Source organism: Pezoporus flaviventris, unplaced genomic scaffold, assembly GCF_033815535.1.
Source record: "Pezoporus flaviventris isolate CSIRO_AGI_PZ_B2104156 unplaced genomic scaffold, CSIRO_AGI_Pfla_v1 ptg000049l, whole genome shotgun sequence".
NCBI lineage: Eukaryota > Metazoa > Chordata > Aves > Psittaciformes > Psittacidae > Pezoporus > Pezoporus flaviventris.
Window position 1 is genome coordinate 2,631,204 of NW_026892597.1, and position 137,952 is coordinate 2,769,155.

General features: G+C 57.3%; 7 protein-coding genes across 15 annotated transcripts; 3 read left to right on the forward strand and 4 right to left on the reverse strand.

The window, feature by feature from the left end:
• Positions 1-1,567: 1,567 nt before the first annotated feature.
• Positions 1,568-59,902, reverse strand: SBF1 (SET binding factor 1). 8 transcript variants are annotated; one of them, XM_061468611.1, is made up of 43 exons: positions 59,760-59,902; positions 38,023-38,108; positions 34,957-35,094; positions 34,693-34,824; positions 33,103-33,213; positions 30,874-30,897; positions 29,554-29,659; positions 28,346-28,478; positions 26,393-26,501; positions 25,607-25,720; positions 24,666-24,743; positions 23,619-23,732; positions 21,572-21,700; positions 21,288-21,386; positions 20,048-20,252; positions 19,403-19,515; positions 18,969-19,118; positions 18,393-18,461; positions 18,103-18,261; positions 17,693-17,952; positions 16,865-17,037; positions 16,578-16,651; positions 16,276-16,471; positions 15,755-15,882; positions 14,551-14,726; positions 12,516-12,655; positions 11,290-11,497; positions 10,970-11,166; positions 10,700-10,837; positions 9,691-9,783; positions 9,349-9,426; positions 7,360-7,541; positions 6,571-6,747; positions 5,845-5,946; positions 5,572-5,757; positions 5,329-5,455; positions 5,113-5,243; positions 4,307-4,540; positions 4,054-4,164; positions 3,731-3,942; positions 3,495-3,582; positions 2,612-2,743; positions 1,568-2,496 (listed from the first exon to the last, which is right to left on the reverse strand). In XM_061468611.1, exons 1-43 carry the CDS (start codon positions 59,812-59,814, stop codon positions 2,398-2,400), a joined length of 5,766 nt encoding a protein of 1,921 aa, XP_061324595.1. In that variant the 5' UTR covers positions 59,815-59,902; the 3' UTR covers positions 1,568-2,397. The 8 variants fall into 8 exon arrangements, with proteins under 8 accessions (XP_061324595.1, XP_061324596.1, XP_061324598.1 ...); XM_061468612.1 differs by lacking the exon at positions 30,874-30,897; XM_061468614.1 differs by lacking the exon at positions 9,691-9,783.
• A 3,683-nt stretch (positions 59,903-63,585) lies between these two features.
• Positions 63,586-67,717, forward strand: ADM2 (adrenomedullin 2). The gene is made up of 3 exons (XM_061468544.1): positions 63,586-63,931; positions 64,226-64,362; positions 67,218-67,717. Exons 2-3 carry the CDS (start codon positions 64,256-64,258, stop codon positions 67,513-67,515), a joined length of 405 nt encoding a protein of 134 aa, XP_061324528.1. The 5' UTR covers positions 63,586-63,931; positions 64,226-64,255; the 3' UTR covers positions 67,516-67,717.
• Positions 67,718-69,803: 2,086 nt separating this feature from the next.
• MIOX (myo-inositol oxygenase) lies at positions 69,804-73,016 on the forward strand. Its single transcript, XM_061468546.1, has 10 exons — positions 69,804-69,836; positions 71,101-71,169; positions 71,443-71,523; positions 71,678-71,840; positions 71,928-71,995; positions 72,078-72,187; positions 72,308-72,375; positions 72,530-72,579; positions 72,685-72,797; positions 72,893-73,016. The coding sequence occupies exons 1-10, from the start codon at positions 69,819-69,821 to the stop codon at positions 72,999-73,001; spliced, it is 849 nt and encodes a 282-aa protein (XP_061324530.1). The 5' UTR covers positions 69,804-69,818; the 3' UTR covers positions 73,002-73,016.
• Positions 73,017-73,762: 746 nt separating this feature from the next.
• Positions 73,763-80,884, reverse strand: LMF2 (lipase maturation factor 2). Of its 2 annotated transcripts, none has more exons than XM_061468621.1 (14): positions 80,747-80,884; positions 79,682-79,935; positions 78,204-78,232; positions 77,921-78,117; positions 77,551-77,729; positions 77,218-77,356; positions 76,936-77,070; positions 76,741-76,846; positions 76,361-76,457; positions 76,091-76,273; positions 74,921-75,089; positions 74,684-74,795; positions 74,335-74,434; positions 73,763-74,253 (listed from the first exon to the last, which is right to left on the reverse strand). In XM_061468621.1, the coding sequence occupies exons 1-14, from the start codon at positions 80,841-80,843 to the stop codon at positions 73,912-73,914; spliced, it is 2,139 nt and encodes a 712-aa protein (XP_061324605.1). In that variant the 5' UTR covers positions 80,844-80,884; the 3' UTR covers positions 73,763-73,911. The 2 variants fall into 2 exon arrangements, with proteins under 2 accessions (XP_061324605.1, XP_061324604.1); XM_061468620.1 differs by having other exon boundaries at positions 73,763-74,256.
• A 1,098-nt stretch (positions 80,885-81,982) lies between these two features.
• NCAPH2 (non-SMC condensin II complex subunit H2) lies at positions 81,983-88,207 on the forward strand. Its single transcript, XM_061468547.1, has 20 exons — positions 81,983-82,197; positions 82,287-82,388; positions 82,916-82,971; positions 83,486-83,567; positions 83,673-83,741; positions 83,838-83,917; positions 84,237-84,370; positions 84,502-84,591; positions 85,383-85,477; positions 85,552-85,614; positions 85,731-85,797; positions 86,085-86,192; positions 86,447-86,500; positions 86,742-86,809; positions 86,900-86,969; positions 87,076-87,135; positions 87,288-87,340; positions 87,446-87,547; positions 87,764-87,913; positions 88,070-88,207. Exons 1-20 carry the CDS (start codon positions 82,078-82,080, stop codon positions 88,205-88,207), a joined length of 1,761 nt encoding a protein of 586 aa, XP_061324531.1. The 5' UTR covers positions 81,983-82,077.
• Positions 88,208-89,213: 1,006 nt separating this feature from the next.
• On the reverse strand, positions 89,214-89,902 carry LOC133277037 (protein SCO2 homolog, mitochondrial). Its single transcript, XM_061468548.1, has one exon. It carries the CDS (start codon positions 89,900-89,902, stop codon positions 89,219-89,221), a length of 684 nt encoding a protein of 227 aa, XP_061324532.1. The 3' UTR covers positions 89,214-89,218.
• A 1,117-nt stretch (positions 89,903-91,019) lies between these two features.
• Positions 91,020-93,056, reverse strand: CIMAP1B (ciliary microtubule associated protein 1B). The gene is made up of 6 exons (XM_061468549.1): positions 92,914-93,056; positions 92,591-92,794; positions 92,377-92,478; positions 91,628-91,749; positions 91,179-91,319; positions 91,020-91,102 (listed from the first exon to the last, which is right to left on the reverse strand). Exons 1-6 carry the CDS (start codon positions 93,020-93,022, stop codon positions 91,025-91,027), a joined length of 756 nt encoding a protein of 251 aa, XP_061324533.1. The 5' UTR covers positions 93,023-93,056; the 3' UTR covers positions 91,020-91,024.
• Positions 93,057-137,952: the final 44,896 nt, after the last annotated feature.

The window sequence follows — 137,952 nt, forward strand, 5'->3', positions numbered from 1 at the left end:
TGGGTGGGCACTGGGCAACACTGGGCACTGGGTGGACACTGGGTGACACTGGGTGGGCAGTGGGTGACGGTGGCACTGGGTGGGACTGAGTGACACTGGGTGACACTGTGTGGACATTGGGTGACACTGGCTGGGCACTGGGTGGCACTGGGTAACACTGGGTGGGCACTGGATGGGCGCTGGGTGGGCACTGGGTAGGCACTGGCTGACACTGGGTGGGCACTGGGTAACACTGGGTGGGCACTGGGGGGCACAGGGTGACACTGGGTGGGCACTAGGTGGCACTGGATGGCACTGAGTGACACTGGGTGGACACTGGGCAACACTGGGTGGGCACTGGGTGACACTGCGTGGGCACTGGGTGACAGTGGGTGGCACTGGGTGGCACTGAGTGACACTGGGTGACACTGCGTGGACATTGGGTGACACTGGCTGGGCACTGGGTGGCACTGGGTAAGACTGGGTGGGCACTGGATGGGCACTGGGTAGGCACTGGCTGACACTGGGTGGGCACTGGGTAACACTGGGTGGGCACTGGGGGGCACAGGGTGACACTGGGTGGGCACTAGGTGGCACTGGATGGCACTGAGTGACACTGGGTGGACACTGGGCAACACTGGGTGGGCACTGGGTGACACTGCGTGGGCACTGGGTGACAGTGGGTGGCACTGGGTGGCACTGAGTGACACTGGGTGACACTGCGTGGACATTGGGTGACACTGGCTGGGCACTGGGTGGCACTGGGTAGGCACTGGATGGGCGCTGGGTAGGCACTGGGTGACACTGGGTGGGCACTGGGTGACACTGGATGGGCATCGAGTAACACTGGGTGCACACTGAGTGGGTGCTGGGTGGGCACTGGCTTCATCCAACCATGTCCCACTGGGGCAGAGCAGCACTTGGTGGCCCCGGCACAGGCAGGACACGGCTCCCTGCCTGGCACAGGGGTGCAGGGTGGGCCCATCCCCAGTGCGGTGCCGCAGCCCCATGGCACCGGGCAGCCCCATTCCCCCCCCCATCACCCCCCCGCACTGAGGCGCTGGGGCCGCCCGCTCTCTGTGACTTTTTTTATTAAACCGTTAGTTTCTCTGTGCCGCGGGGCCGGGCCCCAATGTACAGAAACCTCAATAATCTACACCTGCTGCGGCCAGCCCCACGGCGGCGGCTCCGGCTCCTGCGCGGCCGTTATTGTACAACGGGGGGGGGGGGGGGTAAGACTGTACAAAGAGCTCTGCACTGAAATAAAACATTGTACTCCATAAAAACAGACAGGAACGAGCTTGGGGGGGGGGGCAGGGACCCCTTTGGGTGAGCCAAGCCCCCCTCCAGCGGTCACACCAGTGCGGGGGGGAGAGATGCTGCAGGAGCCGCTTGTACCGAGGTTCCCCTTTGCACTGGCATTGGACACGCAGGGAGGGTGGGGGTGGGACCCGCAGCCACCCCCAGGGCAACCCCGCTCTGCTCAGAGCCCCCCAACAGCACAAAGACGGGGGGGACGAGAGGAAGGGCCCTGAGGTGGTGTGGGGGTACACGGGGCAGCGCTGAGCGGTGCCACCAGGGGCGGGGTGTGGGGGGGGGTTTGACCTGTGCAAAGAGCCCGGGTGGCAGCAGCCGGCGCCACAGGGACTGGAGTGACCATCCCAGCCCCGGTGTTGCTGCTGGAGGGGTCCCTTGGGCACAGGGACCCCAGGGCCAGGGCTGGTGCCCCCCTCCACGCAATGTGACAGGGCTGGCACCTCCCGTGGGGAATGTGCCCCCCCACGACAGCAAACCTGACCGTGGAGGTAGAGACTGTGCCCAACAGGGACACAGAGCCACAGCCACATCCCTGAGCCCAGTGCCCAGAGCTCCAACCACCACCAGCCATGGGCAGCGGCTCCTGTGCAAGACTGGGACCCTCTGCCTGCAGTGCCCAGGGGGCACCGGATGGGCAGCGCATCCCTGTGCTCAACGCATCACCCCCACCAACACCAGCACCTGAGCGGCAGGTCCCTGGGTCCAGCAAGGAGGGAGCGGGGTGGGTGCTGCACTATGAGACGTGGGGAGCAGGGCTGGTCCCCCTGGGTGCTCGGTGGACATGCAAGCCATGGGGAGGGTGAGGAGGGCAGCTCCTGCCTCCTCCAGCAGTGCAGGGGCTGCAGTGGGGTGCGGAGGGGACACAATAATTACAGGGCTCAGACAGGCCTGGGGGGGACAGAGCAGGACCAGCTCCTGCTCATCCCGGGCCTGCTTCAACGCGACGGGATCCTCCACCAGTGCCTCCCAGCGCGGAGCCGCAGCTCCAGCCCCGCGGCCGCCCGAGGCCAGGGCCTCACCCGCAGCTGATCCCAGCCCCGGCTCCAGCGCTGCCGCTGCTCCGTGGGCCCGGACCCTGCACCCGGACAGGGGCTCCTGCGCTCACGCGTCCGACAAACAGCTCTGGATGCGGTCGATCCATTGCTGCGCCCCCGGCACGTCCTGGGCACAGAAGTTGTAAACGCGCTTCGTCGTCTTCAGCTGCAAGGGAGGAGGCAGGAGGTGAGGGGGGAACAGGGCACCGCAGACCCCAGCCCAGGGACTCTGCAGACCCAGCGCTGGGGCACCGCACACTGCAGCCCAGCACCACACTCACATCGAAGAAGGCTTTCTCATCCACCGTCTTGGGTGCCCCCATGGTGGGGGTCCCTGGGGTGATGGACTCCACCTCGGCCAGGTCAATGACTCCTTTGCACTCCGTGTCCATCCGGCTGTCATAGTACCGCAGCTGCAGGGAGACGTTCCGAGCGGTCAGATCACATGGGAGGGATGGAAGGAGGGACAGAGGAAGGAGACAGGGATGGATGGACGGATGGGTGGATGGGTGGATGGATGGGTGGATGGGTGGTTGGATGGATGGATGGGTGGATGGATGGATGGATGGATGGATGGATGGATGGGTGGGTGGGTGGGTGGATGGATGGATGGATGGATGGATGGATGGGTGGATGGATGGATGGATGGGTGGGTGGGTGGGTGGGTGGGTGGATGGATGGATGGGTGGATGGATGGGTGGATGGGTGGATGGATGGGTGGAAGGATGGATGGAAGGATGGATGGATGGATGGGTGGATGGGTGGATGGGTGGATGGGTGGATGGGTGGATGGGTAGGTGGATGGGTGGATGGGTGGGTGGGTGGGTGGGTGGGTGGATGGGTGGATGGGTGGATGGGTGGGTGGGTGGGTGGATGGGTGGATGGGTGGGTGGATGGATGGATGGATGGATGGATGGATGGACGGACGGATGGGTGGATGGACAGATGGGTGGATGGAAGGATGGATGTATGGATGGAGAGAAGGATAGATGGAGGCAGGGAAGAAAGGAGGGAGGAAGGGATGGGTGGATGGATGGAGGGAGGGATGGAAGGATGGATGGAACAATGGAATGATGGAACAATGGAAGGACAGAGGGATGCAGCGATAGAAGGATGGAGGGATGGAAGCACAGACAGACCCCAGGCCTCCCTGCCCCTCCATACCTGATGTTTGGTTTTATCCAGCACGAACCAACGAGGCTTCCAGGGTTTCATGAAGGCTCCTTTCTTGTACAGAGACCCCTCGTAGGACCTGCAGGGACAGGGCAGCGCGTTAGGGTGGGAGGGAGAGGAGGGATGGAGCACAGCTCAGTCTGTGGCATCAGTAGAGCCAGGAGGAGACCGTGGTCCCACAGAGCACCCACAGAACATCCCCCCCACACCCCGGGCCCTGCTCCTGCCTGTTCTCGCTCTCGGACGTGTGGAACTGGCTGTAGAGGGTGCTGGTGCTCCTGCGCCCACCCGGCTTCCCGCTGGACGGGGTGGACGTGCTGCTGGTGTCGCTGTCCAGGCTGAGGTTGAGCGTGGAGCCCACGCCGCTCTCCTGCAGGTACACCCCGAGCGAGCGGCGGTGGTGGGACAGGCCCGAGGACATCAGCAGGGAGCTGGGGGTCTGCGGGAGCAGAGACCACAGTGTGAGGACAGTGCTCAAGTACCAGCACCGGCACCTGCTGCATGGGGCACCCTGGGCACAGCCACCCCTTCAGCCCCTCCATGGACCTACCCTGCTGCCCTCCTGCCGCGCCTCGGTGCGCTGGGAAGCTTTCACCTTGTCCCACGTGTCCTTCCAGCGCTCTGGAATCTGCCCCAGCTCCATCTCCAGGTTGTGCAGCTCCTGAGGGGGAGTTCAGGCTTCAGAGCAGGAGGGGACAAGACCCCTGGGACCACTGTCACTGCCCTGGGGCTCAACCAACACCAACCCCACCACAACCCCACCGCTGGGACACCAATGGCGCTTCCCCAGGGGCTGTGCTCACCTCCAGCAGTTTGGAGATGGCGTCGGGCTCCACGCGGCTCCGGTTGTCGTAGCAGGGCCAGATGATCTTGCGCTTGGTCTGTGGGGCTCCGGTGTCCTGTCGATCCGTGTCCTCCACCGGCTCCGGCTGCCCCTGTGCCAGCTCCCAGTCATAGGAGGGGCCCTCGGAAAGTGTCTCCTCCGTGTAGTAATCCCACACTTTCAGGTTGGAGATGTTGCTGTACGGTCTCAGCACCTGCAGGAGCACAGGGTGATGCTCACGGAGGGCAGGACATGGCACTGGCCACGCTGCAGGGACATGGCCTGGAGAAGACTCCTTAAGGAGAGACCTTAGAGGAGTTCCAGTGCCTAAAGGGGCTACAAGAGACCTGCAGAGGGGCTTAGGACAAGGGCCTGTAAGGACAGCACAAGAGGGAATGGCTTTAACCTGCCAGAGGGGAGACTGAGATGAGCTCTTAGGCAGAAGCTCTTCCCTGTGAGGGTGCTGAGGCGCTGGCACAGGGTGCCCAGAGAAGCTGTGGCTGCCCCATCCCTGGCAGTGTTCAAGGCCAGGTTGGACACAGGGGCTCGGAGCAAGCTGCTCTAGTGGAAGGGGTCCCTGCCCATGGCAGGGGTTGGAACTGGAGGAGTTTTAAGGTCCCTTCCAACCTAAACCGTTCGATGACCCTAAGGGGCCTGACTCTGCTCATGCTCCCCAGGGTGGCAGACAGCCCCTTGGTGGGCAAACACCTTGGTCCATCCAACAAGGGACTGCTCCTTCAGCTCCATGTAGGTGCTGAGGTGTGCAGGGCAGGACTGAGCTCTCACCTCCCCATCCTCAGGAGCATACATGTAGTTGAAGAAGATGGGGGCCTTCTTGTTCAGGCGGTCGATGTAGTCCCAGATGGACTTGTAGACCTGCTGGCTCTTCCTCTCCCCCTTCTCCTCGTACAGGAGGCCTGAGGGGAGCAGAGAGGGGATGAGGTGTTCTGTGAGGACACGGTTCTGTGCTGCCATCCCTGTGTGCCCACACACTGCCCTCACCCAGCTCGATGCGCTCGTAGTCCGAGTCCAGCAGGAATGTCCGGAAGCGGTTGGAAATGTAGTGGTAGCTCAGGAACTTCAGGTAGTACTGGCTGAACTCGAACTCCATGGGGAACTGCAGGTGGATCTGCAAGGAGCAGCCTGGGTGAGACCCCCGGGACACACGGTGCTCTGGGACCATTCCCTGCTGCAGGAGGAGCTCCTGCCCCCGGTGCTCCCGAGATCCCGGTGCTCGGAGCTCACCTGGTGCACACAGTCCAGGAACTGCAGGAAGATGGGAGCAAACCCACTGCTCTGCCCGGCCAGGGTCTGCGCCCCGCGGTGGCTGAAGCGGTGCCCGAAGCTCAACCACTCCTTCTCCACGAGCAGGCGGAAGCCTTCCAGTGTCCGGTAGTAGGGGTCAGACAGGAGCTGCACCAAGGACACGACCTGGAGGGACAGAAGGGGCTTGAGATGCTCCATGGAGGGGTGATGGCCATGGGCAGATACCGTGTTCAGCATCTGGAGGGCTCCTACCTGCGTGGTGATGTCCCAGCCGTCCTCCAGGCTGACCAGCACTGAGGAGCCCATGTCCAGGAGCTCCACCACCAGCACTGAAATCTGCAGGATCTTGTGGATCTGCAACGTGAGGGACAAGAGTCACCAGAGTGCAGGAAGCTCGTCTGCTGGGCCATGTGCAAATGGAACATTCTTCCTGGAAGTGACTGAGCCAAACGGAGCAGAGCCCAGGGGTTACACAGGGCTGTGACACAGAACCCTGATGGAGTGAGTGCAGAGAAGGCCCATGGAGCTTCTGCAAGGGCTGGAGCAGCTCTGCTCTGGAGCCAGGCTGAGAGAGCTGGGCTGGGGCAGCCTGGAGAAGAGAAGGCTCCTGAAGGGGAGACCTGAGAGCAGCTCCAGTGCCTAAAGGGGCTGCAGGAAAGCTGGAGAGGGGCTTTGGCCAAGGGCCTGTAGGGACAGGCCAAGGGGAATGGCTTTAACCTGCCAGAGGGGAGACTGAGCTGAGCTCTTAGGCAGAAGCTCTTCCCTGTGAGGGTGCTGAGGTGCTGGCACAGGGTGCGCAGAGAAGCTGTGGCTGCCCCATCCCTGGCAGTGTTCAAGGCCAGGTTGGACACAGGGGCTTGGAGCAAGCTGCTCTAGTGGAAGGGGTCCCTGCCTGTGGCAGGGGTTGGAGATGGATGAGCTTTAAGGTCCCTTCTAACCCAAACCATTCCATGATCCTATGAGTCTGTGACAACTGACCTGTGACAGCCACTCAGACTCCTCCAGGGAGCGTAGGTAGGCGATGCTGGGGTCCGTGGAGGGGCAGCCAGGCACACAGGCCTTCATCAACTTCTTGAAGCTGGCCTTGACCTGCCGCACGTCGAACACCTCGATGGGAACCACCTCCCAGTGCTGCAGCGGGTCCGGCTTCACACCCTGAACAAGGAGACAATCCATGCTGTCCTCAGACACCCCAGCAGAACCACCACCCCCAAATACAACACTAGTGTGTTCAGTTCTAGGCCCCTCACTACAAGAGAGACATTGAGGTGCTGGAGTGGGGCCAGAGAAGGGAATGGAGTCGGTGCTGGAGCACAAGTGTGATGGGGAAGGACTGAGGGACCTGGGGGGTTCAGTGTGGAGAAGAGAAGGTTCAGGGGGGACCTGATCGCTGCCTCCAAGTGCCTGAGAGGAGGATGGAGCCAGGAGGGGCTGGGCTCTGCTCCTAAGGAACAAGGGATGGGACAAGAGGAAACGGCCTCAAGCTGCCCCAGGGCAGGTTTAGATGGAGCTGAGGAACAATTCCTGCCCCAGAGGGTGCTCAGGCATTGGAACAGGCTGCCCAGGGCAGGGCTGCAGTCACCGTCCCTGCAAGTGTTCACACAGCGTGGAGACGAGGCCTCAGTGCCATGGGGCAGTGGTGGCCTTGGCAGTGCTGGGGAACGACTGGACTTGGATGACCTCAAAGCTCTCTTCCACCCTGCCTGGTTCTATGCTCCTATCAACCACATGTGTGTGTCCCCCCACCGGTGATGCCGCTGGGGTCACCTTGAGCTGGGACTTGTCCCCAATGATGTAGAGCGAGGCGCGGTGCGGGCGCAGGAACCCGGGCTCGGCCGTGCCGTTGTGGTGGGTTCCCAGCAGGTCCTTCCCCGCCAGGCGTGACCCGATCTCCACGTTCAGCGCGTAGCTGCTCATGCGCCCGCTGGCCCGGATGCTGCCCCACTTGCCTGCGGGACAGCAGCATCAGGAGGGGTTCTGGGGGTCCCAGCAGCATTGGTGTCCATGCCCCCCCCCCCCCGCCGGGCTGACGTGGGGGCCAGCAGCTCGTCACCACATCACCCAGCCGTGGCCAAGCCGCTGTCCCCCGCGGCACCCGGCAGCACATGCAGGAGGCGCTGGAGCCAGGTTTGCTTTCGCTCCTCTCTCCTTGCTGGGTGCTGTGGGAGTCCTGCCTGGTGCAACCCAACCCAACCCACCCCCGGCACCCCTGCACCCATCACCCCGCCCCGCCGCCACCACCCAGCACCAGCAGCGTGCAAGGAGCCCAAAGCAAACCTGAGCAGAGGAGTGGGACGGGCTGGGATGGGCTCAGTACTTACCCCCAGCGCCGGGAGCCAGCGACATGCTCAGTGAGGTGTTAGCGGCCCGAGAGGGGGACTGGGGTGTTAGTGGTGTGAGGGGTGGGGTGTGGGTCGGTGATGGGTCAGCACCAGCGAGGGGTATGGACGGGGGTCAGTGATGGGATCAATGCTGTGGTTAGCACTGGTGTGGGGTGTGGAGGGGGGTCAGTCTTGTGGTCAGCCCCAGTAAGGGGGGTGCGTATGGGGTGACTATTAGCACCTTTGAGGAGTGTTTATGAGGGGCCGTGTCATGGTTAGCACCAGTGCAGGGTGTGTATGGGGGTCGGTGACTTGGGTCAGTGTCACGGTTAGGACCGGTGAGGGGTGACAGGGGGTGCATGGGAGTCAGTGTTGTGGCTAGCACTGCTGAGGGGTGTGAATGGGGGTCAGTGTCATGGTTAGCACCGGTGAGGGGTGACAGGGGGTGCATGGGAGTCAGTGTTGTGGCTAGCACTGCTGAGGGGTGTGAATGGGGGTCAGTGTCATGGGTAGCACCGGTGAGGAGTGACAACGGGTGCATGGAAGTCAGTGATATGGTCAGCACCAGTGTGGGGTGTGTATGGGTGTCAGTGGTGGGGTCAGTGTCATGGTTAGCACTGGTGAGGGGCGATAAGGAGGTGCATGGGGGTCAGTGTTGTGGTTAGCACCAGTGAGGCGTGCATGGGGGTCAGTGCTGTGGTTAGCACCGGTGAGGGGTGTATGGGGGTCAGTGCTGTGGTTAGCACCAGTGAGGCGTGCATGGGGGTCAGTGCTGTGGTTAGCACCGGTGAGGGGTGCATGGGGGTCAGTGCTGTGGTTAGCACCGGTGAGGGGTGCATGGGGGTCAGTGCTGTGGTTAGCACCGGTGAGGGGTGTATGGGGGTCAGTGCTGTGGTTAGCACCGGTGAGGGGTGCATGGGGGTCAGTGCTGTGGTTAGCACCGGTGAGGGGTGTATGGGGGTCAGTGCTGTGGTTAGCACCGGTGAGGGGTGTATGGGGGTCAGTGCTGTGGTTAGCACCGGTGAGGCGTGCATGGGGGTCAGTGCCGTGGTTAGCACTGGTGAGGGGTGTATGGGGGTCAGTGCTGTGGTTAGCACCGGTGAGGCGTGCATGGGGGTCAGTGCCGTGGTTAGCACTGGTGAGGGGTGTATGGGGGTCAGTGCTGTGGTTAGCACCACTGAGGGGTGTATGGGGGTCAGTGCCGTGGTTAGCACTGGTGAGGGGTGTATGGGGGTCAGTGCTGTGGTTAGCACCGGTGAGGGGTGTATGGGGGTCAGTGCTGTGGTTAGCACCGGTGAGGCGTGCATGGGGGTCAGTGCCGTGGTTAGCACTGGTGAGGGGTGTATGGGGGTCAGTGCTGTGGTTAGCACCACTGAGGGGTGTATGGGGGTCAGTGCCGTGGTTAGCACTGTTGCAGGGGCTGGCGGTTCCGTACCTCGAGGGGTGTCGCGGCCCTTCGCCGACGCGCACTTTGGGGTGGACAGGGTGATGACTTTAGCTCGGTGACCGAGCCCTGGCAGCACAGACAAAGCGACTCAGCGAGGGCACCCAGCGAGGGGACCCACGCTGCCTGGACACGGGGTACCTGGGGCCCCAGGAGCAGCGGCTGCAGCAGTGATGGGGATGAAGGAGATGGTGGCTCCAGGTGCTCAGAGGGTCCCTCCCTCCCTCCCTGCAGCTCGGAGCTCGGGGTGAAGGAAGCATCTACTCTACACCATTGCCCCGAGGCAGGGCCTGTGTGAGGCCCCAGAGGCAGAGTTCCCTCACACATCCTCACCTCCACGGCTAATAGAACCAGGCCCATCGTCCTTCCCTCCCATCACCTGCTTCATGAGCGATCCCAGCTTAGGCTGTCTCTTGTCGGCGTGATCTGTAGCACCAACAGAACGTCAGCTCTCGTCTTGCTGGGCTGCTCTGGGGTTCTCCCACCTCACCCCCCAGCACTGCTCAGGGTGGAGGGCAAGGGACCAGAGGAAGCAGCACAAGCAGGAGCGCCGGGGCTGGGACCCAGCATGCAGGGACACCTTCCAGCGGGAGCCCCACCACGGCACCCACTGCAGCAGCACAAAGGGGGGCTCAACACTCCTGCAGCTCTGCTTCAGTATTGGGGGTCACCCAGGCACTGCCACAGCCCTGCAGCCCCTGCTCTGAGCTCCATCACCACCATGCCAGGTCTGCCACCCCAATGCTGGCCTGACACCCCCTCCTTTAGCCACGGCTCTGGGCATGTCCCCAGCATGTGCCAGAAGGGGCTTTTGGCACATCCTCTCCTCCCCAGGCTGCAGGGAGCCCCTGGCTGGGTCCCCATGGTCCCTCTGGCCCCCAGTGAGCTTTGGAGCAATGATGGGGTGGAATGGTTGGGACAGAGGATGAATGACACTGGAGTGGGACAGTGATGGCAGCTCTGCCACAGCTGAAATGGGCAGGATGCTCACAGAGCAAAGGAGACACAGACTTACCGAGGCTTCCCATGACAGCACCGGGTGCCAACAGTGCTGAGAGCTCAGCTGGCAGGGCCTGTCCCACCAGGTCCTCAGCAAGCACCCAGATCCAGTGCTCACAGGTCCCAGGCCATTGGGGTTCCCCAAAACAATCCCAACCTCATCCACAGAGGCCCAGCCGGAGTTGGGAGCTGTGGAGCAGCCTCTGCTGCGTCCTCTGAGGTGGGCCATGGGGGCCAGCAGCTCACCCGGTGTCAAGGGTGTGGGAGGGACACCACGACCCATGGCTGCAGCCCTGGGGCACGAGGACGACCCCTCCTGTATCCCTGTCCCCGAGCTCCTCACCTGAGCTGCTCATGTGAGCCGAGGTGAAGCCACTGAGCGTGTTGCGCCCGCTGGCGTCGGCGTAGTGCGGCATGGAGTTAATGACAGCCTGCAGGTACTTCTCCTGCTCCAGGCTCGTGGAGTCTGCCTGCGAGGGGCCTGGGGGAGAGTACCAAAACCACTGTGAGACATGGGGAGGGCTCTGCAGCACGGCCCCGCCATGGGCAATGCCCTGGGGATGGAGGGGACAGAGGGAATGGAGGGGAAGGAGGGCACAGGGGGTACAGGCACCTGCAGTGGGAGCATTCTGGGACTTGAAGAGGCCCACGACGCCCTTGCCATGCAGCCCCCCTGAGCGCAGCAGCACGGCTTTGGTGCGGGAGTTCCTCCAGCACACCACGGGGAAGCGGTTCTGGCGGTAGCAGCGGGAGATGCGCTGGATCGTGTTGTCCTGGATGCTCTGCGGCACGATGAGCAGCCCGGGGTAGCTGCAGGGCAGAGCAGAGGTGCTGCGGAGCTCGGTGGGGTGCAGGATGAGCCCCCTCGGCGCCCACAGCCCAGCTCAGAGCCCGCTGCCCTCCCTGCCCCGCAGGAGCCGCCCCGGCGCTCACCTCCGGCATATGGCGTACATGCGGTTGACGGTGGAGATGCGGAAGGGCTCGCTCTTGGAGCGGGTGAGGCTGCTGCTGAGGGTGCCCAGCCCCAGGCGCTGGTAGTCCCGGCAGCAGGCCCGCTCCACCAGGTGGTTGATGGTCATCTTGTCCGAAGGTTTCATGGTGGTGGTGGGGGTCAAAGTGCTTCTGTCCATCTCTTCAGACACTGCGGAGACAAAGGGGTCAGGGTCCAGCACTGACAGTGTCCCACGTGCTCCTGGTGGAGGTGAACGGGCTGGAGGCATCTCCCAGCCCACCACAGACAGGGCAGGAGCTCCATCCCACCACTTCCACCTGAAATGGTGAAGCTCAGCTGCCCCAAAGGGCTGGGCACTGGACTTTAGGGCGAGAGCCTTCACTTGTGAGGTTAAAAGCACAGAGAAGTCAGCTTCTGCCTGAGGGCTGGCGTTAGAGCAGGTTTTTTTGGTGCTTTCACATTGCTTGATATCACTGAGAGATGAGGAACAGCCCAACACTGACCGGCCAGAGCTGCTCCACCAATGGGTCCATCTCCTCCCATAGAGGAGAGCAGCTCCAGAGAAGCTGTGGCTGCCCCATCCCTGGCAGTGTTCAAGGCAAAGTTGGACACAGGCCCTTGAAGAAACTTGCTCTAGTGGAAGGTGTCCCTGCCCATGGCAGGGGGTTGGAACCGGAGGACCTTTAAGGTCCCTCCCAACCCAAACCATCCATTGTGAAATTCTATGATCTCCATGGCATACAAACTATCTCCATGAACAGAAGGGAAGATCCCAAATCAGCCATGTCCAGTCTGCTGGACGAGCCCCACACCAGCAGGAGGGCCAGGTCCCCGCAGGCACCATTCCCAACTGAAACCCTAAATCCCATCCACCACATCTTCTCTGACCAGCCTTTCCACCCAGGAAGGTTGTCACCTCCACACAGAGGACTCCTTCCTGTCCCTTCTCAAACCAATCAAGCTCTTCTCATGTCTAACCTGACCTGACTGCAGCTGAAATTTGGGACTTCTCATCTGAAGAGCTGAGACCAAAGAACTCCCTCCTCTCCACAGGGCTTGCTGGCTACTGAAAGAGTGTCCCACAAGCAGATGAGAGCTGGTGGACCATTGAGAACTGGGAGAGGTGAGCACGGCGGCAATGCAGGGAAGCTCCTGGTGGCCATGACCTGGAAGAAGCTCCTGCCCCATCCAAGAGCCCACTCCCAACCTGAGATCTCATCCTCGTTGTCCTCGGGGAAGTGCTGGCTGCCCCTCTGCTCCCACATGGGGGGGGTGTACTTCTTCCGCGTCACGTACTGCCGCCCAATGGTCTTCTTGGCGTTTTTCACCAGGTTTTTGGAGAGCGTCCTGGACCAGAGAACAGGCTGAGACCCCCACCACCACCTCCCGTGGCCACAGCCCCGGCACAGCCCCACGAGCAGCCCCGAAGGGTTGAAGACACCAACACTCAGTCACACCGAGAGCGAAGCAGAGACAGGCGCGTCCCGCACCACCGCCTGCAGGCGCGGGGTGGTCGCTGTCACCACAGGAGGGGAGATGCCACCTCATGGCTCCCTTGGCTGTGGAGGGCACCGAGCAGGGGCAGAGCTCCGAGGTTTGCCCGTCTGTGGATGGAGCTGCCAGGCTGGGCAGGAGCCCCAGCCTCCTATCCCGAGGGAAGCCTTGTCCTGGCTCTAACTCTCACCTCCACACTGGAGCTCCAGCAGGCACCGAGCCAGCTTGTCCCTGGAGGCTCTAGCTTATGGCAAAGGCCAGAGCCACCACAGGGAGGTTTCCAGCCTGCCCATGGCTTGTGGAAGGTGACCTGCTCCACACCACGTAGGACAGGGAGAGCATGGCTGGGTTCAGCCATTCCTTAGGGCATCCCATGGAAAGCAGGAAGGGAGACCTTCCAAAACCCTCGGAGATAAGGCTGCATGGTCAGAATAGGCTCCACATGATGCAGCTCCAGAAGGCAGGAATTCCTGAAGCAGGAATGTGTCCTGCCCACACACAGGACCTCATGCTCATCACCTCCTCAGTGAGCTCATGGGCTCAAAGGGGAACAAATGAAGGAGACATGGGATATACATCCCACAGGGAATGGCCACGGCCAACCCTGGACAAAGCTACACTGATGAAAGACTTCTCAACATTCACCTGATCAAGACAGGGCTCAAATTGAGACTTTCAGGTGCCTTGTTTGGCTTTGTGAAGTGGGTGGTGAAGGACTCCAACTGCTCCCTGCACGTACCAAGGGAGGGAGAGCCTCAGGACAGAAGAAAAACATTGTCCTGAGAATGAATGCTAAGGCATGGAGACTCAAGAACGGGAGAACCAAGGTTTGTAGATAATGTGGGGCACTGGAAGCAGCCTTGGAGAGAGGTGACAAAGCCCATCTCACAAGTTCAGACACTGGAGACTGTGCCCAGGCCTGGCAGCTCTAGAGGTCTCTGGAGGTTAGTGGTAGAGGCACAGCTCCACGTCGTGGGGCCACCACAGTGGCACGGAGCACAAGGGTGGCTGATCAATGGATCAACCACCTCTGAGCATGGTGCTGCCGTGGTGAGAGCACACCCTCAGACCTGGAAAAGGGCATTCCCAAGAGACAAGCCCCACACCACATGCAGAGCAGGTTAGAGGAAACCCTGGGAGCAGCCAGAATCAATGCCACCTCGCAAGCTCCCACCCAGGCTGAAGGCATCTTACGTGCTGGAATGGCCAAGGTGCCCGAGGGACATGACCCCCACTGCCAGGCCCTGGAACATATCGGTGACCTGCTGGGAGCTGAGTCACAAACACACGGGAGAGGGGCTTAGAGCAGGGCACAGCAAGCGAGCAGAGCAGCACCGAGCCCAGCCGTGCCTGCCCCTGCCACCGAGCGCAGGGTAGGGGCTGGCTGCAGGGCAGCACCTCCACAGCTCCACCACCCCCAGCGCTCCCGTCCTGCAGCACAGCACAGCCTGGTCCCTCACAGCCCTCAGGGCTTGTGGGCTGGGGAATGGGGCAGGGATGCCGTGGAAGTGGACACCCCGCTTCCCACTTCTGACCGGTTCTCTGCTGGGTGCGCAGCACGTGTCCCCCGCAGGGACAAGTGGAGACCCTGCACCAGGAGAGGCCCACAAGCAGAGGTCCCAGGGACCTTCACCCCCAGCCAGGGGGGTTCTGCCCCTCTCCCAAGCGAGCCCCACTCAGCAGCTCTCTGCAGGTGTACAGAGGAGGGAGAGGAGAAGCCGTGCCAGGGTCGGGTGCCCCAGCAGTACCTGAGCGAGGGGTTCTTCTCCTTGGCCTTGGGCTGCATGGCCTGCTTGGGCGACTGGCCCACGGTGAAGGCGAAGGTGCCACGCACGTGCTGGGGGTAGCGCAGCTTGTGCAGGTGCTTCCGGAAGATCTCGGCGCTGTCTGAAGCCACCTCCTCGTCGAAGGCGATCTTCAGCAGCTGCAGGACACAGGCGCTGGGTCAGGCTGGGACAGGGCTCTGGAAAGGGCTCGTCCCACAGCGCAGGGCACAGCTCAGGTCCCAGCTGGGAACAGATGTGAGGCTGCGCTGCTGTCCCCCTGTGCCAGTTCCTCTGTCCCATTCCCCTTCCTCCTGGAGCCCCCTCCAAACCCAGCACTGCTGCTCCTCAGCTGTTCCCAGTGCCAGTCGCTGTGGCTCACAGCGCAGAAGATGGGCAGGAAGGAGCAGGCAGTGTGGTTTAGGTGCTTTCCTCCAAGCACAAGTATCCCAAGATGTAAAATGCTGAGTAACTCCTCGTGTTGTGACACCTCTCCCTGGTCTATTTCTCTCCCCCACAGCCTGCTGCAAGGCTTTGCAGAACCACCTCCTAGAACACTGTGTGGGGATGTCTCACCCCTTCTCAGAGCTCCAGCAGACACTGGAGCAGTTGGAAAGAAGTTTACAAGCAAGAAGTTGCTCCTTCTTACAAGAGGATTGTGACTGGAGCAGCTGTGGAGCCAGGCTGAGAGAGCTGGGCTGGGTCAGCCTGGAGAAGAGAAGGCTCCTGAAGGGGAGACCTGAGAGCAGCTCCAGTGCCTAAAGGGGCTCCAGGAAACCTGGAGAAGGTCTTTGGGCAAGGGCCTGTAGGGACAGGCCAAGGGGAATGGCTTTAACCTGCCAGAGGGGAGACTGAGATGAGCTCTTAGGCAGAAGCTCTTCCCTGTGAGGGTGCTGAGGCGCTGGCACAGGGTGCCCAGAGAAGCTGTGGCTGCCCCATCCCTGGCAGTGCTCAAGGCCGGGTTGGACACAGGGGCTTGGAGCAAGCTGCTCCAGTGGAAGGTGTCCCTGCCCGTGGCAGGGGTTGGAGATGGATGGGCTTTAAGGTCCCTTCAACCCAACCCATTCCATGATTCCACGGTGCTATGAAACCACCACAGCTGGGTAGTACCTTGTCCCAGGAGCTGGTGGAGCCGTGGCCACACACCAGTTCCATGCACAGGAGCACCCACAGCCCCTCATGGCCTCACCTGGAATGTGCACGAGCGCAGCTGCAAACCCTCCTGGATGAACTGATCCACCTGGGCCTGGACATTGATCTTCTTCTCTTTGGTCAGTGAGGCGATGGGGAAGGACCTGATCACCACCTGCTCCCCCACTGGGCAGAAGCATAGAACAGGTTAGACACGGCCTCAGCCCTGTGCAAGCCCAAACCAGGTGTGCCATCACCACAGGGAGGATGAAGTGGCCAGAAGCAGGCTGGACATTCAACAGCCAGCCCACGGTGACTTGTATAGGATGCCTTGGATGGGCTTGAGGAATCATCATCTACCACATGTAGAGAGCAACAGCAACCACCTCCTTTGTAGTAGTGGGGCACAATCATGAAGTTTGTGGTGGTTGTAGAAGCCCCCAGCAAGGCCCAGTGTTAGCTGGGAACCCACTCAAGGGGGTTCTGCAGTCCTGAGCTGCAGCCCTGCTCCAGATTTGCTCCAGCCACCTCCTCCCCAGGCACCACCAATGCCAGGAGGCAGAGGACACAGGACCTTACCCAGGGGGTCGGTGGGAGTGCCTTTGAAGATGATGCGGTACGTGGTGAGGAAGATGGCTCCTTCTGCAGGGAGCAGAGGTGGGCCACCAATATTCCCTCCAGCAGCTTCCTCCCGCCCATCAGGCATGAGGTACACGCGGAGCCCTTCCATCACACACTCCTCTCCCACCAGCAGGTTGGGGCGCAGCAGCTTTGGCTACAAGGATGTACAATAGGAAGTTCAGGCCCATGTATACTGTGGAGGGGGATTTGAAGGTTCCCACAGCACCAGAACCTTCCACAGCAGCAGGCTGGCTCCATACCTTCTGGATGGGAGGAAGCCTCTTGCTCTCCCTGTGCACGGCATCCAGTGTCTCTATGTGCATCTGCACGATATCTGTGGACAAACATGAAGACAGAGATGGAGAGCAAAGTCCTGTCCTACACAGCACCCAAGCATGCTGCCAACCCACCCTGTAGCACCTTCTCTTGCCCTTCCTACTGCTTCTTGCAAAACCATCTCCTGAGCAGCCCCCTGGGGTGATGTGGAAGGATTCCCAGTGCTACCACAGAGTTACCCAGTGCCCAGCACTGCTGCAGGGTGTATTACCAGGGATCATGACGTGCAGCCCCTTGAGGTGCTCGTTGGTGACTCCACTCTCGGTGCAGACTTTGTCCACGAAGCGGTTGATGAACCTCACCACGTAGTTGGCCACATCCGAACTCTCTGCGTCCTCAAAGCCACTTTCTGTGTCATAGCTCTCAGCCACGCTGCCAGCGATGCTGCCATGAGGAGCAGGAAGAGTCAACCCTCAACATCTCCTCTGCTGTGTCCTCACACCACACAGAGCCCAGGAGAGCTCCTGCTCTTGATATGAACCCAGCAGAGCTTCCACCATTGACACAAACCCAGGAGAGCTCCCAGTCTTGATGTGCACCCAAGAGAAGTTTCACCCTTGATATGAACACAGGAGAGCTCCCACTCTTGATATGAACCCAGGAGAGCTCCCACCCTTGATATGAACACAGGGAAGATTCCACCCTTGGTATCAACCCAGGAGAGCTTCCACCCTTGATATGAACCCAGGAGACTTCCCACCCCTGATATGAACCTGTTACGAACCCAGGAGAGCTCCCACCCTTGATATGAACCCAGGAGAGCTCCCACCCCTGATATGAACCTGCTACGAACCCAGGAGAGCTCCCACCCTTGATATGAACCCAGGAGGGCTCCCACTCCTGATATCAACCCAGGGGAGCTTCCACCCTTGATATCAACCCAGGAGAGCTTCCACCCGTGATATGAACACAGGAGAACTCCTACTCTTGACATGAAACACCCTTGGGCACTGCAAGCTGCTTGCATCCTGCTAGCCACTGAACGATCCCGATGCCCTGAGTGCTACTGTGTCCCACCCCACTCCCCAGCCCTGCTGACCTGTTGGTGACAAAGCTGTTGCTGACACTCTCCATGTCGCCCAGGCCGGAGCTGCGGAGCAGGCGGTTCTTGCTGGTGTCCAGGGGCAGCAGCAGGTAGCTCATGCGGTTGGCGTAGTGGATGGCCTGGCTGAAGACAGTGCTCTCCTCCTTCTGGATCAGCTCCTGCTGCTTCTCTCTGCTCATGGTGGGCCACAGCCTCAGCTGCTCCGATGCTATCTCCAAGGCCGACTTGGCTTCCTGTGGCTCCTCTGGGCTCTCCTGAAGGAGATGGAAGATCAGTCACCTTCATGAACAGACCTACCAGCCTTCCCCCAGTGTTCCATAGAAACCTCACAGAACCTCAAGCCAGTTCACCCTCCTTGACCCGTGGACCACAGGGCCCCTGTGTCACTGCTGTCACCTCCTCACCTCATCTGCGTGGTTCTCCTCGCTATTGTCCAGGTACAAGGCTCGGATGTGGTTCTGCACGTCGCAGTAGAACATCGCCTCCCAGAACTGGATGTTGGTCCACACCACGTGCTCCTGCACGCAGCTGTAGGCGAACTGCGTGATACCTGGGCTCAGCTTCTGAGGAAGCACAAGGGGGAACAGAACTTCAGCACAACCTGTCCTCAGTTCCCACCCCTGCAGCCTTCAGGGACTCCCGAGCCTGTGGGGACTGTGCGGGGTCAGGACATGAGGACACTGCGGATACTCACTCGGCAGAAAGCAGTGACTAGTGGCAGGAGAGCAGCTGCAATCCCATGTTCATCCATGGCAGTGCAGTCCTGGAGTGAAGAGAGCAGAGCTTACAGAGGCTTCACCACAAGACCCCCAGGCTCCTGTGCTCTGCTGTTCCACAGAATCGTGGAATGGGTTGGGTGGAAAGGAGCCCTAAAGGCCATTCAGTTCCAACCCCCTGCCACGGGCAGGGACACCTTCCACTAGAGCAGCTTGCTCCAAGCCCCTGTGTCCAACCTGGCCTTGAACACTGCCAGGGATGGGGCAGCCACAGCTTCTCTGGGCATCCTGGGCCAGCGCCTCAGCACCCTCACAGGGAAGAGCTTCTGCCTAAGAGCTCATCTCAGTCTCCCCTTGGGCAGGTTAAAGCCATTCCCCTTGGCCTGTTCCTACAGGTCCTTGTCCCAAGCCCCTCTCCAGCTTTCCTGCAGCCCCTTTAGGCACTGGAGCTGCTCTCAGGTCTCCCCTTCAGGAGCCTTCTCCTCTCCAGGCTGACCCAGCCCAGCTCTCACCCTGTCTGCATGGGCAGACAAGCTCTCCCAGCCCTGCCCTACCTGCAGGCAGCAGTTCATCATGCGGATGATGAAGTCAAACTGCTGGTGGTCCAGCACTGCCCGGTTCTGTTGCACATGCAGGTTCAGCTCCTGGGTCAGGCAGTGTCGGGCCGCTCGGCCCTTCATGGCACGCAGCACTGCGGGGAAGAGCTGCAGAGAAAGAAGTCATGGAGGAGAAAGAGGGGTTCGGTGGAGCTCTGGTCACAGAGTTAGCCCAAGGACAGCCCACAGTGAGGGGGCTTCACATTCTGGCTGTTGGCTGGCGCCAGGGTGTCTGCAGGCAGCTCACTGCACTTGGATGGGGAGGCAAAGCCACAAACCCACGCAGAGGAAGGTGAGGAGGACCCAGCCTGGTTATTTCCCCAGCTCAGACCCTGCAGAGCAACCTCCGTCTCTCCTCTCCTCACCCACCAGCTCCTCAGGACCCCCCTCACCTTTTTGGCTTCCAGCATCTTGTTCTCAAAGACGTAAGAGATGCAGTTCCTGACCACCTCCAGGCGCCGGGCGCTGTTGGCCAGGGCATTGCCATTGCGCTCCATGATGGCAGCTGGGGAGAGAATCCCCTGTTAGTGCAAGCAGGGGAGGAGCTTCACCCATGGTGGGGAGAGAGCATGGAATTGTGGAATGGTTTCGGTCCAACCTGGCCTTGAACACTGCCAGGGATGGGGCAGCCACAGCTTCTCTGGGCACCCTGTGCCAGCGCCTCAGCACCCTCACAGGGAAGAACTGCCTTATATCCAATGTTAATCTCTCCTCTTTCAGTTTAAACCCATTCTCTCTCATCACAACCTGCCCTTGTTGAAAGCCCCTCTCCAGCTTCTTCCCCTGTTCTGCATGGGCAGGAACTCATCCTGAAGGAATACTATGGGGTCTTCAACCATCCCCTATGCTGGCTTATAGACCCCAGGGAGCTCTAAGCACCCCAAGGGGGCAGAAGCAAATGTGGACAGTGATGCTGCTTCTTCAAAGCGCATTTTACTCCTCACATGGGACCCTCAGACACACCATAGTGTGACAAGAAGCTGGTACACCACAGTAAAACTCCTCCTGGGCAGGGAGGTCCCTCAGCACAGACGCACCGATGGGGGGCCCCGACGGCACCATGCATTTCTTCTCTGCCTTCACAGCAGGAGGAGCTGTCTGCAGCTTGGCGGTGGCCTGGTCGATGATCCACTGCACTGTCCCCTCATCCAGCCGGGGGAACGGCTTCTGGTGCAGGCGCAGGTGACAGCCCTCCGTGGGCTTCTGTACCTTGTGCATGGTCACCGCGGGGTACGGGTTCTCCTGGAACACCAAACACAGCCTCTTGTCAGGCCTGTGGACACCACGGGTCCTGTCGCAGGGCAGGAGCCCCAGGAGATGCCCCCATCCTTCAGCAACCTCCAGTGCTCTGAGGCCCAGCGCTCCCCGAGATGGTATCTACAATCCCTGGACAACCCCCAGGCCTGACGGCAGGTCCCTGGGCAGTGATGCTCGAAAGGAGCCTCAAGGACAGGTCACTTTGATCCTGAACACAGCAGTGAGCTAAGTACTGTTCAGAAGCTCCATCATGAGATGGCCAAAGGCCCCACAGGTGCTGCTCTGCTTTCAGAAGACCTTTGCTGGCCAGCCCTGGATCAGGCAACAAGGCAGTGGCTGCCCCAAAGCAAAGGCATGGAGTGCTGGACGCCCATGTAATCCAAAAGTGAGGAATCCCGCTCCTGGGAGTAGCTCACACCAGCCAGATACTGCTGGGTACATCAAGGAGTTACAGAATGTGTGGGGTTGAACGGGACCTTAAACCTCCTCTGGTCCCAACCCCTTGCCACAGGCAGGGACACCTTCCACTAGAGCAGCTTGCTCCAAGCCCCTGTGTCCAACCTGGCCTTGAACACTGCCAGGGATGCGGCAGCCACAGCTTCTCCGGGCACCCTGTGCCAGAACCTCAGCACCCTCACAGAGAGGAACTTCTTCCTTAGATCTGAACTTCCCCTGTTTCAGTTTGAACCCATCACCCCTTGTCCTGTCACTACAGTCCCTGATGAAGAGTCCCTCTCCAGCATCCTTGCAGCCCCCTTCAGATACCAGGAAGCTGCTCTGAGGTCTCCACACAGCCTTCTCTTCTCCAGGCTGCACAGCCCCAGCTTTCTCAGCCTGTCTTTGTGTGAGAGATGCTCAAGCCCCTGATCATCCTCGTGGTCTCCTCCTCGTGACAGGTCCCTCCCACCACAGCATCACACACTGGGAGCATCACTTCCAGCAAGACCTTATGGAGGGAGCACAGAGCAATGGGGCTCAGGCCCGAGCAGCTCCCCCTGCACTGGGACCTCCAGGACTCACGTTCTTGTAAAGCTTCTCCGCCAGCTCCTTGATGTGCCTCAGGATCTTCTGCTTGTTCCCTTCCTCTGCACGCATGCGCTTCACTTCGTAAGCCACGAGCTGGGGGCAGAGGACACAGGTGAGAGGAGCAGCTCCCGCAGGATCCGGACACCATTCCCACATCCCGGTGCAATGCTGCGGCCGGAGCATCATGGCACATCCCCAGCTCAGGCCACTGGGGCAGGGAGAACAGAGCAAGCACAGCCAGGGCAGGCGGGGGACTGCTCCCGAGCTGCCCCTCTCACCTCATCAAACAGGTCGATGGAGCGGTACGGAGCCCCGCGCTCCGTGACGAAGCCGGCGAAGGCCATTCCCTCCAGCACCTTGGTGAGGAAGTCATCCTCCGTCAGCCCTCTCTGCCCAAGGAATGCTGCCTGCAACAGGGGAGAGCACAGTCAGCAGCTCACCTGAGCAATGGCTGCCCGCCCCAAATCATCCCCAGCACGGCTCTGAAGGAGCCTCTGGCTGGCACCACAAAGGGAGAAGCACCAGGTTTGCTGTGTCTGCTGAAAGCTACTTGGGCCCTTGGCAGATGAACGTGAGACCTCATCCCACCCCAGAACCACCCACTACAGCTCATCACATGCCTTCAAGCGACACTGAGGGCTCCACATCATTTGCCCTCCTTGCCTCTCTGGAGCAGCCCCTTGCCACGGGATGGAGCTCAGAGGTGCAGGACTTGATGCCAGAGCCATAGCACGGCACCACAGCGGGTGCAGAGTCCTGTGGTCCTGAACCCACAGTGGGAAGCACAGACGTTGCAGTGACCAAAGCAGCTAAATGAGTGACATTCGGGTCATTCTGCACAGAGTGATTTCACCACAGAACCACAGAACCCCAGACTGGTTTGTGTTGGAAGGGATCTTAAAGCTCATCTAGGTCCAACCCCTGCCACGGGCAGGGACACCTTCCACTAGAGCAGCTTGCTCCAAGCCCCTGTGTCCAACCTGGCCTTGAACACTGCCAGGGATGGGGCAGCCACAGCTTCTCTGGGCACCCTGTGCCAGCGCCTCAGCACCCTCACAGGGAAGAGCTTCTGCCTAAGAGCTCATCTCAGTCTCCCCTCTGGCAGGTTAAAGCCATTCCCCTTGGCCTGTCCCTGCAGGCCCTTGTCCAAAGCTCCTCTCCACATTTCCTGCAGCCCCTTCAGGCACTGGAGCTGCTCTCAGGTCTCCCCTTCAGGAGCCTTCTCTTCTCCAGGCTGCCCCAGCCCAGCTCTCTCAGCCTGGCTCCAGAGCAGAGCTGCTCCAGCCCTCGCAGCATCTCCATGGCCTCCTCTGGCCTCGCTTCAACAGCTCCACGTCCCTCTTGTGCTGCTGCACCAGAGCTGGATCAGGACTGCAGGGTGGATCTCCCCAAAGCGCAGCAGAGAGGACAATCCCCTCCCTGACCTGGCTGTTATGACCTGGAAGTTCATCATTATCTTTCACTCACTTTATGGCACTTTATGACGGGCATTTTCAGTTTATTGCAGGTTTATGATTTCATGGAACCAGTGAATCTTTGTTGGGCACCTGCTGGGAAAAGTACAGCTCAAAGCCCTTATGAACATGCTGCTGCTTCCAATGGCAGGGACCATGAGACATTCTGAAGCTATTTCCTGCTCTCCCTGCCCTGCCAGCCCTTCTGGTAGATCTGCCACAAGAGAAGCAATAGGGAAGGCAGCTCCTTCCTCCTTCCTCTCCCCAGATGCAGGGAAAATCCTCAGCCAGGATGTGAGGGACGCATTCCGGGAGGCTCTAAGGCATCAGGATGCTGGCAGCAGTGCACTGACCACACATGGGTATAAACCAGGAAGCACCACCTGATCCTCAAGACTTCGGGATGGCCAAGGACAAACAAGGGATGCAGGTGGAGCTGGGAGTGATGCAGAGGTCACTGTGCAAACACAGCACTGTTTCTAGATAGGGCTGTATTTGTGCAAACCTCATCCCAAACTCCTCCCCAGTGTACCTGGAAAGGTGTTATTCCAGAGGACAGTTTGGAACAATAATTCTGCGGACAGGTTGGATGGGGCTTGGAGCAAGCTGCTCTAGTGAAAGGTGTCCCTGCCCATGGCAGGGGTTTGTGACTGGATGAGCTTTAAGGTCCCTTCCAACACAAACCATTCCATAATTCCATGGTTCTATGGCAGGAGACCACAGAGGAGATGGAGCTGAGTTACCTCCAAACCAGGCTCCCTGATGGGCTCCAAAGGATTGCTCCCTTTCCCATCCCAATGCTCCCAGCTCCAAGAGCTGTCCCCAGCTCAGCCCCGATCCAGTTGGAACACCCCAGAGTGCCAGCACTCACCTTATGGAACCTGATGACGGGCTCAGGATGGATGCGGATGATGTGCAGGCACCAGCGGTAGCCCTGCAGCAGCTGTGCAAACAGGCGGAGGAAGACAGCACGGATCTCCTTGTCCTGAGAACGGGGAAGGACATCATGGTCACAGCATGGTCACAGCACAGTCAGGCTAAGGGTGCAGATGATCCAGCTCATAGCAGTAGGAGTTTACAGCAGCACAGAGGTGAAGGGATCAAACCTTGTGTTAGGGTCAGTGTCTGCTGAGCCAGGCAGGAAGCTCAGCAGGTTACAGGGAAAAATGGACCCCGCAGGCTGGGTTCACTGCTCTGACTCCCTATGGAGCTGGGCTGAGAGAGCTGGGCTGGGTCAGCCTGGAGAAGAGAAGGCTCCTGAAGGGGAGACCTTAGAGCAGCTCCACAGGAAATGTGGAGAGGGGCATTGGACAAGGGCCTGTAAGGACAGCACAAGAGGGAATGGCTTTAACCTGCCAGAGGGGAGACTGAGATGAGCTCTTAGGCAGAAGCTCTTCCCTGTGAGGGTGCGGAGGCGCTGGCACAGGGTGCCCAGAGAAGCTGTGGCTGCCCCATCCCTGGCAGTGTTCAAGGCCAGTCTGGACACAGGGGCTTGGAGCAAGCTGCTCTAGTGGAAGGGGTCCCTGCCCATGGCAGGGGTTGGAACTGGAGGAGCTTTAAGTACCCTTCAACACAAACCAGTCTGGTATCCCGTGATCCTGTGTCCCTTCCCAGCACCCCTGACACTGCACACAGAGGACAAGGCAGCTCTCAGAGCCCAGGGTTTGCTGAAGCACCCAAATATTCAGTGTCTGTCTCCAGTAAACCCAGCAGCTACCGAAAGGGCACCACTAGTTCCAGGCCATGGCTCAGAGCCGTGGCCTCAGTGCCTTGCAGTCCTGTGCTCTCTTTGCCTCTTAACCTCAACAGCACTGAGATGGAGACAGGCTGAGCTGCCTGCCCACTCCATGCCCAGAAACAAGGTGTCCATCAGGAATGACAGCTCACAGGAGGGTGCCATCCTGCCGACTCCACTCACCTGCATTTTGAGAGAAGAGACAGAAATTGTTGAAGGGGGGAATGCAAGATCTGCCACCTCCAGCTCTGGGTCCAGGACCTGCACAGACAAGGCACAAAGCACCCTCAGGAACCTTTACCTTCACAGCTGGAAAAAGCAAAGCAGCGTTGGGGAGACCTTCTAACAGTCTTCTAGTACATACAGGGTCCTACAGGAAACCTGGAGAGGGGCTTTGGACAGGGCCCTGTAGGGGCAGGCCAAGGGGAATGGCTTTAACCTGCCAGAGGGGAGACTGAGATGAGCTCTTAGGCAGAAGCTCTTCCCTGTGAGTCTAGTGGAAGGTGTCCCTGCTGACGGCAGGGGGGTTAGAGCTGGATGAGCTTTAAGATCCCTTCCACCCAAACCAGTCTGGGATCCTGTGATTCCCCAGAGACCCAAAAGCACCCACAGGACAGGTCTGTGGGTGTGGAAATGACGAGGGCTGGAGCCAGCAGACAGCAGCACCACTGGTGCTCTGCTTTTGGGGACAGTGGGAAGGGGGCACCTCTCCAGCTCTGGGATGGTCCCTGTGGAGGGCTGGGGCTGGAGCTGAGCAGCAGGAGCTGCGGATGCAGCACGTGTGTGGCGCAGCTGCCCTGGGCACACTCCGATGGCCACAGGGCTCTGGGAACACAGCAGCAGCAGGAAAGCTCCAGGGCTGCAGCTGCTTCCTCCCATACATGGGCTGGGAGCCAGCACCCCATTCCCAGAAACCTTTGGCAGCAGAACCTTCCTCCGGCACTGCCACGCAGCAGAGGCTGTCAGCATGGGGACAGGTCTGCTGTGAGATGGTCACTGGGACCCCGAGGTGCGGAATTATGCTGTCAGAGGAGTTCCTGCTGCTCCATTCCCAGCTCCCCCTGGAAATACATGTCATTCCCAAGGCCTGGCACCCTGCCGACAGGACACAGGGACACACTCACCATGGAAAGGGCTTCCCGGGTCTGCTGGAGCAGAGGCTCAGGGAGCAGGGAGATGTGCACACACTCGGGGACATTCACTGTCCCGCCATCCAGGTCCGCAATGACAACATCCAGCTGGAAGAGGCAGGACAAGGCATGAGACAAGGCCAGGCTTCGCTGCACCCTCTCCGCCACCTCCAGTGGGCCATGGAGAGCTGGGGGGGAGCCCCATTCAGGAGGGGGGCTTGGGAATGCTGTGTGTCCCCGCTCTCCATCTCCTGCGGTCACTCTAAGCCTTCAGTAGTTATGCTCTTTATCCACTGCCACCAAACCCAAGCATTTGCCAACACACAACCTACAAATCGCCACCTCCCAGGACAGTGACGGGAGGACAACCTGATGGAGGGGGGACACAGCTCTGCTCAGCAGGCAGACTGTGGCTTGGTGCTTTCTATCAGCCCCTGGCCCTGCTCCACCACAGCAGCACTGGGATGGGGGTGTTTCGGAGGCTGCACAGAAGCTGCTGCAGTTGGGAGTGGCCCCGGTACACTTTGGTTTCACTCAGGTCCTGCAGCCTCAAGTGCCAGCACGGTCTCTCGGAGCAGCTCTCAGCTCCCAAAGCAATTCCCTGGCTGATCCCAAGCTTGGCACAGCATGGCTGGAGCACAGCCTGGACTCAGCAAGGCAGGCCTGAGTGAGCTCAGCCTAAGGACAGTGGTTGCTCCCGGCTGAGAGCTGGAGCTCGACCCCTGCTTCTCCCTCCCGATCCCGATCCTGGTGCAAGGAACGGGGGTCCTAGAGTCTCACCAGCTCCTGTGTCTCTGACTGGAAGATGGAGTGCACTCCGATAATGAAGGGTGTTGGTGTGCTCAGCACCTCGAGGAGCTGCGCGGGCAGGATGGGCACGTACGTGAAGCTGCAACCAAAGGAGAGCATCACTGCAGCCAGTGAAACCCTGCTCTGAACCCATCCTCAGCACTGCTGAGCCCACCTCTGGAGGCGGGGGTGACTGCAGGCCTTCCCCCAGCACGCTCAGCCACAGAACCCCAGCCTGGTTTGTGTTAGAAGGACCTTTAGAACTCCTCCAATTCCAACCCCTTGCCACAGGCAGGGACCCCTTCCCCTAGAGCAGCTTGCTCCGAGCCCCTGTGTCCAACCTGGCCTTGAACACTGCCAGGGATGGGGCAGCCACAGCCTCTCTGGGCACCCTGTGCCAGCGCCTCAGCACCCTCACAGGGAAAAGCTTCTGCCTAAGAGCTCATCTCAATCTCCCCTCTGGCAGGTTAAAGCCATTCCCCTTGGCCTGTCCCTGAACACCTACAGAGCAGAGCTGCTCCAGCTCTCGCAGCAGCTCCATGGCCCTAATGATGGGTAAATAACTGTGTTTTGGGCCCTGCTGGCAAAGGGGCAAGGAGGTGAATGCCCACAGGTCTTAGCTGTGCTGACAGCTCCTTTCCTGACACCTCTGGTGTGCAGAGCAGTGTAATTCCAGTATCCACAGCAGTGAAGAGGTGTGAACCTTCCACACCTCCCTCCCTATGGCAAGCCTGGAGCTCTATTACTGGAAGCAGGCACCAGAGCATCACCAGCAGTGTCTGTAGCTCCAGGACCTGCTGCCATGTGCTTTTCCAGGCTGTGGCAACCCCTGACAGAGGGGAGCAGCCCACCAGGCTCTTGAATGTGGTTCAGCAGTGTGTTATCACCCCATGGAGCTTTTCTCCCCAGAATCCATCCCATTCCCCTTCTCCCAGCTGCATTACAGAGCACAGAGCCCCGGTGCACCACTTCCACTGGCACCCATCCATCCCAGCCCTGGGCACGACACTGAACGAGGACACTGGGAAACTTCCAGAAAGCCTGGTGCAACCTCTGCCCACCCTAGACAGGGCAAAGCACATAACAGGGCTCTTGTTAAGGTGGTGGCAGCGGTGGCCAAGCCACTGTGGTGGCTCCTGTGGACACTGGCACCCCACTATCTAGGCCATGGACTGGCCACTACCGGGGCTGTCTGCACGTCCCCCAGGCAGGGCAGCTCAGATAGATGGGCCATTGTGCTGCAGCTCCTGCTGTGCTCTATCCATGCTGGCCTGCAGTACCCCCACCTGCAGAAAGGCTGCTTGTATCCCAAAGAAAGCTTCCTTTGGGAGTTCCACTGATCTCCTGGAAACCTTTCCCTTGGTTGGACTGAGATTATAACTCCAGGGCCAGAGAATGACCATGGTCAGCACCTATGAGCCTTCAGGAACCTTGTGAGGCTGCAGAACGTGTCTTGTCTGAAGGGCTCAGAGAGCTGGGCTGGGTCAGCCTGGAGAAGAGAAAGCTCCTGAAGGGGAGACTTCAGACCAGCTCCAGTGCCTAAACGGGCTACAAGAAACCTGGAGAGGGGCTTTGGACAAGGGCCTGTAGGGACAGGCCAAGCGGAATGGCTTTAATCTGCCCAAGGGGAGACTGAGATGAGCTCTTAGGCAGAAGCTCTTCCCTGTGAGGGTGCTGAGGCGCTGGCACAGGGTGCCCAGAGAAGCTGTGGCTGCCCCATCCCTGGCAGTGTTCAAGGGCAGGTTGGACACAGGGGCTTGGAGCAAGCTGCTCTAGTGGAAGGTGTCCCTGCCTGTGGCAAGGGGCTGGGACCAGATGAGCTTTAAAGTCCCTTCCAACACAAACCTGCCTGGGATTCATCCCATGATGCTGTGACTATGGCCTGGCAGCAGCTCTTGGTGGCTGTGGAGGGCTGAGGGCTCGGGGTGCTCTGGGTGCCCTCACCTGTACTTGAGGGGGAACATGAGTGCGAGCAGAGCCCGGCAGGCGTCCGTCAGCCGCTGGTAACTGCTGGACAGAAACAGGATCTTGTGCTCGGTCAGCGCGGCACAGAACAGGTACAGCACGTTGGTGATGCCTGGGAGAAAACACAGGAGAGCTCAGAAATGAGGGTCACCTCCTGCACCCACCAGAGAGCAACGACCCCCGCATGGATCCCATCCCTCATCTCCAACTCTGCACCACAGAGGAGCTCAACATCACCCAAAGAGCCACTTCCGGGATGTGCTTCCAATGGAAGCCCCTGTTCTGGGAGAGAGGTGTCTTCCTGAGGTGCTGGTGTCATCAATCACAGGCATAGGGCCAATGGCAGCACACTCTGGGCACCCCTTTTTGCCACCCAGCCCAGGTCCTGTGGGATCTGGCCACACATCTTTATGTGGAGCACTGTGTGCAGTTCCGGTGTCTCCAGCATAAGGACACGGAGCTGCTGGAGCACGTCCAGAGGAGGCCATGAGGATGATCAGGGCTGGAGCATCTCTCATATGGAGCCAGGCTGAGAAAGTTGGGGTTGTTCAGCCTGGAGAAGAGAACCTGCGTGGAGACCTCAGAGCTGCTTCCAGCGTCTGAAGTGGGCTACAAGGATACTGAAGAGGGACTCTTCATCAGGGACTGTAGTGATAGGACAAGGGCTGATGGGTTCAAACTTAAACAGGGGAAGTTCAGGTTGGAGATAAGGCAGAAGCTCTTCCCTGTGAGGGTGCTGAGGCGCTGGCACAGGGTGCCCAGAGAAGCTGTGGCTGCCCCATCCCTGGCAGTGTTCAAGGCCAGGTTGGACACAGGGGCTTGGAGCAAGCTGCTCTAGTGGAAGGTGTCCCTGCCCATGGCAGGGGTTGGAGCTGGCAGAGCTTTCAGGTCCCTTCCCACCAAAACCATTCCATTGTTCCATGATCTGCCAGTCCCTGCCCTGCTGGGGAAAGGGAGGCAAAGCAGGGCCAGGAGGGCTCCATCTGAGGCTGGAGGAGCCCTGTGTGACCCACCAAGCTGAGGAGCAGGGTGGGATCTCCAGCCAGGCTGACACAGGGGGCTCTGGCCCGGCCTAGGCAAAAAGGCACCCAGGGGAAGGAGGTCCTACAGGCACAGGGCACTGGTGGAAGGGGGTGCCAGGGGAAGGGTGCGCTGGTGTGAGGGGCTCTGGGGTACATCAGTCTCACCGAGCTGGCGGAAGAGCAGCGCCACGCTGCAGCTGCTGACCGGGAGCGAGTCGCTGATGGGTGTCTGGATCACCTGCCGGTCCCCGGCTCCCAGCGAGATGGTTCTCTGCAAGGGAGCACACACACGTCACCGGGCACAGCCACACACCGAGGGCAGGCAGCGACAGCCTGAGTGCCCCCCAGAGCAGGGCCAGGACCACTGTGTCCTCAGCACCACCCTCACAGGGTGCAGCACATCCCACCACAACACACTGCCTTGTGACACCATGGCTGCTGCAGGAAGAGGGAAGAGGAGCCTGCAACATCACACATTGTGTTTGACTGGGGACATGGGCTACAGGGGGGAATGGGAGCTCCCAAAACAGCCGTCACTCCTGGACAGCACGAGCAACACCGTGATGGCAGCAAGCCCTGAGACCTGCACAGTGACAAGCACATGAGGAGCTTCAATAAATCTTGGAGCAACCTGCTCCAGGGCAAGGTGTCCCTGCCTGTGGCAGGGGGTTGGAAGTGGGTGAGCTTTAAGGTCCCTTCCCACACAAACCACTCTGGGATTCCATGATAAGCAGAAGGGAAGAGCTCGCCTGTGCCATGCCCACCAGTGCTGCCTGGCAAGGGAGCAGCACCAGCCTCCCTGACCAGACAGGGTACTGATGGCTCCTGGGCTGGGGACAGACACCAGAAACACTGGACACACTCTCACTGCTTCTCCCCCAGTACAACTTTTTACCCAGACCTCAGCTCATTCCCAGTGGCACAGGGCAGCCTTCACATGTCCCAGGCTGCAGCTCACTGCCCTCTCCTCCTCTTTCTACATCTCTCCAGGGAGGACATGCCTGCAATAGCAGCTTTCACCATGCAACCCACTGCAACAGCCACAGATCTGCTTTCCACATCCCTGGCAGTGTCCAAGGCCAGGCTGGACAGGGCTCAGAACAACCTGCTCTAGGGGAAGGTGTCCCTGCCTGTGGAACTGGATCTTTAAGGTCCCTTCAACCCGAACCACTCAATGACTCCATGATTCCGAACACTGCAGCCCTGGAAGAGCTGATCAAACACCCCTGACCTCATCCTCCAGAGCAGCCGAGGGTGTTTGCACCACCCCAGCTCACAGGGTGGCTGCTGCAGAGCAGGACTGAACCCCCCAGAGCCCAGTCCCAGCAGTGCTGCACCAGTGCAGCACACACAGACACACACCCAAGGTACTAGCAGTGCCCAGGCCTCCAGCTCTGCCCCGGCCACAGCATGTGTCACCCTCACAGACAGTTAGAGAGGTTGTTAAGGAGGAGACCGACCCCAGGAAGGAAAAGGTGTGCGTACCGCTGCTTCATCCTCCGCGTCAGGCTGGGACAGAGACAGAGATGGCACAGTAAGTTAGAGACAGCACAGGAGACAGGGGAGGGAGGGAGGACACAGGCAGGGCTGACAGCGAGCTGGGAACGCACCCGGAGTGAGGAGATGCACAAACACACACATGGAGCCAAGGCAACAGAGACCACGGAGAGATGGAGCACTGGGACGCAGCAGGAGAACAGGGAAGTGCCCCACGAGCTTGTTCCCACAGCACAGAGACCTGCAGGAACTGGGAGGTGGCAGTAATTGTGCCAAGGAGTGCCACACAGCGAGGCACAGCGGCTCCAGAGCTGCCCTGCTGCCTCCCATGCTGCTGCTCACTTGGTGCACTGGGAGGAACCAGATGGAGTCGGACAGAGCTGGGCAGATCCTGCAGGAACGCCACAGTGCAGAGCCGTGGCACCTGGCACACAGCCTGGCAGGGGCAGCACCCTGCTCCTTCTGCAGAGGCTTGGGTATGGCCAGCACCCATCCTCTCCTGAGACACCTGGACCAGGGTCCAGCTCTGGGGCAACAGCACAAGAGGGATGTGGAGTTGTTGGAGCGAGGCCACAGGAGGCCATGAGGATGATCAGGCCTGGAGCAGCTCTGCTCTGGAGCCAGGCTGAGCGAGCTGGGCTGGGTCAGCCTGGACAAGAGAAGGCTCCTGAAGGGGAGACCTGAGAGCAGCTCCAGTGCCTGAAGCGGGCTACAAGGATGCTGGAGAGGGACTCTTCATCAGGGATTGTAGTGATAGGACAAGGGCTGATGGGTTCAAACTGAAACAGGGGAAGTTCAGGTTAGAGATAAGGCAGAAGCTTTTCCCTGTGAGGGTGCTGAGGCACTGGCACAGGGTGCCCAGAGAAGCTGTGGCTGCCCCATCCCTGGCAGTGTTCAAGGCCAGGTTGGACACAGGGGCTTGGAGCAAGCTGCTCTAGTGGAAGGGGTCCTTGCCCGTGGCAGGGGTCGGAACTGGATGAGCTTTAAGGTCCCTTTCAACAAAAACCAGGCTGTGGTTCATTCTATGATTTTATGTCCATGAAGCACCAGGACCACTGGTGCTCTCCCAGTCGCTCTGGATGATTAGAGGGACATCCAAGCCTGTGCCAGGCAGTTACAGCAGCTCAAGGGGCACCACTCCTGCCCAGCAGAAAGCACCAACCCAGGAAGCCTTCACAGACACCTGGGTCCAAGAAAGCAGCTTCCCCCCAGGCTCACGGGCTGCAGCAAGGGAAGAAACCTCTGTCTGTGGGCCCCAGGGACCTGAGGTGCTGCCCCAGCCCTATGAAGGCTCCTCCACAGGGTAGGGGGGAATTTAATGGTGTTTTTTGCTGGGGGAAGTGGAGTTCAGCTGGAAGTGAAGCCACCGCAGCAAACAACACGTCCATGGCTACGTCTGAGGTGCTGGCATGGCACAGGAGCTGCAGGGCATTACGCTGCTGCTTCCAAACACCTCCTGCCAGAGGGCCCAGCTGGGCTCTCTCCATTCCTGCCATCTCCAGGCAGCTCCAGCCCTTCCTCACCCATCTGCTTAGCAAGGCTGAGCCCATCTGGCCCTGCCCCAGCAGGAGGGGACACATGGCTTGGAAGGGACAACAGGAGGTTGTCTCTGATGGCTTCACCTCTGGGCACAAGCAAAGCTGCTGCTTCTCAAGCCCTGTCCATCAGAGCTGCTGCCTGCACAGGCACAGGCCAGTGGGTTGAGGAGAGAGCCCCAAGCTGCTCATCTGGCCAATGCTGGCCTTGCTTGGCCTGTCCCCCTGCTCTCACAGATGGCCCATGACCACTTGGCTCTGAAGCAGCTCTCCAGGCACTCAGATGGGGCTGAGTGGAGCAGCAGGACCTCCCCAGTGCAGGAATGAGCATGGACCATGGCAACCGTGTGCACAAACCCATCAGTGACTATGCAAGTGGAGAGAGCAAGGAGCCAGGGCCAAGCTGCCCAGTCATGGCAAGCTAAAAGGCAGCGAAGCAGCAGGATCTCAGCTGCTGGAGGAGCTGAGGAGCTTGGAACCACAGAGCTCTGTTGTTTCTGCTCTCAAGAGCTTGGGAAGGCACCAGCCAAGCACTTCAGCAGCTCCTGGTTGCCAGCACACGTCAGCCTCGCTCAGCTCCCCCAGCACAGCACCCATATAGAGCTGAGGAACCCCTCTGCCTCTGCCAGAGCTGCTCAGGGGCAGAGGCACGAAGCGGATGAGGAAGGGGCTGAGCACTCACCTGAGCTCCACCAGTGATGGGGATGGTGCAGGTCAGCAGGTTCCCAATGACATTCTCCAGGGACACGCTCAGTCCGTCCACGTAGATGGTGTAGATCAAGCCCAGACTGTTCTGGAGAGGAAAACACAGCACAGCATCATGGAGCATGGATCCCAGGTGGGGAGAGACCTCAGGGATCATCTGCTCCAACCCTTCCAGGCAAAGCATCATCTAGACCAGATGTCTGAACACCATGTCCAGCCCAGTCTTAACAGTGTCCAGTGCTGGGGAGTCACCACTTCCCCAGGGAGATCACTGCAATGGCTGGTGGTCCTCAGTGGGAACAATTTTTCTCATATCTAGTCAGAACTGGGACATGGGACTCCTTGTACAAAGGGAGTCTCCATCTTCTTTGTAGACACCCTCAAATAGTGGGACATGGAGATAAGGTCTCCCTGGAGCCTTTTTTTCTCCAGGCTGAGCATTCCCGTTTTCACCCTTTCCTCATATGCTGCCCAGCCCTCGGTTTTCAGACCTCAACTGGAAGCAGTTCCTCCCTGTGAGGGTGCTGAAGCGCTGGCACAGGGTGACAGAGAAGCTGTGGCTGCCCCATCCCTGCCAGTGCTCAAGGCCAGGTTGGACACAGGGGCTTGAAGAAACCTTCTCTAGTGGGAGGTGTCCCTGCCTGTGGCAGGGGCTGGAGCTGGACAAGCTTTAAGATCCATCCCAACACAAACCATTCCACGGCTCTATGACCCCCTGGACAACCTGCTCCAGCTGACCCAGCGCAAGCAGGGGTTGGGCCAGGGACCTCCAGAGGTGCCTCTAGCCTCGGCTGTGTGGGTTTTTAGAGCTGTGAGTCTGCAAAGCCCAGGTTTTGTGCTCTTTGCAGCAGCTGCAGCCAGAGCTGGGAGTGATTTTTTACCCTTGTCAGTTATTAATGCCCTGAGCACTATGTGTCCCACGGGAACAGCCTGTGCTCCATTCACAGAGCCGGTGTGAACAAGATGTGCAGGAACAGGGCAGAGCCCAGCACTGGGATCCCACAGCGGGAGGGTAAAGCAGGGAGAAACATTGGTCTGGAGCACGCTGCCCTCCTCTGAGCCTCCATCAATCTTAAGTGGGCTCCTCCTCTGGAGCATGAGGCAGGCAGTGTGATGGGTGTGGGGAGGTGACCACCCCCTGTCCAGCCATGGAGCTGACACAACACACAGAGCCCAGCCTGCACCCGTCCTCACACCTCTTCCCCAAGCACAGAAAGCAGCAGGGCTGGGGAACATTCCCATGGCAAGGAGCAATGTTCCCACAGGAATGGGCTGTTGGTTATGCTGCTTCTGCTCACAAACCAGGTCAAGGCTGCCAGGTGCCTGGTGTGACCGAGTCCTTGGGTTGATGTTCAGGTTCAGCTGCTGGACCAAGATGCAAGGAGCAGGTTGGCAACAGGCTGCTCTCCCATAGGCGCTGAGCCACGGTGCTCCACCACCTCCTGCTCCGGCAGCGACTACATGGCTCCAGGTTGCTCCCAGAGCCAGAAACCCTTCACCACCGTTGCTCTCCTCTCCACACCCAGCAGAGACCCTACTGCCCCTGCCCAGAGCACTTCATACTTACCCTGAACACCTCCGCATGGTCCAGCCGTGACACCAGGACCAAGCTTTTGGGAGCAAAGAGCTGCGCAGGTTGAACAGGAGATGATGGCTCTTCCTCCTCCTCCCCATCACCATTCCTGGGGTGGCTCTGAGGCTACGAGACAAGGCCCAGGGTAAGGAAAAGGAGCTCTTCCCTCCCCCAGGATCTAACACCGGAGCCTGGGTTCCCCTGGCCCAGGCACAGCCGAAGCCAGAGGCTGCCTTCATCCCTTCCCACCCGCAGTACCTGGGCGCTCTCGATGGGCTCCCAGAAGGTGAAGCAGGCGCAGTAGTGCCGCTCCGAGTTGATGTCTGTCAGCACGGCCACGAAGAAGGTCGGGGGGTTCCTCTCCGTGAAGAGCTGCCAACCACTGGGCTGGCAGAACTGCAAGAGAGGGCAGGGGCTGCGTCAGGAGGAGGTCAAACAATGGGATCCTGACCCTCTCCTCTGCCCTGCGAGACCCCACTTGCAGCACTGTGTGCAGTGCTGGTGTCCCCAACACGAGGACATGGAGCTGTTGGAGCAGGTCCAGAGGAGGCCATGAGGATGTACAGGGGCTGGAGCACCTCCTGTATGGGGACAGGCTGAGAACATTGGGGCTGTTCAGCCTGAAGAGAACCTGCGTGGAGACCTCAGAGTGGCTTCAGGGTCTGAAGGGGGCTACAAGGATGCTGGAGAGGGACTCTTCATCAGGGACTGTAGTGACAGGACAAGGGCTGATGGGTTCAAACTGAAACAGGGGAAGTTCAGGTTGGAGATAAGGCAGAAGCTCTTCCCTGTGAGGGTGCTGAGGCGCTGGCACAGGGTGCCCAGAGAAGCTGTGGCTGCCCCATCCCTGGCAGTGTTCAAGGCCAGGTTGGACACAGGGGCTTGGAGCAAGCTGCTCTAGCGGAAGGTGTCCCTGCCCGTGGCAGGGGCTGGAACTGGATGAGCTTTAAGGTCCCTTCAACACAAACCATTCCATTGTTCCATGTCCCCCTGGCCGAGATGGGCACCCCCCACACACCCTGCAGCCATCGCAAAGCCTCAGGAGCTCCCAGCACAGGGCAGTGATGGGCTGGGCTCTGCTCTGCCCCTGCAGCCATCGAGGTGCTGGTGGTCACACCCAGGCACTGGAATAGCACTGGGAATGATGGAAGGTAACCTGCATGCAGCCAGGGCTGTGTCCCAGCCCCACGTCCCCTCCAAGAGGTGGCACCGCTCCCCTGGGACCAGCAGCTGGAAAACACCTGCACCAGCTCCACAGTTCAGGCAGCTCCAGACACAGCTCTGCCCATCCCTGGGACTTTCCACACACCAGGGCCAGGGGGGTAATTCCAGCATCAGCCCAGGACTCCCCGGGGGGGGGGGTTGAGGTCTCAAGGGGTTTTTCCTCTGTTTCCTCAGCATTTGGCTGTTGAGGAGCTGTGGAAAATTCCTGGCACTGGGGGAGTCGCCAAGAGTTGGACAGCGAAGAGACAGAGCCGCTCCTTCCAGCTGGATGTGCCCTCAGGACACCGAGACCTGAGCAGGACTGAGGATGGGAATAAGGTGGCAACCAGGCCAGAAAGGGCTGACAGGAGCTGAAGGAATCACTGCAGAACCTGAACCATTGTGAATCACGGAACCCCCAGACTGATCAGGGTTGGAAGGGACCTTAAAGCTCCTCCAGTTTCAACTCCCTGCCACAGGCAGGGACCCCTTCCACTAGAGCAGCTTGCTCCAAGCCCCTGTGTCCAACCTGGCCTTGAACACTGCCAGAGATGGGGCAGCCACAGCTTCTCTGGCCACCCTGTGCCAGCGCCTCACAAAATCCCACCAGTTTTAGCAGGATTCCCTGTCCCCATCCTGCTCACCCGCTCAGCACCACCACAGGCACCATGACCACCACCCCTGGGGGCTGGCATCACCCCATGGCCTGGCTTCTGCTCTCCCAGTGTTCCAGCACCTGCCCTGGGCTCGGGGATGCAAATGGAGCCAGCTCTGCCCAGAGGGGAGGATACTGCACCGGGACACGTTCACATCCTGTGTCTGTCTCCACAGCAACTTCCACCCATTGCAATGGGACAGCTCTGTTTGGAGCTGCTGTCAGAGCAACGCCAGGGCAAGAGCTCTGGGGTCAAGCTCCCTCCATGCACCAGAGAACCTTCTCCCCTGCAGGAAGGGACACAGCACTGGCTGCACCACAACGTTGTGGTTATGGTACCAAACCCCACGGTGGGCTCCATCCGGCTCTGGGGAGCTGCTCTGTCCCATCCCTACGTCCCGCTCCCCCAGCTGCCTTCCAGTGCTGTGGAAGCCTCAGAGCCCCCCAGGCTCCCAACAGGATGGGGCTCCAATTGTTTAAATTCCAAGGATGTTTTGGCTGGACAGTTTGACCCTTGGGGTGGGGGGAGCAGCTTTCCTCTTGCCTGGGACAGTTCCCAAGTGCCCTGCAGACAGCCGGGAAACACAGACCAGAACATGAATACAGAGCCTGCCTCGGGACGGAACAGTACAGAAAGTCCAAGATTGTGATGGAATTCTGGTAACAGGATGAGGAGATGACGAGGGTGATGATCCCCGTGGCTGCAGTGGGAACTGCCAAGGCCAAGAGCCCAGGACAGGGCAGAGGAATGAGGATGGGGATTGGAGCCATGCTCTAGGGGCTGATCCCAAAGGCACCACTCACATGGAAGTTCTCCAGCACCAGCACAAAGATAGAGATGACTATCAAGTCTGGATGAGGGCAAGAGATGGGGGGGCATCCAAAACTGGCTCCCAAGGACAAGGGCATCCCCTCAGTGAGGCCCAGGGGACGCACAGGGACCTGGAGTGGAAAGCAGGCAAGTCACCCTTCACTACACCATGGAATCATGGAATCCCAGGGTTGGGTTGGGTTGGAAAGGTCCAAAAAGCTCATCCAGTGCCACCAGCCCAAAAAGGAGACCAGTTTGCAAGGCAAAGCACTTGGGAGAGGCTTAACTGTGACAGAGCTACACTATTTGTGATGAGGCTGTTCATACTGACACTGCATCCATTCAGCTCCTCTAGGATGTTCGAGAGCTGATCCCAGAGCAGGACGGGGAGCACAGCAGCCAGGACAGAGTCAGCCCAAGGCAGGGCATGCAGCATTCTATGCATGGCTCAGCACACTGGATCTGTGGTTTTCCAGAGCTGGAGCTGTGTCAGGGGGCAGGAGGGACCCCAGTGTGGTGGCTGCCCTGCTCTGACCCTGCAGTGCCCATTGAGGTGCGTGCACACAGTGCCACGTGTCCCCCGCCCCACGCACGGGTCATGCTTCCCGGTGTCCCAAGGGATGACACGTCGCCAGTTGTGATGGATGGCACTCACCAGCTCGATGCCCTGGGGAAAGGGGTTGTCCTCCCAGTCCTTCTCCGGGAAGCGCTGCAGTATCTGTCCCTGCCCATCCCTGCTCCCTGCGGAGACAAGAGCAGGGTTAGAGCGCAGGTTCCGAGTCCGCTTCAGCCCCCAGCAGCACAGGCTCCCAATAGCTTCAGCGCCTGGGAGCAGCACCGGGGTGCTCCAGCACTGTGCCAGCCCCCCGTGGACACGGGGAGCAGAGAAGAGTCCCTCCACAAACCCACTGCACAGCCCCTGCCACAGGGAAAAAGCAGCGATTTCCATAGATGTGGGAGCAAACAGCAAAAAAACTCATCATCTAATGGTGTGCAACAGGCAAAGCACAAGTGCAGCACATCTCTGGTCAAGTTCACGTTACAATTCCCTTCCTTGGGTCACTAACACAAGATCAGACACACAGATCGTACATACAGCTCTGTGGAGGAGGACTTGGAGTGTTGGTCCATGAGAAGCCCCCCATGACCCAGCTTCAGTGTGTGCTTGAGCCCAGAACCCTCTCTGTGTGCTGGGCTGCACCCCCAGAGCATAAGCAGCAGCTCAGGGAGGGGATCCTGCCCCTCTGCTGCATGAAGGGACACATTAGAGCAGCCCCAGTACCTAAAGGGGCTACAGGAACACTGGAGAGGGGCTTTGAACAAGGGCCTGTAGGGACAGGACAAGGGAAATGGCATTAAACAGTGATTTCCCCTCTGCACTCTCCACCAGCCACGTGTAATGCGTTGCTTCAGTGGATGACGTTGAAGCTGGGGACTTGGAAACCCTGAAGGAGCACTTTGCTCCTACCCCTGGCTGGGCACAGCTACAGACAGCACATGGAAAGGGGGATGCTCCATCCCCATGCAGAATAGCTGTGTGGTTACTGCACCCACAGCATCATCCCAAGGGATGACTGTGTCTGTCCCTACAGCAATGCCAGCTCGATTTGGGAGCTGGGTTTGGCTCCGGGACTGCTGTTGGGGCCAGGTAGCAGGAGGAGCCTCCCCAGAGGACGTGCACCACGAAGGACTATTTTGAGGACCCGACCTGTCTCCACCACCCTTCTCACCACAGCTGCATTTAGCTGAACAAGGCATCAGAAACACCACTAACAGCCTGGGGACTGGAATGGAAAGGTCAGGGGAGGAAACAGCATCAGTGTCACGTTGAGCAGATGTCCCCGTGCTCAGACACCTCCTCACACACGGACAGGTCCTGGCATCACCAGCAGCACCAGTGCTCACTGCATCAAGTCCTGCCCCCTCTGAGCACCATCGGCCTGGCTCCGGCTTCCCAGGTGGGAAGATCACTCTGAATACAGGTCAGGACTGCAGGTCTCTGATGGCCTGGTGAGTGCTGTCAGCCCCATGCCCTCCACAACAGCACACTCCAGCAGCACAAGTGCAACGTGTGTTCACTCACGCTGTCTTGGTCATGAGGGACACAGATACAGGATCATGGAATGATGGAATGGTTTGTGTTGAAATGGAGCTTAAAGCTCATCCAGTTCCAACCCCTGCCACAGGCAGGGGCACCTTCCCCTAGAGCATCTTGCTCCAAGCCCTTGTGTCCAATCTGCCCTTGAACACTGCCAGGAATGGGGCAGCCACAGCTTCTCTGGGCACCCTGGGCCAGTGCCTCAGCACCCTCACAGGGAAGAGCTTCTGCCCTCATCATCCTCAATGCAAACAGAATAATCCCTCCAGGAGCTGGTTAGAACAAGGGGAATCTCGATCCTCTGGGTATTCCCAAATCCAAGGGCTACTGCAATATTTAGCAACCTGTGGGTACATCCTGATGATGAAGGCCAGGTTGGATGGGGCTTGGAGCAAGCTGCTCTAGTGGAAGGTGTCCCTGCCTGTGGCAGGAGGTTGGGAATGGATGAGCTTTAAGGCCCCTTCCAACACAAACTGTTCCATGATTCCATGATGCTCCCAGCTGCCCGTCCCAAGCTGCCTCACTTTCACACTGTCCAGCCAAGCGCCAGTGCCTCCCTCAGCTCCTCCCCACCCCAACAGCTCCTCTCCTCCTGCTTCCCAGCATTCCCATTGCAGCACCCCAGCCCCTGGCCAGCCCCACCAACCTGTCCCATTGGCACTTCCCTTCCTGCAGGCCCAGCCCCAGTGACCCTCGCGCTGCTCCTGGCAGGATTCCCAGGCACACACGTGTCCCTCCACTCCCCTCTTCCTTCCTGCTGCTCCTGCACTGCGGAGCGACCACGGCGCGGGCTGACCCCGGGCAGCGGGGACGGCCCCGGCAGCACCAGGATATATTTGGAAGCTGAGGAGATGTTATCAGGAGACAGGAAATTCTGAATAAGCCAGAAGTTAAACACTCGGTGACACGACACAGGAGCTGAGCAGGGCGCTGGGGCAGCGGGAACGCTGAGAACCCTCACCGGGAGCAGCCGGGTCCCAGTTCGGAGGGGTCATGGACAAGGGAGAGGCTTCCCATCACTGCCCTCACATTGCTGTCTCTGAACTGGTGCCTTGCCCAGAGAAGCTGTGGCTGCCCCATCCCTGGCAGTGTTCAGGGCCAGGTTGGACACAGGGGCTTGGAGCAAGCTGCTCTAGTGGAAGGGGTCCCTGTCCGTGGCAGGGGGTTGGAGCTGAAGGAGCTTTGAGGTCCCTTCAACCCAAACCATTACATGTTCTGACAACTCACCCACCACCTCATAGGGAAACAGGCCAATGAGGAACCCAACCATGCAGCAGCTCCTCCTGCCTCTGTGGGTGCTGGACCTTCTCCATGGCTCCTGCTGTGGTGTCACAGTGAGGGGAGAGGCAGAAGGGAGTTTTCCTGAGGTTTTCAGGGAAAAGGTCTTGTTTGGAGCAAGCCCTTCTCCACCACTCACCCCCAAAGCCTCCGCTCACGAGTTGCTGAGAGCACGGGACCGTGTTTCACCTTGGTACAACCAGTCCAGGCAGTCCCAGGGGATCAGAGCTTCTGCAGGCTCAGACACGGCTCCCACACCCCCAGACCTCAAACATTCCGCGGGATACAGCACAGGAAACACACAGCTCACAGCTCCCAAAGCCAGGATGGACGGGGCTTGGAGCAAGCTGCTCTAGTGGAAGGTGTCCTTGCCTGTGACAGGGGGTTGGAGCTGGAGAGACTTTAAGGACCCTTTAACCCAACCCATTCTATAATGCCATGATTCTGTTCTAAGTGCTCAGCCCATGAGGAAGAGCTGCTTCAGCATTCCCCCTCTCCCAGCACGGAGAAGGGGTGTCTCCCTCTGCCAGGACAGAGCAGGGGGCATTGCAAGCCCCGAGCTGTTTCACCAGCTCCCCCAGTACAGGGAGATGGAAGCCCTGAGGTATCGTTGGACGCTTCCAGGAGCTGCTCAAGGTCTCGGAGCCAGGATCCGTTCAGGAGTTGTGCTGTTGTAAATCACAAACCACTGCGTGCTCCGGAGCACCGACCACAGCTGTGGCGGTGGCTCCCTACAGAGCAGCACCAACCACAGGGCACCAAGCCATGAAACACACGAGGCCCTGAAGCTGCTGCCAAGAGCTCTCACTGCTGGGCTCTGCAGTGAGTGATGCAAGGAACCCAAACCATGCCGAGAGCCTCTTCCCTGCGCTGCACACCATTCCCAGGCCAGCGAGCAGGTCAGTGCTGGAACGAGCAGGGATCCACGTCACCCTCACAGCTCACCTCCAGCCCCGCTTGGGCAACGGCCCCGCAACAGGTAGGAGCTGTTGCATCAACCAGAGCTATGGCACAACCGACCTGGCAGCAGGTCCTGGAGCAACGCAGTGCTGATCAGGGCAAGGAGCTGGCTCCTGGCAGAGACACAGCAGGGCACAGGGAACAGGGCACGGTGCTGGGGGGAGAACAAGAGCTCTCCAGAGACACCCCATGCATGGGAAGAGCAGGAAGAGACGGGGAGGAAGGGCAGGGAGGCGCTGGCACAGGGTGCCCAGAGAAGCTGTGGCTGCCCCATCCTTGGCAGTGCTCAGGGCCAGGCTGGACACAGGGGCTTGAAGCAAGCTGCTCCAGTGGAAGGTGTCCCTGCTCATGACAGGAGCTTTAAGGTCCTGTCAGCGCAAAGCTCCTGGATCCTCCCTAGGTGTGAGACCCTCACATCCAGGCTGCTGTGTTCAGCCCACTGCTCTCAAAGCTTCCTACAAGACGACCTATCAAACTGTCCTCATGAGAAAGGCAGGACTACCACGTCCACTGCTGCTACCTGGAGTCAGCACACAGAGGAGCAGGACAAAGCTTTGGATGATTTATAACAACAAAGAGGGAGAATAAGGCAGAAATGGGGATTCAGACAGAGCCCAACCCCATCCATGAGACACACGTCCTTCCCCGTCCCACCAACTCCAGCGCACCGGCGGGCACAGCGGCCCCCGACAACAGAGGAGTGTCTGCGGGGGGACAATGACAGCTCTGTTCCTCCTTATGTCCCTCTGAAATCAGCACAAAGAATGGCCTTTCTATGGAGCAGAACAAAAGGGCTGTGTGTGGGGCTGGGCTGCCCCCCTGCCCCCCAACCCCCGGGCACTGTGCAGCCCATCCCTGAGCCCACCCCAACCCAGCGTGAGCAGCAGCTCAGAGAGGGGATCCTGCCCTTTGCTGCGCTCTGGGAAGACCCCCCTGCAGTCCTCATCCAGCTCTAGGGCAACAATACAAGAGGGACGTGGAGCTGTTGGAGAGAGGCCAGAGGAGGCCACGGAGATGCTGCGAGGGCTGGAGCAGCTCTGCTCTGGAGCCAGGCTGAGAGAGCTGGGCTGGGGCAGCCTGGAGAAGAGAAGGCTCCTGAAGGGGAGACCTGAGAGCAGCTCCAGTGCCTGAAGGGGCTGCAGGAAAGCTGGAGAGGGGCTTGGGACAAGGGCCTGTAGGGACAGGACAAGGCAGCAGATCTGAACCTGGCACAGGACATGCAGCCGGATGCTGCAGGACCGGAGCAGGACAGAGACACCCTGGGATCTTACAAAGGTCTTTTTCACAGAATCATGGAATGGTTTGGATTGGAAAGGACCAGTCCCAACCCCCTGCCACAGGCAGAGACACCTTCCACTAGAGCAGAGATTTAAGGCAAAAGTCTCTCCTATGAGGCACAGTCGCACCCAAACACGACTCCTGTCCTGCGTTCATGTAAGAACAGAACATAGGGAAGATGACCTCAGTGTGTGTTTAGCGATGGCTGGGAGATGTCTGAGGACGTGGCTGCTCTCTGTAAACACAGGACGATAGTGATCAGAGGGACACACACTTGGGATGGACCCAAGGCAGAAGCGGGTGGCGAAGGAAATCGTCTACATGTGACTCCCATCAAAACCTGACCGGCTCATGGCTGGGAAAGCTCCTTCCAGCAATGGAACATCTCCCAAAGGCAGGCTAAAGCCTCCACTTTGGGATCCCTCACTCCCATCCTTGAGCAGATCCTGCAGAAACACAGCTGCCAGCGAGTCCAGCTCGTGTTTTCCCAGCACAGCACCTCACTGGCTCCTGGGGATGCCTCTGGATGAGCCTCTTAGGGCTGAGGTGTTTACAGAAGAGCTAAAATTAAAGCTCCTGGAGAAGTGGATGGTGGTGTTCCTCACCTGCTATTTTCACACTATCCCTTCCCCGGGCCCTGCTCCCATCCCTGAGCTGTCATTACCTTCTTTAAAACTGCTCCTATTCGCTCTCAAATTAAGGTTGAGAAGTGCTGGTGAGATCCCATGGTGAGATCCCATCCCTCTGGCCGGTGGGTATGTGGCACCGGGCAGTAAGTAGGTGACCAGAGCTCCTCAGCAGCACCTCACTGCAGGCAGCAGCAGGACCTGTGAGCTGCAAACCCAACAGGGCTGGACACACTGCAGGGCAAGGGCTTAGGGCTGGAAAACACCAGGAGTCCCCATGGACCTACAGGGATGTGGAGCCGGTTCCTCTCTCACTCCCCTGGGCCCCCAAGAAGAGGTCCACTTGGACCTCCCAACAAGGCAGAAGCTGCTGTGCTTCAGCACGATGCTTCCAGGATGACCCTCAGCTGCCTTGCTGCATGGCCAGGGCAAATGGTGGAATGGGTCAGGAGGGATCAGAGTCATGGAATGTTTTTTGTGGAAGGGACCTTAAAACTCATCCAGTTCCAACCCCTGCCACGGGCAGGGACACCTTCCACTAGAGCAGCTTGCTCCAAGCCCCTGTGTCCAGCCTGGCCTTGAACACTGCCAGGGATGGGGCAGCCACAGCTTCTCTGGGCACCCTGTGCCAGCGCCTCAGCACCCTCACAGGGAAGAGCTTCCGCCTAAGAGCTCATCTCAGTCTCCCCTCTGGCAGGTTAAAACCATTCCGCTTGTCCTGTCCCTGCAGGAACCCCTCCTGGACCAGCTACTCACGCTCTGGGGGTGCAGCCCAGGATGAGGTTGGTTTCTGGGGATCCAGATGGTCCCGCTCAGCAGAACCTCCCATTCGGCCTGGAAGAATCCATCCAGGGCAGGAGCTGCTGGGAGAGGTTTACCCCTGTCTATGGAGCCATCCCCAGAGCCAGAGCCAAAGCCCGGGCTGGGCTCGGGCCAGGCTCTGCTGTCCTGGCACGGCTGCAGGAGCCGTGTTTATCTTTAGAAACACAAGAGGAAGTCATTAAATGAAAAACTCCTCCTGCTTCCGAGAGCTGCTCCCGGGAAGCACCGCCTGGCCCGGGGGGCAGGCAGGGGCAGGGATGAGGGTTCACAGCTCCTGCCCTTGCTCTGCCATGGCCCTGCTGGGAACCTGCTCCCTGCCAGCGCCCAATGGCCCTTCCCAAACCCCTCCCATCATAAATACCTGGGGCCTGACACAGCATCAGAGCAACAGCCACCCAAAGCATCACATGCACCATGCCATGGAGAGCTTCAGATGCTCCAGCCTGCACTGGGGCTGCATGCCTTTGGATCAGCCTCCAAACACCAGCCCCAGATCCCGACAGCACAGGAACTGCATCAGACTGAGCTGCAGCATTGTGAGTTGTGATGTAGCAGCAGCAGGCACTCTGACAGAGAAGTGAGATGTGACCAGGAGGTTCATCCCAACACGGAGTCACCAGGAGGGATGCAGAGCTATGGAAGCTGCTGGGAGCAGCATCCTCCACCCAACTGGAAACACTGACTTGAGTTTGGGGTTTGCTGTCTCGAGCAAGGAGCTGGTCCCAAGGAGCATGTCTTTGCTCCATGTCAAGGTCTTTGCTCCACCTGAAGCATGGTGGTGCACAGCATGAGGCATGGGGTGACCAGAGACAGATTCACACTCCTGGACACACGACAAGGGTCCTCCTTGCTCCAACCCCACTGAAAAGAGCTCCTCCTGGTCAGATTTGCAACTGAATCCCCAAATCTCCAGCTTAAATCCATCATTTTTGTCTAAGTTTCTGGAGACTCCAGTTTGCCACAAAGCAGAACAAAACTCTATCGAGGCTGCAGAGGGAATCTCCCCACAACGGGAACTCCCCAACCTCAAGTGTCTGCAAATGTTGCTTGGGAAGGTCCCAGAGCAGCAGCAAAGCATCAAACCTCACCCAGGCACCTGCAGAGGACTCATGGTCCTCCACTGCCCCACACTAGCACTCTCCATCCACTGTGCCCTTAGTGAGGTGCCAACAGTGGTCCCCAAGTCCTGCAAAGGATGAGACCACCCCACACAGGACACCTACAAATTCAGATTAACACAGTCCTGGTTCTCAGTGTCCCACAGCTGTCACTGGAAGACTGCACAAATGACATTATAACAGAGCATGGGCTCAGGGAGACCTGATGGCTCCCTACAAGTGCCTGAGGAGGATGGAGCCAGGAGGGGCTGGGCTCTGCTCCCAAGGAACAAGGGATGGGACAAGAGGAAACAGCCTCAAGCTGCACCAGGGCAGGTTTAGATGGAGCTGAGGAACAATTCCTGCCCCAGAGGGTGCTCAGGCATTGGAACAGGCTGCCCAGGGCAGGGCTGCAGTCACCGTCCCTGCAAGTGTTCACACACCGTGGAGACAAGGCCTCAGTGCCATGGGGCAGTGGTGGCCTTGGCACTGCTGGGGTAAGGTTGGACTGGATGAGCTTAAAGGGCTTTTCCAACCTGGTTGGTTCTATGATTCTATGATTCCACGATTCCGTCTCCTCCCAGCTGGAGAGAGCCGGTGCCTCTACCAGACCAGGCTCAAGCCAGGAGTTAATAACCCCGAGCACACCAGAGCTGGGCCAGCCTGGGGCTGTGAGGTACCGGACACCGGGAGCAGCTGAGGGACAGGGCAGGACAGTTCCATGCTGTAACGGCTACGTCCAGAGCAGAACTGCTGATGTTTGACAGACACAAACCTCATGATTCGCATTAAGGAGATTAAAAAGGACGTGGAGCTGTTGGTGCGAAGCCAGAGGAGGCCATGGAGATGCTGCGAGGGCTGGAGCAGCTCTGCTCTGGAGCCAGGCTGAGAGAGCTGGGCTGGGTCAGCCTGGAGAAGAGAAGGCTCCTGAAGGGGAGACCTGAGAGCAGCTCCAGTGCCTAAAGGGGCTGCAGGAAAGCTGGAGAGGGGCTTTGGACAGGGGCCTGTAGGGACAGGCCAAGGGGAATGGCTTTAACCTGCCAGAGGAGGGGCTGAGATGAGCTCTTAGGCAGATGTATATAAACATGCTCAGTCCTTCACCTCCACAGCAACACTCAGTCTATGAAGCCCTATGAAGTGCCACCATATTCCATAACTTCCCAAAGGATTCCCTGAGGAGCTGCACTGACACCGGGACACAGACGGGTCTCATCCTGCACCAGCAGCACCCCAAGATGCTCCCAGCTCCCGGCTCATCCAGGCCAGGCTCAGTGCTCGGGACGTGCCCATCCACAACCTCACAGCCTAGACGTGTTTCCACAGCACAAACCACCCTGGGGAGCTGGATGGGAGGGGATGGCAGTGAGAACCGCAGCTGGTGCAGCCTCGGGGCAGGAATGCTGCCCATACCCCCTGGGGAGGGACCCGGCTCCCATTGGGAGCACTGGAGAGCCACGTGTCTGGATGCGGGGATGGAACTGGTTTATCCTGCTCCCATTTCATCCCACATCCCACATCCCTCTCTCCGTGCCGCGGCAGGGCCAGGAGGAGGCTCCCACCATCAGCGCTGTCACAGCGCCGGGGTCCCTGCGGCACGGAGCGCACGGCACAGCTCACACACGCACGGCGGGCGCGTGGCGAGGGCTATAAGCGGCGCTGGGAGGAACCGGCTCTATTTTTACCCGCTGCCACATTCCAGCAGCTGCCCTGGGAGCCGGCACCGGCCCCGCTGCCCCCGGGCCTGTAATTACAGAGCAAGGGCACTAAAAACAGCACGAGGAGCCCCACGGCCCTGCCGCAGCCCCGCCACGCACGGGACATCAGGGAGCATGGAGAGAGGCGCAGACACCTCGGGTGGTGTGAGCACCCCAGCATGAGGGGGTGCTGCCAGGAGGATGGAGCCAGGAGGGGCTGGGCTCTGCTCCCAAGGAACAAGGGATGGGACAAGAGGAAACGGCCTCAAGCTGCCCCAGGGCAGGTTTAGATGGAGCTGAGGAACAATTCCTGCCCCAGAGGGTGCTCAGGCATTGGAACAGGCTGCCCAGGGCAGGGCTGCAGGCACCGTCCCTGCAAGGGTTCACACAGCGTGGAGAGGAGGCCTCAGTGCCATGGGGCAGTGGTGGCCTTGGCAGTGCTGGGAATGGCTGGACTGGATGAGCTCAAAGCTCTCTTCCAGCCCAGTTGGTTCCACAATTCTAAGTGTGGAAACAGGAGGAAATATTCTCTCAAGTACATTACTAACCCTGCAGGGAAGCTCTGCTGTTATCACACTCACTCTGTTGGCCCAAAGTGTGCCCAAGTGCTGCTGATCAGCCATCGGTCATGGCACAAGCTGCCATAAGCAGGCAGAGCTCCACAGGGCACTGGAAGGGTTCTTCCAGAGACCACCATGCTCAGCCCAACCATCAGCATTCCATCCACCCTGGAGCCACAGTGCAAAGCAGCCTTACAGGAATGATCACTCCATCAGCTTTAACGTCCAAACAGAAGGACCCAAGTAAGAAGACAACTCAGCCAAGATGATCCCTCCAGCAGCCATCACCCACTCAAGCCAGCCACAGCCTCCCAGCAGAATCCTCACTGGGCCTGGAGGGGAACAGCACCTTACCCTGGGTTACTGGTGCGTGTTTAGGGCACTGGGGGGTCATGGGCTGTGCTGGCTGTGGCTGGGAAGTCAGTGGATGCGGTGCCAGGCTCCAGCTGCAGCACCAGTGGAGGTCCCTCACAGGACTTAAACAGGGGAAGTCCAGGTTAGATCTAAGGCAGAAGCTCTTCCCTGTGAGGGTGCTGAGGCGCTGGCACAGGGTGCCCAGAGAAGCTGTGGCTGCCCCATCCCTGGCAGTGTTCAAGGCCAGGCTGGACACAGGGGCTTGGAGCAAGCTGCTCTAGTGGAAGGTGTCCCTGCCCATGGCAGGGGCTGGAACTGGATGAGCTTTAAGGCCCCTTTAACCCAAACCAGTCTGGATTGTGTGATTCTAAGAAGGTTGTTAACTCTCCTGGAGGGGGAGCAGATGGAGGGTTAAGGAGAAGCGAAGCAGCTCAGTTCCTGCAAGAACCTCTCCATATGAGCCATACAGCCAGCCCAGAGCAGGAAGCGGCTGATGCTGAACAGAACTGAGAACACCCCCGTTACAGACTGCTCTGGGATGGAGAACCAACACCCACCCTCGGGCTTCAGCTTCTGCACCCCCAGTTCCTCACTGGACTGGGCTTTCTGCTGTGGCTACAGCGCTCACAGGGCTCATGTCCCACAGACCCACAGCAGCCCGAGCCCTAGAGCTGACACAGGGGCACCGGGAAAGGAGCCAGTGCCTGCCTGGTGGTTAGGATCAACCAGGTTGGAAAATACCTTCAAGCTCTTCAAGTCCAGCTATTCCTCAGCACTTAAAAAGCAACCTGCTCTAGTGGAAGGTGTCCCCGGCCGTGGCAGGGGGCTAGAGCTGGACGAGCTTTAAGGTCCCTTCCAACCCAACCTATTCCATGACTCTATGATTCACACACACGTGTATCCATGTTCCAGGATGGAACATGGATAGGAGCTGGCTGAAGGCACCGGCTGGGATGTGAGTGTACTCCAGCTCTGGAGGATGCCCAGGGGTGTCATGAGCAGACAGCACGCAGAGATGCTCCTCCTGGAGCACCCACTGCTCCTCCAGACCCTCTCCTTGCCCTGGTCACTGCAATGCAGTGCAGTGGTTGTGGCTATGTAAGGAAAAAAAGGAGATGTGCCGCCCATCAAACCCAGCTTCCTGTGGGGCACCTCCAGCCCTCAACAACGCACTTTTGTCTTCAGAATGACAAGAGCCAACAGCACCAGGAGCAGAACTTCAGCCAGCAGAGCACCGAGATGGGCAAGGAGCAGCGTGTGAGCTCAGCGGGGATCAACAGCGGGTGCAGGAGAAGGTAAGGCAGCAGGTACAGGCTCCTGCTCTTGTGGCCTCCCCAGGTACCCTCCCACTTCCTGACACTTCATCACCTCACCCAGGATTGGCAAGGTCCATAAATCTCTAACCCAAAGGAACCAGGAGCTGGTTTGCAGGGACATTGCAGTGAGGTGGTGGCACTGCTGCTCAAAAGCTGTTGTCTGATAGCACAAGGGAAGGAGCTGCTCTGATTGACACAAGTTCCTGGGGAGATTTCAGCTGGACTCAAGAGGAAAACCATTCCCAATGAGAACCACCAGCCATTGCAATAACGTCCCCAGGGAAGTGCTGACTCTCCAACATTGGACACTGTTAAGACTGGGCTGGACAGAGCACTGGGACATCTCCTCTAGGTCATGCTGTGCCTGCAAAGATTGGAGCAGATGATCTTTGAGGTCCCTCCCAACTTGGGATTCATGATTCTGTGATGGACATTCAAATTCTGCAAATAAAGGATCCCCTCTGGCAGGTTAAAACCGTTCCCTTGGTCCTGCCTCTACAGGAGCTTGTCCAAAGCCCCTTTCGAGCTTTCCTGCCTGTCCCTTTCTTGTGAACACGACGACTCCGTGGTGGCACCAGGCCAGGGAGGATAACCATGGGCTGTCATCAGGCTCAGGCTGCAATGAGACAGCTCTGCCAGGGCTGCTCTCCAGAGGCTCAGTGGCTGCGGGTCTGGTGCTGGGTGCAGTCATGGGATGAGTGTTCCATGGAAGCTCAGGGCTTTGGTCTCTGAATCATCAGCTGTGGGATGCAGCAGGACACATGCAGAAAGCCAGGGCTGTTCAGTCTCTGAGCAGCCAAGAGGATGAATCTCTGCACACCACACGAGGAGGAACGATGCTGCCTGGCTCCAACCAGGATCACCAGTTACAACAGTCACCAGAACATGAGCTGTTTCCTTCCATGGCTTATGGGTACATTAAGTGTTTGTGAGTCCACATCCAGGGGAAGGTGAGAAGGTCCCTTCAACACAACCCAATCTGGGGTTCCATGATTCCAGTGAGGCGGCAGCACCTCAACAGGCCTTTCCAACATCACCACAGATTTTCTCATCCACATTAAGACCTAACACTTCACTAGAGGTAATGTTTGAGCTCTTTGCCTCACTGGTAACCCTCAGGAGTCACTCCTGCAGGTAACTACTGCACGGACCAGCACAGGCCTCATTCTTCTCAGTAGGAAGCTGACCTGGAGCAGGCTCTCCCCGGAACACTACACTCACCACACCTAGTCTGACCTCTTTCCCAAACAGGTCTGCTAAGGTCACATCCATACTACCTGCAGCTTGGCTCTCCTCATTTCCTATCAGCACCTTCCCAAAGGAACCCCAGTCGTACCAGTCCAAATCCAAAGTGCCACCCAAGGTGCTGCTTCTCCACCAGCACCACTCACCCCGTGTGTCTCGGCTGGTGCCCCTGTCTAAACCCACCCCACGACACATTCCTGGGGTCCCCCCATTGCCACCACAGCCAGCAGCATCCTCCAGCCTCAGCTGGGCAGCACTGAACAGAGCAGACATGTCTGGAGGTGAGTGCCAGACACGGTCCCACTCTGTGCTCACCGGGCAGGGATGTCCCAGCCGACGCTCCCACCGCAGAGACATGGCACAACAGGGGCAGGAGGAGCAGAGGAGGATGTCATCTGCTGGGGTTCAGCTCCAACAGTGCCCCTTGGAGAGACCCATTTCCAGTTCTCTAGCCTGAGACCGCCCCAACCCACGTGCAGGACCTTGCCCTTGGCGTGTTGAACAACATGAGGTTCACACAGTCCCACCTCTCCAGCCTGGCCAGGTCCCTCTAGATCCCATCCCTTCCCACCACTGTGTCACGCCACCACACAGCTCCATGTCATCACAAATGTGCTGAGGGTGCTTGATCCCAGTGTCCATGTCACCAACAAAGATGCTGAACAGGATCGGTCTCAACACCAACCCCTGAGGGACACCACTGGTCTCACTTGGGCATTGAACCATTGACCACAACTCTCTTGAGTGCAACCATCCAACCAATTCCTTATCCACCAAGTAGTCCATCTATCAGATCCATGCCTCTCCACCTTAGAGACAAGGATATTGTGTAGGACAGTACCGAACACCTTCCACAAGGGCAGGCAGATGACATCAGTTGCTCTTCCCTTGTCCACCAACATGATGGCCCCGCCACAGCGGCCACCAAATTGACCAGGTATTTGCTCCTGGTGAAGCTGTGCTGGTGTCACCACTCACCCCTCGCTGTCCCTGTGCTTCAGCAGCTATCTATGCAATCAGCAGGTTGGGAGGCCCTGGCCTGGGGAGGAAGATGCTGTGCAGAGCCGCAAGCAGTGGGACCAGGTTTCTGCCGTGCTTCCTCCGGCTGCCCACAACACAGGAACAGAGCCAGTGAGCTCAGACACACAGACAGACCTGGGGGTTTCCTCCTCACAGAGCTTCCTGCTGCATCCTCCGCATCAACCCCTTCAGAAACAGAGAATGAACATGCAGGGACCTGAAAGGCAGCTACAGGGCAGCAGCTGCCCAAGAGGTTGGGCTGTTCCTGCAAACCCACCTCGGCACTTGAGAGCCACAGCAGAACACCCACTGTAACCAGGGTGACACAAAGGCCTTTGCTCTGGGAGAGGAGAGGTTGGACAGGGCTTGGACCAACCTGCTCTAGAGTAAGGTGTCCCTGCTCATGGCAGCGGACTGGAACTGGAGGAGCTTTAAGGGCCCTTCCAACACAAACCCAGTCCATTCTAGATGGCCTGCATCGCCTGCCCCTTCTCACCACTAACTGTTGCCACCACCACCAAACCCTCCGTGCCTCCTGCTACCAGCTGCTAAACTGGAAGAGGGAGAAACAGGACTGCAACACAGCAGAGACACATTCCCAGGAGCAGGAGGATCCTGCCCCAAGGTGCCTGCAGGCTCTGCTTTGACATTACCAGAGCATTTAGTGGTCAAGAAGAGCTGTAGCCACATAGAGGAAAACCAAGCACCCAGTGCCGGAGGGCTCCACACCACAACCACGGTGAGAGGTGGAGGAGAAGCTCTCAGGGTAAGGAACCAAAGGGGTTTGAGGGTTAACTCCTCCTGCCTGGAGCACAGGGAACTCCAGGGCATGCTCCTACCTGGGGTTCTGTTTGTGTTTCTGGATCCCTAAAACGGCTGCTGCTTTTCCAGCCTGGCACATCCCAGCACTGGAAATGGGAAAAGGGAATGCGGTGCAGTCAAACTGCAGGATTCCATCGCCCATGGAAGGAAAAGAGGAAGAAATGTGACAGATCCCAACTGGCAGCAGAGTGTCAGTAAGAGCCGAGGAACACGGACAGCATCTCTGCAGACAGGAGTTGCCTCCTCCTGCTCCCCACGGCCCCACATTGTGATCAATGTGTCTCACACACACCAACAGCAGCTCCGGCTGAAGCCAGCCCAGGGTGGGGGACCCTGCTCATGATGGGGAGGAACCCATCATGCTCAACCAGAGCATTCAACCATTGGAGGCCGTTCATCCAGCATGGGTACTGCTGCAGTGACCATACAGACGTCAAACACATCCGTGGTGCATTACCCAGCATGGGGCAGAGAGAACTATCCATTCGTCTGAAGCAACATCATAGAATCAGGGAACAGCTTGGGTTGAAGGGACCTTAAAACTCATCCAGCTCTAAGCCCTATCATGGGCAGGGACACCTTCCACTAGAGCAGCTTGCTCCAAGCCCCTGTGTCCAACCTGGCCTTGAACACTGCCAGGGATGGGGCAGCCACAGCTTCTCTGGGCACCCTGTGCCAGCGCCTCAGCACCCTCACAGGGAAGAGCTTCTGCCTAAGAGCTCAGCTCAGCCTCACCTCTGGCAGGTTAAATCCATTCCCCTTGGCCTGTTCCTACAGGCCCTTGTCCAAAGCCCCGCTCCAGCTTTTCTGCAGCCCCTTTAGTTCCCCCTTCAGGAGCCTTCTCTTCTCCAGGATGACCCAGCCCAGCTCTCTCAGCCTGGCTCCAGAGCAGAGCTGCTCCAGCCCTTGCAGCATCTCCGTGGCCTCCTCTGGCCTCACTCCAGCAGCTCCACGTCCCTCTTGTTGTTGCCCCAGACACGGGGCTGCAGCTGCACTGGGAACTGCCCCAGCCCATGCCCAGGACACCACAGATTCACCACTTGCGGAGATGAGCCCATGGAAATATTTACACCAGGGTGCTCCTGGTGCCTTATTTAGAGCGTGTCAAAGCCTCAGCCCCCTCAGTGACCTTTGGGACGGGACCTGCCGGTGCACAACCACCACAGCGAGCACAGGAAGCAGCCGCAGGAGGAGACCCATGGGAGGAGATGTGGGGAGGGGAGAGCAGAGCAGACACCCCAGTGCTCCTGTGCACACCACAGCCTGTGCGCAGTGGCGGGTGCACAAGGAGGAGATGATCCCTGCTGTGTCCGCATAGCGCCAACTGTGGCTTTCAGGACTGGTTGCCCCATACAAAGACCACGGGACTGATGCCTGCTGATCCCCTCAAGGAAACTGCAGTGATGGGACCTGTCAACAAGGCACTGCAGAACCAACCCCACCTCCCCATCCATCCGGCAGGATCTAATCCTGTGTCCCTGGTCTGGCATCTGTCACCCTGCATCTGGATCTGCAGCACATGGAGCTGCTCCTGGGCAGGAGTTCAAAGAGAGTAAGACAAGTACTGAGTTGTCAGAGAAGCTGTGGCTGCCCCATCCCTGGCAGTGTTCAAGGCCAGGTTGGACACAGGGGCTTGGAGCAAGCTGCTCTAGTGGAAGGGGTCCCTGCCCGTGGCAGGGCTTGGACCTGGATGAGCTTTAAGGTCCCTTTCAACCCAAACGATTCCATGGTTCTATGATGAACAGAGGATCTGGGACCAGAACTGCAGAACCAGCACCCCTGGGATGCTGTGGTGTGGGGTGACCCCCTTTGACAGAATCCACACTGACTGCTCTAACAGCCCCATGCTCCACACCACCAGGTAACTGCCACGTGCCGTGCTGCACATGGGACGCACAGGGATTCATTCCCTTTTTCTGAGCCCCCCCCCCACCAAGTACTTATCCAGCAAACAGAGCTCACAATCAGCAACCACTGGAGACACCTCAACGTGAGAGTTTGGGCTTATCTGCGGGATGTGAGCATCACAAGAACCAGTTTGAGTCAAAGCCATGAGTCACTTGGTCAGGCCACACATGACAGAGCGCTGGGTATTTTTACTACCAGTTGGAAACGCCTCCCACCAGCGCGAGCTGCACAGACACCCAGAGCAGCACAGCCAGGACTGCAGCGCGGCACAGGGCCTGCGCCCAGCAGTGGGGCAGAGCAGGATGAGACCGAAAGCTCTGCTCTGCCTGGGGTTAGCACAGCTCCTCACCCAGCACCGGCCCCAGCCATGGAGGTGCAGGAGCTGTGAGCACCTCGGGGAGCACAGGATGGATCCTGCTGGATCCGTGTTCCCAGGCGGAGCATGGGGACAGAACCTGCGTCACACACATCTCGGGATGAGACACCCGAGCACGGAGCTGGCTTCCTCCGAGCAGCAGCCTCCACCTCCACCCGAGCTCAGGAGCAGAACCCACGTGCCCAAAGCACAGTCCTGGCGCGGGAACAGCACTGTGCTCTGAAGGAGAGCTGAGGGCAGAGGATGCGGAGTGCCGCGGGATGCTCCAGGATGCACAACTGCAACGGGACACGGGAAATGCCACAGCCACCCTGCTGAGGTCCATGAGCAGCCAGAGCAGCCCCAAACCCTCACAGCTCTCTCAGCCTGGCTCCAGAGCAGAGCTGCTCCAGCCCTCGCAGCATCTCTGTGGCCTCTTCTGGACTCGTTCCAGCAGCTCCACGTCCCTCTTGTGCTGGGAGCAGCAGAATCGCACGTCTCCAAATCCCCACGTTTGAGTTCTCTGTGTTTGTAATTCCCCGCAGGAGGAGGCTGAGACTCATCCTGCTCCATAAACCCCTCCCAGATGAGCCCTCCATCCACACTGAACGTGTTTGGGGTTGAGCTGTTAGGGACTCTCAGGCCACAGGGGACACACACAGAAAAACCCTTGGCTGCGGAGGCAAAGAGCAGCCACAGGCCCCACCTTTGCAAAGCATCATTTGCATGCAGCAGGATGAGAGCCAAGAAATGGAACCCATTCATTTACACAGAATATGTGAGCAATCATCACACAACACAGCCAACCCTCACCTATGAAATACCCACTGCTGGGCACACTCAGCTCCACACATGTACCCAGGAGCAGCCCCTCTCATCAGACGCGTGGATGTAGGTGCAAGAGCTGATCCAGGCACAGTGACACCAACCAGGACACAGGGACACCGCGGTCACATCCTGCAGCACCTTTACTTTCGGTTTTGGATTCACAAAACTGCACTAAGCAACATTAACACCTTCTGAGGGCACAGAGGAAGCTGGGCTAGTTCAGCCTGGAGAAGAGAAGGCTTCAGAGCAGCTCCCGGGCACAAAGGGGCTGCAGGAAAGATGGAGAGGAGCTTTGGACAAGGGCCTGTAGGGACAGGCCAAGGGGAATGGCTTTAACCTGCCAGAGGGGAGACTGAGATGAGCTCTTAGGCAGAAGCTCTTCCCTGTGAGGGTGCTGAGGCGCTGGCACAGGGTGCCCAGAGAAGCTGTGGCTGCCCCATCCCTGGCAGTGTTCAAGGCCAGGTTGGACACAGGGGCTTGGAGCAAGCTGCTCTAGTGGAAGGGGTCCCTGCCCGTGGCAGGGGTTGGAGCTGGAGGAACTTTAAGGTCCCTTCCAATGCAAACCATCCCATGATTCTCTCTCTGAAGACAACACAGAGCTACCTCAGATCCCACCCCCTTGCAGAGCTTCCCCACTCCCCATCCCCAGCTCCAATCCCATCCCTCTCGAGCCATTAACCCTACTGATACAGGAACTCCACAGCGCCTCACCACATGCAAACCCATCACTGCTGCTGCACACATCCAGCTGTGGGCAGAGCTGAGCCCCCTCCCCACTGCTGCAGAGGGTCCCATCCAGCCCTCATACAGCTGAACTCCCCAGTGTCAAGTGGGTCCCCCACAGCCCTGGTGTGTTTATAGCCAGCACAGCACAGTACAGCACAGCCTGTGCCCAAGCTACAGCTCTATGGGACCAACCCAACCTGTACAGCAGTTAGTCACTGCCAGAGGAGCAGCCTGTCCTTCCTGCAAATACCATCTGAGCTGCAGCAGGGAGGAGATGTGACAGCAGGAGCGCAGAGAGCAAGATATACATAGACTCACAGGGTGGTTTGGGTGGGAAGGAGCTTAAAGCTCATCCAGTTCCAACCCCTGCCACGGGCAGGGACCCCTTCCACTAGAGCAGCTTGCTCCAAGCCCCTGTGTCCAACCTGCCCTTGAACACTGCCAGGGATGGGGCAGCCACAGCTTCTCTGGGCACCCTGGGCCAGCGCCTCAGCACCCTCACAGGGAAGAGCTTCTGCCTCAGAGCTCATCTCAGTCTCCCCTCTGGCAGGTTAAAGCCATTCCCCTTGGCCTGTCCCTGCAGGCCCTTGTCCCAAGCCCCTCTCCAGCTTTCCTGCAGCCCCTTCAGGCACTGGAGCTGCTCTCAGGTCTCTCCTTCAGGAGCCTTCTCTTGTCCAGGCTGACCCAGCCCAGCTCTCTCAGCCTGGCTCCAGAGCAGAGCTGCTCCAGCCCTCGCAGCATCTCCATGGCCTTCTCTGGCCTCGCTCCAACAGCTCCACGCCCCTCCTGTGTTGGGTAAACACAAGATGCAACCCAAAAAAATCCCCAAAACCAATAACCAGTAACAGTGTTCACATCCCAGCAGGCAGATCAGGGCGGGAGGTGTCAGAGCATCACTCTGACACACATCTTGATCCAAAGCACCCCTCACACAGCTCAGACACCTGCACATGGGGATGGGAAAGGGTCTGGCTTTAGCTGTCACTGCCCAGAATATGCACTAATGGTTCTCTGGAGGGGATGCCCCAATCTGGGGCTCCTCACCCCATGACAGTGTCCCCTCAGCAGCACAGGGACTCAGGCTCTGCAGCAGAGCTCCCCACGGTTCGCAGGACACCGCTCCCCACCTCAAGGCTTTCCTGCCTGTATTCTGCTGCCACCCATGGCAGAGATGCCCAGTTCCCTGCTGTACCGGCAGCATGAGCAAAGCACCCACCCAAGGTGTACCAGAGCAGATTCGACCATGGGCAGACACCTCTGGCTGCAAGTAACCCCCGAGGCTGTGCCCATGTCTCCATCCATGGCCATAGGAAGCCCCACAGATCCCACTGCAGCCCTGCTCAGCCAGAACAGCCTGGGGAAGGGCTCACACCCCCAGCCACAGCCCTGGTTTCGACAGGGCTCATTAGATGAGATCTATGAGCAAGCTGCTCTAGCAGAAGGAGTCCCTGCCCGTGGCAGGGGCTCAGGAGCTTTAAGGTCCATTCCAACACAAACCATCCCGTGGTTCCATGATCCCCTCTCAGCCAGTGCCTGCGCTCAGCTCAGTTCAGACCCACACACACACTAGCTTTACTGGGACAGGGACCACCAGACACGTGCTGTGGTTTTCTACTCCCAGTGCCTGGATATGGGTTCCCAGCTGAGGCTGATGTCCTGCTAGGTCTGTGACCAGCACCAGCCCAGCCCCTGTTCTGTATGTGACAGGTGAGATCTGAAGTCAGAGAGTGAACACTCAGTCAGAAGAACACAATTCATTAAGGGTCAGCTCTTCCTTTCCTCATGTCCCACTCAATGAACCACATCACCTAGGAGCAACATTCTTCTGCCTCAAACCACTCCTAGACAGCATCAGGAGGATGTGGGCAGTGACTGATCCCTACTCAGCCCCAGGAGCCTCAGGACAAGGAACACGGGTGAAGTGTTTGCCTTGTGGAGACCAGCAAACCTCAGGCAGCCCATGTCCTGCAGCAATCCCAGGCTGGATCCGACTGAGGGCACTGGGAGCACGGCTGCTTCCCACCCCGTTGCTGTGGGATGCTGTGACACAGGGGAAAACACCTGCAACAGTAACACCATCACACCTACCACGGGACCAGAGAGCGCAGGGTACACCAAACCTCTGCGCTGGCTGCCTGTGCCTTGGCCTGCCTGCTATGGGCCCTCACAGGAGCTGCACTGTGCTTCCCAGAGCTCCTGTCCCCATGGGAGAGCCCCCAGAGCTGGGAATTGCACCCACACAACGGTGCAGCCGCTCTGGGTGGGAACTGAGCTCCCAGCCACAACTCCTGTCATCACCGACCCACGGGTGGGTGTGGAAGGATTCCCCATCCCTGGCTCCAGCGCAGGCTCAGAACCACCCAGGCACCAGCATCTGTGAATGAGCAGGTTGGGAACCGAGTCAAGCTCTGGGGCAGCAGCACAAGAGGGACGTGGAGCTGCTGGAGCGAGGCCAGAGGAGGCCACAGAGATGCTGCGAGGGCTGGAGCAGCTCTGCTCTGGAGCCAGGCTGAGAGAGCTGGGCTGGGTCAGCCTGGAGAAGAGAAGGCTCCTGAAGGGGAGACCTGAGAGCAGCTCCAGTGCCTAAAGGGGCTGCAGGAAATGTGGAGAGGGGTTTGGGACAAGGGCCTGTAGGGACAGGCCAAGGGGAATGGCTTTAACCTGCCAGAGGGGAGACTGAGCTGAGCTCTTAGGCAGAAGCTCTTCCCTGTGAGGGTGCTGAGGCGCTGGCACAGGGTGCCCAGAGAAGCTGTGGCTGCCCCATCCCTGGCAGTGTTCAAGGCCAGGTTGGACACAGGGGCTTGGAGCAAGCTGCTCTAGTGGAAGCGGTCCCTGCCCGTGGCAGGGGTTGGAGCTGGAGGAGCTTTAAGGTCCCTTCCAAAACAAACCCCTCCGCGGTTCCAGCCTGGATGCTCTCGGTGGGAATCCACCGGGATACCCCTGCTCCAGGCGCACTCCCCCTCTCTCACGTCTCTCCCCCTCTCTCGGCGCCGCTGTGCCCCAACCCGCGGGGCCGGGGGGAACATCACGGACACAGCCCCAAAACCCAACCAAAACCGGTCCCGCACAACGAACCGCGGCTCCGCGGCAGGGCCGAGGCCTGCAGGACCCGTGTGGCGCTTCCCGGCGCAGGGGCGGGGGGAGCCCGGTGCCGCGGCCTGCGCCCTGCCCGGTGCCTGCGGAACCGCGCCCGGGAAAGGCCTTGGGGCAGCGGCCGCTGCGGGGCTCCATCCCCCTCGGTGCCGCCGCCGGTCCCGGCCGCGCTCCCCCCTCCGGAGTCCCCGCCACGTCGCTGGAGCGCGGCGCGCACCCCGGGCTGTTGTCGCGCCCCGGGGCCGAGCGGGCCCGTGCCCGGTGTGGGTGCCCGTGCTCCGTACCCCAGCCCCATCCCGGCCCCGGGCTCACCGCGCTTGCCGGGGTCGTATCCCACGAGGACGAAGTAGTCGGCCAGGCGGGCCATGGCGGGATCACCGCGGGGGTCACCGCGGGGTCACCCGGGGGGGGGGTCACCGGGGGTCACGGCCCCGCCGCCACCGCCCCGCGCCCCGCCCGCCCGTGCGCCCCGCCGACCGCCGCCATCTTGGCCCCCTCTCACGGCCAATCCACCGCGCATGCGTCATCCCCGCGGGGAGGGGCGGGGCGAGGCTGCTGATTGGGAGAGAGGGGAAGGGGCGGGGCCACGGCGGCGCCGGTGCGCGGGACCCCCGCGGTGCGCGGGGAGCCGGTCCGTGAGCACGGGGGGGGATGTGAGCGAGGACCGCGGCAGTGGGGGGCGGGGCGGGCCCTGTGCGCTCGGACACGCGTGGGAACAGCCCCCGGTGCACGCAGCCGGGCGCGTGCACGGACCCGCTTGTGCGGGTGCTCAGCCCGAAGCTGTTCGTGCCCCCCCCCCCCCCCTCCGTTACACACGGCCCCCACCCGCTGGGAGAGCACGCACCGGGTCCCTGGGCAGTGGTGACCCCGTCCCGTTGGGTGCCGGGGCACGCGTGGGAGGCTGGGTCTCACGCACCCCACTGGTGGGGGGGGATGCTGTGGGGTTTGGGGGCCCCAGGAGGAAACGGTGTCAATCCCACATAGATCGCTTGCAGTGTGATCACCCCATCCCATCCCTGTCCCCATCACATCCCATTCCCATCCCATCCTCATCCCTATCCCCATCCCAATCCCATCCTCATCCCTATCCCCATCCCAATCCCATCCTCATCCCCATCCCCATCCCAATCCCATAACTATTCCCATCTCCAACCCTATCACCATCCCCTCACCATCCCATCCCTATCCCATCCTCATCCCTATCCCCATTCCAATCCCATCCCTATCCCCATCTCCTTACCATCCCATTCTGCCTTGCCCCACCTCATCCAGCACCACACACCAGAGCACCACGGTCCATGGCCTGCCCATGCTTGGTCCTGGTGAAGGCCCGGCGCCCTTCAGCACCCATTCCATGTTGGCTCAGCCAGAGCCGGGAATGATTCATGGCAGGAACTCCTCATTCACACTCCCACAAGGGACTGGGACATGGGCGGGGTGTGGAGGAGGGAGCACCTCAAGTCACCAGACACGGCCCCTGACGTGTAAACCAGGATCTAGACTGGTTCATGGTGGGGGCTCCAATAGGCCCCCCTTGCCTGTTTCCCAGTGTCACCGGTTCATGGCTGTGGCTGCAGTGGGGACACTGGTCCCACAGTGCTGGGGCAGCGGGTGCCCAGTGTCATCATGTCCCCCAATCCCATGTGCCAGTGCTGTGTACTTGTGTCCATGTATCCCTGCATCCCTGCTCCCCTGTGTCCCTCTATCCCCACATCCCTGCATTCCTGAGTCTTTGCATGCCTGTTTCCCTGAATCCCTGTGTCCCTTCCTCCCTGCATCCCTGGGGCTCCAGGTCCATCCTTGACAATGGAGACCCTGGGGATACTGGGGACCATGAGGACACTGCAGATGCTGGGGACACTGGGTATACTGGAGATGCTGGTGATGCTGGGAATACTGGAGACACTGGGAATGCTGCAGACTTTGGGGACACTGGGGACCATGAGGACACTGCAGATGCTGGGGACACTGGGCATACTGGAGATGCTGGGGATGCTGGGAATACTGGAGACACTGGGAATGCTGCAGACTTTGGGGACACTGGGGACCCTGCGGATGCTGAGAACACTGGGAAGCCTGAGGACACTGGGGATGCTGGAAACTGGGGGATTTCTGGGGACACTGGGGACACTGTGCCCCTCTCCTCCCCCTGTGCTTGCAGGGCCGGAGGGCGCGTCCCTCCGCTCTCCCAGCCGTTCCCTCCTGTTTGCCGTGCCCATGGCGCGGTGCCGAGCGTACCCCAACGGCTCCACCACCGTGTTCCTGTGGAGGGACACGGATCCAGCACCCGCAGACGTGCAAGAGCTGCCTGTCCTGGGGCGTCCCCGGTCACCCGGCACCGCCCCCTCGGCTGGGTCTGAGCCCTTGGGCAGAGCCGCTGCATGCGCTGGGAGCTGATGTTCCCAAGTGTCCCCATTGGTGCCACAGAGGGCAGGAGAGCTCTGGGAGTGCTGCAGGGACACAGCGATGGGCACAGGGATGGACACCCTGGGGGGTGAAGGCACATACACCTGGGTTGGAGCAATCCCAGGCACAGCTACAGGTTGGGCAGAGAAGAGATTCAGAGCAGCCCTGCAGAGAAGGACTTGGGGGTGTTGGTGGATGAGAAAATGAACATGAGCCGGCTTCAGTGTGCGCTCACAGCCAGAAACCAACCGTATCCTGGGCTGCATCAAGAGGAGCGTGACCAGCAGGTCGAAGGAGGTGATCCTGCCCCTCTGCTCTGCTCTTGTGAGACCTCACCTGGAGCATTGTGTGCAGTTCTGGTGTCCTCAACATAAAAAGGACATGGAACTGTTGGAACAAGTCCAGAGGAGGCCACGGGGATGATCAGGGGCTGGAGCACCTCCTGTATGAAGACAGGCTGAGGAAGTTGGGGCTGTTCAGCCTGGAGAAGACAAACTGCGTGGAGACCTCCTAGCAGCCTTCCAGTATCTGAAGGGGGCCTATAGGGATGCTGGGGAGGCACCCTTCACTGGGGACTGTAGTGATAGGACAAGGGGGAACGGGTTAAAACTTAAATAGGGGAAGTTCAGGTTAGATATAAGGAAGAAGTTCTTTCCTTTGAGGGTGGTGAGGCACTGGAATGGGTTGCCCATGGAAGCTGTGAATGTTCCATCCTTGTTGGTGTTCCAGGCCAAGTTGGACAGAGCCTTGGGTGCCATGGTTTAGTGTGAGGTGTCCCTGCCCATGGCAGGGGGTTGGAACTAGATGATCTTAAGGTCCTTTCCAACCCTAACTATTCTATGGTTCTATGGCAGCTCCCAGTGCTCCTACTCCTCTTCCTGCTCCTGCAACCATTCCTGCTCCTGTTCTTGCTCCTATTCCTGCTCAGCCCGTTGGGTTTGTGCCGGTTTCTCTCTCTCGTTGGGAATAATCCAGCAACAACCAAACGGAAGGACCGGGAATGCCGCAGAAATTCCCTCTGGGAAGCGGTCGGAAGAGCCAGAACCCGCGTCCCACATAGGGGGGTCTGTGCCCCCCCCCCCCCCACCCCATCAGGGGCTGCCCCAAACCCCGGCCCGCGCCCGGAGCTTCTGTGTCGGGATCAAGCGGAAGATCCCGGCGATTCCGAGAGCGCGGAGCCCGGAGGGGGCGGGCCCCGGCTCGGGCACCCTGCGGTGCTGCGAGGGCCTCGTCCCGTCCTTGCAGCGCGGGCATCACCCGGATGGGTCCCTCCTCCCATCTCTGCTCCATCCCAGCTCTCCCAGGACATGTCCCGGCCTCATCCCAACCCATTTCCCCTCCCCGACCACTCCCCAGCCCTATCCCATCCCATCTTCCCCCCCCCCCCCCCCCATTTAAGCCCCCGGACATGCTCCAGCCCATCCCAGTCCTCCCCAGGACGTGTCCCAGACACATCCCAGCTCCCCCAGGACATGTCCCTGTCCTGTTCAATACCGCCCCAGACCCCCAGGACAGCTCTCCTATCCCATTCCAGTTCCATCCTATTCAACCTCCCAGGGCCTTTCCCAGTCCGATCCCATCCCATTTCCCCCTCCCAGAACAGCTCCTCCAGTCCCATCCCATTCCCCTTTCCCAGGATATGTCCTGACCGTATCCCATCTTTCCCCGGACATGTCCCGGCCCCGTCCCATCCCCATCCCCTTCGTCCCTCCCAGGACATCTCCCCCAGTCCCGTCCCATCCCAGCGGCCGAGGACATGTCCCGGTCCCTTTCCATCCTATCCCAGCCCCATCCCATCCCGTTCCCCCCCCACGTCCCGTCCCATCCCATTCCTGCCGGGCCGGTGCCGGTGCCTGGTTCCGGTGCGGGTCGCTGGGGCTGCCCCCGCCCGTGGCTCCTCCCGCGCCGGCGGCTCCTCCTCGCCCGTGGCCGCGCCGAGCCCGGCGATATTTAACCTGGGCCGGGGAGCAGCGGCCCCAGCGACGGCCCCGGACACCGGCACCCGGGAGCCCCCGGACCCACCCGAGCCCCCTCGGAACCCCCAGAGCCCCCGGTCCCCAGCCCCGGGACCCGCACAGGTACCGACGGGACCCCCCCGGGACCCCTCCGGGACTCCGCATCGCCCCACGGGCTACGGGACATCACGGGGCGGGACGGGACGGGACGGGCGGCGCCGGCGGCAACAGGGAGGCGACCGGAGGGCACCGGGAGGCAACGGGCGGGGGGTACCGGGAAACATCGGGAAGCACCAGCGAGACAGCAGGAGGCACCGGGGAGCAACCGGCGGCAGCAGGGGCCAGCGGGAGGCACCGGGGGGGTACGGGGGCTGCCGGAGCCGGGCCCAGCCGCTTACCGCTCTCCCCTTTCTGCAGCCCCGGAGCCACCGCCGGCCCGGCCCCGCCATGAGAGCCCCGGTGCCGGTGGCGCTGGGTTGCATCAGCTTAGTGCTGTGTGTGCTGGAGCTGCCCGCCGGCCTGCCCCGGCCCCACGGCCGAGCGCACAGGCGCAGGTGAGACCGGACCCCTCGACCCGCACCCCCTCATCCCGCACCCCCCCTCCCAAACCCCCCTGCCCGCACCCCCCATCCCGCTCCTCCCCTGCCCGCACTCCCCTGTGTGCGGTGTCTCTGTGCCCCCCACCCGCACAGGTGTAGCAAGGAGTCCTCTCCATGCAGTGGCTCTGTGCCCCCTGCCCATCCCCTGTATGGGGCAGCTCTGTGACCCCCCTGCTCATACCCCTGCCTGTCCCCCATACACAAGTATGAGCGTGGGGCAGCTCTGAGCCCCCCGCCTGCCCACCCCAGGTAGGTGTAGCAAGGAGCCCCCTGTGTGGAGCATCTCTTTAGCCCCTGTCCACCCTCTCCCACCTGGGGTGTCTCTGTGTCCCCCCTGCCCACCCTCCTGCCCGCCCCCTGTATGGGGCATCTCTGTAACCCCCCGCTCACCCTCCCTGCCCTCCCCCTAATGCAGGTAGGGGCTGGGGCCCTTTGCATGGGGCAAATCTGTGCCCCCCCGTCTGGGACCCCTGTCTGGGGTGCTCCTGTGCCCCCCTATCTATCCCCAGGAGCCCGGCTCCTGCCCCAGCCCATGTCCGCCTGTCCTGCCAGCCACAGGGCTTGGGCAGGTCCCAGTCTGCCCATTGTGTGCGTGTCCCGTGCCTGTGTTCCGCTGCCCATCACCCCCAGAGAGGTGGGCACTGAGGGGTCCCAGAACCCCAACCTGCCGTCACCGCCTGCCCCATGCCTGTCCCTATGGGGACACGGGGGTGACAGGAGTGGGGGGGGGGGGGGGGCATGGGCCAGGGGGGTCCCTGAGACTGTGTGTGCACAGGGCACGCAGGGCACACGCGTGTGCGGGGTGATGAGGCCCGTGTGTGTGTGTGTATGTGTGTGTGTGCCAGGCGTGTGCCAGGCGAGGGGCTGGGCTCCAGCCGCAGGAGGAACATGCGTGTACACGCGTGTGCCGGGGCTGCGTGCGTGTGTGCGTGCACGGCCGCGCGGGTGCGTGTTGCTGCTTGAGGAGCGGGCTGGGGTTGGGATGTGCCTGCTCCATGCCCAGATCCGCAGGGATCGGCCCGACCAATGCGGTGGAGGGGGGGGAGCGTGGGTTGAGGGGGACCCATTCCAGTGCTGCAGCACCTTGGGGGGGGGGACACGGGACACCCATCCCACAGTGGGAATGGATGGGGGGAACACAGGCACCCCAAATCCTGGGCATGGACTGGGAGATCAGGATGGTGTGGCCACAGCTCCGTGTGCTGGGGATGGGGGTCCCCAAGACAAGGGGTACCTGAGACATTGGGGTCCTGAGGACATGGGAGTCTGAGAGACATGGGGATCCTGTTGTGGCGACCCCAGCAGTGGGGACCGTGAGTCCAGCTCTGTGCTGGTGCCAAGTCCATGGGAATGCTGCGAGCAGCAGTGGGAAGGGGGCAGGAGGCACATGTGGGAGCTGTGGGGTCCCGGGGTTGGGGGGTGCCCCACGGTGCGCCCGGTAACACCCATAAAGCGCTGGGATGTGGCCCAGGAATGGGAGCAGAAGCAATCCCATGTGCCAGGGCAGATCCCGTGTGCTGGGGCAGGAGGGGAACCCCGCAGCCAGCGGCGATCCCATGGGATGCTGGCACTGATCCCATGGGATGCTGGCACTGATCCCATGGGATGCTGGCACTGATCCCATGGGATGCTGGCACTGGAGCTTGGCTCCAAGACACAGGGAGGCTGCTGGAGCTTCCAGAATGGGAACAGGACGGGAATAGAACGGGAATGGGCAGCAGGAGCTGGGAATGGCCTCGGGAGCTTCCTGAGCCACAGCGCCAAAGGAATGTGGCCTCTGGCCCCATGGAACGCGGCGTCCGGCCCTGACACGCATGTGCTGCGTGTGTGCAGGGGTCATGGGATGTGCATGTGTGCGGGGACCATGTGTGCCTGCATGTGTACAGGGGTCACGCAGTGTGTGTGTGCTTGGCCATGTGTGTGCGGGTGTGTGGAGGGAGGAGCAGCTCGTGCCAAGTTGCTGTGACACCGGAGCATGGACGTGTGTTGGTGCGTGGGGCAGCTCCTCTGCCCCGGTGCTGCTCCTCATCCTCTCGTCCTGCTCCTGGCCCAGGGCAAGGAAGAGGTCTGGGCCCATAGAACCATAGATCATGGCATCAGCCGGGGGAGAAAAGCCCTTTAAGCTCATCCAGTCCAACCGTTCCCAGCACTGCCAAGGCCACCACTGCCCCATGGCACTGAGGCCTCGTCTCCACGGGGTGTGAACACTTGCAGGGACGGTGACTGCAGCCCTGCCCTGGGCAGCCTGTTCCAATGCCTGAGCACCCTCTGGGGCAGGAATTGTTCCTCAGCTCCATCTAAACCTGCCCTGGTGCAGCTTGAGGCCGTTTCCTCTTGTCCCATCCCTTGTTCCTTGGGAGCAGAGCCCAGCCCCTCCTGGCTCCATCCTCCTCTCAGGCACTTGTAGGGAGCCATCAGGTCTCCCCTGAGCCTTCTCCACACTGAACCCCCCAGGTCCCTCAGCCCTTCCCCATCACACTTGTGCTCCAGGCCCTGCACCAGCTCCACTGCCCTTCTCTGGCCCCTCTCCAGCACCTCAATGTCTCTCTTGTAGTGAGGGGCCCAGAGCTGAACACAGGATCCGAGGTGCGGCCTCACCAGTGCCCAACACAGGGGCACAATCCCTGCCCTGGCCCTGCTGCCGCACTGGTGCTGATACAGGCCAGGACGCTGGGGGCTTCCTGGCTGCCTGGGCACAAGCTGCTCATCTCCAGCCATTGACCAGCCCTGTCCTCAGGTCCCTTTCCCTGAGCAGCTTCCCACCACACATCACCCCCTCCCACCGCACTGACGCTGTCTCTCTCTTGCAGGGAGCCCCCGGACCGGATCCCGTCCCTGCTGTCCCCCTTTGTGGACCCTGCGGTGCCGCATGCTTCCGGCACTGCCCGGCACCGGCTGCCCGCGCCGTGGCCCCCCCCGGCACACGCGTCGCGGCACGGGCACCGGCACACGCGTGGCCGGCGGCACACGCAGCTGCTGCGCGTGGGCTGCGTGCTGGGCACGTGCCAGGTGCAGAACCTGAGCCACCGGCTCTGGCAGCTGCGGGGACAGTTGGGGCGCCAGGACTCGTCCCCCATGAACCCCCACAGCCCCCACAGCTACGGGTGATGGGGACCCCCGGCCCTCGCCCACTGCCCCCCCCCGCATCTCCACTAAAGCACTTCCAGAGTCACGCGTGGCTGAGCTGCCTCTGCACACCCGTGGGGGCCAAGGAGCATCCCCATGGGGAGCTCCCATCCCATCGCCAACAGCAACACCATGGAGCGGAGAGGACATGAAGTTGGTGGCCCATGGTGACAGCAGCGGCCCATGGTGGCAGCAGTGGCCCGTGATAGCCCATAGTGGTAGCAGTGGCCCGTGGTGGCCCATCCAGGGCTGGTGACATCGGGTCCAAGGGGCACCAAGGATCCTGCTGACCACAGCAGCCTTGTGCAAGAGCAGCAGCTGCTGACTCAGCACCTCAGCACCCTGCCATGGGGAGGGGGGGGGGAGGGGGGGAGCCTGCTGCAGCACCCCATGGCACTCCTATGGCACCTTGTGGCACCCCATGTCGTCCCTATGGCACTCCACAGCACCCCGTGGCACCCCCTTCATCCTCAGCCAGACCCACGTACAGCACACGGGTCCTGCACGGGGGGACCCCATTCTCCCAGCCGAGGGGCTGGTACCAGAGCGGGCTCAGCACCGTGGAGGTCCCTTCCCCGTGCTGGGTGCCATGGAGAGCAGCACCTGGTCCCGTCCTTGGAAAGGTGCTGTCCCCTTCCCCAGCACCCTGCGCCCCACGTGGTGAGACTGGGACCAGGTGCTGGGGGGTGCTGGGGGTGTCACCCCATTGCCATCGCCACCCCTGGTGCCATGGTGTGGGCATGGGCGATGGTTCCAGCTCCACTGCTGACACGTTGCCCCCCCCCCCGGGCTCAGTGGTGGCCCCCAGACATGAGGGGACCCCGGTGTCCCTGCCACCCCATGCTGTGACACCCCATGAGCACCCCACTCCCACTGAGCATCCCCCCCCCAGCCCTCAGCCGCCCACCCATGGGTGCCTCTGACGCTGTGCAGAATAAAGGGTGTGAGGAGGGGTCCTGGCTTGGGAATCCCATGGGAATGGGGCATGGAGGGGGGTGGGGGACACTACAGTCCCCAGGCAGTGGGACAGCCAACAGTGTGTATCAATCCATGTATATGGTGTGTGTCACCCCATGAACACAGCGTGTCACCCCATGAGCACAGCGTGTCACCCCATGCACACAGTGTGTCACTCCATGCACATGGTGTGTGTCACTCCATGCACATGGTGTGTGTCATCCCAGGAATGCAGGGTGTCACCCCATGCACACGGTGTGTGACCCCATGCACATGGTGTGTGTCATCCCATGAACACAGTGTGTCACCCCATGCACACGGTGTGTGACCCCATGTACATGGTGTCACCCCATGTACATGGCGTGTGTCATGCCATGCACACAGTGTGTCACCCCATGCACATGGTTTATGTCACCCCATGCACGCAGTGTGTCACCCCATGTATACGGTGTGTGTCACCCCATGCACACAGTGTGTCACTCCATGCACATGGTTTATGTCACCCCATGCACACAGCGTGTCACCCCATGTATATGGTGTGTGTCACCCCATGCGCACAGTGTGTCACCCCATGTACATGGTGTGTGTCATCCCATGAACACAGCGTGTCACCCCATGCACACAGCGTGTCACCCCATGTATATGGTGTGTGTCACCCCATGCGCACAGTGTGTCACCCCATGTATATGGTGTGTGTCATCCCATGAACACAGCGTGTCACCCCATGCACACAGCGTGTCACCCCATGTACATGGTGTGTGTCACCCCATGCACACAGCGTGTCACCCCATGTATACGGTGTGTGTCACCCCATGCACATGGTTTATGTCACCCCATGCACACAGCGTGTCACCCTATGCATATGGTGTGTGTCACGCCATGCCCCAGCCGCATGCCCATGGTCTGGCATGTCCGTGTGCCCCCAGAGGGGCCGTGTCCCCCATGACATCCCCAGCCCCCTTGGCAGCTGCCTGCTGGGTCCTGCCCCCAGCCTGCTCCGCACAGCCCCCCCAGCCCCTCACTGCGCCCCAGGGTGCAGGCCAAGTCCTGCTCCCACGTCCCCATCAGGGTCACACTGCAGCCCGTCTGCTCCCCATAGGCAGCCCCAGGGCCGCCCATCGCCGGGGGGTCCCAACTTGGGGGTCCCTGCTGGGGGTCAGGGTTTGGGGTTGGGGCTTGAGGTCCCTGCTCGGGGCTGCCCAGCCCAGGCCCGGCCCCTGCCCCAGTTGAACCATTAACAAGGGTTAACTGGTGACCCATTGTCCCGCGGGGATAAAGCCGGGGGGGGCCGAGCAGGGCCAGAGCCGAGCACCCACAGCCCCGCCGCCATGAGCAGCCAACGGGTGGTGAGTACAGACCCACATCGCCCCACGCATGGGGGGGCAGAACCCCCCCTGCACTGCCCCACACACGGGGGTCAGAGCCCCCCCTGCACTGCCCCACACACGGGGAACAGAGCCTCCCCTGCACTGCCCCACACACGGGGAACAGAGCCTCCCCTGCACTGCCCCACACGTGGAGGACAGAGCCCCCCCCTGCACTGCCCCACACACGGGGGTCAGAGCCTCCCCTGCACTGCCCCACACACGGGGAACAGAGCCTCCCCTGCACTGCCCCACACGTGGAGGACAGAGCCCCCCCCCTTCCCTGCACTGTCCCACTCATGGGGAACAGAGCCTCCCCTGCACTGCCCCACTCATGGGGAACAGAGCCCCCCTTGCACTGCCCCACACGTGGAGGACAGAGCCCCCCCCTTCCCTGCACTGCCCCACTCATGGGGAACAGAGCCTCCCCTGCACTGCCCCACACACGGGGGTCAGAGCCCCCCCTGCACTGCCCCACACACGGGGAACAGAGCCTCCCCTGCACTGCCCCACACGTGGAGGACAGAGCCCCACCCCCTTCCCTGCACTGCCCCGCTCATGGGGGACAGAGCCCCCCCTGCACTGCCCCACTCATGGGGAACAGAGCCCCCCTTGCACTGCCCCACACACGGGGAACAGAGCCTCCCCTGCACTGCCCCACACGTGGAGGACAGAGCCCCCCTTGCACTGCTCCACTCATGGGGAACAGAGCCTCCCCTGCACTGCCCCACACAGGGGGGACAGAGCCCCCCCTGCACTCCCCACACACCAGGGCAGACCCCCTCGCCCCCCCCCCGGGGCTCAGCCCCACAAGTGTCACCCCCATGGGACCCATGCCACAGGCAGCAGCCCCAGGGGCCCCTACCCCAGGGCTGGTGCCTTTTGAGGGGTGGAGGAGCCCCAGGACCCACGGCTGTATCCTCCCTGCCATGGGGGGCCAACCCCCAAGTGGGTTCCAGCCAAGTGACCGGCCGGGGCAAAATGGGGGTCCCACAGTCCTTGGGGCCTGCCTCCCACCCCTGGGGGGTGCAGGACACATGGGGCATTGGGCAGCACCCTGGGGTTCAGCTGCACCCAAGAGCCTTGCAATGCTGTGACACACGGTGCAGGGCTGCGCAGCACCATGCGATGCCATGCAGTCCCATGCAGCACCTGCAGCACCCTTGGGTCCCCCCTGCTCCCCCCATGCCACCAGCAGCACAGGAAGGGCCCCCCCACACCCTCAGCAGCCCTTTCCCCTCCCCAGGAATCCAACTGCCCTGAGGAGCTGCCCCCCAGCACGGCCGAGCCCCGGCACCAGTACCGCAACTACACGGTGAGGGGGGGCTGCACGGGGGAAGGGGGGGGTCAGGGGGGTCCCCATCACTGGGGGGTTCTCCTGCACCAGTTGGGCCGTTTGGGGGGTGTCTGCACCAGGGCGGTCATTATGGGGGGGTCCCTGCACAAGCAGGGTGCAGGGGGGATCCAGCTGCAACCCCCATATCCAAGCCAGGGGGGTCTCACCCACTGCTGTGGGAGTCCAGGGGTGCTCTGCTGTGTTGGGGGGTGTCCCCACACCCTAGACCCCCCCCTCCCGCATTGCACACAGGAGGGGAAGCTGCTGGAGCGGGTGTACAACACGTACCGGCTCATGCACACACACCAGACCGTGGACTTCGTGCGCAAGAAGGTGTGACCCCCCCCAGCACCCCAAGTCCAGCCCATGCACCGGGGCACCCACTCCCTGCGCACTGCAATGGGGGTCGGGGGTGTTGGGGTCCTGGCGCAGGTTGTGGGGGGACCCTGTCCCCAAAAACCCCACTGCATCCCCCCCACACACACAGTGTGCGCAGTACGGGCCGTGCTCACAGCGCCGCATGACTGTGATGGAGGCCCTGGAGCTGCTGGATGAGCTGGTGGATGAGTCCGACCCAGACGTGGACTTCCCCAACTCCTTCCATGCCTACCAGACAGCAGAGGGCATCCGCAAGGCCCACCCTGACAAAGGTAAAGCTGGGGGGGTCCCACACCCCCAATCCCCCCCAACCCCCCGGGGTCACATCTATTGGGGGTAATGGCCCCGCTCACCCCCAGACTGGTTCCACCTCGTGGGGCTGCTGCACGACCTGGGCAAGGTGCTGGCGCTGTTTGGGGAACCCCAGGTGAGCGGGGGGGGACGGACTGGGGGGCATGAGGGGATCCAGGGGGGTCCTGGTGATCAGAGACCCCCATGCACCCCTGCAGTGGGCCGTGGTGGGGGACACCTTCCCCGTGGGCTGCAAAGTGCAGAAGTCAGTGGTGTTTGGAGACTCCACCTTCCACGACAACCCCGACACCAAGGACCCCCGGTATAGGTGAGGTGGCTGCTGAGGGCTGCACCCAACGTTACACCCCTCATTGCACCCCACATCACTCCCGGGGTGGGGGGGGTGCAGGCACCAACCCTGAGCCCCCCAACCTGGCTCCATCCCCAGCACTGAGTACGGGATGTACCAGCCCCGCTGCGGCCTGGAGAATGTCCTCATGTCCTGGGGACACGACGGTAAGGGATGAGAGGGGAAGCAGGGGGGTCCCTCACCCACAAACAGGGCACCCGGACCCCCCTCTTTCCCAGGGATTCAGGCCTGGAGCACCTTTGCTGGGGGGTGTGGCTCTTGGGGTGCTCGGCCCCATCGCTGCACCCCATTGCTCCCCAGAGTACATGTACCGGGTCATGAAGTTCAACAACTTCACCCTGCCCAAGGAGGTGAGGGATGCGGCTGCGGGGAAGGCAGGTCAGTAATGGGGGGGACACATGGTCCCCCCACCCCGAGCTGACACTCCCTCTCCGTGCCCATCCCCATGCCCTCAGGCCTTCTACATGGTGCGGTTCCACTCCTTCTACCCCTGGCACGCACACGGGGACTACCTGCACCTCTGCAGCGAGGAGGACCTTCGCATGCTGCCCTGGGTGCGCGAGCTCAAGTGCGTGACTGGGGGGGATGTAGGGGGCTTTGGGAGGGGGCTCAGCCCCAGGTGAGCCCCCCCTCCAGTGCTGACCACACTGAACTACTCCACAGCAAGTTCGACCTGTACACGAAGCAGGAGGAGCTGCCCGATGTGCAGCAGCTCCGCAGCTACTACCAGTCGCTCATCGACAAGTACTGCCCTGGGGAGCTGTGCTGGTGAGGGGCAGGCACACCGGGAGCACCCCCAACCCCGGGACAGCGCTGGGACCATACCAGGACCCCTACTGCACCAGGACTGTCACTGCACCAAAACGGGTCCCCCCTTTGCGCCAGGACCAACAGTACCACACTGCATTGGGATCCCCACCACCATACCCCACTGAGACCCCCAGGGCAAGGCACCGGGATCCCTGCCACAAGACACAATGCACTGGGACCCCCACCATACTGCAGCGAGACCTCACTGTGCTGCAGTGGGACCCCCAGTATAGTACACCAGAACTACCACTGTGACCCATGGTATCACACTGGGACCCCTACTGCACCACCCTGAGACTCTCAGCACACCCCAGCCCCATGGCACAGCCCCTTTGCCATGGGGGCCCTGGGGCCATACAATAAACCTGCTTGTCACACACGCCCAGTGGCACCTGCACTATAGGGGAGACATGGAGCAACCCCTCCCCAGGCACACGGGGGACTCCTCCCCAGGGAGGAATCCCAGCAAGAGCCGTGGGGCTGGAATGTCAAAGGCTTTATTTAGAAAACATAGGAACCTGCTGAGCTCACTGGGGGAGCATGGAGCAGCCCAGCGAGGGTGGGGGGGAGCAGCCCAGCTGGTCTAGGGAGAACCCAAACTGGTCTGGTGGTGGCTAAGGGCTGGGAAGGATAACTGGAAAGGCTGGTGCTGCCCAAAGCTGCTCCCACCAGCACCGAGCATGACCCCACCAGTGCCTGGCATTGCCCCACCAGTGCCAATACCCACCACACAAGCGCCAGCATCACCCTGAAGCCGCAGCACAGGGATCAGAGGCAATGGAGCCACCCGGTGTTGCTGGCATTAGTGCAGCACCCTAGGGTGCCTTCAGTCCACCGGTGGAAGACGAGACCCAGGCTGGCGGCTCTGGGTGCTACTTCTTCCTCTTGGTGCCATGGCGGCCGCCCCCACAGGCCTCGGGGCCACCGCAGGCCCGGCTCTCACCCCTCTCCTGGGGCTCCCTCCTCCGCATGTGCCCGTTCTTCTCCGCACCCCCCCTGTCCGCAGGGTCTCCGCGCCGGGGCCCTTTGTGGCAGGCAGGGGGTGCCCCCCCCCGGCACTGGTGGTGCAGGGCTCGCAGGAGGCAGGCAGTGGCCACCACCAGGTAGAGGGACCAGAGGATGGTGGGGCCAGGCACCGGGCGGCAGAGCTGGCGCAGTGACTGGAGCACCCGCGGCAGCACCGTGGCCAGTGGGCGCCTTGCCGGGGTCTTGTCCTGCTGGGGGTGAGGAGGAGGTCAGGGGGACACTGGGTGACTGTGGGGTGACCGTGGGGTGACTGTGGGGTGGGGTCCTACCTTGAGCCCGTGCTGGTTGAGCAGGTTCTCCAGCATGGGATCACCCAGGGACACGCTGGGGAAGAACTCCTGCACCCGCTGCCGACGCCACCACGAGTGGCTGTGGGGTGGGAGAGCTCAGCACCCTGCCTGGCCCCCCCCCCCCCACAGCCGTGGGCGGCTCCTGACACCCTCAGGCAGAGCCCAGGGTGCTGAGGAGCTGCAGGGCAAGTTAATGATCCCAGGTAGATCCCAAATCCAGCCTGCGCCACCCCCTGGGCACTCATGCGACAGTACCATCTGCAAGCAGATGTGGTGTCACATCAGATCCGGGGTGCAGACGGGTGCAGAGGGGTCCGGTGCCACTCACCTGCCCTCGGTGCTGCTGGTGAACCAGTACTTGTAGAGCTGGGCACGGATGTAGACAGGGGGGCGGGCGTTGAAGGGATACTGGGACTCATCGACCTGCACCAGGCGGATCACTGCAGGAGACGTGGCGTTAGCTGCGGCCGGGAGCCTGTACCCATGGGTGCAGGGGCACCCCGAGGCACTGCTGGGCTGGAGCCCGTGTCTCCGGAGCACAGAGCACTGCCCCAGCCCCACTCACCGTCCTCCTGGCCCTGCAGCAGGCGGTGCACGAAGCTGCTGAACCAGGGGCTGCTGCTGTGGTGGCCCAGGGCTGCAAACCACATCTGCCAGTCGAGCCGGGGCTGGTGCGGGGCCACCACGGGGGGAGCCCTGCTCACGTTCCCTGGCTTGTACATGAACTCGATCTCCTGGAGGGCAGAGAGGGAATGGCGGGTGTCAGCGGGGGTAAGGAGGTGGCCCTGGAGCTCCCCCCAGCTCTGCGGGCATAAGGCTGAGCGTACCCACAGTCACTTCTGGGGTTATCATGTGCTTCCAGAGGGACAAAGCCCCCCCGAGGACACAGGCCAGTGCGACACAGATGCTTGGATCCAGTGGAGTTGATTCCTCAGCCACCCCACACCTGCCTGTGGCACTAAATACAACTGTGAGACTCGATTCACCAAAGCTCAGTGCATTCAGTTCACAACCACCACAGCAGCGCTCCAGGCGTGAGGAGTGCCTGGAAAGATGCCCATGAAAAAGGACCTGGGCGGGGGTGGTTGACAGTGGCTGAATGAGCCAATAGCGGGCCCAGGTGGCCAAGGAGGAACAGCACAGTGGTTTGTGCCAGCACCAAGCGTGGCAGCAGGGCCAGGGCAGTGATCGCACTGGGCACTGGTGAGGCTGCACCTTGAATCCTGTGTTCAGCGCTGAGCCCCTCACTGCAAGAGAGACATTGAGGTGCTGGAGAGGGGCCAGAGAAGTGCAACGGAGCTGGTGCAGGGCCCGGACCACAAGTGTGATTGGGAGCGGCTGAGGGACCTGGGGGGTTCAGTGGGGAGAAGAGAAGGCTCAGGGGGGACCTGATGGCTCCCTACAACTGCCTGAGAGGAGGATGGAGCCAGGAGGGGCTGGGCTCTGCTCCCAAGGAACAAGGGATGGGACAAGAGGAAACGGCCTCAAGCTGCACCAGGGCAGGTTTAGATGGAGCTGAGGAACAATTCCTGCCCCAGAGGGTGCTCAGGCATTGGAACAGGCTGCCCAGGGCAGGGCTGCAGTCACCATCCCTGCAAGTGTTCACACAGCGTGGAGACAAGGCCTCAGTGCCACGGGGCAGTGGTGGCCTTGGCAGTGCTGGGAACGGTTGGACTGGATGATCCTGAAGACCCTTTCCCACCCAAGGGCCCTGTGACTGGGGACCAGTGCTCACCGTCCAGTTCTGCCCATCGTAGCTGCCTTCCAAAACCACCTCAGGCCGCCCCCCGACGCCCGTCATCCTGCGGAACAGCCCGTAGGAGTTCACGAGCTGGAGACGCTGCACCACGCCAAACGCCTGGTGGATGCCGGGCCACAGCTTCCCGTTGGACTCAAACTCTATGTAGGTGAAGGGCACCTGGGGAGGGGCAGGGAAATGCTCCAGCACCACGGCATAAGGGGCCCAGACCACGTCCTGCTCCCCAAACCCCATCCCTGCACTCACCAGGCTGATGGCAAATACCCCCACGGCCGCGGTGGTGAAGATGACCCACTGCAGCATGGCCCAGAGCTTCCAGAAGTAGCCACGGACACAGGCACAGCTACAAAAGGGGAGAGATGCGTCAGACTCATTTGGGTTGGAAGGGTCCCTGAATCTCAGGTCCTTCTCCTCAGGCTGCTCCATCCAGTCTCCCCCAGCCTGTAGTTGTGCTTGGGCTTAGTCCCCCTCTAATGCTCCCAGCACCCATGACAAGGCCCCCACTTCATACAGCCCCAAGGTCCAGCCTTCCCACCCAGCTCCCCCATACCCAAGTGTCCCTCTCTGCAGCAATCCCACCCCCAGGGACCCCAGAGCAGCCCCAAGTGTCCCCTCCCATCACGCACCGGTACATGGCAGCCAGGATCTCCCAGGACAGTGAGAGGAAGGCCAGCCCCACCAGCGGCAGTGTCACCGCCCGCAGCCACATCGTGAACTCGTGGTAGGTGAAGGCTGGAGTGAAGGAAAACCCATGGAGGGTCAGGGAAGAGCCTCTTCCACCCCAGGGACACCGGGACCCTGCAGCCCCTGCTGCGACGTACCCACTTTGGACTCCAGCAGCCTCTTGTCCCAGTTGATCTCCAGGCTAAAGTACTGAATGCTCCAATAGAGCAGGAGGCTGTAGGTGCTCAGCTCCAGCAGCGTGGACAGGAAGGACCCGAGGCTGGGGGGCCAGGCTGTGGCATGACACAGTAGCTCAGTGCCACAGCAGACAGAGGCCAAACACATCCCTGCAGCAGCAGCCAATCCACCACCCCTTGCGCTCACACCGGCACAGGGCAGAGACGGGAGCCCACCCCCCAGACTGGGCACCCCAGACTCACAGACTGTGTTCCTCTTCTTGCTGCGCCCTGTTGAGCGCCCCACATGCTCCTCATCCAGCAGGGAGGAAGCCAGGACGATGGTGAGCATGTTGAAGAAGTTGTAGTTGCCCGTGAGGATAATGAGGACCTGCAGCAGGACCTGGGGAGCAGCAAAGGGTCGAGGTGTCGTAGTGGTAGGGGGCAGAGGGCATCAGGCACCTCATCACCACCAGCCACCCCAGCTACCACAGGGCCCTGTTCTGCCCACGGCCTGAGCTGGGCTCCCCATCTTGGGGAGCCCCATGGCACGTGGGATTACAAGGAACAGGACTGGACCTGTCTCTGCCCCCCCACCTGGCTGTAGAAGGCGAAGAGCCGGAGTCGGCGGATGGGAGCGAAGAACAGGACGGGGACAGCGACCTCGATGACATAGGTGGCTACCACACTGAACTTCTGGAACCACACTGGGAGCTGGTGCGCAAACCACGCAGCTGGCGTGGGGATGCACTGGGTCTCGTAGTGGTAGGTGAGAGCTGGGGGGGACAGCAGGGGTTGGGGGGAAACATGGGGGTCACATGGATGCAGAATGGATCGGGCAGAGCCAGCAAAAAGCTATGCCAAGACAGGAGAGGAGCCCACAGCGGCTGTCTTTGGGCATGGGGAGCAGAGCCTGAGGTTCAGGGCAGTGCCCCTGCCTGGCCCCACAGCCGCAGCGCCCCCTCACCTGTGAGCCCCCACCATGTGGGGCAGCGGCTGGTGAGCTTCACCACCCCCGAGGCGAACATGAGGCGGAAGAGCAGCCAGCGCATGAGCCAGAAGGTGATGCTGTCGTGGGGGCGCCAGGCTGGGGACCCCCACGAGAGGAGGCGCAGGGGGGCCACCAGTACGGCCAGGAACCCCGCTTCCAGCAGCAGACTGTCCCTGTGGGAGCATCAGAGCTGTGGCCCCCCTTGCCACCCAGGCAGGGTGGACCCCCCAAAGGGAGGGATGAGGTGGGGGTGACTTACCACTGGAAGTAGAGGAAGACCTGTCCCACCTGCAGGAGAGAGGGAGGCTGGTGAGCAGGGAATGGGGGCAGGATTGGGCCCTAGTCCATCCCCCATGGCCCTGGGGTGGCCACAGACCCCCTCATGTACCCCAGTGGGGCTGGGAGAGAAGACTCCATGGTGTGTGCAGGAACACAGCCCAGCACAGCAGCGTCACTGATGGAATCATGGAATAGTTTGGGATGGAAGGGACCTTAAAGCTCATCCAGTTCCAAACCATGCCATGGGCAGGGGCACCTTCCACTAGAGCAGCTTGCTCCAAGCCCCTGTGTCCAACCCGGCCTTGAGCACTGCCAGGGATGGGGCAGCCACAGCTTCTCTGGGCACCCTGTGCCAGCGCCTCAGCACCCTCACAGGGAAGAGCTTCTGCCTAAGAGCTCATCTCAGTCTCCCCTCTGGCAGGTCAAAGCTATGAGGAGCAGCAGGAGGAGCAGGAGGGCAGCGGCCAGGAGCAGCTCTCACACCAGCCCAGGCCCAGGGCTGGAGCCTGCCCCAAGGAGCAGGAACAGGGACTTTCTCTCCAGCATACCCTTAAAAGGGAGCGAGGAGAAGGAATTCTGGCCGCACATGGGCCGGCAGAGGCAGAGCCACACACGGCACAGGAGCCACGCAGGGACAGAGCCCCCACGGGCGGGGGGTCCCCCAGAGCCTCCTCCCACCTAAGAGGTGCCACTCCCTCCCCCTGCCGGGGCACTGAATCGCTCCGAGCCCCAGCTCCTGCCATGGCTCTCCTGGGACACATGGACACAGCTCAATAGCACCGCCTGTGCCATGCAACAGCTCCCCACGGGGTGCAGCCGAGTGCTGGGGAAACTGTGGGGTGACAGCACTGCAGGGGAGCCCCCCAGCACAGAGGGACCCCCTTCCTATAGCCAGCCCTTCACCCTTCCAGCTTCCCAACAGCATTCCCTGCATTGCCAGACACAGCCCAAACTCCAGCAGGAGGGAGCAGTGAGGGCTGGGGCGATCTCTAAACAGAGGTGGGATTTCCTCCCTTCATTCCCTGGTTTCAGAGGAAAGAGGATCCCTCAATTCCTCCTACTGCCGCTTGCACAGCGGGATCTGACTCACCAGCAGGAAGCGGCTCAGGAGGGTGGATTCATGGCTGGGGGACACAGATCTTGTGGGATACAGGGAAAGGGCCTGGAGCTTGGGATAAGGGCCCTGGCAAGGCTTGGTAAGGCAGGGAATCAGCTCTGCAGGCAAGTCCAGGGGGGTTTATCCTAAGAAAGCACCAAGAATTGGCACAAGGATGGTGCTGTACCCACCAACATGAGCCAAGGAGGTATCAGCACCTTCCCCACAGCTCCAAGGGGGAAGCTGAGAGTTCCAGGAGCTCATGGGATGGTATTAATGGAACAATGTCACCTCCCTGGCCTCCTAGATCCCATTCCAACCCCTCCAGGGCGCCACAAACCCCTTCCCATTGGATCTCATACCTGGTAGAGTGAGAAATAAAGCACCCAGAGCAAGGCAAAGACCAGGCTGTCCCTCAGGGGCTCCAGCAGCAAGGCACCGAAGGAGCAGAGCACCCCAAGAAGGCAGAGCAGCTCCATTCCCAGCTCTGTATCCAAACCCAGGCTGGGCCCAAGCCACAGGAGAGTGGGAAAATCCCGGAACTGCTCCCATAGACGCTGGCCACTGAGGCGCAGCACTCTGCGAGCAGGCAGGATTCCATCTCTTCCATAGAGACCTGGAAAAGGGATGGTGGGAAGTGGGATAAAGGTATTTTTAGGCTGCTAAAGGTGGGGCAGCACATTGGGAGCCCACCCTGTCAGTACCTGGAGGAGCTCCAGCTTGGCCCCATTCAACACTGGCTTCCCAGTTTCATAGGATCATGGAACAGGTTGTGTTGGAAGGGACCTTAAAGCTCATCCAGTCTCAACCCCCTGCCACGGGCAGGGACACCTTCCACTAGAGCAGTTTGCTCCAAGCCTTGTCCAACCTGGCCTTGAACACTGCCAGAAGAACTTCTGCCTCATCTCCAACCTGAACTTCCCCTCTGTTTGAACCCATCACCCCTTGTCCTGCTGCTACAGCCCGTGATGAGGGCACCTCCCCAGCATCCCATCCTCAGCATCCTCCCAGTATGCCACCGCCTCCACCCCACCGCAGCTCGGTGTCACCAGCACACCGCCTCACAGCACACTCAGCCGCGCTCTCCACATCGTTAATACCAAACATTAAAGATCGCTGCTCGCAGCTCGGGTCCCTGAAGGACGCCGCTGGTGCCCATCAGACACGCAGCCGTTATTCCCTCTCGGAAAACCCATTTCCTCTCGGACTGGGCACGGAACAGCCCTGGGATGAGCCCAAACGGCGGCCAGACCAGGGCGAGCCACGTAGGAGGCCGGAGCAGCCGCGGCCGCCGCAGCACTGCGCTGCGGTACCTCAGCGAGGTGTGGGCCCGGAGCCCGCCGGGACCCCCGGGACAGGACTGCGGGAAGGGAGAGCCCCCCCCCCAACGACAGACCCCGGCACCCCCCACCCGCGCCCCGCCGTACCGGGGACCTGCACGTAGAGCGAGGCGAAGGCGGCGAGGTAAGCGGCGGCCAGCCCGGCCAGGAGAAGCTCCCGCACCCGCCGAGGCGGCTCCGCCATCAGCGGCAGCAACGGCGGCGGCGGCGGCACCACAGAGCTCGCCCCGCCCACTGCGCCTGCGCGCAATGACGTCAGCACGCTCCTCCCCGCGCCGTTTCGGGCGGGAAGTGCAAAATGGCGGCAGAGAGGTGAGGAGGCGGCGGTGAGCGGCGGAGCGGGGCCGGGGTCTGACCGGGGTCTGACCGGGGTCTGACCGGGGTCTGACCGGGGTCAGGGGTTCGCTGGGATCGGCACGAGCGATCGGCCCCAGGAGCTTGACCGTGCCCGGGGACCAGGAGGTTGATGGGACCCAGCTGCCGGGTCCCGCTGAGCTGCGGCTGCACCGGGGTGGGGAGGAGTTGATGTTCACTGCTCCGTTCCGGGTCCTGAGGGGCTGCTCCGCGTGTGCGGCTCCTGTGGGGCTGAAGAGAGCTCAGAGCTCAGCCCCGGGCCTCACAATGCAAGTAATGGGGTGCCCGGAGAGGCTGTGGCTGCCCCATCCCTGGCAGTGTTCAAGGCCAGGTTGGACACAGGGGCTTGGAGCAAGCTGCTCTAGTGGAAGGGGTCCCTGCCCGTGGCAGGGGTTGGAACCAGAGGAGCTTTAAGGTCCTTTTCAACACAAACCAGGCTGGGATTGTACGAAACGAGACATTGAGGTGCTGGAGAGGGGCCAAAGAAGGGCAGTGGAGCTGGTGCAGGGCCTGGAGCACAAGTGTGATGGGGAAGGGCTGAGGGACCTGGGGGGTTCAGTGTAGAGAAGAGAAGGCTCAGGGGGGACCTGATGGCTCCCTACAAGAGCCTGACAGGAGGATGGAGCCAGGAGGGGCTGGGCTCTGCTCCCAGGGAACAAGGGATGGGACAAGAGGAACCAACCTCAAGCTGCACCAGGGCAGGTTTAGATGGAGCTGAGGAACAATTCCTGCCCCAGAGGGTGCTCAGGCATTGGAACAGGCTGCCCAGGGCAGGGCTGCAGTCACCGTCCCTGCAAGTGTTCACACAGCGTGGAGATGAGGCGTCAGTGCCATGGGGCAGTGGTGGCCTTGGCAGTGCTGGGGAATGGTTGGACTGTTTGATCTGAAGCTCTTTGCCAACCCAGTTGGTTCCATGATGTGTGTTCGCTGCATGGTTCTGTTCAACTCCAGGTTTCTGTTTCAGGTTTCCATCAGCTGCTCTCTGTGACCTTCCCCTCTCCGATGCCACCTGTGGGATCACCGGCTGCTAACAGCAGGGGTTAACCCCGTTCAGAGCTCAGAAGATGCCCCCCACCAGGCGGGAGCTGGAGTCCCGCTTCGTGCACCTCCTGCAGCCCATCCGCGACCTCACCAAGAACTGGGAGGTGGACGTGGCCGCACAGCTCAGCGAGTACCTGGAGGAGGTGAGGTGATGGGGGGGTCCTGCCCTGGTCCATCCCAACCCCCCCCCCCCCCCCCCGCTCCCCACTGCCATCACTCCTGTTCCCGGCAGCTGGAGAACGTCTGCATTTCCTTCGACAATGGGAGAACCACCATGAACTTCATGGAGGCGGCGCTGCTCATTCAGGGATCCGCCTGTGTCTACAGCAGGAAGGTGAGGAGCTGGTGGTGATGGGGGAGCTGGGTGTCAGGGGTGGCTCCGAGAGTCTGCCAGGGATGTGAGTGCTGCTAAGTGTGGGATTGAATGGAATTCCATGGCCAGGTCCACTCTGTGATGTACAGAAGAGATCATGTCAGAATTGGTGATGATTTATATGGGGTTGGATTAAAGTGATTTATACAGCACTGGACCGGAATAATGTGTATAGACACCAAAAATCCAAAGGGATAAGGGAGATCCTCCTGTTGAGGACTACAGATGTCATAAAATCATGAGTCACAGACTGGTTTGGGTTGAAGGGACCTTAAAGCTCATCCAGCTCCAATCCCTTGCCATGGGGAGGGACACCAGGTCCCAGCTTGCCCAAACCTGGCCTCAGAAGGGAAGAAACAGGGAAAAGAAGAACAAGGTGAGCCAGAACCCAAGCACTGGGGATCAGAGGAGGGTGGTTGTTCCCCTCATACCAGCTCTTCTGGGAGCTGCTTCCTCCCTCTCCTGAGCCTGGTTGTTTTCCTCCCTAGGTGGAGTATCTCTACTCACTGGTGTACCAGACGCTTGACTACATCTCCAACAAGAAGTAAGTAGGGCTGCAGTGCCGGCTCCTCCTACCCTGCTGCCCCTCAGCGATCGTTGTGTTACAAACCCAAACATGCCTCTTGCAGGGTTGGTCTTGAGCCCATGCAAAGCACTTTGGGGGGGCTGCAAGAAATGTCCCCAGTGGGATGAACCCCAGAACCTGGGGCCATGATTGTCCCCATGTGCACGTCCAGTGCCACCATCCTGTGGTTTTCCTGCCTGCTCTCAGTACAGGCCAAGGGGAATGGCTTTAACCTGCCAGGGGGGAGATTGAGATGAGCTCTTAGGCAGAAGCTCTTCCCTGTGAGGGTGCTGAGGTGCTGGCACAGGGTGCCCAGAGAAGCTGTGGCTGCCCCACCCCTGGCAGTGTTCAAGGCCAGGTTGGACACAGGGGCTTGGAGCAAGCTGCTCTAGTGGAAGGTGTCCCTGGAACTGGAGGAACTTTAAGGTCCCTTCCAACCCAAACCATTCCAGGATTCCCTGATGTTGATCCTGTTTTCTGCTCCCTGATCCAGGCAGGAGAAGCTGCCCAGCTCCCTGGGTCCAGATGGGAGAGACGCCGATGCCACCTTTGGGGAGGAAGATATTGATGAGAAGGTGAGAGCTGCAGCTCCAGTGCCTCTGGTGCTGGGTCCATCCCACCCCTGTGTCCTCGTGGCCCCACAGACAGACAAGTGACCACATGTGGGTCTCTCTCTGCAGTTCCTCTCCCTGGATGACATCAAGGACACCAGCCAGGCCAATGTGGACATGAAGGATCACCAGTCCAACGTAGGAGCCATTCCCCTCCTTTGCTCTCCCTCCCTGTGCTGGGGTTTCCTAGGATGAATCCCGAGGTGCCCTCAACCCACCTGTTTGCCTCTGTAGCCCGTGAGCATCATTCCTTCAACCCCCATGTCCTTGGTCCCACCAGAAGACGATGAGAAGAGAGACAACCCCCTGCTCAGGTGAGATTCCCTTAGCCACTCCTGTGGCTTTACCTGTGTGTCCCCGTGGTGGGGCTGGCCTTTCCCTATGCCTCAACCAGGGAACTGCTGCCTTCCCACCTAAACTGGGAGGGATGATTCTGGAGGCTGGGAGCTGCCTGTGGTGCAGGTAGGCTATGGGGGGGGGGGGGGGGGAAGGGATGAGCCAGGGCTGGGCTGGGAGATCCCAGCAGGACTGAGCTGGGAAGGACTGTTGGGAAGGCCGGGGCTGTGGCCCCCCTGCTGGGGCCATCCCCTCCCGCAGGCTGCTTTGGGGTCCCTGATGGGGCTCTGCCCGCAGCTGCAAGGGGGAGGTCTTGGCGAGCCGCAAGGATTTCAGGATGAACGTGTGTACCCCGCACAAATCCGGAGCGTTCCTGCTGGAGCTGGCGGGGCTGTCCCCAGCCCACCCCCAGAGCCCTGGCCCTGCCCCAGGTATGGTTTGGGTACAGGGCACGGAGCGGGATGCTCCTGCCCGCAGGGAGGCTGCCCTGGGCAACCCTGCGCTGGTGGCTCCGGTGCCAGGGCCACTGCCGGTGACCTGTGGCCGTTGTCACCCGCGGCAGCTCCAGCCGGTGTCCCCAGCAGCAGCAACAACAGCAGCAGCAGCGGTGCAGAGGTTCCTGTCCGGGCACTGAGCTTCTCTGAGGAGGGAGGTGAGATCCCAGGGCCCTGTGTCCTGCCCGTGTGTCTGTCCCTGGGTCCTGCTCACTGTGTCCACGTGTGTCGTGGTTTAGCCCAGCCGCTAGCTCAGAATCATGCAGCCACTCGCTCACTCCCCCCCGCTTCTTCCCCCTCCGTGCTCCTGGAGGGATGGGGAGGAAAATGGAGAGAATGTAACTCCCATGGGTTGAGATAAGAGCAGTCCAGTAACTAAGGTATAACACAAACCACTGCTGCTACCACCAGTAGTAATAATGACAAGGGAAATAACAAGGGGAGAGAACACGACCGCTCAGCACCCGCTGACCGATACCCAGCCCAACCCGAGCAGTGATCTGGGCCTTCCAGGTGATTCCCCCCAGTTTCCATCCCAAGCATGACGTGCTGTGGTACAGAATACCCTTTTAGCTAGTTTGGGGCAGGTGTCCTATCCCTGCTTCCTCCCGGCTTCCCATGCCCCTCCTCGCTGCAGAGCACGAGACTGAAAAGTCAGGGTAAGTGCTACTGAGCAGCAGCTAAACCCATGGCTAAAGCCCAAACACAGCCCTTCACCAGCTACTGGGAAAGAGAAAAGTGACTGCTGCTGCTGAACCTGGCGCAGGCTGTCCCTGTGGTTTTGCTGGCGTCTGCCTGTCCTGCCCATGCATCCATGTGTCACGTCCATGTGTCATGTCTAGCCCATGTGTCCTGCCTGCGTATCCATCCGTGCCACAGCTGCCGTGCCTCCATGAAGCCCCTGGGGTGCTCCTTGGGAAACAGGGAATCCTGGCTCATTCCCATGCAGGACTGGAGGATGATGGTGCTGGTGGAGATGATCCCATGCAGGAGGATGCCGCGGTGCTGGCTCCGGGTGGTGCCAAACACATGGAATCACAGCGGGTAGGTGAGGGCTGGGACAGCGCCACGCTCCTCACCGGAGCCTCGGCTCATCCGGCTCATCCTGTCCCTGCCAGAGCACCCCAGGATACGCGCTGCGGGAGCGAGCCCCTGCCCAGCTCCCCCAGACCCATGTCAAGGTAAGGGGGACCTGAAGCGTCCTGGGGCTGTGGGACACCGGGAAGCCCTGGGATGTCCCAGCCCTTCCCAGGGTGCCCCAGGGAGCTGTGGATGCATCAGCACCCACTCCCTGCAGGAGCTGCTGGATCCGTGGCAAAGTCTTGATCCCTTCGCAGACTCCGAGGACAAACCCCTAAGGAAAGGTACGTGATGGGAGCTGAGGACAGGGCTGCTGCCCTGGCTCTGTCTGTGCAGCACCCGCTCATCCTGGTTCCATTCCCCATCCTCTTGTCCTTCGGCATCCCTGGAGCCACAGTGGGTTTATCCCGGCACCTTTTCCCACCTGCTTGTCCCTCGGCATTCCCGGATCCTCGACGGGTCTCTGCTGGCCCCATGGTGCCCAGAGGGGCTGTGCCAAGGGCCGAGGCTGGAGCCACCCTCCAGCATTCCCGGCAGCGCCCAGGGCCAGTCTGACCCTTCCCACTCCCAGGAAGACCGTTCCTGGTGCCGCTGGGCCTGGAGGACATGGTGGGGGGGAAGCGCAAGAGGAAATCCCCCCGGAAGCTCCAGAACTTCATGAAGTGGTTTGCCATGGCCTGTGAGTACCGCAGCGTGTCCCATGGGATCCGGCCAGGATCCAACGGGAAGGGTCAGCTGAGCCCCACGGGGGGACCTCAACACGACACCTTGGACGTGGCTCTGGAGGCCACAGCCCCGTGTGGGGTCTGTGGTGGTGGCAGAGGTGTCGGTGCTGCTGTCCTGGGGGGGGGGTTCTTCCTCTGGGATCCCAGTTCTCCTGGTGGGAATGGGCACCTTTGGCTGGTGGGATCTTCAACCCTGTGGTTCCCCCAGACAACAACGTCTCGGATGGCAGGAGAGCCAAGAGGAACGGCCCGACCTTTGCCGGTGAGTAGTGGGGCTGGGGAATACGCTCTGTGTCCTGCCTGTGGCTCTCACCCCCCCAGCTTCTGCGCCGTTCTCTTGGGGGGACAGAGCCAGGGCAGAGGGGACCCTGCACCCCAAAACTGTGAGTGGAGCCTGGGATGGCACCAGTGGCCACCCTGTGCCTTGATGGGGGAGAGCTGGAAGGGCAGGCCCCCCCCCCCCCAGGGTGCAGAGGTGCTGCCCTGCCCCTGTCCTGCTGCAGACCTGGAGGTGCTCTACTGGAAGCAGATGAAGGAGCGGGTGGCAGTGCAAAGGAAGCTGCAGCCCAGGGTGAGTGGGGCTGGAGGGGGGGGGGTGTGCTGGGCTGGGGGTATCCTGCCTTGTACCCCCGGGGTGGGGGCTCAGGCCTGTTCCCTGCAGGAGCCACTGCAGCCTGAAGAGGAGCCGGAGCTGCTGGAGGAGGAGCGAGGGGCTGAGGACGATGAAGAAGGTGCTGCACCCCGAGACCCCCCCAGTCCCTGTCCCACCCCTATGGGGGGCCCCATCCCGCTGTGACAGGGCCTGGGGAGGTCACTGAGCACACTCCCTCCTCATAGGTGACTTTGGGGAGCACGAGGACATTGAGGCCCTGGAGGAGCTGGAGGAAGGAGCCCCCAGTGAGTGCATGGCCCTGGTGGGGGGGGTTGCATCCCCTGTCCCTCTGTCTGTCCATCGTTGGCCATGTCCCTGTCCCTGTGTGTGTGTCCGTGCTCAGACCTGTCCCTCTGCATGTCCCCATGTGCCCTCACTGCCGCTGTCCCCCCTGCAGATCCCCGTCCCTCCAACTCTCTGTGCTACGAGGAGCTGGTGCGCAGGAACGTGGTAGGTGCCGGGGGGGGGGGGAGGCAGTGCAGGTGCTGGAAGCTGTGGGGTGCCCCCACCCCGCCTGCTGTCCCCATGCACCCCAACCCTCCCCGTGCCCCCCAGGAGCTGTTCATGGTGGAGTCGCAGCGCTATGTGCAGGAGACAGAGCTGTCACAGCGTGTGCAGTGCTGGGAGGAGCGGATGGTGCCACTGCTGCAGGAGCAGGCAGGGATATAGGAGGGGCTGGGACGGCTCTTTCCTGCCTCTCCTTTTCTATCCCCCCTTTCCTAACCCCCTTCTCACTTTCCCTCCCCTGCTTTTCCTTCCCCCTTCCCACTCTTTCCTCTTTTTCCCCCTCCATTTTCTCTCCCTTGTCCCCCTTTTTTCCCTTTCTCCTCTCCTCTTTTCCTGTTTCCCACTCGCTGACCGCTGCCCCCGCAGGAGTCCCGCCAGGCTCTGGATGTCCGTGGCTATGGGCAGGCGCTGGTGCAGGGCTGCGGCGCCCTCGGGCACTGGCGCTCATTCGCACGGCTCGTGGCGGGGCGGCCCCCGGCCGAGGTGAGCCGGTACCTGATGGCGGCGCTGCAGCTGGTGAGTGCGGGGGGGGCTGTGCCATGGGGGGCTGTGAGTGCCCTGGGCCCGCAGCTCCTCAGTGCCAGAGGGGGCATGAATGGGACCGGGGGTGCTGGGGGTGTTCCGGGGCTCCCTGTGCCACCCCAGACCTCAGCGTTCCCCCGTCCCTTGCAGGCCAATGACTACGTGGTGGAGCTGGCGCAGGAGCCGGGGCTGGAGCAGGCACTGGACACGCTGAGGCTCCGGCTGCTCACGCACCAGCAGGCGCACGAGCGCTTCCAGGCCTTCCACCTGCCCTCAGCATGCCCGTGAAGGAGAGGGATACTCCCCGGGCACCCCAACCCCTCCACCTACCACCAACCCCTCCTCCAAGCCCCTTTGTAATCCCCCAATACCCATTTTGTACCCCAACACTCCTTTGCCTCCCCCCTTCATACCCCAGCCCTCCCCCTTCTGTATTGTCTTCATAGCCCCAAACAGCCCCTTTTGTACCCCTAAAGCCCCTCATGTGTCCTCAACCCCTTCTTACTCATGCCCAGTGCCCCTTTTGTACTCCCAGACCCATCCTGTTTATCCCCAACTCCCCCCTTATGTACTTCCACCCCCACATGACCTCAGTTCCCTCCATGTGCTCCCAAACCCCCCTATGTCCCCTCACTCCCCTTCCCCACGGCAATAAACCCGGTTTTGATACAATGACCAGCTCTGCTGCTCTGCGGGGACAGACCCCAACCCCTGGGGATGCACCTGGAGGGTTCGGTGGGGGTATCGGGGCTCTTACTGCCCATACCCACTGCCAAAGGAGGCATCAGGGGGAGTTGGGGTCCCCCTCACCCAGGATCTACTGCTTTTAGGGGTATCAGAGTCCCATCTCCTGGTTCCCACCACCATGGGAGCCACTGCGGGGTGTCAGGGTCCCCCACCCTGGTCTCTGCCACTGCAGGTGGTGTCAGGGTCCATGTTACCCCAGTTCCTGCTACTGTGGCGGGTGCTGGGGTCACCATGGGGGATGTTGGGGGGCCCCTTATCCTGGTTCCCACCACCCCAAAAGACATTGGGGATGTTGGTGTCCCCCATCCCTACACCTGCCATAGCAGGAGGTGTGAGGCTCTGTGTCTCCCTCACTCCCCACTGCCACACGGGTGTTGGGGCTGTTCTGGTCCCAATCCCATGGTCCCACCACAGGAGCCATCAGGGTCCATGTTCCCCCCCCCCATAACTGCACCCTGGGGGGCTGCCAGGGTGCCCCGTGCCCCACTCCCCGCTGCCACAGGGGGTGTCAGCCCCCCCCCCCAAAGCACTCACACGCGCGCTGCAGGTGCTTTATTGCAGGGGCTGGTAGGTGTGCATGTGCCTGCGCACGCTGCGCTCCAGCTCCTCGGCGCTCTTGCTGCTGCCGTAGCAGTCGAGGAAGAGCCCGTCGGGGCCCAGGAGGTAGATGAGGACGCTGTGGTCCACGATGTAGTCCCCGTCGGCGTCGCGGGGCCCGGCGCTGGCGTACACGCGGAAGGCGGCGGCGGCGGCGCGCACCTCCTCGGCGGTGCCGGTCAGCCCCAGCAGGCGCGGGTGGAAGTCGCGCAGGTACCGCTGCAGCGCCGCCTCGTCGTCGCGCTCGGGGTCCACGGTGACGAAGAGCGGCTGCAGCGGCGGCAGCGCCGGGTCCCGCTCCAGCGCGGCCACGGCCCGGCTGAGGCGCTCCAGCGCGGCGGGGCACACGTCGGGGCAGTGCGTGAACCCGAAGTAGAGCAGCACCCACTGCCCGCGGAAGTCGCTCTTGGCGCGGGCGGCCCCGCTCTGGTCCCGCAGCGCGAAGTCGCCCTGGGCCAGCGCCAGCTCCCGCAGCGCCTCCCGGCGCCGCCGCTGCCGCTGCCGCTCCCGCCGCTGCCGCAGCCACAGCCACGCGCCCGCCGCCGCCCCCGCGCCCGCCCCCGCCACCAGCGCGCGCTGCCACAGCGGGAGCGGCCGCGGCTCCGGGCGGCGCAGGCGGGAGAGCAGCGAGCGCAGCATGGCGGGGCTGACCTCTGACCCTGACGCGCACGTGACCTGTGACCCCATCATCGCCTCTCTTTACCCCAAATGGCCTCTGACACCCCCCCTCCCCTCCCCCGCCTTCCTCCCGGTCCAGGCCCCGCCCCCCGGCTGACCTTTGACCTCTGTCCCCGGTGAGCCGCGTCCCGCCCGCGCTGGTCAGCGCGGGACGCACCCGGAACCGGAAGTCCCGGGGCGGGGCTTCGCCGGGCGGGCGCACCCGCCAAGGGGGGGGGGAGGTCATCACGCGCGGCAGCGCCCCCTAGTGGCGGGAGGACCGGCGGAGCGCCCCCTGGCGGCACCTCCGCACGCGGGGCGGCAACGGGGGGGGCGGGGACAACGAGGTCATCCGGGATCATCGGGGTCATGGGGGGCAGGGAGTTATGGAGGGTCAGCGAGGTCAGGGGGTCGTTGGTATTATGGGGTCATGGATGACATGGGGTCATTGGGGGTCATAGAGGATGGGATTCATTGGGTTCATGGGGGCCATGGCACTATGGGGCCATGGGGTGTGGGGCTGTGGGGTTATAGAGCCATGGAGCTGTGGAGCTATGGGGTTACAGTGCTGTGGGACTATGAGGCTATGGGGCTATGAGGTTTTGGGGCTATGAGTTTATGGGGTTATGGGGCTGTGGGGTTCTGGTGCTGTGGGACTATGAGGTTATGGGGCTATGAGGTTATGGGGCTATGAGGTTTTGGGGCTATGAGTTTATGGGGTTATGGGGCTGTGGGGTTCTGGTGCTGTGGGACTATGAGGTTATGGGGCTATGAGGTTATGGGGCTATGAGGTTATGGGGCTATGGGGTTACGGTGCTGTGGGACTATGAGGTTATGGAGCCATAATGCTGAGCCAGAGCTCAGCCCCTCTTCCCGTGGCCTCTCCAGGGCCTCCTCCAGCAGAGCAGGGCACGGGGTGGGAACGGGAACGGGGATGGGAACAGAGCACCCGCAGCGTGCAGGTGGCTCTGCCCAGCACAGGGCGCAGGGGGCGGCGCAGGGAACACAGAAGGAGCCCGGGGGTGACTCTGAACACAGCCTGTTCCCAGCCGGAGCCCCCCTTCCCGCCTGGAGCCCGTTCCCGGCTCCGGCCTGCCGCAGGCTCTAGTCGGGCACATCCACGATGAGCGGCGTCAGGTACTCGGAGTGGCGGATGCCAAAGGTCACTCCCTGGGGCCGGCTCTGCAGGGGGGGACACGGTGATGGGGGGGCTCTGGCCCGTGTCCCCCCATATCTCCCCACAGGGGTCCCTGCTGACCTGCTGGGGACTGTACGCGCCAGGGCCCGGTTTGGTGGTGGTGTCCCCCGGCAGCACGTTCCGCGCCCGCATCGAGAACCGCGGTGCTCGGTGCTTGTACACGTCCGTGTCCACCCTGCGGTACTGGCACGGCCCCGGTGTCTGTGGGCACGGCAGGGGGACATGAGCCGGGTATCAGCACCGGCACCGCACCCAGCACCCTGAGCCCCAGCACCCTCATCCCCACCACCCTGATGCCCCAGTAGCCCAAGATCCTGATCCCCCAGTACCCTGACCCCTGGTACCCAGCACCCGGTGCCCTGACCCCCAGCACCATCACCCTCCCACAACCCTGACCCCTGGTACCCAGCCCCTCACCCCCCAGCCCCTCAGCATCCTCCCCCCTGGACCCTTGGCTCCCTGACTCCCTTTGCCCCCCAGGCCCCCATCCACCTGATTCTCTGCCCCACCTTGCACAGGTCCTGGCAGAAGGTGCCGATGGTGCTGCGCCCTGACACGGAGTAGCTGGGTGCCGAGGTCTTGCTCACAACGTGTGGGCCCAGCATGGGGGGCAGGTGATAGGCAGCGGGGCCTGAGGACAGGGGTCATTGGGGAGAGGGGGGGTGACACCCCCCCAGGAGGGAGGGACCAGCCCAACCTGTGGGGAAGGGGGAGGGGGGTCCATCCCCTCCCGGGGGGATCATGGGGTCTAGTTCAGGGATGAGGGGGCTCCCAGGGGATCATCAGGGTCCCATCCCATGGGGGATCCCATCCCATCCCATGGGGATCATGGGGGTCCAATCTTATCCCATCCCATAGGGAATCCCACCCCATCCATCCCATGGGGGATCATGGGAGCCCTATCACAACCCATTCCATCCCATGAGAGATTATAGGGGCCCCGTCCCATCCCATCCCGTCCCGTCCCGTTCCGTCCCGTCCCATCCCATCCCATCCCATCCCGTCCCGTCCCGTCCCGTCCCGTCCCGTCCCATCCCGTCCCATCCCATCCCATCCCGTCCCATCCCATCCCGTCCCATCCCATCCCATCCCGTCCCATCCCATCCCGTCCCATCCCATCCCGTCCCGTCCCGTCCCATCCCATCCCATCCCATCCCGTCCCGTCCCGTCCCGTCCCGTCCCGTCCCGTCCCGCCCCGCCCCGTCCCATCCCAAGGGGTAACGATTGGCTCCCACCCCGCTGACGGTGCCGCTCTCACCCGGTGTCTGCTGCTCGGCCCCGTGCCGGGTGCGGGAGCTCATGGAGCAGGCGGGGGCCGTGGGGAACGCGACCCTCCCGGCGCGCTCCGGCCGGTACCGGGCTGCGGGCGGGGAGGGGGGGGTGCTCAGCGCGGGGCCACGGCCCGGCCCGTGGGGGGGGGGGGGGGGGGGCCCTGCCCCTCCGCGCCCATGGAGGGGCCGGGGGGGTCTCACCTGGGCCGGGGGTGTTGAAGGGCAGCGGCTCCCGCGGGCGGCTGCAGATGGAGTACGCGGGGGGCCCGGCGCGGCCCCTGGCGGTGGTGCCCGGCGGCAGCAGGTACCCGGGGCCCGGGGAGCGCTCCTGCGGCCGCGCCTGCACCCGCAGCCCGAAGCTGAAGGCGGGGGCGCGCTCCCGGGACGGGTCGTGCTCGTAGAAACCTGCGGGGCCGGCACGGGGGCGGTGGCGGGACCCCAAGCACCGCAACCCCACAGACACCCCCCCACCCCCGCATCCCCCCGGTCCCCACATCCCCCTCAGCCCCCGCAGCCGCACTCACCGACGCCGCTCGGGAGCCCGTACTTGGGGCCGGGGCTCGTGTAGAGGGCGGCGATGGGGCCCCGCGGGCGGTGGGGCCTCCAGCTGCCCATCCAGGGGCCGTCCGACATGGGGGACACTGCGCAGGGAGCGCCCACCTCAGCCAGCACCTGAGTCTGCGGGACACGGGACACGGCACCGGATCCTGCGGGACACGGTACCAGAGCCTGCGGGACACGGGTGCCTCTCACAGGCAGGGACACGAGGCTCTGCAGCCCCGCAACAGCGGCAGCGGTTGGCATGGGCACCGTGTCACCGGTATCACAATGGACGGGAGTTCTGAGATTCTGCAGCCCCTGGAATCCCGCTGGTCAGCACCCCGGGGGTACACCCAGCACCCCATGGACACAGACCCCAGGACACTACGGATCCAGCCCCCCATGAATGCACCCCGATACCAGGGGTCCCCCATCCCGGGTGCAGGTCCCTGGGCAGCCCCTCACCCTGCACAGTCCAGCTTCAGCCTCTCTCCTCCCCCGGTTACCGGGGCACCGGCACAACAAAACACTGGGCAGCACAGAGCACGAAGAGGGGGTACAAGGACACGGGAACATAGATGGGGATGTACATGGGTATAAGACCTGGCAATGTATGTGGGGATGAGGAAAACATTGGGGCTGTTCAGTCTGGAAAAGAGAAGCTGTGTGGAGACCTCAGAGCAGCTTCCAGGGTCTGAAGGGGCATACAAGGATGCTGGGGAGGGATCCTTCTCCAGGGACTGTACTGATAGGACAAGGGGTGATGGGTTCAAACAGAAAGAGGGGAAGTTCAGGTTGGAGATAAGGCAGAAGCTCTTCCCTGTGAGGGTGCTGAGGCACTGGCACAGGGTGCCCAGAGAAGCTGTGGCTGCCCCATCCCTGGCAGTGTTCAAGGCCAGGTTGGACACAGGGGCTTGGAGCAAGCTGCTCTAGTGGAAGGTGTCCCTGCCCATGGCAGGGGGGTTGGAACTGGAGGAACTTTTAAGGTCTCTTCCAACCCAAACCATTCCAGGATTCGCTGATGTTGATCCTGTTTTCTGCTCCCTGGTGCAGGCAGGAGAAGCTGCCCAGCTCCCTGGGTCAGGATGGGAGAGATGCTGATGCCACCTTTGGGAAGGAAGATATTGATAAGTGAAAGCTGCAGCTCCAGTGCTTCTGGCACTGCTTTTGTTCCAGGGCTCTCTGTGCCCCCCACTGTCCCCCCCACACCCCGGACCCCAGTGTTCCCTTGTCCCCTGCAGGCCAATGACTACATGGTGGAGCTGGGGCTGGAGCAGGCACTGGATAGGCGCAAGCACAAGCCCTTCCAGGCCTTGGCCTGCCCTCAGCATGCCTGTGAGGGTGGGGGACACACCCCCGGCACCCCTGAAGCATGAAATCAGACTCTACAACTCAGGTAGAGTTATAAAGCAGGTATGTTCATTACGGCGCCGGGTGCAAGGGGGATCTCTCATCCTAACTCACACACCGAGGGGTTAAGCAAGCAGATATTTATTATACACAAACATGCATATTCATTAGGTTCCTGAGAGTTGGGAGGGGATATTACAATTAGTTTAGGTACTCATTATCATAAGTCTCCTCCCTTTTGGCACTTGTGCACTGCCCTCTGATGGTCATGGGCAGGGTTCTTCAAGATGAAGTAAGTAGTCTTCCTCATGGTGCACTTTTCACCTTTGGCACAGTTGGATGCCCCAGTAATCACAAAACCAGCTGAAACCGGCCAGATCTGTAAGTTTCTGATAGCTGGCAAAGATTTAGGACAGTGTGACCTTCATACAAAATTCACTGCAAGCAGACCGGGATGGGCAGACAAGGAGTATCCCAAGCTAGCTGATGTTCAGGAGTCACCGTCTCCAAACTAACTGATAATTAGAAGGATGGTCACTCATGAGACGGATGGAAAGAAATAATTCACTCTTGTTAGTAAGACTACTAAATTCTGTTGTCACACCGCAGACTTACAACACAAACACTTTTCTCTATCTTAAGACCTAAGTTAAGCTAAAAGTTTCTTAACCCTATGTTTTCCAGGCACTCGCTTTCCTTATATCAAGTCCCCCCCTTTCTTTTACCTTTGCAAATTCTTTTGCTATATAACTCCATTTTACTCAGGAATTCTGGCAAGGTATTTATCACTTTCAACTTGTTGTCTAACCTTCTGTCTTTTCCAATCTTCATAATCAATTACGGACCTTTTACAACACCAAAAAGAACAGTGTATCATGCCACAAGTAATCAGTGTTAAAACAACTGGTATTAAGATTTCTGCAACCAGTTGCCTCAACCAGGAGAGATTAGGTAACCATGAAGTTAACTTTTCCATATTTCTGCAAAAGCCCAAGAGGTATCATGCTTGGTCACTTCATGAAATATTTGTTTCCAAATTTCTTCCAGATCTGTTTCAATTCTGCCACTTTGATCTATATAAGAACCATTGTTTGTGGAACAAACTCCAAGCCAATGTGAAGCCAATAATAGTAAGATTGGGTACCACAGCACCTAAGGTGCATACCCCCTTCCAGCTGGGGTAGAGTCTTACGAGCATTTTCTCCACATAACCAATACCATCCTTTCCCTTCAGGAACAGGCCACCACTGAACTACGGTACCATCTATATTAATAGTGTGATTGCAATTTGAATGGTGACCTACACCTGTGGCAATTCTTTGTACACAGGTATAATATTCTTAAACCCAGTCTCCAGATCTGAAAGGGTGAATTGGATAATCCAAACCTGTCGCTCTTGTCCCTAATATTCTGTTTAATGCCAACAAATATCAATAACCTCCTTTACTCAGTAATTCACAAAAATCTATTTGCCACTGCTGTCCTGGATAACTTCCTCTGCCAATTGTCTCAATTGGATTCCTATTTTACAGTTTTAGGATTATTCTTAAGACAGAGCTGACATTGTTTTGTCACTAATTGAACTATGGTGTATAGATTCCTTCCTATGATTTATATACAAAGAGTTACTACCCCATGAGTTTTATTATGTTCCTCCTGAACTAGCTTCCAGAGTTGATTATAGGGAATTACAATTTGCCCATCAGGTATCTGAACCCAGCCCTCTTCGTTTCCTGTCTTTTCAGATCTTCAGTCAACTTTTTATCCTCTTTTGAATATCTACGTTTAGATTTCTCAATTGTTAGTTTGCTATCAGGGATTAAGGACATGATTTTAGGTTGTTCAGCTGCTCGTTTGGCTTCAAAATTGGCCAAATTATTTCCAATTTTCTTATTAGGGTCACCTTGTTGATGCCCCTCTACAATACATAATAGTTACTTCCTCAGGTAGCTGAACAGCAGTTTCTATAGCATGTTTAATCTGTTTCCCTTGTCTGTTCAAAAGTCCTCGTTCTTTCCAGATGGCACCATGTGCATGTACCACACCAAATGCATACTTAGGATCAGTCCAAATATTTATCATTTTGTCTTTAGCCAATTCCAGGGCTCTCGTTATGCCACTGTCCTTTTATAGGGTCCTAGTTTCTGAGCAAGGACCCCCAGAGCTATTCCCTGGTTTTCATCAGAATATAGCCAAAAGGGTTTGTTTACATCTGGAAGTCCCAGAGCTGGAGGTCTCATTAGCTCTGGTTTTGAGTTTCTAAAAGCCCCCTCTGCTGAATCAGTCCATTCCAAAGAGGGAGGGTTTCCTTATAACAGTCTTACCAGAACACCATACTCATGGATCTAAAGTCTGCGCCATACAGTCATTCCCAGGAATGCCTGGAGCTCCTTGATGGTCAACGGTTGTGGAGTTTGGCAAATGACTTCTAGCGATTCCAAGTTCTCTCTGTCCTCCTGTTACTTTATAACCTAAGTAGGAGACAGGTTTGAATTAGTTGGGCCTTTTGTTTGGATACCCGATAACCATTCAGTCCCAGGAAATTCAGTAATCCCACCATCCACTGGACACATTCTTCCTTTGCTTCTGTGGCAATTAAAAGGTCATCCACGTACTGCAACAGAGTCCTCATCTGAGTGGGAGGCTTCCATGATTCTAGTTCTTGTGCTAACTGATTTCCAACAATCGTTGGACTGTTTTTAAACCCTTGGGGTAATACCGTCCAAGTTAATTGAGTTTTCTCACTTAACTTCAAATGTAGTCAATAGGATATGGGTATTATGGCACCTTTCCCCTCCAGCTACTTCCATCCCTGTATTTGCTTTACTGCATCTTCGCTTGGGTTGTATTATACTTGATCTTCATACTTTGGCTGTATTCTGTACTGTGAATATGTGGCAGTAACATCATCACATGGCTGCACCCCAGCATCTGTGGAATGATCGCTACCTCACTCTTTCCCCTACAAACCTCATTATCTGTTTCACACCAGTAAAACTATTCTGGTCTGAGAAAACAGAGGTAAGGAATGAAGTGCCACCTATCTGGGGATAGCACAGTGGTGTCCCCTGAAAGACTCCAAGGCAGTTTGAAAAGTGGGGGAAAACTGAAGTTTTGGAGTGTATATCTGTAACATGCTCTTACTTTGTATCTTCAAAGTAAGAGAACAACGTTAGGGCCCACTGAAAGACGAGCAGGCAGTTCAGGTTTAACAATCACAGTTAGGTTCAACAATCACACTTGGGTTTATAACCAGATGGACTAAATTATGGGAATTCAGAAAATTCTACATTCTGCACAAGGTCAGGATGTTCAAAATAATTGTGTGATATGAGTGAAAGAGATTTGTATCCTAAGTCAAATACACATGTTTAAATATTACTCCTATATGCTTTAAACATGCCTACATACGCTGTCTGTGCTTGCAAGCACTATGTATCGTATTATTCACAGTGTTATTTGTCACCCCATGCATTTTTTAAAGCAGAGCAATCAGTCTATCTACAATTAGAGTGAAGTTACCCGGGGTGAAATGTAGGAGTTATTTAATAAAATACAGCTATCTTACACAAAAGCATATGACAGTGAATGAGGAATAACAAATGCAGTTGAAAATGTAGGAGGAATTTGCAATGTAGTTACCAAAACTTAAATTTGATCTGCCTTGGCAAAGTGAACAGGGAACTGTGAGGGTGGGAAATGTGAATACCGATAATAATACATTATTCCATTTGGTGTATTTATTTCTTGGATGTTCTGAGACAAGAGTGCCTGTGTGCAGATACTATAATTAAGACATCACAGCATCACAGTTTACCTATGAAACATCTAACAATATTACCATGAAGGAACACCATTACTCTCAGGTCTCTGATACCCATTTTCCACTAACAATGCTGATATTCATGTGCCTAACAGGTCAGGCATTTAAGTGCCTACTCATTTCTGATTTCAGCATATTTTAAAATTCTTGGGAGTATTTAATCATAGTGATTGACTTAATGGTCCTTGCCAAGTCACTTCCATCCTTGACTAGTACCCAAATGATCAATAATGACCATGCCAAAAGAGGGTTCAAAGAGAGACAGGAGAAAGAAGAAAGAGGAAAAAAAAAAAGAGGGTAAGAAAGAATGAGACAAGGGGGGGAGACAGACAAAGCGAGGAAGGAAAACAGAGCAAGAGCACAAGAATGAAAGAGAAAGGGGAAAAAAGGAATGAGAGAAGAAAGGCAAAAAGATGGGAGGGGGGAAGGGAAGAAGGGAGCAGTAAGAGGGAGGACATTATATGAATATGAAACAGGATAATCTACAGGTTGAATGCAGAATCATTCAAAAGGTTATGGGATGCTGTAACAATAAAACAAGCACAATAAAAATGCAACACTACAGCATTTGAGGAGTTGATCTGTTTGAGGTTGGGGGTGTTCTATAAAGAAATCCAAATCAATCCTATCAGATATGCCTAAAATTTGCCTTAGTAGCTGAAGTGCTATTTTTAAAATGCATCTAAATTACATGGAAACATAAAGGTCTTTGAAAAATAGCAAGAATTTGTCCACCAACATTTGTTGGGCATCCCACTTTTAACTATAAACATTTCTTCATTCACACTGAACATCTAACTGATGAGCCAAAATTTCATTTTCATAAGTAATACAGGTAACTCACAGAGTAAATCGTACTGGATGTCAAAGAGACAAGACTTGTAGCAGCATTAGAATAAGACTCCTAAGTAAGTTAGGCATTGAAGTACTGACCAATGCAATGCATGGATTAGAAATTATAATGAAAAAAAGTCTAGGTCTTCAATATCTGCTTCTTATCCTTTATGACTGATAAGTACTTACCCCAAGGAAATTCTGAGTTCCAGAGCTGGGAAGTGTTCTTGTGCGAATAAGGGCAGAACTTTATTCCAATCACATAAAAAGCAGTGAATACTAGAAGTGAGGACATTTGTCCTATTCTGAAAGCACAAGTCCTTCAGTTTTCAATCACTCTTGCAAAATGGATTCAGCTACACTCATGCGTGCATAAATGTAAACCCATGCATATAGTAAAGAGAGATATATTGGAATTCTTTTAATGGATAGGGCAGGCAGGTTCTGAACAGAATATTGTTAGATGTTTTCACCCATCCCACATAACCTAAGACAGGAAACACTTAAATTTTGTCGAAAAGGTTGATCCTAACGTGGCAAGGCCCTTAACACCAGCACAAGGCTGCTATCACTTGTGGAATCACATTTCTGAGCCACTGCAGAGGAAGCCAACAGGCTCCCCAAGTTTCAATTACAGCAGTCACACTCCAGGACTTAAGTGTCTGCAAGAGAGGGCTGTAAACAATTCACGAGGCCATGAAATGCGTACCTTTGCTTCTTCCCAGTAAACAAACCTGCATGGATCCAATGGGGCTGGTTACTGTCAGACCTTGCAGCTAAAGATACTCTGCTCTCATGCCAGCTACACACAGTCTTACAGCTCCAGAGACGAGTTCCATCAGCCATATGTGGGGCCACACTCAACTAAATGCTGTCAGCCTCACTAAAACAGGGCATGGGTGTAAGAAGTGGAAGACACACACTGCTCACCCCTACACCCACAAGGGAGAAGACTCTTCGCTATGCAAACGTCCTCCTCTGCATTGAGCTCTTGGTGTAAACACAAATCTTTACCTTTCTAGATTCTTTAGGTACTACTTCTAATGATACTATGGTACTACTGCATGTATATATTATTTATATAAACATATGTTCATACAAATTCACATATGCACCTACACATATATAGAAAACCTCTCCTCACATCCCCACCCATTGAAAACAGTTCCTAACCAGGACATACCTTTCCCCAAAGGCACTCCATGCACACACAAAAAACACCCGCACTGTTCAGCATGGGGAAAAGCAAACCTGTGTACCATCGTACAGCCCCAGGCTTTGCAATTGCCTGCCAGAACTTCCCGGCTCACACACTCAAGTTCATGCACAATTTACTTCAGATTATACCCATGCACTCACACAACATGCAGACTTGTGCACCATATGCACACGCATGCAAAACTGTGTCAATGAGCACATACACATGGTGATGCAACACGAAAGCATGACATAAGCACGTACAGAGGCACACACTAACGTGTAAGAACACACGCACACAGATGCACGTCCAAAATGCACGCAGACATGCACTCGCGGACCCATGCACTCTCACGCTCGGATGCAGGCACGCACACGCGCACTCTCGTGCACAGAATAACAAGCAGAGGCACACACACGAACGCGCACACTCACATGCACCACAGGTGCACGTGCAGCTCCGTCCAGCACAGCACAAGCAGCACGGAGACACACGCACTCAGACACACGTGCGCGTACAAACACACGCACACCCGAGCTCACACTTGGGCACCACACGTGCGCTAACACGGGCAGGCCCCCACAGACGCACTCGCACCGCAGGGCCGGTCACACGTGTGCACGTACCTGTACACACACACACGCGCACACCCCTCCCCGGACCCCGCGGAACCAGCACCTCCGCACCCTCCGCAGTGAACCACGCGCACCTTGCGCGGCAGCTGCGCGGGGCAAGGACGGAGCCCGGCAGCGCGAGCCCCCCGCGGCGGTTCGGTACCGTGCTCCGGCCGCCCCCCTCCAGCGCTCTTCGCTCTTCTCTTCTTGAGAAGAAACTTCTTCTCAGTGAGGGTGACGGAGCACTGGAACAGGCTGCCCAGGGAGGTTGTGGAGTCTCCTTCCCTGGAGACATTCAAAACCCGCCTGGACACATTCCTGTGTAGCCTTATCTAGGTGTTCCTGCTCCGGCAGGGGGGTTGGACTAGATGATCTTTCGAGGTCCCTTCCAATCTCTAGCATACTGTGATATCCCTCCCGTGCCCGCTGTGCGGGGCCGCCGCTCCCCGCGGCGACGAGCGCTTCCGCTGCGAGCACCGCTGCCCCGAGGCCGGCCTGTCGGTAATGTCTCCGCGCAATTAGCCTGCAACCCCCTCAGTAACGCGCTTGCTGCCGTGCGGGGAGCGTGCCCGAGAGCGCGTTTGCGTGCGTGCGTGCGTGCGTGCGTGCGCGTGCGCGTGCGTGTGCGTGGTGACGGCCGCAGCCCCGCGCACCGCACGTGAACCGTTGATAACGGCGCAGTGATTGTTTCCGCGCGTGGCAAGGGCGGGTGGGCGCATCCCGACGCATCTCCTGCCCAGGGCTGCGCTGGCGGCTGCGGAGCCCTCGCCGCCGCGCTCTCTTCCCGAGCCGTTTATCTCAGGCAGAATTGATCCTCTTGGGGGGGGAGCAGGATCTCGAATGCAGATCCTGTTTGGAGTTTATTGGAGAGAGTGCCTGAGCTGTAAGATGCTCTTCCGTGGCTCCCGGAGGATGCCGTAACGAGCCCAGATTGTGGTGCGTTTCGGCTGAGTTGGGGTAGCGGGGGGGTGGGGGGAAGGAAAAGACACGATCGACAGTAGCTGAAGCTTTGTGCCCCCGTTGAAGAGATGGTTGAGTCCTCGTCAAGGTTGCTGTGGTATCGCAGAAACACCATTCACTCCGAGCTGTGACCGCGCACCATCAACAACTCCGCTGCGCCCGGCCGAGGAATAGGAATTAGGAGATCTCTAGAATAATATGAAAGGGATCTGCAGAGGGGAAATCCGTGCAAAGGAATCGAAATTAGCACACTCTCGGGAAAGGGAATGTACTAAATGCGGCCCGCTGGACTTCATCCTGGTGAAGAAAATGGAGATTAAAAGTGGGTTTACATTTTGGAGCCTCGTCTTTTTATTGATGGTTTCGTGTGTGAAAGGTAGGGTAGCATTTGAGGGGTATATTTTTAGGGGTCCGTCTGCTTTCGGTCAGGGCGTTGTAACCTCTCTCCTTGTTATACCGAGGTGTGTCTCAAAATATATTTCTCTTAACTTACATTTTTATCCTGAGTACTTTGCAGTGGAAAGATATAAATGATGGCTAAAGCGGAGAGAAAAGAGTTGATTCAGAGCTCTCTTCGGAGATAGGAAATATATGTGCTTGCCAGGCTTGGCGTTCAATGCAGTGACTGAGCTGGGGCTCAATAAGTATTCTCGCAGTATGCTCAGATGGAGACGTGAGTTGGTTCCTATAGCCTCTAACCAGTGTATATTCCGGCAAATCCCACCGGATGACTTTTTTAAGGGGATAATGATGGTAGTGTCTATGTGTGTTGCGGGGGGGGGAAGGAGGTTTACCTACACTTCTGGGTTACTTCTGGGTCGAGCCACGGGCTCTTTGTGGGAATGCCTGTATCGATCGATGCACTTATTACTTTAACCCATTGTGTGGGGAAAGTTACGCAGGATCGCAGCGTGCGCGCAGCGGTCTCGCAGCCCGAAATGCCCTTCTGGCTCAGCTGCTGGTTTGCATGCGGGGCTCACCGCCTGCCGACAAGGTGCGTTAGTAATTCAGCCTTGAAGGCATGGTCTGCCGCTGGGTGCAAAGATCAACACCTTTTCCCTCCTCTGGTCCCTTTCCCTGATGTGTGTGGTAGGAGGTGAGTATTGGGGTGGGTTTTGTCTGACCATTTATTTATTTATTTTCTAGGCAAGGGTTATTTTGCTTTTTTCCTGCTTCTGTGTTTATGAAAGGAGAGCAAAAGGAAATCTCTAGTTAGCGGCATAAATACCTCCACTAAGTCTGTGCTTGCAGACAGTTAAGGGAAATGCTACACACAGAAAGAAGAAATATGTGGCTTGAATAATGTGCACCTGCAAAATTACACAGGCATCGTTAAAGGGTGAAGTGCTGATCCCATCACGCGTGCCTTCAGTAAAAGGATCTATTCTGCAAATCCCCACAGCTGGCTGCCTACCCGAAATAATCTCCCCTTGTTTGTCGCCAGTGATTAGTATCTGATTAATCACCCTTTTATCCTCATCTCTCCTCCCCTCCTCACTCGTACCCTCCCAGAATATTTAGCAGACATTATCGATCCTCTCTGAGTTTTTAGACTTGGTTATCGCCTACAGAGGTTGCCTGCACGGTGGGAAGGAGGTGTTCGGGGGGGCGGGCATTCAAAAGCGTGCCTTCCCAAATTGGCTTTGCCTTGGATGAAACAGTTTATTGTACAGCTTTGCAGCTGCTTATCCCATTTGCATCTTGTGGAAAAGATGTTTCGTGTTTCATGGAGAGGGTGTCGAGGGCTTTTACCTCATCCCACGTTATCCTAAGGCGGGGGATCCAAGGGGAGGGGGCTTGCCTGCGACATTAATGCGCGTTTGGATTACAGGCAGCTTCTTTCTGTTTGCATCTATTGACGGTAGCTGCTCCATGGGCATTGCCCCATTCTGTGGGAGGTCTGCGACCAAAGACCAACTCCGGGTTTTTCCCTGGGTTAGCCCGCTGTCATTAACTCGCTCCCTGCGCCAGGTGCGACTGCTGGAAGCCATGGGCTGGCTGCGCGGCGCTCCGCGGGCGCGGAGCCGGGTCGCCGGGCTTGATAAGCACGAGTCGCAGGGCGGCAGCATCCCACAAAACTCAAGGCTTGGGCGGCTCTCCCCGCGCCTCGATGGCCGCGGAGCTGCGTAAGTTTCCAGAGCACCCGTTGAGAAGCCGCTTCACTTGCCGTTGGGCAGGGGGGGAAGGAAAAAACCACTGGATGCTCCCTTTCTCTTCCTGCCCACGTACGGTCCCAGAGAGATGCTGTGAAGCGGCTTCCTCTCTATGGTCAGGGCCTGAGCCTCCCAGGTGCTGACCCTGGCAGTTTCCATACACTTTCTTTGGACTGGGGAGTTCATCTCGACAGCTGCAGATCCAGTAGGTCAGATTTTACATCCTGGATGTAGGCTTCTTTAGGCAGCCAAGCTCCATAGAACTGGTTTAGACTCGTTGCAGCACTCTTCTGGGCATTCACATTCTCTCCCCACTCCCATGAATGAATAAATCTTATCTTGATTTGCATTCCCATTGTGTTAGTACGTGCTGCTTCTCCCAGAAACCATATCAAAGGCAAACAATGAATAAATACCTACTCATTTAAAACATGACGGATGTTGAGAGCAAGTTGACTCCCCAGATACTGCATCTACTGTACCATTGCCCGGCAAGGCCTTGTCACCAAACCCCACCTCCAGCCCATACCCTTCACTTCCACAAAGCTCCAGCCCATACCCATCTAATTTAATTATCTCTACTGAATAGTCTATCACCACATCATAACACCAAAACTGTTGCTGAGGTTTCTGTCATCCAGACTACTTCCACAACCTTGCTTGGTGTCTGCCTCTCAGACCCTTCTTTTGTCGTTGTCCTGTCACCATTTCTCCAGTCTCAGTCTCCACCTATCCTACTGTTACAGATGTCAAACTATCCCAGGGTGCTTACAGAGCCATGTTGATTTGATTAATTATGTGCTCCTTGTATATATCCATATAGACAAAAAAAACCCTTCACATTGGTCCATAAATTTGTGCTTCTCTGACACCTTCCAACACTTGGGAGGGGCTAGAAAAGGGAAAAGAAGAAAGAGAAAATGGAAGGAAGGAAATTGGCAGAACTGCTGGGGAAGGAATGGAGGGAAGACCTGAGGTAAAGAGGAATTCTAACTTATTAAAGGAAAATCTTTAGCATCTTACAGAGTACCTGTTATATCATGGATCAGTCTCCAACAAAAATCTTCCTCAGATAGACAAGGAGTAATAAAGCAAATAAATTACACCATTGAAAAGGGAGGGAATGCATACAAACAAACAGAAACAATAAACAACTCCCACACAGGCTACCCAGCCCTTAGAAAAATCGAAGCAGGGTGATGCCTGGTCAGGTGCAGGGGATGATGGCTCCTGTGCTCCTCCCTTTGGATGTGCAAGACACCTAGGAAAGTTCCTTCCTCTCCTCCCTCACTCCTACCACAAGAGAAATGAGGAGCGACGTTTAGGCATGGGAGATAGGAACCAAACTTGGAGGAGCAGGGAGTGGAAACCTCCACCATCCAACTCCTTACAGGAAGGGGAGGAGAGGGAGAAAAAAAAGAACCTGCCTTAGTGAGCTTTGCCTCCTGGGATTTAGGACAGAAATCACTGATACCTGCACCCCTTCGGTTTGGCAACAACCTCCGCCACCAAACAAAAAAATGACCCAAACCTATAAACGTTTGTGATCTGTTTGTGGGTGCAAACCAGAGGGGAAAAAGGCGAAATGACCACAGACTACAAAACTTCTCCATCTCCTCGGTTTATTGTCGCTCCAAGAGAGAGATCAGAGAGCACCAAGGTCTGCTTTTTTGTCTGCCTGGATAAAAAATGAGGCTTTGCTTCTGCTGTTATTCCTCTGTTCCCCTGTTGCAGTTGTGACAAGCAGAACAAGGGCAGCTTTCAAAATGAAAGGGAGATGAAGCGGTGAGATTTTAAACGGCTCATTGACAGAAGCAGTGATGAAAAAAATGGAAAAGATTTCCATTTCCAGTGATGGGTACCTGGCATGTGGGAATATTTAGCAGGGACAAAGCGTGCCCTGCTGCTCTCAGCCACCTCTGCAGTCACAGAATCATAGAATGGAATCATAGAATCAACTAGGTTGGAAAAGACCTTTAAGATCATCAAATCCATTAGTCTATCTTCTCCCTCATCCCACCTCAATCCTTCTCTCCTCAGGCTCTGCCAGCTCCTCCCCACTGCTTCTTTCCCGGTCCCTTGGCTTATGGGGTTCCTGGCGATGGCTGTTCTCGGCGGGGCACGGGCCGCTCGCTCGGTCCCCGGAGTGGAAACTGTTGGGTTAGAAACGACGGGTTCGGGTTTCCCCAGTGCCAGATGGTCTGTGCCGCTGCTGCATCTTTGTGCGTGTGTGTGTGCGTCTGATCCTGCGTCTGTGCGTTTGTACACACGCACGGTACCGGAGACACTGACTAGAGAAGGGACAACGTCGTCCCTGGGTTTCAACTCCTCGTCACGCAAAGGCTCAGCTCTTCCACGGTGCCTCTTTCCTGCAAACTCACGCAGATCCCGCAGGGCTTTTCTCAGCGAGCTGCGCAGAGCGCGTCTTTTGGAGCCGCACAGTTCTGCAGGGATGCAGACCGTTATCCTGTCTCACCCCCGACTTCTCGGGGCTAAGCCGAGGCTCCGCTGAGCCCCTAAGTGTAGCGCACAGCTCCTCCTGCTCCTCTTCGGCAGGTTAGAAATGAAGGAAAACACAAGCCCTCTAAGCAGCATCGCGGAGACCACCGCGCCCTGCCCTACCCGATGGCATCAGGGACCCTCAAAGGGCACAGAGGAACGTCGTCTGCAGACTCCGGTTTCTCATTGCGGGAGTCAGCACGGAGCAGCGGCAGACCTCGTCGGCAGGCTCCACCGCGCCCGGCCCCGCCACCGGCCCCGGCCTCCGCAGCTGCCTCAGGCGGCCGCACCTCCATGGAATTCGTATTAACACAGTCTCCCATCGCTTGGCTTTGCTTACTTTGGCATGGTGACTCCTGCAAATCCTTCGATTGCAAGTCTGAGACACAGCACTAGGGACAGAAACAGCCCCCTGCACACGGTGAGCCCCTTCCTAGAGAGAGCAGGCTGGGGGCTCCAGCAACCCACAGGTTGAAGAGGGGACATGTTCTATGTGCAACTCTCTTATCAACATCTTGACTCGGAAGCACCATCCCAGAAGACCTAAAGAATTCCGTGGATGTGCTTTCAAATATCTCTTCCAAACTCCCGTGCAATAAACAGCAGAAACTTATAGTCTACCTGGCATTTTGCTTGCTTGTGGGATTTTTTTGGTTTTTTGGTTTTTTTTTTTTTTTTTTTTTTAGGAAATCTCATTCTGATTTCACTTCAGTAGTGCAGAACTTGTCATCTAATCTTGCTTCAATAAAATATGCTTGACATCAAGATCCATATACATCGCTTTCAATACTGCCTATAAACACATCTCTCTGCTTTGCTTTAAATGGAACCTCAGAGTACAAAGCAATACAACACAAAAGTAATTGTGCCGTTTTACAGCTGTGAGTGCCATGCAACTTTAAAAGCACAGCTCAACAAACTGGAATGATAAAAACGTCTTTATTACATACAACTTTAAGATATATATATATATTTAAATTCACGTTCTTATGATGAAAGAGCTAATGAAGAGATGAAAGGAAAACAGAGGTTCTCTTCAGAGAATTAAAATGCTCAGCACAGCCCAGAGACACCAATAATGTAAAAATGTACTTCTAGGGACTTAGTAAATTCACCTAAAGAGGCTGGCATCTGCATGAATGGAAACACAACTGCTTTTAACATCAAGCTGTCAGCCTGCTGTGTTTCATAAGGACAACGGGAATCCAAAGAAAGCACCAGAGTTGTTTTGTAATTGCAGTGGAAGCACAAGCGAGTGCTGCCTCCGTTTTATTCGGGGCAAAACTGCTGGGGTTTGCATCGCACAGGAGCTTTTCCATTCTGACAAATTAATTAAAAATTTAATTGATTTACAGTAAAAACACTAAAACACACACACAGCCCAAGATAGACCTCTGAAGTGATTGCCACTATGAGGCATTTATTGCACATACTGCCCATGGTTGGAAGCTTAGAGTTTCTAATGCCTTTTGCCCAAGCACCTTTTTCTCAATCATTATGTTACTAGAGGTAAAACCAAAAGCTCATGGCCCCGGAGTAGAGGGATTAGCTGGAAAGCAGCAGTCAGAAGAGGAAGAGTAACTGTGTTTAATGCGGCAGGCTTTTCTCCACCAGACCTGGACTACCACTTTCATTTTTGACAGAGGATTTCCACGTCACCTTTGGCAAGACACCTAATTACACCCCTTCATAACATAGGTAACAAACAATCCCTTTTCCTTTTGCCTCCTCCAGCCACAGGTTCTCACAGCGAGCGCATGCTGGAGCATGCCAAGCACAACAAATCCTACTGTCCACCTCTAAGCCCCAAAGTCACGTTTTCAGTTGGCATCTCACAGGTGTGTGCATTCAGGACCAGTCAGGACAACTGCTGAACTATGTGCTAGATAAACTTCTTCTCATGTTTTTGTTGGTTTATTCCACTTTGTTTCCTTTCTTTTTTTTTTTTTTTTTTACTATTTTGGTGGAATGAAGAAAGAAAATAATAAACACCAACAAAAAGACGACAAAACCAAAGAGAAAACCGTTCTTGTGAACATTTCGGTCACACTGTCCAGTCAGCAGCCTCACCTCCAGACTCAACCCCTTAGCTAGATAATGGCAATCCTCCTTGTGTCTCTTATGGCTTATATGACCATATCCCATCCCAGCACCGTGGAGTGCTGGGGGATCCTGCACTCGTCTCAATGCCCTGTTGGTACCCAGCACACTCCCTTCAAGCAGGATGTTTTCCCTCATTCACCTGCCCCAGTATATGAGCATCTTATATATATAGTTGATTCTGCTATAAAAGATAACTAAGACATTTTGACAAAAAGAATCAGAAATGCACAAAATGTCCAAGTTTGATGCCAAATGTTGTCCCTCCCTGTCTCAGACTAGACTTTTCTTAGACATAACCAAACTCCAGACTCTATCATCTTTCCTTCTCACAGCCCACTCAAGTCCAACAGATACAATTATGTGCAAATTGTCTGTGAGTTTCTGCCTATGCAACCATTCTCTGAGGCACAACTGAGCTGTGTTTGCATCCAGCATCCCCCAGAGCTCTCCTGAGTCAGTGGAACAACCCACCGCTGTGTCCTCACGTATCCTGCCCTGTTTACCAATAATTTGTAACCACTTACACAGAAGATCCCAGTTTCCCTTAGCCCGCTTGGGACAAAACCGTTCAAGCAACACTGATCAAATGTAGACACGATAAAAGAAGTGACTCTGCCTCTTTTAACACAATCCTCTGTACTGTTCAAATTGAAATAACTGAGATTTTTCCATCTTTTTTTCCTTTCTCCAAGAGAAAGCAGCAAGAGAATCATTGTTTTGGCCTCAAGGCATTCATCAAGCGCTCTCATTTCTTTCTTGAGTTCAGCAGAGTAGCCACTTTATCTCGTGTGTGATTGGACAGATTTTTTTTCCCCAGGAAGATACTTCATTTTAGTGTATATGGAAGGTATATTGCACATAGAAACCAGGGGAATAGAGTAGCAAAGCACTAAATCTGTCTGATAAAGAACATTTATTCAAAGACAACCACAAGGCTCAATCTAATCGACAATTTCTGCTAGGGGCCCATGATTAAAACACAAAGGCTGCTGCAGGTAAGAACAGGAAAGAACTAGCCCAGCCATTGGCAAGAGCTTGCACGACAGCTGTTATGACCAGCAGTTATCACTAATTTGCTTTTAGCACCTAGATGTGAGGAAAAAAGGCTTCAACTGAACAGCAGGGTGGAGCCCAGGGGAAGAAGAGGTTAGGGAAAGTGTGAACAGGGTTTCTGTTACAAGTACGGAATGTATGTTGGATAACCCAAATATGCATGTGTAAATTGCTGGGTTTTACAACATATTATAGGCACATTAACCTGTATGTTGTCTCTGTTACTGTTTTGTATAACCTCATCAGTTCAAGGAGATCCTTCACGAAGACTTGCTTCCCTTTGTGTCATCTCTGTACAAAGGAGAAACACTATGCAAAAGAGTTAAGAGTCTATTTCTGTTTCTGAAGAGATCTCCATCAACTAAGCCCCACAGATGATAACCATACTGTGGCATTTGGTATGACGCTCTGATGAAGTATCTTGTGAACATAATAACTGAGACAGCAAATATATATTATGGGTTTTTTTCCCAGCTAGCAAACCAGTGGCAAGGAGGTGTGGCAGGCCTAACACATCAATACAAACTTCAAACACTTCATGCCTGCGCCAATCTCATGCGCTAGTGGAAAAAAACTTGTGTGCAGCATGTTGTTTCTCATGTTCATCTGAGTGCTGTACCTTGGTACAAATGCTGGTGTGTCCCCCCCTATTTAATAATGCATCTGATACATGGATAGACTCCACAACTCGTTAAAGTTGTAAAGTAGGTATGCTTTATTCAGCGCTGAGGCGCATGGGGGATTGCTCCTCCAAAGGCATGCACATTTCAGCGTCAGTTTCCCGAGCCTCATGTGATGGGGGAAGGGGGGCGGCACAGGACCTCATACCACCCAGGTCAATGTTGCCTCTGCAGGGACGTCCACTAAGGCTGAGCCTGCCACCTCACACTGCGGTGCTGCTTCTCAGAGCTGGTTTCCTGAAGGTCTTCACAGGGTCCTTGCATCGCGTTCTGAACGTGGGGCCATGTAGTGGGGGTAATGATTGTCTGGATTTTGTGTTTCAAACACTGAAATTCTGTGGAGTGTGCTTGTGGGATTCCTTGTGTGTGTGTGTGTGTGTGTGTGTGTGTGGAGGGTGGACTGCTTTCTGTGTATTTTCTGTTGCTGGGTTCATGCAAAAGTTTGTAACGGAGGGTGTAAAAAGGCAGTGAGGACCCTTTAGTAGCTTGATAGCCATGTTCAAAAGAAGCTGCCCTCCGATTCGGCTCCCAGTGCTCCCCTGGTGGAACGGCCAGGATGGACACCGGAGCCGTGGAGTGAAAAAAAAAAGCCTCTGGATCTATTGAAGTATTGGGGCAGTTTGTAGAGACACCACAAACGCTAAAGAGCCCCTGCAACAAGCTGCGCGCATGGGAGGAGCCCTGCTTAGTGTGTTTCAAGTGACCTGGGGCTGAATCCAGGACTTGGAGTTTCAGATGGATCGGTTGAAACAAGAACTGTTCACTGAAAAAGCGAGAGGGACAGTGCAACCACAAGCGTTATCAGCTGCCACACAAGCAGCATCAGGGTGGCAGAAGAAGAAAGCCCCGAGACAAGGCAGACGTGAAGAAAGAAGGAGCCAGCACAGCTCCTGTGTTTCCAACCTGCCTGGGTAATGGCACAGCAAACTCCTTGACTGTTAACACTGTGTAGTTTACTTCTGCAGCTGCTTCACATTGCTTTTGCATCAGAATGCCTCTGCTTTGAGGAAACACTTTAGCCTGTCTCCTTCTCAAGAACTGATAACCTGGGGGAGGGGTATATTTGTGTTCTTCTGCCTACAGGTCCATGGTGGCTGCTTGCAAAATCTGTCAAGCCTTATCATGGACAGACTGGTGGAAGAGCCCGATGCCTCAGCTACAGCAGCTGACCATGAATAGACCGAGCACAATGAGATAGAGAAAGAGAAAAACAAATGATTGCAAAACATCATTTGGGGGCAACTGAAAAATAACAACTTGAATATGTGCGCTTGTAATGGAGCTATTATTAGAGGCTGTGATTTTGTGTATAAAACCACCTGTATTTACTAGCCAGTTGCTAATAAGAAACTACACCTTGTATTGTATGGGTTTGTCACTTGTAAAAAAGATGCTAGAGCATGCAAATTTACAGCAGCTGCTAGAAAATGCTAAGGCAAAGGCTAGAAAGATTCTAATACAGTGGTATTAGCTCCTTCAGTCCAACCCCTGCCATGGGCAAGGACACCTTCCACTAGAGCAGGTTACTCCAAGCCCCTGTGTCCAACCTGGCCTTGAACACTGCCAGGGATGGGGCAGCCACAGCTTCTCTGGGCACCCTGTGCCAGCACCTCAGCACCCTCACAGGGAAGAGCTTCTGCCTAAGAGCTCATCTCAGTCTCCCCTCTGGCAGGTTCAAGCCATTCCCCTTGGCCTGTCCCTACAGGCCCTAGTCCAAAGCCCCTCTCCAGCCTTCCTGTAGCTCCTTTAGGCACTGGAGCTGCTCTAAGGTCTCCCCTTCAGGAGCCTTCTCTTCTCCAGGCTGAACCAGCCCAGCTCTCTCAGCCTGGCTCCAGAGCAGAGCTGCTCCTCACCAACACCCCAAGTCTCTCCATCCCATCTCCATCCCGTTGCTGTCATTCCCGGCCCCGCTCGCACTGTCTCAGAACTCGAGAACTTGCTGGACACGTGGAAGTTGATCAGGTTTTCCCCAGCTATCATGTAGGAGACACCATAACCGTCATCCGCCACCTGCGTGTGAAGGGGAGGGTGGGACCCACTGTGTCATGGGGCTGGGGCACCTGCCTGCAGCACGTCCCTGCCCAGGGCCATGGTGGATATGGGGCATCACCTTCCCCCAGGACCCTCCAGCACCCCGCTGGAACCCCAGAACACACCCATGAGCCCCAGGATCCCCCCATTATCCCCTGGGACCACCCTAGTCCCCCAGCCCAGACCTCCGAGCACCCACGTGCACCCCCAGGACCCCCCCAATACCCCCTCATCCCCAGTGCTCACAGGCCCGAAGCCGCTGCCAGTGGAGATGTGGTCAGGGAACTCGCTGAGGTTGAACATGTTGTACTGCTTCTGTGGGGTCTGGCTGGTGGAGGGAGGCCACAGGTCCGACAGCACCTGCACTGTAGACAGGGCACCCAGTACAGCCCAGTGCAGCCCAGTGTGTACCCCAGTGCACCCCAGTGCAGCTCAGTACAGCCCAGAGCAGCCACTGCACCCCAGTGACACCCCGGCAATGGCAGCTGGGCACACATGCACCATGTAGTGTGTGCAGCCCTTGCACACGCATGTGCTGTGACACGTGTCAGGGTGGTGGCTTTCTCCTGCACACCCATGCAGTGTCCTGTGTGCTCCGTGTGCCTGTGCTGTGTCCTGTGTGCCATGTGTGCCCGTGCGTTGTCCCATGTGCCTGCATGCTGCTGCGTCCCATGTGCTATGTGTGCCTATGCCATGTCCCATGTGCTGCTATATGTGCCCATGCCTGTCTCATGTCCTGTATGTGCCCATGCCTGTCCCATATGCTATGTGAGCCCATGCCATGTCCCCTGCCCCCTGTGGCGCTGACCTGGGTGAGGCAGGGCGATTGCAGCCCCAGGTATCGCGACATCAGGTAGAGGCAGAGGAGGTGTCGGTTGATGCCGGCGCCAGTCATGGCCAAGCGGTACCTTGGGCTCACTGTAGGAGAGGATCTGGTTCGAGACCATCTTAAAAACCTGAACGTACACAAATTCATGGGACCCGATGAAATCCATCCACGGGTCCTTAAGGAGCTGGCAAATGAAGTTGCGAAGCTGCTGGCCATCATATTTGAGAAATCACGGCAGTCAGGTGAAGTTCCCCATGCTGGAAAAAGGGAAATATAACCCCCATTTTCAAGAAGGGGAAAGTGGATGACCCGGGGAATTACAGACCAGTCAGTCTCACCTCTGTGCCTGGCAAAACCTTGGAGCAGATTCTCCTGGAAGGCATGCTAAGGTACATGAAAATCAACAAGGTGCTTGGTGACAGCCAGCATGGCTTCACTCAGGGGAAATCCCGCCTGACCAATTTGGTGGCCTTCTATGATGGGGTACAGAACTGATGGACAGAGGTAGAGCAGTTGACGTCATCTACCTGGACTTGTGCAAAGCGTTTGACGCTGTCCCACACAACATCCTTGTCTCTAAATTGGAGAGACATCAATTTGATGGATGGACCACTCGGTGGATAAAGAACTGGCTGGATGGCCGCACACAAAGAGTTGTCATCAATGGCTCAATGTCTGGCTGCGCTTGCAGCCCAGAAAGCCGACCGTATCCTGGGCTGCATCCAAAGGAGCGTGACCAGCAGGTCGAAGGAGGTGATCTTGCCCCTCTGCTCTGCTCTTGTGAGACCTCACCTGGAGCATTGTGTGCCCATGAACTGCCCATCCCTGGGGTTCCCAAAGGAGTGCCCATGGGCTGCCCATCCCTGGAGTGCCCATCCCCGGGGTGCCCAGTGGGGGTTCCCAGGGTGTTCCCGGTTTGCCCCCAGTGCCTCCCAGAGGTTGCTGATGAAGGGCCCAGGAGTGCTCAGTGTTGACGCCCAGCTTCCCGTATCTGTAGACCACGAGGGTGAAGGACTTGTCGAACCAGCGGTCGCAGCAGCGGCCGTGCAGCAGGGATTTGGTGTAGGTGTCCATGCAGCCCTTGTGCCACAGCGCCACGCCCTGCGCCTCCTCGTCCAGCATCACGAAGAACATGGCACGCTTGATGGCATCCAGCGATGCCTTGTTGGGGCCGTGGCTGAAGAATCGCATGCGTGCCTTGGCCCACGACACCCTGCGGCACAGGCGCCACACTGGGACCCACGGGGAGAGCCACACACCCCACTGAGACCATAGACACCCCATGTCCCACATCTTGACCCATAGCGAGTCCCTGAGATCCCCTACTAACCCACAGCGAGTCCCCACCCATGGAAGTCCCCAGGGCCCCATCCCACAGATCCTGCTCCACTCCCTGTGCCTGCTGCTTGGCAGCACCCCCACAGCACCCACAGCACACCCCACTGCCCTGTAGTCCCCACAAGCACTGCATGCACAGCACCCACAGCATGCACAGCAAAGCACAGCACCCACTGCATGTAAAGCACCTGCAGCACTCACAGCACTCACAGCAACACAGCACAGTGTGCATGCATGCATGGTTTGCATCATATGCAGAGCACCCACAGCAGCACCCACAGCATGTGCCACATGCACAGCACCCACTGCATGCATAGTATCCACAGCACCTGCAGACACCCCACAGCCCCATGGTTCCCATTGCTACTCCCCACCTCTCCCCTGTGGTGAGTGCCACAGGATCATGGCTTGAACTGCATTCCCGGCGCGCATAGCCTGGATGTGGCTGGGGGTCATATACAGGAAATCCTGCAGAACACAACACTCCATGAGGCTGTGGGGGTGTCTGGGGGCGGGGGGGTGTCACACAGCGCTGGGAACCCCCAGAGTCCTACCATGAAGTAGTAGTTGCTGTTGACCATGATGGGGCTGCATCATGGTAGGTGCACTCATCCCATCAGTCACTGACCTGCAGGGATGGGGATGGGGTGGGAGGAGATGGGGATGGAGATGGAATAGTGGAATAGGCAGGTTTCTGCTGTTTTACAGTTCACATTTTTAAACTTAATTTGTGTTCTTTACTGTTTTCCCAGAAATTGAAGTGTCACGCGCGAAGGTCTTCACCAGATATTAGGCAAATTGATCTTGATGTAAATCGAACATACAGAGATCACATCATGTTTCGAGACAGATACGGGGTTAAGTAAGTAAATTAAGAGGTTTTGCTTTGCTTGCCTTAAAACTGACTTCTGACCTGCCTCAAGCCTCTCTGACCTGGTCAAGCATATTGAATGTAAGCTCCAGACTTTCAGAGCAGGATTATCTACACATGATTGTGTGACTGCTGTTATTACTGCAAAAACCAACTAGTCACTTCAGCTAGTTTCCCCTAACTATGAGGTAGTCAGTAGCATTCTGGAGAAGACCATTTCTAAGCTGTTCTCCTCTTGTTTCATATTTAATAAGAAGTCTCAGATATTGTAAATACTAAAGCATGAGAACTCCAAACTAATAAATGAAGATTTATTTTCAAAAACAAAATAACTCTTTGCATCCCTAACAGCTTACAGATTTTAGCCTTCCTTTGGATATTATGTTCCTCTTCTCCTAGTAGCTAATTGACAACCAAATAAAAGAGTATTTTATATGTCAGTATTTGATTATCTACAGAGGTAGGCCTTAATAATTTGGGATTCCTTCAGAATTCTTGTTGGTTTGTTGGTTTTGGATGAGGAATATTAGGCAGCTGTCAGCTTTAAAAATGCTTAGAAATTAAATAAGTGGTGATACAAACATCAGTATTGTTGCTAGCTTGCAGCATCAGCACCCTGCTGAGATGAAGAGGGTATTTTTTCCCCTCTGTGACTATTAGTTCAGTTTTTAATCTCCTTTTCTTTCCAAGACACATTCTGCAGTAGTCAGCTATTTTCCAAAAGTAATACTCAAAAGATCTGTGGACTTTAATGGATAATAAACCAAGTGTTTTCTTAGAGTATTATTCTAGGTCTTTTGTGGACAAATTCTAAATGTGGGGAATTTCTCTGATGGGTGTAACACAGGATAGAGTCCAAAGCAAAAATTCCCAAGCTGAGAGCTGTTCTGTGCAGCCACTCTGTGTGTGTGTGTATACATATATACTGTACACATATATATATATATACACACATATATACACACAGACACACATTATGTGTATATATACAGACACACATTATGTGTATATATATCTATTTGAGAAGTGCCATCTGTATCTGAGGTGCTGTGCCTCTCAGCAGTACTGACACAGTGCCCTGCAAAAATGACTGTGTTGCTTCTGGGCCTCAGTTATTTTTTATGCCCACATTTTAGATGTTAGCAGAAGCTTCCTACCTCCTCAGTTTGGGGTTAACAGAAGCAGAGCCAGCGCCAGCCCCTGCAGCTGTGTTGTAAGAATGCCGTCCGAATCCACGGGAAAGCCTTTGGCAGCCTAAAGCAATTTCACACTTGGAATAGATCTTGGTATTACTGGACATATATTAATGCATTTCCAGTGATGCCTCAATGAAAAATTCAGAATCATTTCACATAGCAATGAAATAAAAGTCCCCTGGGTGAATCAATAGCTTCTTTGACTTTTAAGTAGACTGTATGTCTTTGAAGTTCCATTCTTTTACAGGTCTTTAGTGGTATCACCTAGTGTAAATAGTACTGAAATTACCATTATTTAATGTATCTTACTGTGAACGAGATTGAGCTCTTGTGTTCGGTTTCATATGGTCAGCTGAAGATATAGGAGCTTTCTGTGTACATTTGGGACCTTTCAGCTTGTCCTTGTAAAATAAGATTCCAGCTTAATGTCTAGTCCCGAGGCTACACTTTGCTCTGGTTTCTGAAGAATAGCCAAGCTTCACTTCTGCAAGAGGGCAACAAAAAATGCCATAACCTGGATGCTTTGGTACAATTCTCCAAGTATGCATCTTCTTCCCAATAGAAAACGGTCAGGTTTTGGCTTATGCTTTCATTATTTAACCTGCTAATGTCTGTTTCTATACATTCGGTTAGTGACAGAGAATTTCACTGGACAGAGAAAGGACAGCATGCAGACCTCAGCAGTTTAATAGCATTTGTAGTCATAGATGAAAGGAGGCATTCAGGTTTCTAAATTCTCTCCTGAGCAGATCCCAAAAAGTAGGTGTGAGTTTAAAAACTCATTATGAGAGCTCCCTGGCATTACTTTGATGTCCCAGTTTGAGAAGAGCAGAGTTTTGGTTTGGTTTGGGTTTTATGCTTTTAGTCTTACTGCCTTCACAAATTAGATTGGTTTTACAGAAAGCTCTCTGTAATTCCACCTCTGAAGTACCTGGAGATCAGTACACTCAGGAGGACCGAGCATAGGAGGTCGAGTCAGAATTGGTGGTGTTTTTCTTCACTTTGGCAGTAGCAGTCACCTAAAGCAGCCTTTGTTTGCCAAGATTAAGACACCTTTGTGGCTGCTCTGTGCATTTCAACTCTTCCACGTCTCTGTTTGAAGTTGGGAACAGCTGTTAGTGTTCTGCAAGCACAGAAATCAGGTCTGGGGTGGTTCAAGTTCTGGCATTCAGAATAAATCTGTGTTTGAAATGTAGTCCATCCTGTGTTTCACTTTGCCTGTAAAAATGATGATCTGATGCCATTGCCTTCTCAAAGTATTACAGGTATTTTTTTTTTTAAACCTTCCAGCATATAAAACATCAGAAAAGTGCTAAATATTGTGTTGGTTTGAAATCAGAACCTTATCTTTGTCAGGTGTGGTTAATCTTGTTCTGTATTGCTAGACAAATAAAAGTTCCCTACTTTTATGCCTGTCTGTTCTTACAAAAGACAATATTATAATGTTTTCCTTTTCTACTCTTATTTCTACAGGCAGCAATCTTTATTCCATGTTTTAGCTGCATATTCCATATATAATATGGTAAGTTGTGTACCTTCACACTTAAATGTAGTTTCTCTGAATATGCCAGAAGATAGTAACATGCAGTGCTGTGTCTTTCTCTGCATAAAACCCCCCAACAAACATTTCAGAGACCTTTGCAAGTATAAAGACTGTTCATGTAAGTATCCACTGTAGCCTGAGAAAACAGTGTTTATTTTAGTTTTTTCTGCTGAAATCAAAGCATTACTGCCTATCTTGTACTTGTTTGGTGCTTTTTTTTAATTGAAAATATCTCCATTTTACAGTTGCATCAGTATCAGCCATCCAGGAACAGCAGTGAGCTAATTAAGCTCAGTGGAATTTTCCATCTGTCATCCTTTGTTAGGCTGTATAGATTCTCCTGCCCTAGTACGGTGAGCTGCAGTAGGATATTATAAGAGGTAGCAAGTTTTGTGCTACTTTCAAGTGGATGTCTGGTTATGCCTGATGTAGCTTTCTGTGGCTTGCTTCCTCCATGGCTTCTCCCACTGAATGAAGGAGCTTCTTGTTCCTTCCAGAGCCGAGTGGAAGGAAGGGTCTTTGTTGAACAATTTCTCACTGATAAAACCCTTAAACAGAACATGGATGTTAAGGGGATCATGCTAATTTTGGATGTCAGTGAAATTCTTTACCCAATATTAGGGTGATTTTGCATAAAGCAGACCACGTGATGTAATTTCATTTCTCTTTGTAGTAATTTCTAGTCACACAAATGTAGTGTAGGATAGCCTGTACTTAGCAACTGCAACCTTCAGGTTGTACCTTAAGTGCTGTTCTCCCAAGCCAATGTAGGCATCCCTGTTCCAGTGACTCTGTGGAGACAGTATGGACAGGCACACTTCTGACTGGCAGGCTGCTTGGTGACCAGGCCCTGGGAGAGGCAGGCTGGGGTGAACCTATGGTAGAAACTGTGGATCTGCTTGAGTGAGTCCAGAGGAGACCACAAGGATGCTCAGGGGGCTGGAGCACCTCTGCTATGGAGACAGGCTGAGAGAGTTTGGGTTGTTCAGCCTGGAGAAGAGAAGGCTCCAGTGAGACCTTGTGACAGTCTTCAAGTACTTAAAGGGGCCAACAAAAAGTCTGGACAGAACAGAAAAGCGATTCTGGGTGGGGACAACAGATTTAGGAGGAAGCCCCTTGCTTTTAATTGTCCTCTTTCTCCTTTTTTTGTTGTTTTTTTTCGTTGCTGTTTCCCACTGTGAGTTACATCAGAGTGATTCGTGTCAGCAACTCAGGGGTCCTAGTGATTATTGCACTTTGTGTGGAGATGGAATCTCTTGTGATCATTGTGCTATGTGCAAAGGGTATGGTAAGTGTCCCTGTCAATAGCACAGTGAGGAGGAAGAAGAAACAAGGGAATAATTCCCCTGAGTCACCTGCACTATTGTGCAAAGAAATGTTTTGTTCATTGTTTAAATTGCATGAATGTTCTTAGAAAAGGGGGGGGTAGGTAACTTAGAGACATCTCCTGTTACAGAACGTTGTGAAATCTGTGCGCTGAACAAATAAACACATCAGGAGTGGAATTTGTGGGGGCTAAGATGGCGGTCAGACTTGGGAGAGACACGGTATTTCTCCACCCGGAGACAAGACCCCAGCAACAGGTGGAGAAGCCCGGGCAAAGAAGACAACAGGATTGGCTGAAACCCAAGAAGCCCGGGCAAAGAAGACAACAGGATTGGCTGAAACCCAAGAAGCCCGGGCAAAGAAGACAACAGGATTGGCTGAAACCCAAGAAGCCCGGGAAAAGAAGACAACAGGATTGGCTGAAACCCAAGAAGCCCGGGAACCAAGAAGTATAAGAGAGTATCCCCAGAAGTTCCCGGTGTGCCCCTGGGGCGGAGCAGACGGTGCCCGGGGCACCCAGCGCTGCTTGCTTATTGCCTCTCGATATTACTTATAATAAAAATCAATTAAAACAGATTGGCTAGGTTTTTATAACACCGTCTTCCCAGGTTCACGGCCTCCTTCTTTCCTCCATGAGCTACAGGGGACGCTCGAGGCCCCTGCACAGCCTGGGCCAGGAGCAAGCAGTGCCGCTTCCTCTCAGCTTCGCTGACATCTCGCAGCCTACTGACAGCGTCCCGCAGCTCGGCCCCTGCTGCAGGAGGGCCCGCACCAGGGAGCGCCGAGTGCAGCCCTGCCCGCTGTGCGCCTTTCCCTCACCAGAGCGGTGCAGGCACTCTCTGCACGCCGAGCTCCGCACTGCGGCCTCCCCCCTCATCGGCTCTGTCTGGGTGCCTTCGCTGCCACCGCCGGGGCAGGCAGAGCAGAGCAGAGCTCCCAGAGCGGGCCCCGCTCGTGAGGCGCGTGCTCGCCATCCCGCTCGCCTGCCCGCGCCAACCGCCTCCACCCGCCATGTCTGCCCGCACCGCCTCCACCCGCCATGTCTGCCCGCACCGCCTCCACCCGCTCTGTTCGCCGCGCTCCCTGGGGCAGGTTTTCACCCCCTCAGGGCTGGTGCCGCTCCCCCCCTGTGAGTCCTTGCTCGCCTCAGTGGAGCTGCCGGCTCCTGGGCAGGGCCTGGCGAGGACTCGAGGCTCCCCCGGTGGCTGTTGCCGCTCTGAACTGAGGCTCCTGGGCGCTGCTCTCTCCCAGCTCCGGTGTTGAAGGCGTCCTCTCTCGAGCTGCTCTCCTCAGCAGTTCCTTGATTATTAATGGCCCTGAACTCAGGCGATTAATAATCACCTCAGCAATTCCTTGATTATTAATAATGGCCCTGAACTCAGGTGATTAATAATCACCTCAGCAATTTCTTGGCTATGAATAATAATCAGGAACTATACAATTACAACTGTGTGGAATGTTGAAATCCTCAAAGGTCATAGAAGATTTTAGGTGTTTTGGGGAGTAAATCTAAATCAACTTATTATATACCAACTCTGGTTTTGATACGTGGGAGCTTCACATAGGTGTAGGTGCCTTTTTAAGATGCCATAGACTGCAAACAGGATTTGAAAATGCATTCCAGATTTTATGTCTTTGTGTTTTGTCAGTGTCCCCTTTTGACCTTAGAGTGTGGTGCTACTGGAGAGCTCTTAACACGGATTTCTCAGGCTGATTTCTGTAGGCATCCTTTCACCTTGCTGTAATGAATAAGAGGGTTCATCTGGTAGCTGGTGAGGAAGAAAAGCTGGTGTCATGTCAGCCACTTCCCAGACTCCTGCTGTTTTTTTAAGCTGTTTAGTGTTCTGGACCCTCCCCAGTGGTTTCCATGCAAAAACTTGGTTTTAGTATTGACTTTATCTTCTCTGAGCACTTGTAAAAATCTTCACAGACTGTTGAACTTACAAACTCTCTGTCAGGTTTTCTGCTTCCAAGGGGTTTACAAATAGATCTATTAGTATTTTTTAATGCCTTTGGGAAGTTGCTTTCTCGGGGGGAGGCTTGTTCTCTCACATGGTTGTACTGCCGGTGTTTGAGCATCTCTGATCTGAACACAGCTTCAGCTTTCCGAAGGACCTTCTCTGAGTGGTTCCTTTTCCTGCTGGGTAGCTGTGCTAGCTTTCCTTTACATCTCAAGGTTTTTTGGCTAGTGTTATATGCTTGCTCTGAGCCTTTAGCTGTGCTGATAGCTCAGTCGTAAGGGGATCTCAGCCCGTTCCTTTTCCAGCTTGTGATCACTAAAACTACTCGGTATTTTTTATATGCCCTTAGTTTCAGTTGTGTGAGCGCACAGTCTTTATACTATATATTCATTGTATTTGTCTTGGTAGAATATCCCTCTTGTCATCTTTATGATCTTCAGTGTAGACAGTTCTAGTAACTGCCTATGCTGTTTGTCCCTCTAGCATGAATTTGCTGGGCATAATCCTGATTTATGTCTCTTTGCTCTTAAAAGTTTCAGTCGGTGTGGGTTGTAATTTCATGTTTTAAAGAGTAATTAAAACTTTGGTTTCCCCTGGGTATTATAATGGGTAGACTAACCCAGGACTGGTGGATCTGCTGTCCTCAAGCATCATTAATCTAATAGTAGTCACTACGGGAATGCATTGGTATTTCTGTAGTCACTGAGGCAAGAGTTATGTGCATATCCATATGAGGACTTCATAGTATTTTGCTGAATACCTGTTCAGATTCAGTGGCCTTATAGAAGAATGATGTTCTTGTGGCTCTATTACATTTTTGATGCCATTTTTATAGTACATACACCCGTTACATGGTCAACTTCTTAAGTTTTTTTGTTCCTGGTTTTCCAAAACTGTTGAGGTATCAAGAGCAAAATACAAAGTAATACTCTCTATGTTGCTGTCGTGGTTTAAACCCAGTCAGGTAACTTGTTCACTCACTCCCAGTGAGTGGTGCCAAGCTGACAACAATCAAGGTCCGTGTTCGTCTCCCCCCCCCTCCCTGCACCGGGGCTCTCCCCTTCCCCGCTCCCGGAGGAACGGGGAGGAGGATCGAGAGAGTGCAACTCCTACGGGTTGAGACAAGAACAGTCCAGCAACAAATCACCACCGCTACTATCAGCTAAAACAATGATAAGGGAAAATAACAAGGGAAGAGAATACGATACCACCGGCCAAGAAAACTAGTTCCACCCGGAAGCTCCTGTCCTTCCGGGTAACTCCCAGTTACCCCCCACCCCGGGCATGACGTGCTGTGGTATGGAATACCTCCCCGGCTAGCCCGGGTCAGGCGCCCCGTCTCTGCTTCCTCACAGCTTCCCCTCCTCCCTGGCAGAGCATGAGCCTCACAGAGTCCTTGGTCAGGGTAAACATCACTTAGCAACAACCGAAAACATCGGCTTCACCAACGCTGTTCTCAAAACTAGAAGTCAAAACACAGCACTGCACCAGCTAACACAAAGGAAAAAACATGACTGCTACTGCTGAACCCAGGACATTATCCACCCCTTATTCCATACCATTCACGTCGTGCTCAGATCCCACATTTTCAATACACCATCGCTCTCCCACATATATACATCCATATACATACAGACCAAGAGGAAAAAAATCATTTTCTTAGTGCATGGACCAATCCCTATAATGCTGCCGAGTCCATTCGGTCCATGATGTTCCAAGTTCATTCTCTGTTGGGATGATGGCTGGAGGGAAGTCAGGGCCAGTCGCTGGTGACCTGGAGACATCTAGTTGATGGGCTATAAAAGCATTACACAGCAGGCAACAGCATACAATTGAGTTCACTGGCTGTTTTCCCCTAAAATCAAATCCCCTTGAGGTATACATCGGACTTCCCCATCTTCCCGCATTACCCACCAAGTATATCCAGGTCCCTGAGCAAAAGCAATCCCACGAGTGGGTTTGCCTTTACCTGAAGCAGGAATAACCCAGACTGTCTTCCCCAGCAAATTCTTCATATGCACCACGGGAACTTTGTCCCCCTCTACAATATGTAAAAGTTCTGACTGGGCTGGGCCGGCCCTGTTGGCAGATCCTCTGGTGTTGACCAACCAGGTGGCCTTTGGTAAATGTGTATCCCAATGCTTGAAAGTTCCCCCACCCATCGCTCTCAGTGTAGTTTTTAACAGCCCATTGTACCGTTCGATTTTCCCAGAGGCTGGTGCATGGTAGGGGATGTGATATACCCACTCAATGCCATGCTCTTTGGCCCAAATATCTATAAGGTTATTCCGGAAATGAGTCCCATTGTCTGACTCAATTCTCTCTGGGGTGCCGTGTCGCCACAAAATCTGTTTCTCAAGGCCCAGGATGGTGTTCCGGGCAGTGGCATGGGGCACAGCGTATGTTTCCAGCCACCCGGTGGTTGCTTCCACCATGGTAAGCACATGGCGCTTGCCTTGGCGGGTTGGTGGCAGTGTGATATAGTCAATCTGCCAGGCCTCCCCATATTTATACTTCAACCATCGTCCTCCATACCAAAGAGGCTTTAACCGCTTGGCTTGTTTAATTGCAGCACGTTTCACACTCATGAATAACCTGGGCAATAGTGTCCATTGTTAAGTCCACCCCTCGGTCACGGGCCCATCTATATGTTGCATCTCTGCCTTGATGGCCTGAAGTGTCATGGGCCCACCGGGCCAAAAATAATTCACCTTTATGTTGCCAATCTAAGTCCATCTGAGCCACTTCAATCTTAGCCGCTTTATCCACTTGTTGGTTGTTCTGGTGTTCCTCAGTGGCCCGACTCTTGGGTACATGGGCATCTACATGACGTACCTTCACCACCAGGTTCTGCACCCGGGCAGCAATATCTTTCCACAGTGCAGCAGCCCAGATGGGTTTACCTCTGCGTTGCCAGTTGCTCTGCTTCCATTGCTTCAACCACCCCCACAGGGCATTTGCCACCATCCATGAGTCAGTATAGAGATAAAGTACTGGCCACTTTTCTCGTTCAGCAATGTCCAGGGCCAGCTGGATGGCTTTCACCTCGGCAAATTGACTCGATTCACCCTCTCCTTCAGCAGTTTCTGCAACTTGTCGTCCAGGACTCCATACAGCTGCCTTCCATCTCCGATGCTTTCCCACAATACGGCAAGAGCCATCAGTAAACAAGGCATACTGCTTTTCACTTTCTGACAGTTTATTATATGGTGGGGCCTCTTCAGCACGCACCACCTCCTCCTCTGGTGACATTCCGAAATCTTTGCCCTCTGGCCAGTCCATGATGACTTCTAGAATGCCTGGACGACTGGGATTTCCTATTCGAGTTCGTTGTGTAATTAGTGCAGCCCATTTACTCCATGTAGCATCAGTTGCATGATGTGTAGAGGAGACCCTGCCTTTGAACATCCAGCCCAGCACGGGCAGCCGGGGTGCCAGGAGGAGCTGTGCTTCAGTGCCAATCACTTCCGAAGCAGCTCGAACCCCTTCATAGGCTGCCAGTATCTCTTTCTCAGTTGGGGTATAGCTGGCCTCAGATCCTTTGTATCCCCGACTCCAAAAGCCGAGGGGTCGACCTCGAGTCTCCCCTGGAGCTTTCTGCCAGAGGCTCCAGGTAGGACCGTTCTCCCCAGCTGCAGTGTACAGCACATTTTTTACATCTGGTCCGGTTCGGACTGGTCCAAGGGCTACTGCATGAACTATCTCGCGTTTAATTTGCTCAAAGGCTTGTTGCTGCTCAGGGCCCCATTTAAAATCATTCTTCTTTCGGGTCACATGATAGAGAGGGCTTACAATCGAACTGTAATTTGGGATGTGCATTCTCCAGAACCCCACTGCACCCAAGAAAGCTTGCGTTTCTTTCTTATTAGTTGGTGGAGACATTGCTGTTATCTTGTTGATCACATCTGTGGGGATCTGTCTACGTCCATCTTGCCATTTTATTCCCAAAAATTGTATCTCCTGTGCAGGTCCCTTGACCTTACTCCGTTTTATGGCAAAACCGGCTTTCAGCAGGATTTGGATTATTTTCCTCCCTTTCTCAAAGACTTCTTCCGCTGTATCGCCCCACACAATAATGTCATCAATGTATTGCAGGTGTTCTGGAGCTTGCCCCTGTTCCAGTGCAGTCTGGATCAGTCCATGGCAAATGGTAGGGCTGTGTTTCCACCCCTGGGGCAGTCGGTTCCAAGTGAACTGGACACCCCTCCAAGTAAAAGCAAACTGTGGCCTGCACTCTGCTGCCAAAGGAATGGAGAAAAATGCATTGGCAATATCAATCGTGGCATACCACTTGGCTGCTTTTGACTCTAGCTCATACTGAAGTTCTAGCATGTCCGGTACGGCAGCACTCAATGGTGGTGTGACTTCATTCAGGCCACGATAGTCTACTGTTAGTCTCCATTCTCCATTAGACTTTCGCACTGGCCATATGGGGCTATTGAAGGGTGAGCGGGTCCTGCTGATCACCCCCTGACTCTCCAGTCTACGGATCAGCTGATGGATGGGAATCAGGGAGTCTCGGTTGGTGCGATATTGCCGCCGGTGCACTGTTGTGGTCGCAATTGGCACTTGTTGTTCTTCAACTTTCAGCAACCCCACAGCAGAGGGATCTTCTGAGAGACCAGGCAAGGTGGACAGCTGCTCAATTTCCTCAGTCTCCAAAGCAGCAATACCAAAAGCCCACCGGTACCCTTTTGGGTCTTTGAAGTACCCTCTCTTGAGGTAGTCTATGCCGAGGATGCATGGAGCCTCTGGACCAGTCACAATAGGGTGCTTTTGCCACTCCCTCCCAGTCAGGCTGATTTCAGCCTCCAGCACAGTCAACTCTTGGGATCCTCCTGTTACTCCAGAAATATAGATGGGTTCCACCCCTTGACAGCTTGATGGCATCAGGGTACACTGTGCACCGGTATCTACTAGAGCCTTATACTTCTGTGGGACTGATGTGCCAGGCCATCTGATCCACACAGTCCAGTAAATCCGATTGTCCCCTACCTCCACCTGGCTGGAGGCAGGGCCCCTCTAATGGTCGTCACAGCATTGGACACTTAAGTCGTGTTGAAAGGGATTATTCTTCGTTATCACAGGAGCTGGAGTAAAATCAGCTCTTCCACTCCATCTGGGAAACTGCTCACCAGAAACTGAAGCCGTAGCTCTCATGGGACGATCAGTCTTGGCCCTTGCTCCCCTCTTCAGTTCACTCACCCGTTCCTCCAAAGCTGAAGTAGGTTTTCCATCCCACTTTGTCATGTCTTCTCCGTGATCCAGCAGGTAAAACCATAGGGTACCCCGTGGCGTATACCTTCTGTATCTCCTCTCTTGAACAATAGGACGTCTTTTGTTAATAGCTGAGACGCGTGTTGGTACACGTGAGGAGCTGGATAAATCAGATACATCGTCCCTCAATTTGTCGAGGTCCTGGGACAGTTTTTTCACAGCTGAGATGATGGAAGGAGTGAGGTTGTCTTCGAACTCTCGGAGTTTATGAACCATTTCATCCACTGTTAGTGGTACTATGTCATTCCAGGTCACTGTTGCCAATGAATGGGCATATGATGACGGTGCATTCCGTGTAAGTTTTCGCCACATGGGTCGTGTACATTCAACTTCATCTGGATCTATAGGTGTATCCCCGTTATTCGGCTTGATGTGATAGATCATCTCTACGATGGCCGATTCCCTCAGAGACTGGATGCCTTTGTCTATAGTAGTCCACTTGGCCGAACGACTCGTAACATCGTCCTTGTACGGAAACCTTTCTTTCACAGCTGCCAAGAGCCTCCTCCAAAGGCTGAGGGACTTTTTCTCTCTTGCAATTGCTTTGTCAATTCCCCCTTCTCTAGCAAGTGATCCCAGCTGCTTGGCTTCTGTACCTTCTAGTTCGTGACCATCGGCCCCATTGTCCCAGCATCGGAGTAACCAGGTGATGATGTGCTCCCCTGGTTGACGGGTAAAATCTTTTCGCATATTCCGCAGCTCAGTTGAGGTCCGAGGTCGAGAAGTTACCTCTTCTTCTTCTTCTTCGTCATGTGAGGATGACTCCTGATCAGATTCTGGACCGGGTGGTGAATTCATTGGTTCTTCATCTCGCTTCACCCTTTTTGCCTCCTTTTTGCTTGTTCTCTTGCGTACAGGGGCAACCGATATTGGTACGAATTGGTCCTCTGGTTTGGCTGCAGTGATTATCACTGTGGTTTGAGTAGCGACTGTACTTGTTGCTGGGGGTGGTGTAGCTACCGTGCTTGGAGCTGGGGTAACCGCGCTGTCTGTTGCAGTTGAAGTTTGAGCAGCTGCTGTACTTGCCACTGGGGTAGCTGCGCAGTTCATTGCAGCCAAAGTTTGAGTAGCGACTGTCGCTTTGCCCTCAAATCCGCCGACATTCTTTTCCTTTTGAAGGTGCTGGATAGTGTTGAACAAGGCCCTGTAAGCATAGGCCAAGCCCCAGCACGTTGCCGTGATTTGTCCATCTCTGGTATGGCCAGAATGACCACACACCTCATTTAAGTGTTTTACTAATTCTTCTGGATTTTGCAGTTGTTCGGTAGTGAAATTCCAAAATACTGGGGGGGCCCACTGACCTAGATACTTGCCCATACTATCCCACACACCCTGCCACTCATGGCTGTCCAGCCTCTGGGAAAATCTCTCGGTCCTCCTACATCGTCGTTTGACCCCAGACAAGACCCAAACCTGAATCTGCTTAACTCTTGAAATCAGTAGTGGGCAAAACACACTCTGTATGCGTGTTAGCATGGTGATTCCCATCACCATCAGCAAACAAGTCTCAAGAGCATTAAAAGGCCATTTAAAAAATTCGAAACTCTCAAATGTAAATGGTCTGGGGGGACGACTAGGAGGGTAAAAGGATGTCTCCTTCACAGGTTGAGCACCTGAGAAGGAGAAAAAAGATGTGTAATTGCTAAGCACCTCCATCATATACCTCCCAAAGTATAAAGGTGGTGACCACACTGGGAACATAAGCCAGATCAGTTTCATGATCAATGATTCTATTGTATTACAAGTAATTACCATAAAGTACAATGGGATAAAAACCTTAGCCCAAGCCCCACACTTGAAAAACACTAATACAGCCAATACCGGATGGACGTAAGATATGGTATACTGAAACTGTGAGATCAAGAGGAAAAACCTTGAGAGCCAATAAATCAGCATTGTGACGAGTGACTATCAATCCAGTCAGATCTGTTCTTATCTCAACCCCTCGTGCCCCACGTTGGGCGCCAAAAAGAACTGTCGTGGTTTAAACCCAGTCAGGTAACTTGTTCACTCACTCCCAGTGAGTGGTGCCAAGCTGACAACAATCAAGGTCCGTGTTCGTCTCCCCCCCCCTCCCTGCACCGGGGCTCTCCCCTTCCCCGCTCCCGGAGGAACGGGGAGGAGGATCGAGAGAGTGCAACTCCTACGGGTTGAGACAAGAACAGTCCAGCAACAAATCACCACCGCTACTATCAGCTAAAACAATGATAAGGGAAAATAACAAGGGAAGAGAATACGATACCACCGGCCAAGAAAACGAGTTCCACCCGGAAGCTCCTGTCCTTCCGGGTAACTCCCAGTTACCCCCCACCCCGGGCATGACGTGCTGTGGTATGGAATACCTCCCCGGCTAGCCCGGGTCAGGCGCCCCGTCTCTGCTTCCTCACAGCTTCCCCTCCTCCCTGGCAGAGCATGAGCCTCACAGAGTCCTTGGTCAGGGTAAACATCACTTAGCAACAACCGAAAACATCGGCTTCACCAACGCTGTTCTCAAAACTAGAAGTCAAAACACAGCACTGCACCAGCTAACACAAAGGAAAAAACATGACTGCTACTGCTGAACCCAGGAACGTTGCTAACATTGGCTGTATTTACTCCACGTTCTTTTTCTGATGGGAGAAAAATGCTGTTCCAGTAGTCAGGAATTTGCATTTACAATCACATTAATGCTGTCAGAATCCATATTCAAGTCTTAAAAGGTTGTGTAAGAGATGCTCAGTTGCAGCAACATACATATACTGCGCATACAATCTTACTGCTATGTCTGTGTGCATCAGATCACCTTCAATAGCTTCATTGCAAGTCTAAGGACTCAACTAGCCTTCAGTGAAAGTCTGAAACATCTCTGAAATAGTGTCATTTTTGAGATGCATGTGAACTGTCTGTATTTCATAGAAGAACTGACTGCTAACGCAGTAATGTTTGATTGCGTTTGGGCTTTGCCGGTTTATTGAGTTTAGTTAAGATTCTCAGAGAGGCACAGATTCGTGCACAGACAATCCATCATTTCTATTTTGAGAGTGTTGGGCTTGTGCAGACGGCTTGAATATTGGTGCTATGGTGAGCCCTGGTCTTCAAAGGCTGGTGAAGTCCTGTATCTTATTGGACTATTCACACAAACGGGACTAACGGTATGGTCTTGAAAATCTGTTGACTGAAATTGCTGATACACCTGGAAATCTTCCAAGTGGCCTTCATTAACACCTCGGCTCCAGGGCTGCCTGTAGGGTTCATGTCTGTACACATAAGCAGCATCTGGCCACTTTCTATCTTCTGGTAAATAATCCACTGGAGGGGTTATGAATTTGACACCTGGGGGGGATCTTGAGTTGCTGGTATAAGTATCAACAGGGGCTACTTCTATCTGCCCAGGGGTTGTTGAAAGAGGATTTTGGCGACTGGCAGGATAGGAATTCATTTGTAATTTATCTGGAGAATAATCTACTGAAATAAAAGAACCATATGGCCTCCCAGAAGGGCTGGTTTGATTCCCATGATAATGTAGAGGAACAGAACTCATATTGCCTATACTGGAAACATGCATTCGGGAATTTCCATGGTAAGAAGGTGGATTCCTGTAATGTGGCAGTTGCTGTTCTACATTCAGTCCGTGAGGTGGTCCATTGGATTGCAAGGAGTATTTTGGAGATCTGGGTTGTGAAGTGAAGGTGTAACTGGGTATTTTTAATGGAGCTGGTTTTCTGTCAGGTTGCTTTCCTGGACTATTAGAATATGCACCATGCCTCAGGCTCTGTGGCTGAGATCTCTCAAGCATCTCTTCAACAAGATTCTCATTCTCAGCTTCTAGAATGTTGTCATGCTGAGACGCATTTGACCCTTGCTTACCTTCAGCAGCAGCCGAAACCCTTGCCTTTTGCTTTACATTCAAAGGCTGCGTGTCTAAAGGACTTGATGGTGGCCCTGAAACCGAATGGTTTACTGGCCTGTCTTTCACTTCTGCAGAAAGTCTCATTGTCTTTTCAGTTATTCTGCTATCAGATGGCTTATTTCACTTAGGTATAAATTCCCTTCTAGTATTTGAAGCATCATTAGACTTATAATTATCCGGATCCCTTCCTTCTTCATCCCTACCTTGCTGCGGAGCACAACGGATGGCCTGAGAGTCGGTGGGGTGCTGGGTGGGACAGGCTGGAGAAGAGTGTTCTGGCCCCTGCACTGCTGCGGCAAGCTGGGGTACCAGAACTCTTCGTGTGCAGCCATCAAGCCAGTTCTTTATCCACCGAGTGGTCCATACATCAAATTGATGTCTCTCCAATGTAGAGACAAGGATGTTGTGTGGGACAGTGTCGAACGCTTTGCACAAGTCCAGGTAGATGACGTAAGCTGCTCTACCCCTGTCCATCAGTTCCACAGCCCCATCATAGAAGGCCACCAAATTGGTCAGGCAGGATTTCCCCTTGGTGTTTTTCATGTGCCTTAGCATGCCTTCCAGGAGAATCTGCTCCAAGATTTGGCCAGGCACGCAGGTGAGACTGACTGCTCTGTCATTCCCTGGGTCTTCCAGGACACTCTGGGGACGCAGGCTCCCAAACAGGGCTTTTCCAGGCCAGAGAGTGCCAGGGGAGAGCAGCAGCTTGGCGGGCACAGGTGCTTGTATGTGGGGTGGCCAGGGGCTGCTCCTCCAGTGACACGTGGCCACAGGCCAGGGATGCTGCCGAGCCCTCCTTGTGTGTGATGGGCAGTTCCCGAGCCAGGGTTCCCCACTCAACCCACACAGGCGCTTGGGTGAACATGAGGATTTATTTATTGGCTGCTGGGCCGAGAGGGTGCCAGGGCTTCAGCGGGGGACGCCCAGTCGTGCGTGGCTGCTGGGGTTTGAGTTTGACGGAAGGGGGCAGGAGGGGCTGGAGGAGCCGCGGTGCCTGAGGAAGGCTGCCCTGCGTCGGGGTCCTCCTGCCTGTACCCTCCTTGCCCTTGAGCACAGGCTGCTGTTTGTCCTGCTGGCGGCTGGTGTTGCCCAGCAGCTCTGTTGCATTGTCACCATCCTGCTGGGAAGGAGAGAGGGGTCTGGCTAAAGCACGGGGCAGTATTGAGCATTCCCAAGCAACCCTCCACACGCAGCCCTTCTGGGGAAACTGAGGCACGAATCCCCCCATCCCAAATACTCAGCATCACACTCCCAGCTTCATTTGCCCCCTTCGGATCCCTTCCTTCTTCATCCCTACCTTCCTGCGGAGCATGGCAGATGGCCTGAGAGACCGTGAGTTGCTGGGTGGGACAGGCTGGGGAACAGTGTTCTGGCCCCCGCACTGCCACGGCACGCTGGGGTACCGGCAGCAAGCCGCCTGCTCCCTGCAGGATGGGAAATAGGGGGACTCAGCACCCAGCACTGTGGTCTGCCAGGGTGGGGGACAGGGCATATCTGGGCAGCCTGCCCAGGCACCCACAGAGCCTTCTATCCCCACCCAGGGAAGAGCTCTCCCACCAGGGCAGGGCCACCCTGCACCCTGGCAGGGGATGGGTCCCAAGTCCCCTACCTCTTGCTTTCCCCTGGTTTGAGGGAACGAGGCATTTTCTCAGTGAAGCGGGAGGTCAGCAGCGGCGTGGGTGGGATGGGCACGACGGGCCTGCGGAAACCAAGAGGCACCGGTGGGTGACAGGGGACAAATGATCCAGCCCGCCTCAGGGCAGTGCCCCAAAATCCATGGGCTTTCACCCTATGGCATCCCCCTGCCCACTGCCCTCAGTGAAGGGTCCCCGTCCCCCCACTCGTGGGCAGAGCATTAGAGGGGTCTCAGCAGGGTCAACCCCCCCAGACTGACTCCCAGAACCCTGTGCCTGTCAGGCGGAGCTCTCAGCATCCGTCTCCTCCCGTGCCACCCGTGCAGCCCCTCGATGCTCCAGGGACAGGTGCTACTTACGAGGCAGGCACCCTCACGTTGAGCTGCCGGTCACAGGACAGGCGCCGGGAATCGGCACTGGAAGGCTGCCTGGGCAGGGGAGGAAAGGGCTGGGTGAGCTGGGAAACGTGGGTTTCAGCCCGGTTTGTAGCCTAGCACCCAAGCAAGGTCCCAACCCCCTGGCTGGTTACAGAAGAATGGCGGGAGGATGAGGGAGAGCAGTTGGAGGTTGGCTCCAAAAACCACCACCATCAGTGCGAACTACTGCCATGGGCACCCAGAGCACCATAGGAACCGGGGGTGCTGGCAAGGACAAAGTGGCAACGGGGCGAGTGCTGTCTCTGAAGCCACCACTGTCCCCATCACACTCACGTCTTAATGCCAGCCGCATTGTTAGCCTCTCTCGGCGGTGCCTTCTCCGTGACCTGCTCCGGACTTCTCTTCCACTGCTCCTCCAGCTGCTGCCGGAAAGGCCCCAGCTCCTTGCGGTCCAGCTGCAGGCACACACACTCCCCTCAGCCAGTGGCCCCAGCTTGGGGCACTGCGGCGCCCAGAGAAAAGCCAGGAGCAGGAATCCTCAGAGGGATACAGCCTTGGGCCACCAAGCCCCAGAGGTGCCAGTTTGGCTCGGGGGGGTTGGGCCACCCCTCACCTTGGAGGCCATCTCTTCCCGCAGCTGATGACGGACTTGCTGCAGCTCCTGCTCCTGGGCCTTCAAGCGGCTCAGCACCTCCTGGTCCTGATGCAGGGAGGAAGACGACAGGGTAGTGCCATGCAAGGGGGGGGGTGCCTGTCCCTTGGGAACAGACCCGGCTTAATGGGCAAGTGACCACGGGCTCTCAGGGCCAGCAGGACATCTGCAGCACGGCTTCAATTTCCCTCCATGCTGCTGACTCGTACAACCCTATCTGGGGGGAGGAGCAAGGGGCTCCCCCACATTTCACATAAGCACAACCAGCTGCGGGGCAGGGGAGGTCCCAGCAGCCTCTTCCGAAGCCCCCCATGCCACCATCTCCATCAGCTCCTGCTTCAGCTTCTGAAGCACGGACGTGAGCTGGGAGCAGTGGTGGGGCAGAGTCAGGGCATGGTGCCAGTGTCTTCCCAGACCAGGGGCTCTTCTTCTGCCCCTCCCTGCCCAAACCCCCAAGCATCCCCACGTGCCTCCTAGGGACTGCCACCGGCTCACCTTCCACACCTTCTGCTTTAAGTCACTTGCCAGGCCCCGCAGCGAGGACACCTGGACACGGAGGTCCTCAAGCTTGTTGGCGATGCTCTCCTGGCCTGCAAGAACATGGGCCAAGGGGACACACTGTCAGTGAGGGGGTCTCACCATCAGGGCCAGGCTCTGAGGGCAACGAGCCCCCGACCCAGGCTCTCAAACATCCCACCAGACCTCACAGCTCCCACCTTCCTCCTGCTGGTGCAGCAGCTCGGACCGCAGCTTCTCCAGCTCAGCGCGGTCCGACTTGGTGGCTTCCAGCTGCGCCGCCTGCTTCTTTAGCAGATCATAGAGGCTGTGAAGAGTCTTGAACTCAGCCTCCATTGAGGAGGTGGAGGAACGGCTGGAGCCAGAGGATGCTGACGATCCGCACGCCTCTTGCAGCTGGCCCATGGCCCTGGGATGCACACTGGAGCTAGGGGCTATTGGCTGCGTCCCTGCTCCCTGGAGGTCTGCCCAGGAAACCCTTTTTCTGGAACGCATCCCTGGGCTGCTGGTCCGGCTGGAAACAAGACAAGACTTTCTCTGTGGAGCCTTGGCCGCGGCGACAGCAGCTCCAACCTCTTTCTCTGATCTCCAGGCATGGGTGGCAGCAAGAGAAGGCTTTCTCCATACAGCCCTGTCCTCACGGTCAGCAGCTCCAGCCCATCTCCATGAGATGTTGGGCTGAACACTGCGACTTGCAAACCTGCTTGTTGAGCGCTGAGTCGTAGGAGCTGCACGCTGTGTCCCTGGCTCCTTGGGACGCAGCGCTGAGCTTGCCCTGTGCAGGGTGTCCATGTCCAAAGTGGAGGACTTGGTGAGGGCAGACCGGGCTCTGTAGTCCTCCTGGGAAGAGGCGGCAAAGGGGAGCAGGTTTGTGGACAGAAGTGCAGCAGCAAGGGCAGAGCCAGGGCTCCCCGCACGGTCCCCAGCTCTGTCCCCAGCCGCCCCGGGCTGAACTCACACACTTTCACACTTCCCGCTCAGAGCCCCCTTCCCACTCCTCCCTCGCTGGGTGGCACCCAGGGTGATGGACACAGGGTTATGCAGGGAGGGAGCAATGGGCACAGGGACCCCAGCGGCAGCTCAGCAAGCCAAGCCCCTTCCCGATTGCCTCGTTCATGCCACCGATCCCCTCCGGGAGAGGCTGGGACAGAGCCATGTCCTAGGAGAGGAGGGCGGCGGGGGTTGAGCCCCAGGGGAGGGCCCCTGCAGACCAGGAGCTGGTTCTCCAGGCCTGCCCCTTGGGACACCCGGGAAAAGCCTGTGCCTGAGCAGCTCAGTGCCGTGCAGGGTGAGGCCCCTCTCCAGTACCCCGCAGTGCCGGGTTTAGCCCTGGGGCGAGCCAAGGAGACTGGGGGTGGAGATGAGGCCCATGAGGTGCTGACGGTGCCTCTCAGGTCCCGAGGAGTGGACACGGCTCCCACCCATGCGTCAGGAGTGGGGAAGACAGGGATGGAGAGGACGGTGGGGCCGGAGCTCCAGGGCTGTGGAGCCCATGGGACTTGGGAGAGCCCCTACCTCAGAGCTGCTGCTGTCCACGTCTTCCAGCTCCTCCAGCTGCCCCACACCGGCAGCCCTGGTGTAAAGTTGGGAGTTGCCAGCGGTGGCCAGCAGCAGGGCTGTCCTGGGTGGCCACTCGCCTGGCTCCAGGCGCTGCTGCCTCACATGCCGGGCCTGGGCCCTGACCCCCTGGGCAGCCTGCCCCCAGTCTGGGACAGGCAGGTCCCCAAGGCCCGTGAGCCCCAGCACAGCCCGCAGCAGTCTGCGCAGCTGCATGGTATTCACACGTCCTCCGTTGGAGGTGCTGATGGCAGCGTCCAGCAGCTGAAATAGGCTGAGCGTTGCCATCGCTGCTGCGGTGTTCCACAACGGGAGTCTGACCTGGGGGCAGTAGAGACAGCGGGCAGCCGGCGGCCTTCCTCCTGCCCCTCCGCACCTGCAGCAGTGACTGAGACCACCCTGCCCCCTGCCCGCTATTTATTGGCCACAGCCCGCCGCTCCTCGACGCCCATTGGCCGAGTCCATTGTCCCTTTCCGGGCGACGCCCCGTTGCCATCCCGCAGCTCCAGCGCGTCGCCTCGTGTCCCGGGCACACTGGCAGACGCACGAAGCCTGTGTTCCCTTTCCTTGGAGTCGCCGTTCCATTTCCATCCGCAGCCTTTGCCTTTCCTCGCAGCTTTCTTCCTCTTTGTCCAAACCAAACGCGCTGGCAGTGCAAACACGAAGCCCAGAGCGACAACATTTGATTTACGCCTCTAAGATTACACGAGGTGACTCCTGCTCGTGCTGCCACCCCTACATACGGAATGTCTGTTTTATATTACTTAGCCAAATCATAACGTACAAATACAAAAGCTGTCCTTTTCCAAGCCCCTTTCCTTATGGATAGGCCTTGGATTCAAACAGCCCGTCTTCATTCATTCTCATGACCTTGGCATGTCAATCCAGCAGGAATTTCAGGGTTGTTTCGTAACCCTCTGGGAAGACCTGCTGCACTTGCAGCCCCTTTCCTGCAGAGCAAGATGCTGTCCTGAGAGCACAAAGGAAAACAGTCAGTGTAGCAAGGAACAGGAGGGAAGGATGCACTTGATGTCATAATGATCTTAGATCTTAGTTGGTTGATGTGGTTGGAGGAGCCAACAGAGGGTGAGGACCAGAGGTAATTGTTTTCTCACTCCTTGGCAGGGACGGCTGAGTTAGAGACATGCTCTGCAGGCTACTCAAGCCTAAAGTAGCTGTTAACACTAGAGAATCGACAGTGTGAAAACGAGCTCATGCTGAACGAGCCATGGGCTAGATGCAAATTTGGGGTGCTTAAGAAGTGAAGTCAAAAGCTTTTTGTGCAGGCGACTCTCTCTGAGTCAGACCTCCTGCTAGACCAAGAGCTAGCGTGTGGATGCAATGGAGCAAGTCAGAAGGCACCATATGCCTGCTCTGGGCTTACTCTTTCCCTTTGTGATGCAGCCTTACCCCTTAACACTCCCCGTTCAACCCGAGTAGATGACCTCAGAGAGTTGAGTACAACCCAAAAGGACCAGTGACACTTCCTTTGGGGCTTGGTTTTCTGCTTTATGGCGCTTATGGAAACACCACTTTGTGGCACGTGGCCATTGCCAATAGGATACATGAGAAAACCCTAAATTCCAATGTTACGGATGCAGAGCTCAATGCTTGTTTTCACTATGACTTCCTATACAGATATTGCTGTGTCCATACTAAGCAAGTGGGGACATTTGAAATGCGTCTTTCCAGGAGTATGTGAACAAGAGGCAGTGAGTCACAAACTGCGGTGAGCTAAACTCAGCATTCCCTTTCTTCTGTGTGCTTCTGCACCAACATGGCTTTGAAAGTGTTGTATATGGGCAGCACCCATCTTTCCGAGTAGGGAACAGGGAGGGCTGATGGGTCTGCAGGTCTAACTGGAGCAGGGTGAGACAATGAACCACAACAATGGGCTAATTCTTCACTGACGAACAAAGATCTTCCTCACACAGAAGCAGGCAGGAACCCATCAAGGAAATGCAGAAACCTGCATGCAGCCAGGTCAGACCTCAGCTCAGCTGCCTCTTTGATGCCTTTCCTATGACAAAGGTATTGCCGTAGGACACCAAATTCACAGTGAGGATCCACTGCCAGGACCCATCCCTCAATGGGGGATATTTGCCAGGGCAGAGAAAGTAGCTGATGATGTTAGAGAAGTCTTGTGTCAAGGCAAGCTGCAGCAGCAGTCCACCAGATGGGTCTAACCAGAGGCTGTTTCGCTCTTGAAAAGCAAAAGCAGAAGTATCTGCTGGCACCTGCGAGGAAACCAGCCCAGCAGAACAGCTTTGTGCGAGATGCATCTGAAATCAAGACTGGCTGATAAGAGCAGATCCCATTAGTAATAAATCTTTGCAGGCCGTTTAGGTGTTTCTGCATGTTTAATTTCCCACCTACAGCTCTTTTTTCTTCCTTTCACTCCTTTATCTGCAAAAACTCTCTGTTTAAAGACAGAGCCTTCTCTGGAAAGGGACTTTTGACAAGAGCCTGTAGGGACAGGACAAGGAGTAATGGCTTTAAGCTGAAAAGGGTTAGATTTAGATTGGATATAAGGCAGAAGTTCTTCCCTGTGAGGGTGCTGAGGCACTGGCACAGGGTGCCCAGAGAAGCTGTGGCTGCCCCATCCCTGGCAGTCTTCAAGGCCACGTTGGACAGGGCTTGGAGCGAGCTGCTCGAGTGGAAGGAGTCCCAGGACCCAAAGGTAGTGAGGGAGAAGGAGTCAGAGAGCAGTCATGTCCGACCTCAAATGTCAAAAGGCAAGTCGATATGAAACCAAGGGC

Bases quoted from the DNA above. Each gene is read 5' to 3' on its own strand.
- LMF2 (XM_061468620.1), bottom strand. From the start codon at position 80,843: ATGGCGGAGCCGCCTCGGCGGGTGCGGGAGCTTCTCCTGGCCGGGCTG. The intron at 79,936-80,746 runs GTACGGCGGGGC...TCCCTTTTCCAG, and splicing joins GCTCTACGTGCAGGTCCCCG to GTCTCTATGGAAGAGATGGA. The intron at 76,274-76,360 runs GTGAGTGCAGGG...GCCCCTCCCCAG, and splicing joins GGGTATTTGCCATCAGCCTG to GTGCCCTTCACCTACATAGA.
- SBF1 (XM_061468611.1), bottom strand. From the start codon at position 59,814: ATGGCCCGCCTGGCCGACTACTTCGTCCTCGTGGGATACGACCCCGGC. The intron at 17,038-17,692 runs GTCAGCAGGGCT...TCCTCATGGCAG, and splicing joins AACAGCTTTGTCACCAACAG to CATCGCTGGCAGCGTGGCTG. The intron at 5,947-6,570 runs GTCAGTTGTCAC...CTCACGTTGCAG, and splicing joins AGTCTGAGTGGCTGTCACAG to ATCCACAAGATCCTGCAGAT.
- ADM2 (XM_061468544.1), top strand. From the start codon at position 64,256: ATGAGAGCCCCGGTGCCGGTGGCGCTGGGTTGCATCAGCTTAGTGCTG. The intron at 64,363-67,217 runs GTGAGACCGGAC...TCTCTCTTGCAG, and splicing joins GGCCGAGCGCACAGGCGCAG to GGAGCCCCCGGACCGGATCC.
- NCAPH2 (XM_061468547.1), top strand. From the start codon at position 82,078: ATGCCCCCCACCAGGCGGGAGCTGGAGTCCCGCTTCGTGCACCTCCTG. The intron at 85,798-86,084 runs GTACGTGATGGG...TCCCACTCCCAG, and splicing joins GGACAAACCCCTAAGGAAAG to GAAGACCGTTCCTGGTGCCG. The intron at 87,136-87,287 runs GTGAGTGCATGG...TCCCCCCTGCAG, and splicing joins GCTGGAGGAAGGAGCCCCCA to ATCCCCGTCCCTCCAACTCT.
- MIOX (XM_061468546.1), top strand. The intron at 71,170-71,442 runs GTGAGGGGGGGC...CATTGCACACAG, and splicing joins ACCAGTACCGCAACTACACG to GAGGGGAAGCTGCTGGAGCG. The intron at 72,188-72,307 runs GTGAGGTGGCTG...CTCCATCCCCAG, and splicing joins ACCAAGGACCCCCGGTATAG to CACTGAGTACGGGATGTACC.
- LOC133277037 (XM_061468548.1), bottom strand. From the start codon at position 89,902: ATGCTGCGCTCGCTGCTCTCCCGCCTGCGCCGCCCGGAGCCGCGGCCG.
- CIMAP1B (XM_061468549.1), bottom strand. From the start codon at position 93,022: ATGTCGGACGGCCCCTGGATGGGCAGCTGGAGGCCCCACCGCCCGCGG. The intron at 92,479-92,590 runs GTGAGACCCCCC...CCCCGCCCGCAG, and splicing joins CTTCAACACCCCCGGCCCAG to CCCGGTACCGGCCGGAGCGC. The intron at 91,103-91,178 runs GTCAGCAGGGAC...CCCCCCCTGCAG, and splicing joins GCGCGTACAGTCCCCAGCAG to AGCCGGCCCCAGGGAGTGAC.